The sequence below is a fragment of the Parambassis ranga genome, chromosome 7, assembly GCF_900634625.1.
Source record: "Parambassis ranga chromosome 7, fParRan2.1, whole genome shotgun sequence".
NCBI classification, from domain to species: domain Eukaryota; kingdom Metazoa; phylum Chordata; class Actinopteri; family Ambassidae; genus Parambassis; species Parambassis ranga.
The window spans coordinates 20,579,662-20,713,949 of NC_041028.1; the positions used below are offsets into that span (position 1 = coordinate 20,579,662).

At 45.1% G+C, this 134,288-nt stretch overlaps 1 protein-coding gene across 1 annotated transcript; it reads right to left on the minus strand.

Moving 5' to 3' along the window:
• Positions 1-10,147: 10,147 nt before the first annotated feature.
• On the minus strand, positions 10,148-112,445 carry LOC114438877 (voltage-gated potassium channel subunit beta-2-like). The gene is made up of 15 exons (XM_028410500.1): positions 112,332-112,445; positions 110,963-111,303; positions 110,510-110,553; positions 103,727-103,764; positions 103,296-103,375; positions 98,032-98,076; positions 93,385-93,429; positions 55,089-55,132; positions 54,892-54,978; positions 54,274-54,359; positions 54,040-54,160; positions 29,787-29,881; positions 29,366-29,486; positions 24,409-24,497; positions 10,148-10,237 (listed from the first exon to the last, which is right to left on the minus strand). The coding sequence occupies exons 1-15, from the start codon at positions 112,380-112,382 to the stop codon at positions 10,148-10,150; spliced, it is 1,377 nt and encodes a 458-aa protein (XP_028266301.1). The 5' UTR covers positions 112,383-112,445.
• Between the last annotated feature and the right edge of the window lie 21,843 nt (positions 112,446-134,288).

The window sequence follows — 134,288 nt, forward strand, 5'->3', positions numbered from 1 at the left end:
CAATTGTGGTTATTATGTGAATCTCATCAATGATATGCTACAATCTATACACACCGGTACTGTCAAAAGCCAAGTTCATTTTCCCTTCTTCTCCCTCAAACATTTGAGACTTGGACAAAGCATCCATTAGAAGTCATAGAAATTCTCTCCTTGGTCCACCTGAGTCCACAGCCTCTTCTCCTACTCCCATGTCATCAGAAAATCTGACAGAAATGGTGTGACATGGATTGTATGTCCCTCGTTTAAAACCTCTAATAGCTCCATCCAGCACTGATGACCGGTTAATGTTAAACTTGCATTTCTTCTGATGGTTAATTTGAGTCAGGGCCGGTCCTTGACAAGCATGTATGAGGGGGCAGTCAGAAATGTGAAGGGGGCATCATGTGTACACTTCATGTTAAAGCACGTTTTTCCTCTGGTCTTATAGTGACAGTATGGTCCTTGCTGAATTGGGTTGTTAGCCAGGCTGGAGAAGTGGATTGCATTTTGTCAGGCCTTTATCTTCAGACCTGTCCAACTTGTGAGTCCCACCTGAAGACTAAGCTTCTGCTGGTATAGCACTGAGGCACGCAATCTCCCTGACCACTATAAGGTGGTGATCCCTCAGGGGAACACTGAAACATAAACATTGAATAAATAAAATCTCCTCAATCCAGATTTTATTCATCAACAACATAACATTTATCTGGATGGTATCATTCTCAAAAACATTTAATCTAAAGTAAGTTTAAGTTTACAAAACTAAAAGGTCTAGTCTTATGAATAAAAGAAACACTAAAATAAATAAAGCACAGCAGATAGGCTAAAGATCATGTAATGTTTTCTCTTTTTTATTATTTGTTTGTTTAATTTGTATTTTTTTAAAGCACTCTACTCCTGTCCACTTTACAACCACAGCCTCCTATTTCCCTTTGCAAAAACTTTCACATAAAATGGATGCATTGCAGTGTCTGTGTCCTGCTAGAGCTGAAGTGGAAATCAAGTAAGCTGGCTTTGTAGAAACTGCAGTGGTGATCTGAAACAGAACAGTGTAGAACTACAGTCTGAGGTGGGGCTTCACGCAGGGCTCTGTCAGACAGCGGTCATTTGTCTTCAGTCTGTCACATTCAGCGGACATGGACACGTCTCTGTGCTTGTTGTAGAGCTTGGAGCATGCTCCACGAGAACAAAGAACTTCTCCTCGCTCCCGAGGTGGCAAGAACAAGAACAAAGTTCATTTCGGCGCGGAGTATTCACACCCCCCGAGATGCGTGTGTGCAGCTTCTTCAGTGTCTTTCCTCTCCGTAACCACACTGAAACCTGTCACTACACCGTTAAGGCTGTTCCATACTCCGTGAGACAAAGAGCGGAGAACGCACTCCACGGGTGGTAAAAGATACAAAAAAAGGTCTTTTCCACACTGAGGTACCATACTGCGCGAGACGCGTGTGTGCAGAACTCCTCATACGGCCCGCCCACTAAACTATAAGGAAAGACTTTACTGAGTTTTTTAACACACCACAAGGACTTGTGCCATGGCAAGAGGGCGTTATACAGAGAGGGAGCCTGCAACAGCGTGAGATGCATGGCGATGAGTTGTGAAAATGCGACATTAAAAGTAACAATAGCAAAGATTCAGTGTTTGTGCCTTTATGACCACATTTGCACATCTACTGTGTTCCAATATGCCTGCGATACTTCAAACTGTCCGGTGATGAGCTGTGAAGATGCGACTGTTACGACCCTGGCTCAGGGGGTAGCAACATGACAGCACAGCAAGTGGTTTAAAATAAGATTTACATTTATTTACAAATTAATTTACAACGGAACTAACAAAATAAACAAGGTGGTGTGGTGTGGCTCTGCTCCTGCTGGCTGAGAGAGAGAGAGAGAGAGTGGAGGAAGGGCCTTCTTATACCCTCAGCAGATGACCAGGTGCAGCTGATTAGAAGGTCCCTGTTGATTGGGCATCTGAAACAAAGCACAGAACCAACCAAAAAAACGAACACCCCAGTGGACGTAACACCTCCCCCCATAGAAGAGATGCCACACAAGGCATCTCATATTTTCCATTAAACATCATTCAAATTTCAGCCCCAGCAGACACCACATCTACTTAATTTACAAAGACATGCCAAAATACTTTGAAAGAAAGACCTTAACAAAACAGACAGTTTTTAATCATAAAAATGGGTTTATAAACACCAAGTGTCTGCACAGAGTAGTATTACTACACACAAAGGGGCAACATCATGTGCGCTCTTCACTAAATTTGCCTTAAACCAACTGAACTTTACCAATAGGTTTCCCTAAACAAATGGCATAATTGCCCACGAATCATCATCAGATGCATGCAAAACAAAACCCATAACACTAAAAGAGCTACACGAATGGGTTTTCAGAAACAAATGGCATTACTGCCCACGAATCATCTGAAGATGCACACACAAGGAAACCCAGCTACACAAAGTTCATTAGTAAAAGCCACACAAAACTTAAGCACCATAATGAAGCCGCAGAACTCCCTGCCAAGTTGCAGACACTCAACTCAACAGTTCAAGCCAGCCACAGTCCTCCCAAGAAACAAAATTGAAAACGGAGTACTAACAAAACTCAAAAAGGTAAACCCCAGTCCCTGACATCTTTCAGGACTTCCTTATGCCTAACTGTCTTCTGTGAGGCGTGCCGGGCTCGAGGCAAAGGGCTACACAGTGTGTCCGGCTAGTCTTAAGCAGCCACACTGTGCAACATACCCCACCCAGGGGTGTTGTGATGTTCCCACCCAGGATTACCTCAAAACAAAAAAGGCAAAACAACAAAGTAGTAAACCGACGGAAGAACTGACAGATCAGTCCAGCTGGTTCACTCGGCGCCTACCTTACCAGGGTTTACCACAAAAAGGGAAGGACAACCTACACACCACACCACATTAAAATAAACTCAATAACACTTGCCATGCCTCAAAAAGTAACAAAATGGTTTCAGAAGATCCCGGATGAGCCCCCATATGTTACGACCCTGGCTCAGGGGGTAGCAACATGACAGCACAGCAAGTGGTTTAAAATAAGATTTACATTTATTTACAAATTAATTTACAACGGAACTAACAAAATAAACAAGGTGGTGTGGTGTGGCTCTGCTCCTGCTGGCTGAGAGAGAGAGAGAGAGAGTGGAGGAAGGGCCTTCTTATACCCTCAGCAGATGACCAGGTGCAGCTGATTAGAAGGTCCCTGTTGATTGGGCATCTGAAACAAAGCACAGAACCAACCAAAAAAACGAACACCCCAGTGGACGTAACAGCGACATTAAAAGTAACAATAGCAAAGATATACAGACATTGTTAACGAGCCTACTATGCCCGGGTATGTAGGAGTATATAGAATGGTAATAACAGTCACCATCTGGTATGTGTGAATGGCAGTCTGGAGTTATTGGTGACAAATCACCCTGACTTGCCTTTCTTTCTTTCTTTCTTTTATTGCTCATCATACAAAACCGGTATGGTCTTATCTAAATCTGTTGAATCAGCACTGTTTATACACCTACCTATATACCTGGAGAGGCTCTTGCGCTTCTCCACTTTCATCACGCCCACAATAAATTCCGACCACTCACAGCATGGTTGCCGCACAGCCTTGAAAGACAAAGTTCGGCCCGGACCCTGTGCACAAGAGTGCGGATCAGCGGGCGGTCAGAGACAAAAAATGACGTCATTGTGTGGGCGTAACGTCTGCAGGGGGGAAAAATGTCTTTGTCTCGCGGAGTATGGATCCAGCTTTAGACTACGCGTTGACTCATTCGCATACAGACGCTGATTGGATGTTTACTCAGGGTGTGTGTGTGCGCTGCAGCCTGTGAATACACACAGTGGACGGACAGACACGAGGGAACGCTAATAAAAAGTGCCCCTTCTTGTCAGATTTTTCCGCTACCGATGATACGATTTTGTCAATGCGTAATATATTAATTTTGTGAGTATATTGCATGTGCTTTCTCAACTTCTAAACATTTGATTTGAGGGGCCAAGACATTTATTTGAGGGGGCACTGCCCCCTCTTGCCCCTGCCTAGAACCGGATGGTTTACAAACATGTCTATTTTCACATGGTCTACAGTGCTTTATATAATAACCCATACAGTCTGCTTCCAGCAAGATTATTCTATGGTAATCATGATTCTTTTGAGTCACTAATGAATTCAAATCACCAAAACAACAAGCAATAATAACTTACAGCATGTTTTATCAACAGCAGATGCTAAATTTGCAAAACGTAGCTCATAGTAGCTTGTAGCTAACATTTGGAATATAATCAGTCAATTTACCATTCTAAGTTGTTCTTACCTTTTTCGTGACCGGGTACACCAATTGCCAAAATGTTTCTGGGTTTGATATCGCAAAGACCGCTGCAATCCTCCAGTTTGTCCTTGTGTAGCTGCCGCCTCTCTTGCTAATCCAACCTGGGAGCTACCAGGCCTGAAAAGTTCTCTCATTTCACTTTCTATGCATGAGCTGTGCGTGACTGCATTTGCACGGGTCGTGTCCTGTACTAGGATCGATGAAAGGGAAGTGACAGTTTCATGGGATGAGAGGACATTTCTTAATACTCCAATTGCTTGTTGAAGTACTACTGCTTCATTCACTCCTTCCATACTCGGTCGGGATCTGAACGTGACCTGCCCCTTCTTCTCAGCCAATCACAGCGCAGCAAAAGACCTGCCTTCCGTTTCCACTATACCTACATCCGTTTCCACTATTCTTTCTCTCTCACACACCTACATTCTCCTCTCACACACATATATTCTTTTGTTACATTCATATATGTGTGTGAGAGTAAGAATATATGTGTGTGAGAGGGAGAATATATGTGTGAGAGGAAGAATATATGTGTGTGAGCAGTGGCGGTTTTGGGCACGGGCAGACCGGGTGGTCGCCCGGGGCGGCATTACACAGGCACGAGCAGTTGGAAAGTGTATTATAGCGCCCCCTGCAGCTGCAGGCGCCCCTGATGCTGAGAAGCTGCCGTACAAAAGCTGTGTGAGAAGGGGAGGGGGCGCGGAGGACAGCTCACCTCTGGGTCTCCAAACGGAACGACAGGGAGTGAAGGAGGGAGGTCTCACTCTGTCCTGATAGTGTGCGTCACTGCGAGTTTGTGTATAGCAGCGTGAATGATCGAAGGAGTGAGAGGTCTTACCGTTAAGATCATTAAACAACGCGGACATTTTGGGGCCATGAGAACAAACCCGACAGACAGCAGAGCTGCAGGCAGAGAGACAGAGGACTGTAGCCTGATGCTGGACTGAGAGTTTGATGCTGCGCGCTGTGTTTTATAACGTCCATCCATGATGCGCTGCTCTGGCTCGTCGGTTAGCGAACCATTTAGCTAATGTCTGCTAACATAAGTCTGTCCATCAATGACAGGCTGATTAACGGTAAACTAAAGTAAGAATACTGCTCACTGTCAGCTGGTTTTATGAGTTAAATACAGGGTAAAAAGTGGGAATTATTATTTTTCATCCATATTTATCATCCATTCAGCCTCTCTTCACTTGATGCCCACAGCCTGGACCATCACACATGTTTCAAAATCACTAGTGTGTACACAATTACAGCCTTTTATGTTGCTTACTAAAATCTGAAAGCACTATCATTGCTAACAAAGAGTTATATTTATGTATAAAATGCAGTCCTCTTGTAGTACAGTGAAATATTTTTGTTTTGTCTGAATAAGCAAGGACATGTTTGATCCAGTCCACTTGTAGTGCTCTAGTTTACATGCCTTACAGACAATGGAGGAATTTATTTTTTATACCATTTATCATCATATTATCCAGTTTGCAACCTGTCATTTGTTTTCTGCCCGGGGAGTAATTCAATGTAGAACCGCCACTGGGCACAAACATGATCCACTGAGCAGTTTCCCCCTCACCCTCTGACCTCTCCTCTACTCTCATTAGTCTGGCTCATACTGGTAATATCATCTCATAATCTGTGTTTACTGTCTTCCTCATAGTTTTGTGCCTCGCTCTCACTCCCTCTCTCTCTCTTTGCAGGTCTCATATCTGCATGCTGACCTGCAGTCCGGCCCCTGAACTCTCCTGTGCTCATCGACTTCACTAGCCCCTGCTTCTCATCTTTGTTTTGATTACTATCAAATTACTATTACTACTTATGGACTGACGATATATATAGATATCCATTATAATATAATCACTGTTTCATCTTGCTTGTCATGTTTGCTCTGTACTGTATCATGTTTGCTCCTCTCTCTCTCTCTCTCTTTCTCCTTCATCCTCTCCGTCCTGTCTCCCTCTTCTTCTCCTCCTCTACCCGGCCGACTGGCAGCAGGAATGGTTCCTCCTTAAGTAGACGGGTCCTGCTCAAGGTTTCTTCCTCTTAAGGGGAGTTTTTCCTTGCCACAGTGCTCTTAAGGGGGATCAGGCTCTGGGTTTCTGTGAAGCGCTTTGAGACCACTTCTGATTGTATAATGCACTATATAAATAGAAATGAATTGAATTGAAATTGAATTAATAGTTTTACAAATTGTGCTATAAGAATCATTGTTAGTGTTTAAGCATTCAGAAATAACTAAGAGTTCCGAAAATGTGTCCCCCAAACCCCACTTCTCCTGCAAAATGAAACATCCATCCATCCATCCATCCATCATCAACCGCTTATCCAGGGCCGGGTCGCGGGGGCAGCAGTCTAAGCAGGGACACCCAGACTTCCCTCTCACCAGCTCCTCTGGGGGAATCCCGAGGCATTCCCAGGCCAGCCGAGAGACATAGTCTCTCCACCGCGTCCTGAGTTTTCCCCAGGGCCTCCTCCCAGTGGGACATGCCTGGAACACCTCCCCAGGGAGGCGTCCAGGAGGCAGCCGGACCAGCTGCCCGAGCCACCTCAGCTGGCTCCTCTTGATGTGGAGGAGCAGCGGCTCTACTCCGAGCTCCTCTCGGGTGACTGAGCTTCTCACCCTATCTCTAAGGGAGCGCCCAGCCACCCTACGAAGGAAACTCATATCGGCCGCCTGTATTCGCGATCTCATTCTTTTGGTCACTACCCAGAGCTCATGACCATAGGTGAGAGTAGGAATGTAGATTGACCGGACCACAACAGACCGGTACAGCGACCTCATTACTGCGGAAGCTGCACCGATCCGTCTGTCAATCTCCCGCTCCATTTTTCCCTCATTCGTGAACGAGACCCCAAGATACACAAACTCCTCCACTTGGGGCAGGAGCTCTCCTCCCACCCAGAGAGGACAAACCACCTTTTTCTGGTCGAGAACCATGGCCTCAGACTTGGAGGTGCTGATTCACATCCCAGCCGCTTCACACTCAGCAGCAAACCGCCCCCCTCCGGTGTCCACCACCGGGTCCGGAGATTGCCGCCGCGACAGGCACCGGAGGCTTTGCGGCCACAGCTTCGGACAGCCGCATCGACAATGGAGGTGGAGAACATGGTCCACTCTGACTCAATGTCCCCAACCTCCCTTGGAATCTGGGTGAAGCTCTCCCGGAGGTGGGAGTTTTTCATCATGTTTTTACTCGTCAGCTCACAATAAGCAGAGATTTTGTTTTAATTTTCATTGTCAGAGCTTCTTAAATTTACGTTCTCGTCACAAATTACTCACCAGTCGAGGAAGACAGCGTTGCAAGACAGCTGTGCAAAGACTGGATAGTCCGGATGATTATCCAGCGGTTTGACAGCCGTTTGAGGACACAAACTTTGCTGAGTCCATGGACTCGGGCAACCTTGCTTCCGGCAACAGGATACCACAGGCTGTATAAATAATGACTGATGATCCACTATAATATAAACACAATGTTTTCAGCTTGACAACATTAATAACCTGCCATGTTTGTCCTGTAACCAGTGGCGGTTCTACACCAAATTACTCCCCGGCAAGACCCAGGAACCACATTAAGAGCAACAGTGGCAATGAAAAACTCCCTTTTAACAGGAAGAAACCTTGGGCAGGACCCAGCTCATAAGGGAGAACCTTCCTGCTAACAGTCGGCAGGGTAGAGGAGGAGAAGAAGAGGTATACAGGACAGAAAGGGATGAAGGAGAGAGAGAGAGCGAGAGAGGGGAACAAACATGCAGCAGACATCAAACATTACAGAAAACAAACATGACAGGTTCCACATTTTCTATAGTTTTTTAATATAAGGCATGTAAACTAGAGCACTACAATTGTACTGTCATGACCTGGTGTTTATTTATGGTTTTGTTTCCTTGTTTTGGGTTTTTAGTTTGATCTGTGTTTAGTTATTGTTATTTTCCTGTAGTCCTGGTGTTTTGTTTCCCTGGGTTTGTGTTTAGTTGTCTAGTCTTATCTTGTGTTTCCTGTTTTACTTTGGTAACCCAGTCCTCCCTGTGTATTGTCTTGAGTTTTGCTTCCTGTGTTTTCCCTCCTTGTGTGATCACCTGCCCTGCCCTAATGTGTGTCACCTGTGTCTCGTTGTCTTCCCTGGTCCCTGTGTATTTAGTCTTTGTCTTCCCTGCACTCTCTGCCAGTTTGTCTCTTCGTCACTTATCTTGCACAGCTTATCTTGCCATGCCATGCCTTTTGAACCTGCCTTCCATGATTCATTGTAAGTGACTTTGTTTTCGTCTGGGAGAGTTTTGCCACATTATGTGTGACTTTTAGTTTGTTACCTTTGACCACGCCAAGTGTGATTTTTAGTTTGTTTTGTTTGCCCTCCTGGCTTAAATAAAAGACTCTTGAACTTTAAACCGCTCTGCATTTTGCACCTGTGTCCTCTCATCCACAAACCCTGACATGTACTGAATCAAACATATGTCCTTGCTTATTCAGACAAAGCAGAAATATTTCAATGCACTAAAACAGGACTTCATTTTATACTTAAATACAATTCTTTGTTAGCAATGATAGTGCTTTCAGATTTTAATAAGCATAAAAGGTTGTAAAATGTGTACACATAACCAATTATGGGCAACTAGTCATTTTGATTCGTAACAACCGTAAGCAGTATTCCTACTTTAGTTTAACGTTAATTAGCCTGACAGTAGCTAACTTGTTAGTTAACTGACGAGCCAGAGCACCGCATCATTTTAAAAACACATCGTGCAGCATCAAACTCTCAGTCCAGCATCAGACTACAGTCCTCTGTCTCTTTGCCTGCAGCAATGCTGTCTGTCCAGTTTGTTGACATGGCCCCAAAACTTCTGTTAAAGATCTTGTATTAACGATAAGAGCTCTCACTCCTTCGATCATTCACTCTACTATACACAAACACGCAGTGACGCACACTATCAGGACAGAGTGAGATATCCCTCCTTCACTCCCTGTTTCATTTGGAGACCCAGAGGTAAACTGTCCCCACACCCCCTCCACTGCCCGGTTCGCCCATGCCCAAAACTGCCACTGCCTGTAATGTATGATGTTTGCTGCATGTTTGTTCCTCTCTTTCGCTACTTTATCCTTTCTGTCCTGTCTACCTCTTCTTCTCCTCCTCTACCTTTGAGACAATTTCTGATTGTAAAATGCGCTATATAAATAAACCTCACTTTTATTAATTTTTTTAATTCACCAGCATTTTCATCACTCCCAATTTTTTAAATGTTTCATCTTGTTACTTCCACCCTCAAGGCCTGTGATTGCCATCAACTTGTCACCTGCATTTACCACGAGTGCAGCTTTTTCTCATCACTTTTGTGTAATTTCGAAGATGGTATAATGTTAAACAAGTATTTTTGTAATCTAACAGGAATAATAAAAAAACAAACAAAATGTCCTTAATGTCTGACAAAAAGAAAGGCTTTATTAAACAGTATATGAAAATGAGAAACATGCATTTTAAAAGACACATACAGTATAACTTACTAAACCAAGAAATCAATAAAATACTTACATTGACAGCAAAATAGAAGCACAATTGTTATTACACTAAAGAGTAACGACACTGTCACTTTTGTGCTCTGCAAGGTTTTTGTGCTACAACTGTGTGATAGCATACAAATATAACAAATTTAGTTTACATCTGGGGTATTCTGTGATGGTGGCAATATTTATTTTACTAGGTGATAATAGGTGCAACATAAAGAAGAAAGCAGACTGACTTTAACAGTTGTTTTCAGATTATACATATTATTTGCTTCAAATTCTACATGTGATGCTGTCTCATTCTCATTCACACTAGGTCTTCTAGGATCTGTAGTCCTTTTTATTATAGCGCTTGTTCCCCAAAATGCTTTCCACCTCAGATAAAATGGACAGTGATAATTTTGGAAGAACCTGTGGGATGAGAAGAAAGGAGGCATTACAGTGAAGTCCTGAGGTATTGTCTGATTACAACAAAGCAATGAATATTTAGTTCTTGTGTGTCTGAATTAGTCTGATTCCTGCAAAGCAGGTGTTAAACAGACACCCTGGACATCTGAGCATGTCACAGTCTGAAAATAAAGGAACCTAGTTTCTTTTAACTTCAAACACTTCTACATACTTTCAGCCACAGAAATATATATATATTTTATATTATATCGGACAGCTCGGGTCAAACAAGGTCCGTGTCAGGTGTTAGGGTGTTAGTTACACCTGAAACCTCTGCAGCTGGTTACCAAGACTAAGTGAAGTACTCTCTGAAAGTCCACTAGAGGATGTGAACGTAGCACTACAAACAATCCCTACTGTGACCATCACTGAAACCAACAAGCTAATGTACACCACAGCAACAGTGATCTTTGAGATGCTTGGACACAAAATACACACCACTAAGGAGCAGTGTCCTGCATGGAGGAGGAGGTTAGAGGCATAAATAAGGGCAACTCGGAGAGAAGTTAGCCAACTATCAGAACTAGGGATGTCCCGATCAGGTTTTTTTGCCCTCGAGTCCGAGTCTGAGTCATTTGATTTTGAGTATCTGCCGATACCGAGTCCCGATCCGATACTTTCTATAAAGGCACTCATTGCGGCAAAACCTGTGTGTGTGTGTGTGTGTAGGCCTGTCATGATAACAGATTTTGCTGGGCGATTAATTGCCAAGAGAAATTATTGCGATAAGTGATAATATTGTCAAATCAATGTTCAACTAACATAATGATAATGACATATAATGCAAGTACACCCTTTAAAGATCAATAAACTTTAATTTCTAAAGAACATTTAACATTGGAAAGGCCCCCAATCATCAACATTATTATTATTATTGTTGTTATTAATGATAATAATATTATTATTATGAGTAGTGGTAGGCCTATCTGAGCATAGTCAATGGAGTTAAGTCAAACCAACTAGCACGTCATGAGCAACAGAGCCAAACAACACGCACTCTACCTGCTGCTGGGAGTGGGCTCACCTGTGTGCACATGTGTTTGTGTGCGCACGCGTTTGCGTGTGTGTATGCGCATCAGCAAATTTTAAAAACGCCACCATGTAGACAGAAACACATAAAATAGCAGAGATGGCACAAGAGGACTGGGCAAGAGAACTAGACTGGGTGGCGCTGCCGCGAGTGCTGCCAGTAAGAAGGCAGAGAACTTCACTCGTACAACGCGGACTCTCTCTGATGGCACGTTGTATTCATAAGCATGTTTAGTCTTGTGGTGAATTGTGTGGAAGTGTTGAACCGGTGTTGTGCAGCTTCACAGCTCTCTGTGTTGCTGTAACGTCCAAGCCCTGCAGCGCTGTGACGCACCGTGGCGACGCAGACAGCGAGCTGACAGAGGTCTGCTCAGATCATCCCGTTGACATCACACAATGAGTTAAAAAAATAAGAACTACCTGTTGGTTTGACACATTTTAAGACAGAAGCCGCGGGCCATATTAAATCTGACGGCCGGACTTTGCACACTTTATACGCTACGACGCACCGAGTGACGCCTTTTGTCATCCAGCCTCTTTGACAGCGAGAGAGAGAGAGAGGAAAACAAACAAGCATGCAAATGTAATTTATCGCGGCCGAAAAACTTCGAGCCCATTTAAAGTTATCGTGCAATTAATTGATTTATTGTTTATCGCGACAGGCCTGTGTGTGCGTGTGCCGCCACACTGGGAGATTTCACACACGCAGCACATCGAGGTCTCGAACCAGGACCTGTCGCACCAAAAGCAGCTGTCATACCCCTGCACTACAAGACACAGAGCCACCCTGCACAGAAGGCGTTAACTTTGACAGCCCTAAAAAAATATCCGAGTCTTGATCGGGAGGTAATGTCCATATTCCGATCGAGTCTGAAATCACGTAATCGGGCCCGATTTCCGATCATGTGATCGGATCGGGACATCCCTAATCAGAACTACAGAAAAGGGGATGAAATCGGGTAAGAAATACAGCAGACTCATACAGCAGAATCCTACAGGCAAATAGGAACCACGAAGCACAGCGGTATGTATTGCCAGCGACAAGAAATCCTTAAAGAGGAAACAGTGGATGCAAAGCGGGGAAAAGACAGCAACTGGGGAAAAGAAGATACAAACCGTATCGTCCTTCTATTGGCATGGGTAATGTTAGATCACTGGTTAATAAGTTGGATGAGTTAACATCTCTCACAAAGAGTGAGTGTGGGTTTTGTGAGGCGTCTGTAATGTGCTTTACAGAGACATGGCTGCATGATTTCCTGTAGCATTCTGTGTGACAACGAAGCTGTCTGAGTCTTTTGGAAAAGGCGCTCTATTGTCTGTCCAGTACAGGGAGGAGAGGGTGGTCGGGGTTATCCATGATGGATAACAGTTTGTTCAGTGTCCTCCTCTCCACCACTGCTTCAAATGTCTCTTGTCTGCAGCCAATGACAGAGCCAGCCTTCCTGATCAGTTTGTTCTGGTTCCTGGTCTGTTGGTGTCACTGGCTGCAATGCTGCCCCCCCCCCCCCCCCAGCAGACCACAGAAGAGAACATAGTGCTGGCAACAACAGACTGGTAAAATATCTCCAGCATCTTGCTGCACACGTCTAAGGACCTCAGCTTCCTCAGGAAATAGAGTCTGCTGCAGGCCTTCTTGTATACAGCTGTGCTGTTGGTCCTCCAGCTCAGTCTGCTGTCGATGGTCACTCCCAGGTACTTGTACTCCTCTACCATCTCCACATCCTTACCCAGGATGTAAGGGGCTGCAATGCTGTTCCCTTCTTCCTGAAGTCAATCACCATCTCTCTGGTCTTGTCTACATTAAGCAGCAGGTGATTCCCTCCAGCCCACTCCACAAATCCGTCCACCATCCTCCTGTACTCCTCCTCCTGTCCACCACTTATACACCCCACAACTGCAGAGTCATCAGAAAACTTCTGTAAGTGACATGACTCTGAGTTGTACTGAAAGTCTGAGGTGTATAAGGTGAACAGGAAAGGAGAAAGCACAGTGCCCTGTGGGGCTCCTACACCCATCATCACCGTATCAGACAAGACACCACCCAGCCGGAAGAACTGTGGCCTCTCTGTGAGGTAATCAGTGATCCAGGAGACAGTGGACCTGCCAGCACCCATCAGCAGCAGCTTCTCACCCAGTAATGGAGGCTGGATGGTGTTGAAGGCACTAGAGAAGTCAAAGAATGCGATTCTCACCGTGCCTCCACCACCATCCAGGTGTGAGTGAGTGAGCTGCAGCAGATAGATGATGGCATCATCCACCGGATGGATTTGGCTGGTAGGTAAACTGCAGAGGGTCCAGAGAAGATCTCACCTGCGGCCTAAGGTTAGCCAACACCAGCCTCTCCAGCACCTTCATCACATGAGATGTCAGGCAACTGAGCGGTAATCACTGAGGCCAGATGGAGATGACTTCTTAGGTACAGGAACCAGGCAGGAGGTCTTCCAGAGGAGTGGCACCCTCTCCATTCTGAGGTTCAGGTTGTAGAGATGCTGGAGAACAGCAGACAGCTGGCTGGCACAGGTCCTCAGGATCCTGGAGCTGATGCCATCCGGGCCTGCAGCCTTGTGTTGTTAATGTATTCTGTGATGCAGTCCGTCATTCCATTGATGTCCTCCTCATGAGGCTGGCAGAGTGCAACCCAGTCTGTGCACTCAAAGCAGTCCTGCAGGGCCACCTCAGCCTCCTGTGTCCATCTCCTCACACTCCTTGTGGACACAGGCTGCCTCCGGACAACAGGCACATACCTTGGTTGGAGCAAAACTAGGTTATGATCTGAGCTGCCGAGGGGGGGGGGGGGCAGTGGCACTGTATGCATCCTGTGCATTAGCATACAGCAACTCCAGAGTTTTATTGTCCCTAGTGGCGCAGTCCACATACTGAGAGAAGTCAGCAAGCATTCTGTCCAAGTTAACATGATTAAAATCCCCAGTGATAACCATGAAGGCGTTAGGCTGCTGCGTCTGCAGGCAGGAGATGGTGGAGCTGATGACGTCAGCGGCAGCCTCGGCATCAGCTGATGGAGGAACGTAAGCGTTGACCACAATCACAGAAGTAAACTCCCTCGGCAAATAATTAGGCCGTAGCCCGATTCGACGCAGTTCGACGTTGGGGCTACAGAGACGCTCCTTGACAAGGACATGTCTGGGATTGCACCACCGTTCATTCGCATACACCACAATCCCTCCTCCCTTCTTCTTACCACTGCCAGTCACATCTCTGTCCGCCCGTACAGTCGCAAAGCCAGGTGCTGCGACGCTGTTGTCCGGGATGTGTGAGTGCAGCCACGTCTCTGTAAAACACAATAAGCTGCACTCACGGAACTCCCTCTGCGCTTTGATCAGCGATGTTAGCTCATCCGTCTTGTTCGCCAGAGAGCATACATTCCCCATGATGACTGAAGGAACAGCAGGCTTGTATCTCCCCTTCTTTGCCTTCACCTTTACTCCAGCCCTGCATCCCCGGCGTCTTCTCCACAGTTCCTTCAGGATATCATGCCGGGCACCCGGCAGCAGGACAGGCTTACTCAGCGCTAACAGCTGTTCACAAGATTAAACAATGGGCCTGCCACTGTGTGCATTACTCCCGGTTACGGAAAGTAATGAAAGTAAGAGTAAAAGTAAAAGAAAGAACTCTGTGTTCAAAAAAACCATAGCTGCTCTGTTTGTGCTGTTGATAGTTGAAAAATGTTTTAAGAAATAAGAGCTAGAAAAGCAATACACAAACCCACTCTCACGACGGGAGCTGCTGCAACACGTCCGCCTTGGGGGACGGCGCCCATAAACACGGCATTGACCGCAAACTGGACTGGTCCACAAACACAGAGGCAATATATAGGCAATATATAAGAAGGGAGTTGCCTGTATCTTCTAAGGAGACTCAGGTCCTTCAACGTTTGCCAGTCCATGCTGCAGATGTTTTACCACTCAGTGGTCCCCAGACCATGCTGCAGATGTTTTACCACTCGGTGGTCCCCAGCATCATCTTCTATGCTGTAGTGTGCTGGGGCAGCAGGATGAAAACGGCTGACACCAATAGACTCAACAAGCTCATTTATACCCCGTTCACACTGGGGAAAAAAATGTGGCTTAAGCAGGATTTGGCCGCATCCAGATCATTTCAGATGTGTTTTTTTCTGAGTGTGAACACCTCCAATCTGGCTGAATCCAGTTTGATTTCAAGCCGGCTCAAATGTGGCTCAGGTGTGAACGCAACTGTGGCTAGCGAATCCAGCTAGCCACATTATTAGCCATATTACGAGGCACCACCTAGTGGTTTGGAGAACAGCAAACACGCTGGATGAAGCCGGATTGTGTGCTAGCCAGATTTGAAAATAGGTCTGAACACATCCAGCTTAAAGGCTGTCTGGGCTCAATCCTACTCTAGCTGGAATGACTTTCTCCAGTGTGAACTGGAGAAACCTGCCTGTGTAAGGCAGGTCGGCAGGTCGGATCACAATCTGATTCATCTCGCCTCGTGTTAAGAGTCTGCCCGCAACTTCAAAGACTGTAAGGAGATGGACAGACGAGGCAAATGACACTTCAGGGCTGCTTTGAAGTGACTGATTGGCAAGCACTCTGTGAACCCCACGGCCAGGACATTGATGGGATCAATGAGTGCATCACTGGATACATATGTGGACAATGTTGTACTAGTCAGGACAGTAAATTGTTATCCCAACAACAAGCCATGGGTGACTACAGACATTAAAGCCATTTTAAATAGATTAAAGAAGGCGTTCAGAGCGGGCAACAGGGAGGAGGTGCGAGCTACACAGAAGGACCTGAGAATAAAAATCAGGGAGGCCAAGGAGAAGTACAGGAGTAAGCTGGAGTGAAAACTACAGCAAAACAACACGAGAGAGGTGGGGAGTGGCATAAGGACCATCACTGGTTACAGGTCGGGCAGCAGTAGTGTAGTTAATGGCAGTGTGGAAAGGGCCTGTGCCCCCACAGCACATCCAGATGGCCCTGCTCGCACCTCGTCCTCAGACCCCTCGGCTGACAGTCATCACCTGGAAATTACTGGTTCCCCACCTCCACAGATCACCTTCACCACAGAGCAGGTGAGAAGACATCTGCAGAGACTCCACACAAGCTAAGGTGCAGGCCAGGGTCCTGAAAGCCTGTGCCCCCCAGGTTAGTGGAGTACTACATCATGTCTTCAACCTCAGCCTGAGTCTTCAGAGAGTCCTCCGTCATGTGGAAGACATGCCTCGTTCCTGTGCCAAAGACACCGCGTCGCAGCGACTTGGCCCGTGGCTCTGACGCCACACATTATGAAGACTCTGGAAAGACTCATCCTGAAACAGCTCTGGCCCATGGTCCAACCACTTCTTGATCCTCTCCAGTTACCCTACCAACCCCGCCTAAAGGCTGTTCCATACCCCACGAGAACAGAGAACTCACTCCACAGGTGGTAAGAGTAAAAAAAAAGTCGTACCATATTCCGTGAGACATTTGAGTGCAGAACTCCTCATAGGGCCCTCCTACGCAGTGCACGTCACACACAAAAGGTTGACAATGCAACTGTATTGCAAATTGTGTGCACAGTCGTGGTTACCTGGCCTAACGAGCTGATAATGCTCAGGGAAGAGGGCATACAGCATGACAATAGATAGAAGATCAGTGTAGCTGACTGTAGCAGACCTCTGGTCTGTGTGAGTTTAAATCTGTGAACGTGTGGATGACTGTCTGCAATAATACATCCTGTTTCCCGGTGTTTAATGTGCACCAGCCACTGTAATGCCGTGATCAATACTGGGATTAATTTTTATCGCCACCTTTTGGAAAGACACTCTCCTCTGTGCTGCTCCTCTAAACTGTCCATTGTTGTTGTACTTCCTCCTTCCTGCTGGGGCAGCAGGATGAAGACGGCCGACACCAGCAGACTCAACAAGCTCATTAGGAAGGCTGGCTCGGTGCTGGGAGTGGAGCTGGAGTCTGTGGTGGAGGTGACGGAGAGGAGGATACTGAGGAAACTCCTCAGTATTCGTAACAACACGTCTCACCCCCTGCACGACACACTGCTGTCCTACAGGAGCACATTCAGCGGTAGACTGAGACTACCGAGGAGCAGCACAGAACGCCACAGGAGGTCCTTCCTGCCAGTGGCCATCAGACTGTATAACTCCTCCCCTTTCTGTAGGGAGAAGCGCTAGATAATCATGTCAGGCATCACTGTCATTCCCTCCACTTGTCTATATTATGTTTACTTAGCACCTTACATCTCCATATTTGTATCCATGTATCATATATTGTGCTCATACTGCGTACTGTACTCTTTTTGGATTATAGTGACACTTATACTTATACTCTGTACTTAACTGCATTTATTGTGACTTGATACCTCTGGCACAAGAATTTCCTTGGGGATTAATAAAGTTTTATCTTATCTTATCTTATCTTATCTTCCTTCCTCCATGTGTGATCTGCACCTGAAGAAGCTCTTGCGTTCTCTTCCACATTCATCACGCCCACAATAAATTCCGACCAATCACAGCATGGTTGACGCACAGCCTTGAGCCTTGAAAAAGTTCGGCCATGTGTCCGAGAGTGCTGCACAACGGGCGGTCCGAGAGTATAATCATCATTTTGTGGGCGCAACGACGGCAGGGGGAAGGGAGTTCTCTGTTCTCGTGGAGTATGGATCCAGCTTAAGAGTGGAGGATGCTGTCATCTTCTGGACAAGCCAGCAAGCACTGTGAGAATCATGTTTTTGGCTGAGAAGCTGACAGCGATCCAGGTGGATGCCCCACTGGTGTCCTGGATTGTGGACTGTCTGACTAGCAGACCGCAGTATGTACGCCTACAGAGCTGTATGTCATACAGACTGATCAGCAACACCGAGGCTCCACAGGGGACCGTCCTCTCTCCCTTCCTCTTCACTCTTTACACCACAGACTTCAACTACTGCACAGAGACCTGTGTAAAGGTTTTTATACAGTAGTAAATATGTTCTTCTTTTGATAAAACTCAGGGATTTAAATACTATCTAGGTATTTAGATATTTATTATATATTTCAATTTCATACTTCAATTTATCTTTATTTTCCATTGTCTGTAACAAAAAATAATTTCCCCTCGGGTATAAATAAAGTAATTCTGATTCTGATAATGACCTTAAATGATTTTAGCAAATGGCTGCAATATAACAAAGAGTGAAAAAGCTAATGGGGTCTGAATCTGTTCCATACCCACTGTATGTGGTCATAGGTACAATTTTGGCTAATGTATATGCAATGGAGAGGATGCACAATTTCTGAGGTCATTTTTATCCACATTACCCAAGCACACACAGGCCTATTACTAGGGGGTGACTTTAATTGTGTATTACATCCAGTATTAGGCTGCTCCTCCCTAATGTGTCTCACCTGCATCTCATTGTCTCCCCCCTTTGGTGTACTTAGTCCCTGCCAGATTTTCTTGTGTGCCTTGTCTTTTTCCCCGTGTGTATAGCAAGCCTTTTAGCCGCTCTCAGCCTGCAAGACCTGTAACCTAGTTTTCGACAAAGACCTAGTTTTTTCCTTGTGCTTAGCTTTGAGAAATTTCCTTGGTTTTTTCCCTTTTGTGCTTCAGCATAATGAACTATCAATTTGTGTAGTGAACTCTGTATAATAAAGACTGACTGGACTGCCATCCTGTTTTTGTGTCTGAGACCTGACACTAATACCCCCTACAATTTAACAAGATCAGCAAAGATAATTACTACCTTCCTTTAAGTATATAATACTGATACTGATCCCTGGCGTTTCCTGTACCCTGATTTAATATATTTATTAATTTTCTCCCTTGTGAATTATTTCTTCTTGCACATTGATTATGTTTTAATTGATAGTCAATTGCTGACCTTAGTCAGGGATTGCAGGTATGAAGGTATTGTCATTTCTGATAATGGACCTGTAGCGAATATAACAATGCTTCACTCGCTGATGAAGCGAGTGAAACCCACAATATTTTTTTTCTTGTGTACAAATAAACACCAGAAAGATTAGGAAATATATTCTTTGGGAATCTTTTCTAGTAGGAGCAATTATTTCATACACTACCTGGAAAAGAGCAGAAAACAGCACTTAAAGATCTCACAGACCAAATTCATCAGCTGGACTGTAAATATTAGACTGCTCCCACCCCAGAAATTTTGACGGAAGAACAGCTCTGCAAGCAGAGTTCGACTTAGTAACCACCCACTATACAGAGCAACTACTGCTTCAGCCTCACTTTAATCTGTACACTCAGACAAGGCAGGCACGTTTCTTGCCCAACAGATCAGGCAGTTCACAACCTCTACCCTGATCACCTGCAGCTGATCCAGCAGCAGCTAAAGTTCTGACAGGAATCAGCAAAAGCAATCATATCTCTCCTGTTCTAGCGTCTCTTCACTGGCTCCCAGTGGGCTCAAGAATACACTTTAAGATCTTTCTCCTAACCTACAAGGCTCTACATGGACTATCTCCATTATATCTGCAGGACCTGATATGTATATATATATGTATGTTCCTAATAGAACACTCAGATCTCAGAGTGCAGGTTTACTTGTAGATCCTAGGATTCATAAAAGTAGAATGGGAGGATGAGCTTTTAGCCATCAGGCGCCACTACTATGGAACCAGTTACCAATCTCGGTCCAAGAGGCATCTCCATCTTTAAGACTAGACTTAAAACATTTCTGTTTAGTAAAGCATACAGTTTTACAGCTTTAGTGTGTAGGGCTGATAGGTATAGGTACAGGCACTTATCGACATGGCCTCAGCCACAGGTATAACCTCATCTATCATTGGGCCAATGAAATCTAACTTTTAGCACAGCTATGCTGCTATAGGCCTACGCTGTCAGGGGGCACAAACAAGATCCACTGAGCAGTTTCCCTTAAATCCCCCTCTCACCCACTTACCTCTCCTCTCTCATTAGTCTGGTTCATACTGGTAATTTATGTCATAAACTGTTTGCTGTCTTCCTCGTAGTTTTGTGCCTCTCTCTCTCTCTCTCTCTCTCTCTCTCTCTCTCTCTCTTTGCAGGTCTCCAGACCTGCATGCTGACCTGCAGTCCGGCCCCTGAATACTCCAGTGCTCACTGACTACACAGTACACTATTACTATTAAATTACTATTTATGCCTTGACGATATATATAGATATCCATAATAATAAAATCACTGTTTCATCTTTTTTGTCAACATCAACATCTGTCATGTTTGTTCTCTGTAATGTATGATGTTTGTGCATGTTTGTTCCTCTGTCTTTCTCCTTAATCCTGTATTCCTCTTCTTCTCCTCCTCTACCCGGCCGACTGTCAGCAGGAAGGTTCTCCCTTATGAGCCGGGTCCTGCTCAAGGTTTATTCCTGTTAAAAGGGAGTTTTTCCTTGCCACTGTTGCTCTTAATGGGGTTAAGGCTCTGGGTCGGTGAAGCGCTTTGAGACAATTTCTGATTGTATATATATATATATATATATATATATATATATATATATATATATATATATATATATATGTATATATATATATATATGTGTATATATATATATACATATATGTATATATATATATATATATATATATATGTATATATATATATATGTGTATATACATATATATACACGTGTATATATATATATATATATATATATATATATATATATATATATATATATATATATATAGAGAGAGAGAGAGAGAGAGATATATATATATATATATATATATATATATAGAGAGAGAGAGAGAGAGAGAGAGAGAGAGAGAGAGAGAGAGACAAATTACTGACATATAAGAAGGCCCTTCGTAAAGCTAGGACAGCTTACTACTCATCAATAATAGAAGAAACCAAGAACAACCCATGCTTTCTCTTAAATACTGTAGCCAGGCTGACAAAAAACACAGCTCTGCTGAGCCTCGTATTCCTGCAGCTCTTAGTAGTGAAGACTTCATGAGCTTTTTCACCAATGAGACCATTCTGATTGTAAAATGTGCTATATAAATAAATTGAATTTAATTCAATAAGATTATCTCTGACGTCATTTGGAAGAAAAAACCACCTCGTATTCGTAAAGAATTTTTACAAAGACCTAAATCTATGGGTGGAATGGCTCTGCCTATACTATTGGGCGAGTAACTTGAGAGCCGTGGCTTATTGGCTTCAAACCTATGCTAACAATGAGACCCCATCTGGGTCTTAATGGAGGCTGATGCAAAGCCTTCCATTGTCCCTTAAGCTGGATCCATACTCCACGAGACAAAGAGCCGAGAATGCGCTCCACGGGTGGTAAGAGATAAAAAAAAGGTCTTTTCCACACGGAGGTACCATACTCCGCGAGACGTGTGTGTGCAGAACTCCTCATATGACCCGCCCACTGCAGCGCATGTCAGGCACCAAACAGGAACAACATCACACACAGCCCACCTCCAGTGTTTGCGAACAGAGAAAGCAGCTGACATTATGGATTTTGCAGCTTTGTTAAAGGAGATGGACGAGGAGACGAACATGCACACGGCGTTTTGCCTTTGCAAATCTGTCGCGCTGGTAGCGCCACTTTTTGCGACACACACTGTGCAAAGTATCGTTGCTATCTCCTTCCAGGAGTTGTTGCCGCACAGCCTTGAGAGACAAAGTTCGGCCCGGACCCTGTGCACAAGAGTGCGGAACAGTGGGCGGTCAGGGACAAAAAATGACGTCATTTTGTGGGCGTAACGTCTGCAGGGGGGAAAAAGTTCTTTGTCTCGCAGAGTATGGATCCAGCTTTAATCTCTGCGTACATAGGCTCAGTTGCAGAAACAGTTCGGCTGGCAGGCTGGCTCGCTCTGTGCCCCAATCATGGCAAAAAATTAGTTCCCCCCTCACTTGAGCATGAGTTCCTTAGTCTGGTGAGAGAAATGTATTCATTCATTCATTTAACGTTCTGTATATAGCAGAGACTTTTGCCTCATTTGTCTAGCTCAGAGCTAAATTTGACTTGCCAAAATCAAATTTTTTTGAGATTTCAGATTGGATTCATAACTGAACAACATCAACCAACAGCCTATAGATACTAAGTGTTATGTTATGGGGGAGTTTGGACCCAAATGCAGACACTGAGGCTGAGGTGAAAGTGAGCTTTTAATGAAGCCAAAAAGGGTCAAAAAACATAAAATCCCAGAACACAAAGTACAAATCAAAGGAGTAAAAAACAACTAAATCACCAAGAACAAACCAAAACCGAAAAGACAAACCAAACCAAAAGGAGATCCAAAAGGGAGGATGGGCACACATAGGAACATGGCATGGATAAATGGATGGACTAACAAGAACAAAGGGGAGCACAGGACTTAAATACAGAGTGGGGTGGGGCAAGCAATCCTAAAGGCAGGAAACACAAGGAAGTAAAACACACAGGAACACAAGGGGAAACATGGACTTTCAAAATAAAACAAGAAACACAAGACACAACTGCAAACACACAGATCACAGACAGGGCAGGAATGAAAACTAAACAAAAAACAATTCAAGAGACACAGAATCCTAACACTAAGGCTTAATAAGCCTGAATCCTCTCACTGTCATATTTGGTATTCAGTGTGAGAACAATCATTTTCTTAGGGCACAATCTGATTGCATCGCTTTTGATCATTGGGGTGGAAAACAGGTACAAAAAATTATAACCCTAAGGGTGCCACAGCTTTTTGCGCCATGTGCACCACCTGCTTCGCATCATGGCCACCACAACACTTGCCTAATAACAGCAATAATTTCTAATATCTGAGATCTAAAACAGGATCTGTTTCTTTATGGTAAAAGGGATTTTTCCTGCCATTGTTGCCTTTACTGCTTGCTCTGGGGTCTGGCTCTCTGTAAAGCACCATGATTCTTCAGGAATTAGATGCTTGACAAATTACAAAAATAATAATAACAAGTAGCATCAGTCTGTCACCATGGTAACAGAAGAGGAGACCTCAAAAGTCCCCGGCCATTTGAATTGCAATTATTATTGACATGTCCTGAATGAGCTGAATCTTTTGACTTTTGAATGGTTTGAATCGGCCCATGCATTCTGAAGATATGCTGAGCCAACTGAAGACATGGAAAATGTTTAATTTAATATTATAATGTTTGCAGTTATTATTGATGGTTTCCACACATGTCCTGAATGAGCTGAATCTTTTGATGTTTGAATGGTTTGAATCGGCCCATGCATTCTGAAGATATGCTGAGCCAAAGAACGTACAGAATAATAATAATAATAAATAATAATAATAATAATAAAGAAAAGAAGAACAAGAGTTTGGTTGCTGGGCAAATACATGAGCAACTATGCATCCCCTGCAACCTGAACCTGTGAAGACGGAGCTGAAAGTAGCATCAGTCTGTCACCATGGTAACAGAAGAGGAGACCTCAAAAGTCCCCGGCCATGGTCTGGTGAATGGCTGCTCCTAACAAACATTCAAGTTGCCATGCATCCATGGCAACCTGAAAGTTTATCAGCTGCTCCTAACAAACATTCAAGTTGCCATGCATCCATGGCGACCTGCTGAGCAGTCTACTCAGAGGAGATTTTGGATGCATGGCAACATCATGTAACATCAAGTAGCATCAGTCTGTCACCATGGTAACAGAAGAAGAGACCTCAAAAGTCCCCGGTCATTTGAATATTTTTTTGCAATTATTATTGACATGTCCTGAATGAGCTGAATCTTTTGATGTTTGAATGGTTTGAATCGGCCCATGCATTCTGAAGATATGCTGAGCCAAAGAACGTACAGAAAAATAATAATAATAAAGAAAAGAAGAACAAGAGTTTGGTTGCTGGGCAACCAAACTAATAACTGAATAGAATCAAACAAACATATGTGCTTTCTAGTTATTACTATCTCTCTAAGTGAAATCCCCAGGGTGTTGTGGTTTTCTGTTATAATCCTTTTTGAGTGTAACTTTTTGATTTTTCTGTTTCTGTGCCTTGAGACAATTCTCATTTTGAAAAAGGCAAACAAAAAACAAAAAACAAACCTGACTTGACTAAATGGCCACACACATTAAAGATGAAAATGGACAAATTAGAGGTAGGTCAATATTGTTATTTATGTTATCATTTGTTGTTAGCTGCAGAGATAACAAAGTGACTCTCCTTTATGCTTTCTGACCTGTATCGCTCTTATGTTCTCCATCAGTTGCTCAGTTCTGGATGCTCCCAGCAGGACAGAGTTCACCCCATCATTCCTCAGGCACCAGGCTGTAAAGATTTGGATCATAGAAAATAAGTGTGAAAACAGTCATTGCACGTTGTGGAGGTAACAGGCTGTATGTGCACTAGATAGGTTTGTGCATATTAAGAAAACTGACAAAGGTCATCCAGCACAAGTTTTCTTGAAGACATTTTGCTGCACCTCCAAGCAGCAGTTCTGTTTGGTGGAAGGCTTTTTATGTAGTAGAGGACCTCAGTGGGTGGGTCTGTGTGAGGCTCACAAACTAACAACTGGCTAAGGGCCATGAGATTGCAGGGAGAGCTGTGCCTCGATGTAAACTCTTGGAAATGACTATGACCTGGATGAATGAGAGCATTCACAAACAACCCCTGGTAAAAATTATGGAATCGCCTGCCTTGGAGAATGCTCATTCAGTTATTTAATTTCTTAGAAAAAAGACAGATCACAGACATGACACAAAACTAAATTAACTAAATAAAGTATGTGGGAGATACAGTCACAAAAACATGTATTTTCTGTGTGTTGACGAAGGCTCAACTTCGTGGCGGCGCCACAGGCAGAGCGTGTAATAAAGCTCTGCACTTTTGATAAGTTTTGGTCCTTATGGGCTTAAGAGTGAGCTCACAAATCTTCAGGGAAAATTCCTCGAAGAGGAGTTCGTAAAAGTATGGCAGGTGCGTAACACAAAATGGCGGACTTCCTGTACATTTTAGAGGTTAACACCAAGAGACATTTTTTTCTCGTCTAGAGGAAATACATCGGTGTACCGATTTTTGTGTCTGTAAGTCAAAGTGGGACCCATATCTAATCCTAGAGGGCACTGCCGGACCATGTCCATATGCATTTGGTTATATCATCGTTATATATCTGTTCAGAATGACAGGCTCAGCGTGCCTGATTTTTTCATCCATAGGATGAAGTATTTGGGAGATACAGCCATCCATTTCCTGCGCATTGGCAAAGGATCACAGCCACACCATATGGTGTGGAAGTGCTGCATTTTTCATGACTTTTGGTCTCTAAACCCTTAATGGCAGGCGCATCAATTTTCAGTGCAATCGGGCATTTCCCGTAGGAGGAGTTTGCAAAAGTGAGGAGCGTTCACAAGGGAAGATGGTGCGGTTTTTTTTTCAAAATCCTGTACATCCTGTACATCGTAGAATTTTCATCAAAGAGGCTTTTTTTCTTGTCACAAGGCGATACATCTGTGTACCGAGTGTCAAGTCTGTAGCAGTTGGGGTGAATATTTACACACTTTAGGGGGCGCTGCAGAGCCATGCAGCCATGCCCGCCAATGGAATAATAATAATAACCCCTTGCATTTCAATAGGGCTCTCGCACGTTTCGTGCTGGGGCCCTAATAATAATTAAAGTTGCAAGCAGCGATGAAGGTCCCTCGCACTCCTTGAGGTCCGCGCATTGGACAACATTTTCTCACAAAGGAAGACATCACCGGGAGAACCCCTCTGCCCTGGAGGGACATTCGCTGGTGGATATGTCCGTGATTCCTGGTATGTCTCCAGCCACTGACCCTGGAAGATGTGGAGGATCTAATCATCTATTGGACATTGGTAGTAGGCATACTTTTGAATTGCGTGGGAGCTGTCCTGCTGTACTGAAAAGTTGGAAAAGCCGCTGCTGGCAAAATTGGCACTACCGCTAAGCACGGACACAAAACAAGACCCTGGGCTTATGGGACCTCGGAACTCGGAATTACATCAGAAGATGGACCGGATGGAAGGGCTGATCTGCAACATTTCAGCCAGCTCCGGAGAGGGCTGGAAGCGGGTGGACAACATCGGAAGACAGTCCGACCATTTGAGGATCTCAATGAAAGGAATATGTGTCAAGCTGGAAGAGATGTCGAAGGTTCTCCATGCACTTGCAAGGGATGAATGAGCACTGAGGCCGGACTGACCCATTTATCACTGATCAATGGGTCAAATGGCTGGCAAATGGCTGGCAAATGACTGGCAAATTAATCACATATCTAAAATTGTTGTTATGATTTTGGTTGATTTGTCAACCCCACCCTCCCTGGCCCTGAAGTATAGCCCAGCAGCTGTGCTCCTATCTGACTCCTGTGCAACTCCTATCTCCCGTCAAGGACAACTGGTGAACTGCCTGTAAACATCTCGGCGGTCTCAGTCATACTATCGCACACACTTCTCATGGAACTGACGCACATACATTCCCCTACCTACCCCTCCCTTTCTTCTCGTCTGCCTCCGTATCTGTTGTTTTCCTCCCCCATCCTCTATGTCCATGAAAAAATTCCATCACGTTACCATGTGTACTGTAATCAAAGGGTCAATGTCATTATGTGATTGTATTGTTTATATGTACCGCAATCTGCAAATTTATTTTCGAGAGCCAAAAGGGCGCCTTGAACGGTCGCCCTGGTGCTTTTAGTGCACTCTTGCACTAGACACTAAGGCAGATTCCTAGTAATGTGTTTTGCACTTACATGGCAATAAACATGATTCTGATTCTGATTCTCTAAACATGTGTACCGATTTTCATGGACCTACTCCAAACTAAGCCAGATGCGAGGTGTGTTTTGAAAATTTCAAAGGGGCGCTGTAGAGCGATTTTGCCCTGCCCACCACTTGGTGCTCGGGCCCTAATAATACAATTACAATAGGGCCTTCCCACCACTAGGTGCTCGGGCCCTAATAATAATAAACACTACAATTACAATAGGGCCTTCGCACCACTCGGTGCTCGGGCCCTAATAAACGCTGCATTTCAATAGGGCTCTCGCACGTTTCGTGCTCGGGCCCTAATAAACACTACAATTACAATAGGGCCTTCGCACTACTTGGTGCTCGGGCCCTAATAATAAACACTACAATTACAATAGGGCCTTTGCAGAAATAATGAAATTGAGGCCTGATATAAAGTATTTGGAAGGGAAACCAAACCTAACTATCCCACCCCCACTGACCTCTGAACCCGCCGTAAAGGTAAAAGTAAAAAAAAAAACTTCCCTGTCTTTCGTATATGTCTACACTAATCTATAAACTTAAAAACTTCGTTTGACATATTGCACTCCTACTTGATTTTGATATTATTGTATATAACTGTAGAACCAAAATAAAAGCCATTTAAAATACCATCTCAGTCTAAAACTGCAAAACGGAGGGATGTAACAGGTAAAGGTACTCAATTTATACTCTAGAACTCTCATACTGTAACAAACATATTAACTAAGCATCCTAGTAAACAAAAATGATCTGCCTGCATCCATGTTGCTTTTTTGTAATTATCTCTTACTCCGTGTTTTAACTCACCACAAATCTTCTAACCTGAGATTCTAAAACAGACGGCTTTCACTGTTAGGTCTCTTTGGTTTGGTTTGGTTTGCTTGTAAAAGGCCTCAGCAGCCTGTAGAAAGTGCTTGTAAAAGGCCTCAGCACCCTGCCTGTTTCACCCTGCAGGCACAGCCTGGCAGGGTGAAACTGATGCCGGCCTCTCATAGTCTCTTCTTCAGCGGGCTGTATGCAGCTCTCGGACAGCATACCTCTGGGCTCAGGTCCAGGAAGATGTGCACTGGAACTCATTGAAATATGAGTTTGCCCCTCGTTTTGCCAGTGTCCAATATTTTCAGTTTGTCTTTGTAGTAATTCAGACAAACTATTATGGTTCTTGGTCGTTGGCTGTCACTGTTCGGCTTCGGACCTTGCGAGCGGTTGGCTTGATCTACCATCATAGGGGAGCGGAAATGCTCAGACCCTAACAGCAGGAAAAACGTTTTCAAGAAACTTTAACAGATTATCTCCCTCTGCTCCTTCTTTTACTCCTACTATATGTATGATCTGTGATCGGCTCCTATTCTTAAGGTCCATATATTTAGCCATTAGTCTCCTGTGTCATTAGTCTCCACCGAGTTTGCTGCAGTCCAGTCTCTCCAACGCTCCATCTAGGCTCTCTCCCATCTCAGTGGTTTTAGCTTCCACTTCAGAGTGTGCTGAGGGTAGCCGTGTTAGCTTGGTAGCTACCTCACTTCACTTCACTTCCTGTGTGAAGTAATATTAGTCATCATATCTTTGTACGTTGCCCCAATCTCTGTTTTTATCTGGGCCAGCAACGTTTCCTTAAACAACTGCAGTTCTTCTCTTAAAATTGGCAAGGAAACAGTGACACCCTCTGTTGTAGCTATCTCGCTAGCACCTGGGCTCTCAGCCATTGTTTGGTTGTTCTTGCGAAAGCAATCATCGTCTTGAGTTTCAGTCAAATCTTTCTTTCTTAAAGTTTTCTTCATATTACCTTCTTTCGGTCTGGGTTTATTCTATTAAACAGTTTACGTAGCAATGTTAGTATCGGAGCAACTTTAGCACACGTCGACTCCATGGGGTGTCAAACCGTAAGTCAAGACTTTTTCTTTCTTTTTGTAATAATAAACTGTAAACCAAGCTCTGCATCTGCTGTCTGCATCTGGGTCCAGTCTAGTTAGTTTATAGACTCATAACAAAACTTGTAATATTAATGAAGAACAACAGTTTGTTTGCCTAGCAACGGCAATCAAACTAATTGTATTCAGCTATTTAAAGGGTTCTTGTTTGATTTATTTATTGCGAACAGCTGCTATAGTTTGTACATTTTGCCAATATTGATTGCAGCTCTTTTTGCAAGAACAATGGGCTGCCTACCAGCCCACCCCCCTGTAGTCTCATAGTTGTTAGACACACCAGACACAGTCAGCCAGACCAACACAGGTAAGGACCAGGATGTCATGGTTGTTAAAACCATGACATCTCAGTCCATTTACAATGACAATGTCATTTCCAAACAGAATCTGGTCTAAGTGTTGGACTTAATTTACTTCTGTACAAATGTAAAATCTTAGACTATGTAATCATATGTAGTAGGAATGAAAACAGATGTACGTTACCTATAGCCAGTTGGGGCAAAGTGCAGCCTAGTCGCTCAGCAACTGCCTGCAAGTCCTTTAGCTTCAGCTGCTGACGGTGGCCCTCCTCACTCACGATCTTGTCCTTCAACCACTGATAACCCTATTACAACACAACATAGAGTTGTTTTCTATGCCATGACACCATTTACATTTCCAAACCCAGAAAAACATGTTGTAAGTGACTTCCTTCGTGGATTTTTGACCTTTGACAGAAACTATGGACTATACTTCATGTCAAGAGTTGTGCTTTTGAGCCTGTGCACAGTTAACTTCACAATGACTATTACTAAAATGCTGTTTCCAGGTTTTCAAACTCATTCCTGTGTTAAGGGCAAAGGAAAAAGATGACACAAACATAAGAAATGAAATAAGAAAACAAATACTAGACAAGTAATGTTACCTTTAGTGAGGCACGTGAGGAAGGGGGGATCCCGCTGTTATATTTGCCTGAAATAAGCCCACAGGCCAATGGAGACCACGTCATCACTCCAACGCCTGCATGGACCAAATCAATATTCTATTTTTATTATTATTATCACTTCAGCGGTTTATAATTATTCTTCTTTGGACCGCACTGTGTTTCGTTGCATTGTACTTGTGCATGTGCAATGACAATAAAGTTGAATCTAATCTAGAAAAAAAGTTATTTTGACATGTGTCTAAATTACAGGAATAGTGGCCTATCACTTTTGGTAGCAAATTATTGTACAGTTTTTACACATTTTGTAAATGATTTAAAAAAAAATCATGAAAGAGGACAGAAAAGGAAAAAAGTTGCAAAACTAGATGAAAAAGCAGAATTTGACTGATTTGCATATATACAAATTATGGTTAAATTCAACAACACAATTGAGTCAAAACTCATACTCTTCTCACCACTTTAACCCACAACAGCCAACAAACCTCGGAGTGCAAGACTACTTGACTGATTTGCATATATACAAATTATGGTTAAATTCAACAACACAATTGAGTCAAAACTCATACTCTTCTCACCACTTTAACCCACAACAGCCAACAAACCTCGGAGTGCAAGACTACTTTATAAACTTTATGAAGCTCTGTGGACAAGCATTTAGAGGCAAGTACCTCTCAATGTATAACACAGTGCATTGCCTGGACTGACAATGAAATCGCTTTCACCTGAGCTACAACTTTGTTGTGCCTGCTGGTCATTGACAACTGCTTCATCTGTACAGACACCGACACAACGCTCCCATATCAACCCGTGCCCAGAGAGGAATTGCATCAAGTATTTGGAATATTTCTCCAGTGGTTTTGGTCCATGGTAGCTTTACAGAACAAGATATCCTCATGAAAACAACCCTCATGTGAATATCTGACATAAACCAGAAGCATGGCTATATGGGAATTATCTGTTGTTTTGTCCAATTGCATGGCAAACCAGTCATAAAATGTAACCCTCTCTATGGCCTGAATTTTGATGTCTGCTGCCATATCTTCAATTTGACACCTCATTGCAAGCACTCACAATGAAAAGCATAACTAGCCAATTGTAAAGAATGCCTGACATTTTCTTATCGGTCCTTCAAGGAGTGCAGATGTGTTTCTGACTGCTCCTGCTCTGCTCTGTTCTCTGCTCTACTCGCTCGTCTCCTGTCCTGTGATTTTTGTTTCCCTGAACACTATCCTTGGGATACTTTTTTGACATGGAGCTAATAAATTGGTCGCTCAGTGCATTGGACAACATTTTCTCACAAAGGAAGACATCACCGGGAGAACCCCTCTGCCCTGAACGGACTTTTGCTGGGGGATATGTCCTTGATTCCTGGGAAACATGGCATCTGGTATGTCTCCAGCCACTGTCCCTGGAAGATGTGGAGGATCTATTCATCTATTGGACATTGGTAGTAGGCATACTTCTGAATTGCGTGGGAGCTGTCCTGCTATACCGAAGAATTGGAAAAGCCACTGCTGGCAAATTGGCTCTACCGCTAAGCATGGACACAAAACAAGACCCTGGGCTCGTGGGAACTCGAATCTTGGAATTACATCAGAAGATGGACCAGCTTGAGGGGCTGATTTGCAACAATTCAGCCCGCTCTGGAGAGGGCTGGAAGCAGGTGGACAACATCGGAAGACAGTCCGACCATTTGAGGATCTCAATGGAATCGGATCTGTCAAGCTGGAGGAGATGTCGAAGATTCTCAATGCACCTGTAAGGGACAAATGAGCCAGGCCGACTGATTGATTACTGATCTGGGTAAATTATTCACGGATCGAAATTATTATATGATTTTGGCTGGTTTTCGTCTGTCCCTCTCCCCCCCTCCCTCTCCCGGCCTGAAGTATGGCCCAGCAGCTGTTCTCCTATCTGACTCCTGTGCAACTTCCTATTTCCCTTCAAGGACAACTGATGAACTGCCCTGTAAACATCTCGGCGTTCCAGGTCATATTATCGCATACACTTCTCATGGAACTGACGCACATACATTCCCCTCCCTATCCCTGCCCTCTCTTCACGTCTGCCTCCGTATCTGTTATTTTTCTCCCTCATCATCGATGAAAAAATTCCATCACGTTACCATGTGTACTGTAATCAAATGTCAATGTCATGTGATTGTGCTGAATGTATGTATTGCAATCTGCAACTTAATCCTTCAGAAGAAGTGTCGGGTCACTGCTCATGTGGTTGACCATCAAAATTGCCCCTTGGGGACAAATAAAGTATTCTGAATCTGAATCTGAATTTGGAGATGGGGTGGGAAAGTAAATACAACACCTTTGTAAATTTTTCTTTGTCCGTTAAATTGCTTTTCAGTACTTTAGCCTGGGTGGCCATGAGATTATGCTTTCTTTTGAAAAAATTTTACTTTTTTTATGGCTTCATAGCCTTGTTGACTAGCATAGTTTGGCAGATTGGTTTTAGGGGGAAACTATTGCTTGAAATGAAGCCAAATTTAATGTATGATGGATCGTTTTGTATCTGGTTTGTTGTGAGATGGCCACTGTTCAAAGAAAGAGTCTCAATAATAGCTTACTTTGAACATGCCATGGTTTAATGACTGCTGAGATGACACACTGCCAAGATCGATTGTGGTCAAGTTTGCCAGGTACCGAATCAAAAGTGCTTAAAAAGCCTGGCAGAAAAGAAGTATTTGAATGTAAGGAAAAGAATATTCACCTGGATCATGACAATGCACTGGAAATACTGAAAAAGAGGAGAGAATATGCTGAACTAAAAGAGTGCTTAAAGAGTGAAACATAAGAAGGCGAAACGGAAGCTGGAAGTCAGAATTTGTTTTACTCATCGTAGTGTATCGTCCACCTGCTGCTGCTTATTCAGAGTTCCTGCTGGAGTTTTCAGACTTTGTATCAAGTTTAGTGCTTAGCACAGATAAAGTCATTATAGTTGGAGACTTTAACATTGATATGGACGTTGACTCCGGCTGTCTGAAGACTGCCTTCAACTCACTCTTGGATTCAGTTGGGTTCTCTCAGTAACTGAACCCGACACACTGTCACAATCGCACCCTTAATCTGGTTCTCACCTAGAACCTGCCGAGAACCGAGAACCTGCTAGTGTGGTCTCAAAATCCTGTTCTTTCAGACCACACATTAATAACCTTCGATGTCACTCTTTCAGACTTATCAGCATCTGAGGAAAAGGTCTACTACAGCAGATGTCTGTCTGAAGATGCTGTATCACAGTTTAGGACAGCAATCCTACCAGTACTCCCCACAGTCCCATGTATAAGTACTGACCAACTCACGCTCACTAAAGGAGGCATAGGAATAGCTAAACATGTCACACACCGTGCAGTGGGCAGGAGAGGGAGATGCAGAGCGAGAGCGAGTGGAAGAAGCCATGCTAATCGCTAATGCTAACCGCTAAGTTACGGTAGTGTAGTGGTAAATGAGAAGGGAAGCCAGAGACTGGTGCACTTAACTCTAACACTAAGGTGCTTGTGATTACCACAATAAAAGCAAACACAATATGTCTAATGCAGAAAGTCCGTAGCACCAACAGCACACACAAAGTGTAGCTTATTCACAGTCTTGGAGGCGAGGCTAAGGGAGTTAGAGGGTCGGCTCTGCACATTAGATAATAGACCTGTAGCCGCAGCAGCTAGCCAGCAGCAGTTAGCCTGTGTGGACCGGCCTGCCTTAGCTGATGCTAGCCGCCCCCCAGCAGCCCCTGAGCAGCCAGAAAGTCAGAGAGGTTGGGTGGCGGTTCGAAGGAAGCGTAGCCTGAAACAAAGGCCCGTGGTTCACCACCAGCCGCTTGATATATCGAACCGTTTTTCCCCACTCGGCGACACACCCGCTGAGAAGCCGACCCTGGTTATTGGCGACTCTGTTTTGTGGCATGTAAAGCTGACACCAGCGGCTATAGTTAAGTGCATCCCGGGGACCAGAGCGGGCGACATAGAGGGTAGCCTGAAGCTGCTGGCGAGAGATAAGCATAAATACAGTAGGATTATAATTCACGTCGGTGTTAATGACACCCGGCTTCGCCAGTCAGAGGTCACTAAAGTTAATATTGAGTCGTGTTGATCATCATACGTAGAGAAGATTGAAGCAAGGCGTCTGGACTTGTAGAGTTTTCTAGAAGACGTTTCGCTGCTCGTCCAAGCAGCTTCATCAGTTCTAACTGTTTGGTGGGGAAACATGGTTTATATGTGGTTACAGACCTATGTGGGTGGGTCTGGGTAAAACTTAAAAAAAACTTAAAAACAATAGCACTGAATGTTTCCATACTTACCTGTGATGTTCTGGCTGACTGGGACAGGTGTGTCTAACGACTGGCTAACGACTATGAAACTGCCGGAGGGGGACTGGTTGACAGCCCTTTGTTCTTACTGTGAGTATGTGCAAACTTCCAGGGAATGGATGGAATCACTGCATTGTATGTGGTAGAAAGATGATGTCTGAGGCCACCACCTCTGTTAAGGGAAGGTTTTTCCAGCTTAACGTAGATGGCTTCCTTGACTCCTCTTTCATACCACCTTTCCTCCCTGTCTAAAATGTGAACATTGTTGTCCTCAAAGGAGTGTCCTTTGTCTTTGGGGTGGAGGTGAACAGCTGAGTCTTGTCCTGAGGAGGTGGCTCTCCTGTGCTGAGCCATTCTTCTGTGGAGTGGTTGTTTAGTTTCTCCAATGTACAGATCAGAGCATTCCTCACTGCACTGGACTGCATATATCACATTGCTGTGTTTCTCCCTGGGAATCTTATCCTTCGGGTGAACCAGTCTCTGTCTCAGTGTTTCCATAGGTTTGAAATGGACCGGGATGTCATGGTTGTTGAAGATCCTGCGGAGTTTCTCTGATACTCCTGACACATATGGAATGGAGATGTTCTTTCTCTGCCTGGTGTTGTCCTTCTTCTTGTTGTTGGGGGGTCTTGTTTTTGTGGCTTTGATGAGTGCCCACTTCGGGTAGCCACATGTTTGCAGGGCCTTCCTGATGTGGTGTTGCTCCTTCTTCTTCCCCTCTGAGCTGGTGGGTACAGTATGGATGCTTGGATGAGCAGCGAAACGTCTCCTAGAAAACTCTACAAGTCCAGACGCCTTGCTTCACTCTTCTCTACTTAATATTGAGTCGGTGTGTAATTTAGCTAAAACCATGTCGGACTCCGTAGCGTTCTCTGGTCCCCTCCCGAATATGACCAGTGATGGCATGTTTAGCCGCATGTCCTCACTCCGTCACTGGCTGTCATGGTGGTGTCCAGAAAACAACGTGGCCTTTATAGATAACTGGGAAACTTTATGGGGGAAACCTGGTCTTATTAGGAGAGACGGAATCCATCCCACCCAGGGTGGTGCAGCTCTGATTTCTAGCAACATAGCCAAGTTTATTAGACCAACCTGACAACCCAGGGTCGAGGCCAGGAGGCAGAGTCGCTGTCCTACACACCTCTCTGCTGCTTCTGGAGAACTGCCGCCCTCAGTTAAAAACATATTAAATACAACTACACATAGAAACACTAAGCTTAATAATGTTATTGAAGTGGTGTCGGTCGCATGTCCTCCCACAGTTCCTCAAGCACACAAGTTAAGATATATTAATCATAATAACCTCATAAAAATACACACTAACACATAGAACAAGGTAACAGAACACTCAGGTGTGGATTGTTTAACATACGATCCCTACACTCTAAGTCACTCTTAGTTAATGATTTAATTATTGATCCTCACACTGATATACTTTGTCTCACTGAGACTTGGTTACAGGATGAAGAATATGTTGCTTTAAATGAATCAACTCCGTCTTGTTACTGTCATGTTCCTAGAGTTACAGGTCGCGGAGGAGTGGCAGAAATCTACCTCTCCAGTCTTCAGATGAATCCTAAACCTAAGTCTACTCATACTTCTTTTGAGAGTCTCACTCTCAGCCTGTCTCACGGAAGCTGGAAGAAGTCAGAATTTGTTTTACTCGTCGTAGTGTATCGTCCACCTGCTGCTGCATATTCAGAGTTCCTGCTGGAGTTTTCAGACTTCTTATCAAGTTTAGTGCTTAGCACAGATAAAGTCATTATAGTGGGTGACTTTAACATTCATATGGACGTCGACTCCGTCTGAAGATTGCCTTCAACTCACTCTTGGATTCAGTTGGGTTCTCTCAGTTAGTAAATGAACCCACACGCTGCCACAGTCACACCCTCGACCTGGTTCTCACCTACGGCCTGGAAGCTCAGAACCTGCTAGTGTGGTTTCAAAATCCTGTTCTTTCAGATCACTCATTAATAACCTTTGACTTCTCTCTTTCAGACCTACCAGCACCTGAGGAAAAGGTCTACTACAGCAGATGTCTGTCTGAAGACACCGTAAAGCAGTTTATAGCAGCAATCCTACCAGTACTCCCCACAGTCCCAAGTACTGATGGGGGTACCAACTTAAATATTACTCCTGCAGAACTTGACCGCTTTGTCAACAACACTGCAGACACATTACACTCAGTCTTAAACAGGATTGCTCCACTGAAGAAGAAAACTACAAATCAGAAGAGGCTAGCTCCATGGTACAACTCAAATATCCGATCACTGAAACGGATTACACGAAGGATGGAGAGGATGTGGCAGTCCTCTAAATCAGGTGACTACCAGAAGGCCTGGAGAGACAGTTTGCTGAGGTATAAGAAGGCCCTTCGCAAAGCTAGGACAGCCTACTATTCATCACTAATAGAAGAAAACAAGAACAACCCTCTTTAACTTTCTCTTTAACGCTGTAGCCAGGCTGACAAAAAGCCACAGCTCTGTGGAGCCTCACATTCCTGCAGCTCTTAGTAGTGAAGACTTCATGAGCTTCTTCACCGATAAAATCACTACTATTAGAGGACAAATCAACCACAATTTCTCTGTGACCGCTGAGGATACACGCCACTTCTGGAAACGGATCCTGATCTAACTCTGGACTGCTTCGTGCCCATCGGCCTCCCTGAGCTGACCACCAGCATCAGCAAGTCTAAACCTACTACCTGTCTTCTGGATCCGATCATATCACGGCAAATCAACTTGTCTCTGGAAACAGGATATGTACCACAGGCTTTTAAAACTGCTGTGATCATTCCAATACTTAAAAAACCTTCACTGGACCCGGACGTCTTAGGAAACTACAGACCGATCTCCAACCTCACCTTTATCTCCAAAATACTCGAAAGAGCTGTTGTAAGTCAGCTAAATGACCACCTGCATAGGAGCAGTCTGCTCGATGCTTTCCAGTCTGGATTCAGAGCCCATCACAGCACAGAAACAGCACTGCTTAAAGTCACCAATGACCTCCTCATGGCATCGGACCGTGGACTCGTCTCTGTACTCGTTATACTGGATCTCAGTGCTGCCTCGACACAGTAGATCATCGCATCCTGCTACACAGATTAGAACATAAGATCAGGATTACAGGAACAGCACTGCGCTGGTTTAAATCATATTTATCTGACAGATTTCACTTTGTTGATGCTAACGATTACCAATCTGGATCCGAGAGGCAGACACTGCTTCCACCTTTAAGACTAGACTTAAAACTTTTCTGTATAGTAAGGCGTACAGTTAGCCTTAGACCTAGTGTGTAGCACAGCTATGCTGCTCTAGGCCTACGTTGTCGGGGGCACAAACATGATCCAGTTTCCCTCTCACCCTCTGACCTCTCCTTTACTCTCCTTAGTCTGGCTCACACTGGTCTCAAGACCTGCATGCTGACCTGCAGTCCGGGCCGTGAAGTCTCTCTTGCCCTACGTTGTCAGGGGGCACAAACATGATCCTCTGAGCAGTTTCCCCCTTACCCTCTGACCTCTCCTCTCTCTCCTCTGGCTCATTCTGGGTAATATCGTCTCATAATCTGTGTTTACTGTCTTCCTCGTAGTTCTGTGCCTCACTCTCGCTCTCTCTCTGTCTCTTTACAGGTCTCAACACCCATGCTGACCATGCTGATCTGCAGTCTGGCCCCTGACCTCTCTCTAGGCCTACGTTGTCGGGGGGGTACAAACATGACCCATTGAGCAGTTTCCCCCTCACCCTCTGACCTCTCCTCTACTCTCCTTAGTCTGGCTCATACTGGTAATATCGTCTCATAATCTGTGTTTACTGTCTTCCTCGTAGTTTTGTGCCTCGCTCTCACTCTCTCTCTTTGCAGGTCTCAAGACCTGCATACTGACCTGCAGTCCAGCCCCTGATCTCTCCTGTGCTCATCGACTTCACTAGCCCCTGCTGCTCATCTTTGCTATCAGATTACTATTACTACTTATGGACTGACGATATATATAGATATCTATTACAATATAATCAGTGTTTCATCTTGCTGTCATGTTTGCTCTGTACTGTATCATGTTTGCTCCTCTCTCTCCCTCTCTCCCTCCCTCTCCTTCATCCTCGCTCTCTCTCTCTCTCCTCTCTCTCTCTCTCTCTCTCTCCTTCATCAACTCTGACTAGCAGCAGGACTGGTTCCCCCTTAAGCTGACGGGTCCTGCTCAAGGTTTCTTCCTCTTAAAGGGAGATTTTCCTTGCCACAGTGCTCTTAGGGGGGTTCCTGTGAAGCGCTTTGAGACAATTTCTGATTGTAATATGTGCTATATAAATAAAACTGAATTGAATTCAATTGAATTGAAAAAAACCTTCACTGGACCCGGACATCTTAGGAAACTACAGACTGATTTCCAACCTCACCTTTATTTCTAAAATACTCGAAAGAGTGGTTGTAAGTCAGCTAAATGACCACCTGCATAGGAACAGTCTGCTTGATGCTTTCCCGTCTGGATTCAGAGCCCATCACAGCACAGAAACAGCACTGCTTAAAGTCCCTAATGACCTCCTCATGCAATCCGCATCGGACCGTGGACTTGTCTCTGTACTCGTCTCTGTACTCGTTCTACTAGATCTCAGTGCTGCTCTTGACACAGTAAATTATCGTATCCGCACACAGATTAGAACACGAGATTAGGATTACAGGAACAGCACTGCACTGGTTTAAATCATATTTATCTGATAGATTTCATTTTGTTCATGTCGAGGATGTTTCATCCTCGCGTACCAGGGTTCCGTGCTCGGACCGATCTTGTTCACCCTCTACATGCTCCCTCTAGGGAACATCATCCAGAAGCATGGCATAAACTTTAATTGTTATGCTGATGATACCCAGCTGTATTTATCCACGAAGCCTGAAGAAACAGAGCCGCTAGTCAGACAACAGGCATGTCTAAAGGACATAAAGGACTGGATGACCTCTAACCTTTTACTATTAAATTCGGACAAAACTAAGGTCATTGTTTTTGGATCTAAACATCTCAGAACTAGATTATCAGATAATACTTTCTCTCTGGACAGAATTACTTTGGCCTCCAGTATGACTGTGAGGAACCTCAACAAAACATGTAGTTTGTCTCTTATATTAAACAGGTCTCCATTACCGCATTCTTTCACCTGTGTAATATTGCTAAGATCAGGAGCATCCTCTCTCAGAGTGATGCTGAAAAGCTCATCCATGCTTTTGTCACTTCAAGACTGGACTACTGCAACTCATTATTGTCTGGATGTCCACATTACTCCATTAACAGTCTGCAGCTAATCTGGAACACAGCAGCTAGAGTTCTGACAGGAATCAGCCAAAGGGATCTCTCCTGTTCTAGCGTCTCTTCACTGGCTCCCAGTGGGCTCAAGAATACACTTCAAGATCCTTCTTCTTACCTACAAGGCTCTTCATGGACTTGCTCCATTATATCTGCAGGACCTGATGGTACCATATGTTCCTAAAAGGACACTCAGATCTCTGAGTGCAGGTTTTCTTGTAGTTCCTAATGTTCATAAAAGTAGAATCGGAGAACGAGCTTTTAGCTATCAGGCACTGCTACTATGGAACCAGTTACCAAGCTCCGTCCGAGAGGCCGAGAGGCAGACACTGCCTCCACCTTTAAGACTAGGCTTAAAAATTGTTTAGTAAGGCGTATAGTTAGCCTTAAACATAGTGTGTAGGGCTGGTAGGTATAGTTACAGTCACCTCAGCCACAGGTATAACAGGTATCATAGGGCCGATAAAATCTTAACTTTTAGCACAGCTATGCTGCTACAGGCCTACGCTACAGGCACAAACATGATCCACAGAGCAGTTTCCCTCCAAAGGCGGAGTGGGTAATCAGGAGAGTTGGGAGGATTCCCGGTGGGCCGCTTGATTCATGGGCCGGTCGGCGACGACGAATAGTAGTGATCACGGTAGAATGTGATGTTACTTTGCGGTGCTGTTCACACTGAATCGAACTGTCTCTGAGACGGAGGGGAGTTTGGGATCTACCATTTCACAAACAGCCCTTTGCATAGCTCACCGTTGGTTTAGTCCAGGACAGGACAGGAGCGGATAGACCCAACAGGAGACAGCGGTGAGTCACAGCACGCCCTAGCAAAGGATGCCAATGAGCAAATGTTTAGTGAATCAGAGAGCACAATCTTATGTGGTATAACTACGTAGCGCCGGACATCACATGTAGTACAAGGTTGCTTTTGATTGGGCTGAGGTGCTCAGGAAAGATAAAATATGGATGAGGCATGGTGTAGAAAGTAAATAAAATAATAAAAACATCAAATAAAATCAGGGTGATTAAATGAGAAGAGTGCAGTCAAGTAATTAGGAGAACACTGCAGTAAACTAATGTGTTTTCAGGCCTGACTTAAATAGAGTGACTGTCTGAACAGACCTCAGGTGTTCAGGAAGGCTGTTCCACAGGTGAGGGGCAGAATAACTGAATCCTGCTTCACTCTGTTTGGTTCTGACCCTGGGTACACACAGTCCCAGTCACAGGCCTGTCCCTGATGATCTCAGGCGTCTGGATGGTTCATAGGGAACCAATAAGTCCAGGATGTATTTTGGTCCAAGACCATTCAGTGCTTTGTAGACCAGGAGTAAAGTTTTGAAATGTATCCTTTGCCTCACAGGAAGCCAGTGCAGTGATTTGAGGACCGGTGTGATGTGGTCCATTTTCCTGGTATTACTCAGAAGCATTTTGGGCCAGCTGCAGCTGCCTGACTGATTTTTTGCTAAGACCTGTGAGGACGCCGTTACAATAATCTAGCCTACTGAAAATAAATGCATGAATAAGTTTTTCTGTGTCTTGTTTGGACAGAAAGCCCTTGATCCTAGCAATGTTTTCAGGTGGTAATAGGCAGACTTAGTAATGGCTTTTACATGGGTGTTAAAGTTCAGGTCTGAGTCGAGATTTACACTGAGATTTCTGGCTTGGTTTGTGACCTTCAGTGACATGGAGGCACTGATCTTAGCTCTTTCATTTTTGGGGCCAAAAACAAACATCTCTGTTTTGTCAGCATTGTGCTGGAGAAAGTTCTGGCTCATCCAGTCATTGATTTGTTGAGTACACTTACTTAGTGAGTGTAAGGGACTGTAGTCATGTGATGACACTGATATATAAAGCTGTGTGTCATCTGCATAGGTGTGGTAGGAGATGTTGTGCTGTTCTATGATCTGAGCTAGGGGCAGCATGTAGATGTTGAACAGAAGTGGTCCAAGAATGGACCCTTGAGGAACCCTGCATGTGATCATAGTTAGGTCAGACTCATAGTTACCAATTGACACAAAGTAGTCCCTATCATGTAAGTAAGATTTGAACCAGTTTAACACAGTGCCAGTACATCCCACCCACTGCTCCAGCCTGTTGAGCAGTATGTTGTGATCAACTGTATCGAATGCAGCACTAAGGTCCAGCAGCACTAAGACGGAGACTTTGGATGCATCATTATTCTGGTGTATGTCATTTAAGGCCTTAATAAGTGCAGTCAGCTTTTTCAATTACCTTTCCCAGAAAAGGAAGGTTAGATATTGGCCTGTAGTTATTTATTGCTGAAGCATCCAGATTTGATTTTTTGAGCAGAGGTTTGATTACTGCAGTTTTCATTTTTAAGAAAATGTGTAGGCAGATTGTCAAGTGAGCATGTTGTGGGTTTTAAATGTTTAACAGTTTCTGTCAGTGCTGTATTATCTAGAAGGTTAAAATGTGCCAGCTTAACTGGTGGATGAGAAGGCACAAGTGTCATTATGGTTTTGCCAGAGCTAGAGCTACAGACTGTTTGTCTTATTTTTAACACTTTATCTGTGAAAAAAGACTTTTTAGACAGCACTTCAGGTGGGACTGACACTCCTGGGTTTGTTAGTCTGTCTATAACAGAGAACAATGTGCGAGCATTGTTGCTGTTCCTATCGATGATTTCTGAAAAATAGGATTGTCTTGCATTTTTTTAGTTCCTGGTTGTAGTTGTGTAGGCTCTCTTTGTAAATGTTATAATGAACCTTTAGTTTTTCTCCATCTGTGTTCTGCCTGTCTGCAGACTCTTTTTTGAGCTTTAACCAGTGTGGCATTTCTCCAAGGTGACTTTTTCTTTCCTGACAGAACTTTGGTTCTGATTGGGGCGATTGAATCAATAACAGTCATAACTTTGGAACTGAAACTGTTTACAAGGTAATCAACAGGAGCTGTGGGCAGGGTTGGTGATGGTACAAATGCCTGTGTGAACAGTGCACAGGTGTTATCATTAATATGATGCTTTCTGATCACCTTTCCTTCTACCTTGTTGGGATTAGGGGTGGTCGTTTTAAACGCAACAGTAACAGTAATGATCAGAGAGAGCAACATCGGTCACCACAACCTCAGAGATGTTCAGACCTTTGGAAATAACTAGATCCAGTATATGTCCCTTGTTATGCGTTGAGTTGTTACATGCTGTGACAGCCCAAAGCTATCTAGGATGTTAAAGAGTTCTTTGGCACTTCCATCATTAGGATTATCAACATGAATGTTAAAGTCACCCACTAAGCAACACAATCAAAGTCAATGCACATAATAGACAATAGTTTGGCAAACTCATCAAAGAACTTTGCATTGTATTTCAGGGTTTTGTAAGTAACTGCAAAGGTTGCTTGAGGATTTTAGCTGAAGAGCAACATATTCAAAAGAGTCAAACTTTCCATAGGATACTTTTTTGCACTGGAGGCAATCATTAAACAAGATGGCGACGACTCCTCCTTTCTTGTGCAATCTTGCTTCACTCATGAAACCAAAGTTAGGAGGAGTAGACTCAATAAGAACTGCTGCACTATTGTCTTGCCCCAACCAAGTTTCAGTTAAAAACATAAAATCCAGATGGTGCTTTTGAATAAAATCATTAATTAAGAATGATTTGCCTGCCAAAGACCTAACATTTATGAGAGCTAAATTTAATGTATTAAAACCCGTGTCCTGTTTATGTTCGGGGACAGACTGTGGCTGATTTGATAGTACATTTCTTGGATGATGGGGCTTTCTTTTCCTTTTACTTATCAAAACATGAATTGATGAAGCTACGCTGTGGGAGAGTGCTCTCTCCCTGGGCCTCAGGTTGGTAGTGGGATTATTATGGGTACAAGTCCTCAAACAGCAGAAGCCCTGGGTGTCCTAGTCCCTGATTGCAGTCTTGGTGCTGTTAAAGGCCAGTGCTCTGGGTGGTGGCCGGGGAGGCTTAGATGGTGTGCTTAGGGGAGTGGAAGAGGGAGGGGTGGGTTGGGTTGACCTGAGCTGCATAATCTGGGGGGAGGACGGAGGGGAGATACTGCATCTTGGGGGCCTTGAGGGAGGTGTCTGGGGGGATGCTGGTGGATGTTGCAGTGTTGTGGATAGGACCCTTGATCTGGCTGAATTGGGGGTGAGGGGGACCATTTTGATCCCAGACTTCACCAAACTCTCCATGTGACTTGGAAACCCAAGAGGTGAAGCAGGGGGGGAGATGGATATCGAGGAGTTGGAAGAGGATGCAGCTGACAGGGTGCAGGGCTGTAGTGGAGGAGGTGAGGTGGGGAGATCCGGTGAAGTGGTCCTGTTGTTGTCCCCCTGCAGCTGGTGTTCACTTTGCAGTGGAGCCTTAGGCTGGGCCCAGGGGGGGTCGGAGGTGTTTCGGTGTCTCACAGAGTGGAGAAAATTATCGGTTAGCCTCAGTCCACGTCCATTCAGATGAGGGCCTCTTCCTTTGAACAGGTCATCACGTTCCCAGAACAGGTTGAAGTTGTCGATGAAGGTCACTGCATGTGTCTCACAGGTCTTAGACAGCCAAGTATTCAGTGCAAGCAGGCGACTGAATTTATTTATCCTTCTATCAATGTTTGGGAGCGGCCCACTGATAAATGATTGGACTTCCAGTTTGTTGAGTATCTCTAAAAGTTTGGAGAAGTCTTTTTGCAGCAGTTCTGATTCGCCCCTGTTGGTGTCAACTGCACCCACATGCAGAATGATCTGTTTGACTCCTGGGTGGTTTGACATAACCTGAGGGAGAAGTCCTGTTATATCAGTGACTGTGGCACTTGGATAGCTGCATGTGAGTATTCTTTCATTCTTGACGTCAGTGATAGTGCTGTCTCCAAGCAGCAGGATATCTTTGTCCTTCACTTCTGACACAGATTCTCTGTCTCTGTGTGCCCGATGTTTTGTCTTCGTCTCCCTCTCTGTTTTATTCTTTATGTCCCATTTCTTATTGACTGCATTGTATACTGGCTCGTTTACAGCCAACTCAGACAATGGTTGATATTTGTTTCTGAGCTGTATGCCTGGTGATGCAGCGTATGTCCCACTGTTATTATCATTCATTTTCTCATTCGGTGCCTTTTTGGTTTGGCGTGTGTGTATGCCAGGTGGCATCAGTCTGTTTAGGACCAGCTTTCATAAGTTTTGGAAAGGACACAGTGTTGTCCAGGTTTAGCATATCAGCAGCAGAATCATAATTAACGCTGCATTTTGTTGATGCAAATTTAGTCTTCTTACCACCGGGTGTGATCGGGAGAGTCTCATGGAGTCCCTTTTCCATTTCCAGGGCAAAAATCTTTGCTTTAAGCTCGGTGATTTCCTGAAGATAATTCCAGCAGTTTTGGCAGCGTAAGCTTGTTGTGGTGTCTGCTCCAGACATTTCTTCACTAGGCTGATGAGTAGACAAAGTGAGCTGCAGCAGGTCCGTTGTGTTGTTTAAAAAGTTAAAATCCAAACTTCCAGTGATACAAAACGTATCATGGGTATAAGATTGAACTGTAAAATCTTTGGGGGGGGAAAAGAGTGAAAGATAAAAAGGTAAAAAGTAAAGTGAAGGCAGGCAAGAGCAGGAGCAAGCAGAAAAGCGTCTGCACTCTTGAGAAGCAAGGACACAAAAAAGCTCAGTATCACTCAGTACATTGAAAAAAAATCCTACAAAGAAAAATATACCCTGAGGGGACTTAAGAGCTAATGATAGATGGTTATAGAGGTTTTATTATTTCTACAATATTCTTCATTTCTTATTTTAAGGACATGACAAACAGATAATTTGGCTGTGCATTTTGTATGCATGTGCACCACATTTCTTGCACTTGTTCCCCACTCGTCTGTGCTTTGTGCACATAGTATGCTGATCTCTTTTCTTGGAGGGACCTTGCTGTGGATCCTCCTGCTCTGTTTTCTCTTCCTGGCTCTGGCTCTGGGCCTGCGCTTGGCAGACCAGGCTGGCAGCAGATGGGGCATGGGGTAAGGATGTTCTCCTTTGCATCACAGGGACAACCAACGCTCCCCACCTCCTTCAGAAAGAGCTCCTGGCAATGTTCCATTGAGGGTCGACTGATGTCAGCAAAACAAATGCATTATAGAAGGAAATGTCTATCAAATTGTAGAATAGGTACATGGGCCACCTGTGTGCCTGCCGACACCAGGAATATGTGGTGCAAGCCTGAAAAAGAAAAAACAATAAATAGAAAAAATAATAATTAAAAAAAGAATAAAAACCTAACAATAAAATATTTTTAGACAGACAATCATAATAATACATAATATAGATTAGTAAATAATTGATTTATAATTGAGCTCACCTGATCGAGGTGGTCCACATCCCCCTTGCAGTGGTTGTAGTCCAGGTTGATTTGAGGCAAGTATCCTGGATTGCCGTGCCTTGTGCTGAGAAGCACTACATTTTTGACATTCTTGGGCACATAGCTAACGATGGTGTTGTTTTGTTGAAAAGCAAAAAGGGAGGAAAGCACCTCTCTTTTGTCTGTTTCAGCAGCTGGCGGGGGAGCTCAGGCTTGTTGAGTCGTACTGTCCTGACCAGAGCCATCCTTCTCTTTTCCAATTCTTCCGCCAGAGGAAAGGAAGTGAAAAAATTGTCTGTGGTCACTGTGTGACCCTGAAGCTCATCAGTCCATCATCAGGACCACCCAAATCCCCTGATTTATCTCTCTGGGTGCTGTGGTGGCAGACCTCCCAGTGTACACCTCCATCCTCCATACATAGGAGTTGCACATCGCACAGCACCCACATTTTCAATCCATACTTTGCAGGTTTTGAGGGCATATACTGTTTGAATAAACAGCAGCCCCTAAAAGGGACCAGCTGTTCATCCACACATCCCTACCTGGGTTGAACAGCATGGGGATGCAGCTGGTCTATTTGCTCCACAGGTCTGTAATTGGAGCCAGTCTGTCCCTCCTCTGGCAGTCTGGTCTGGACAGTCGATTGTCAAATCTCAGGGCCAGATTTAATTGCAGATTTATTTGGCATAGTTACAGAAAAAAATGGCACGCCCGGCCTTGCTATGCCACTTTATGGAGTCATGTTTGGATCGGAACACTCCAGCCAGGATCAGCAGCCCGATAGGCACAGAGCTTCTCTTCATCTACTTCTTACCATTTCCGGACAGTTCTTCTTCCCTGCAGGTTTGTAAAATTTAGAATCATCTGGAGGATGTCCAGAGGGAAAAAGAGGCTGAATGAGCTCTCAGGGCTGCTGATCCTGGTGGCTGCAAATTGAGTTGGCCCTGGGGTAGGAATAGGAGGGGGGAGGAAGGGCTGACACCCTTCATTGGTAGGAGGCCACTTTACTCCAGTCTTGGACATCCAAAGAGAGGTGCTTTCCTCCATTCGTCGGTTACTTTGACCCCTGGCTCTTAGAGGAGGACTCAGTGCTGCTAGCATCCTCATCTGTCTTCTCTTTCAAACTGCAGCAAGTGCCTTACTAAAAGATAGTCTTCTCCTCATGGTGGCTACTTGAGAAATAAGCAACCAGGCTTCAGACTACTCTTGCATCTTTAAAGATGCCCCTGCATAAACATGCTATATCACACTTCCAATAGGAGAGAGGATGCTCTCTTTTGATCAAGAAATAAACATAAACAGGACTTTGCACATATGCACACATAAATGCATGCACATACACACATCCATTAATTTATAAACAGCCCATTTGGCCTTTGGTGAATTTAACATGCGATCACACAAACACAAATATTCTAAAACCCTTTCACATCATTCTTTTATATCAGTCACAACACAGGAAGAGCCATTTTATGATGTTCAGCTGTTTTATTTCTTTGCATTCTGCATGGTAAGAGAGCTGGGCCTTCACTGAAACTTAAATGATTTTCTTTTGTCTCTTTCTGGTGGTTTAAAAGGGGCCATCGTACCAATTTTTTCCCCCTAATCCAATCTAATCCAACTTTATTTATAGAGCACTTAAAAAAAACAACAAGGTCAGCCAAAGTGCTGTACACAGCCTAACAAGAGTAGGTTAAATCACAAATAAAATAAAATAAAATAAAATAAATATAAATTTGATAAAACTCACACTGAGTTAAAAGCCGAAGATATGTTTTAAGTGTTGACTTTATAACCATAAAAGAATCAATCTGTCTAAGATGCAACGGCAGATCATTCCACAGTTTAGGACCCATGACAGAGAAGGAACGGTAACCCCCTAAATTTTCTCTGTGTTTTAGAGATGACCAAAAGAGACTGGTCAGCTGACCTGAGAGAGCGAGTAGGGCAGTAGAGCTGGAGCATGTCTGACATATACTGAGGGGTGAGACCATGAAAGGATTTACAAACAAAAAGGAGAATTTTAAAATCAATACAAAACAAATCAGGAGCTGGTGCAATGACTTTAAAATCAGATTAATGTGCTCTCGTTTTGTAGTACCAGTTAAAAGCCGTGCAGCAGCATTCTGTATAAGCTGCAGTCGTGCAAGTGACGCCTGGCTGAGCCCAAAATAATTGCAATAATCTAAACGATTCCTAATAAAAGGATGAATTAAAATCAAGTTACATGGAATGAAGTCAAAACATGGTATCAAGTTACATGCAATGTGCCTGGATGTTTACGGCAGCGACGGCACATGCACTCCTAACTTTTAAGGCGAGAAAGTATGTTCTGGCAAGGTCTGATAAAACAGAGTGGCTTTAAAGAACATCCAGTCCTCATGATGCTAGTACCTGTCATAACAAAGAGAGGAGAGACTGATTGGTGAAACAATCTCACGCATATGGTGTGGGTACGATGAAGGTGAAGGTTGAAACCAAAAGATATCTTGTAATAATAAAGGTATGGACCCCACAAGGAACCTTAAAACTTCCATGAGATGATCTGCTACGGGTTGGAAGACATCGCTAGTGGATCAGGAGTGACCTCTGAATGACTGGAGCAGGTTTTAGGGCTAAAGAAAGCTGATTAGCTCTGCAAAGATTGCAAAGAGCCTGTGACATTGTGCTGTGGGAGGGTCCTGTAGGTAAGGCCATAAGTGGTGTGCATCCAGACCCTCTGCCTGTGACCCCACCTGTGGAGGGTGTATTTGTGGAAATTGCCCACCAGTAGGAAAGGAGATGTCTCTGGCCGACGAGAAGGAGCTGGAGAGAGTGATGCCTACAGCAACCACTGGGATGGTAGTGCAGTCCAGTGCAGTGTTATTTGAGTGGCCCATGTCTCTTTAAGAGGACTAGGCGGGGTGTGCGCGTACCTGTGACGGTGTGTATGACCGAGTATGCACAAGAGAGAAAACGTGTGTATAGGGATGAGAGAAGGAGAAAGAGGTGTAACAGGGTGGTAAAACAGCCCATTAAGGATTGATGTGAATATGGTTTCAATTATACACTCAACAAAAATATAAACGCAACACTTTTGTTTTTGCTCCCATGTTTCATGGGATGGACTTGAAGATCTAAACTTCATTCCAGATACACAATATTACCATTCCTCTCAAACATTGTTCACAAATCTGTCTAAATGTGTGATAGTGAGCACTTCTGCTTTGCTGAGATAATCCATCCCACCTCACAGGTGTGCCACATCAAGATGCTGATCTGACATCATGATTAGTGCACAGGTGTACCTCAAACTGCCCACAATAAAAGGCCACCCTGAAATGTGCATTTTGTTTCTGCTTTATTAGCGGTCTGGGGACTCAGAACCAGTCAGTATCTGGTGTGACCACCATTTGCCTCATGCAGTGCAACACATCTTCTTCGCATAGAGTTTATCAGATTGTCTATTGTGGCCTGTGGAATGTTGGTCCACTCCTCTTCAATGGCTGTGCGAAGTTGCTGGATATTAGTGGGAACTGGTGCACGCTGTCGTATATGCCGGTCAAGCACATCCCAAACATGTTCAATGGGTGACATATCCGGTGAGTATGCTGGCCATGCAAGAACTGGGACATTTTCAGCTTCCAAGAATTGTGTACAGATCCTTGCAACATGGGGCCGTGCATTATCTTGCTGAAACATGAGGTGATGTTCATGGATGTATGGCACAACAATGGGCCTCAGGATCTCATCACGGTATCTCTGTGCATTCAAAATGCCATCAATAAAATGCACCTGTGTTCTTCGTCCATAACAGATGCCTGCCCATACCATGACCCCACCACCACCATGGGCCACTCGATCCACAACATTGACATCAGCAAAGCGCTCACCCACACGACGCCACACACGCTGTCTGCCATCTGCCCTGAACAATGTAAACCGAGATTCATCCGTGAAGAGAACACCTCTCCAACGTGCTAGACGCCATCGAATGTGAGCATTTGCCCACTCAAGTCTGTTACGGCGACGATCTGGAGTCAGGTTAAGACCCCGATGAGGACGACAAGCATGCAGTTGAGCTTCCCTGAGACGGTTTCTGACAGTTTGTGCAGAAATTGTTTGGTTATGCAAACCAATTGTTTCAGCAGCTGTCTGAGTGGCTGGTCTCAGACGATCTCGGAGGTGAACCTGCTGGATGTGGAGGTCCTGGGCTGGTGTGGTTACTCGTGGTCTGCGGTTGTGAGGCCGGTTGGATGTACTGCCATATTCTCTGAAACGCCTTTGGAGACGGCTTATGGTGGAGAAATGAACATTCAATGCACGAGCAACAGATCTGGTTGACATTCCTGCTGTCAGCATGCCAATTGCACGCTCCCTCAATGCTTGTGGCATCTGTGGCATTTTGCTGTGAGACAAAACTGCACATTTCAGGGTGGCCTTTTATTGTGGGCAGTTTGAGGTACACCTGTGCACTAATCATGATGTCAGATCAGCATCTTGATGTGGCACACCTGTGAGGTGGGATGGATTATCTCAGCAAAGCAGAAGTGCTCACTATCACACATTTAGACAGATTTGTGAACAATGTTTGAGAGGAATGGTAATATTGTGTATCTGGAATGAAGTTTAGATCTTCAAGTCCATCTCATGAAACATGGGAGCAAAAACAAAAGTGTTGCGTTTATATTTTTGTTGAGTGTAGTTCTAGGAAACAGTGTGTATTTTCAGCGTGTGTTGTAGTTGTATACTGTGGTCAGTAGGTGGCAAGCTGAGGTGCTCCTGCTTCGGCTGCATCCGCCACCGTTCGAGTTTGTTTTCCTTTTTTTCCTCCTTTTTCTTCTGAGCGAACGGGTTGAGGTTGGTGTCCTCCGAGCAGGGCTAGCTCGTAAAGTTTTAACCAAAACGGTGAGAGCCTTAGTGGCCGATACGTTACGGAGCCTATCTGAGTTGAAGAGGTGTCGCTGCAGTGTGTGTTACGGACGTCTGCGAGGGTGCGACAGCGTGAAAGGTAATGCTAATAGCAGTAGCTAGTCGCTACACGTTTCGAGCCATTAAAGAGTGACACATGTCGACACCGAGTTTCTTATTGTGTTTAAGCAGCGTGAAGAAGAGAGAGACGACAGCCTCGCCCAGCTAGGTCTACTTTTAATGTTGCTCTTGTAAGTTTATGTTCATTTAGCATACAGTATTTATGATGTATAAGCTAAGTGGGTGATTGATAAATGTTTGTGTTTCTTTTTATTATCAGCCCCACTGCCGTATTTTCTTTTATGTTATTTGGTTTATGTGAGAAGCCTTATGTTGGCTTGGTTAACTGATCCCAACACTTCTAGTTGTGGAATAAAAAGATGAAGAAATCACACACCTGTCCCCTGCATTGTGTTAAGTGACCAGTTTCTGATCTGGCCACAGAGGGAAAAAGTTATTGACTGATGAGAAGAGTGCTTGCTAAACAAAGTTCATGTACAGTGTGGAAGGAAAGGAAAATAAAGCTGCCACCCTGCAAAAGGAGTGTTGCGGTCTTCTTTGATCTGTGTGACGGTGGGGAGTTAACTACGAGCGTAGCTCGTCCCTGGAGCTGTCCATCGCTCCTCTGCGCTTCTCGGCTACGGTCGGGAGCTCCAAGCAGGAAAAGGTTAACATTGGCGACCACGAAGGGACTCTTGCATGTCTACAAACACAGTACTGGTGAGATAAAGAAGCCCAGAAAATATCAGAGCGGTTAAGTTAGCCGAAAATATTGTTTACAACGCCAGGCGGACCAAGATGGCGGCACCCAGCAGATACTCGTCTGCAGACATGTGCGAGCAAGCTACAACCTATTCCAACCCATTTATGTCGCCAGCCACAGTAAACTTGAGTCAAATACAGAGACAAACAGACAATGACATATATGAACGGCATGGACATCATCATCTCTGTGACCATGAGCCCGCTCGGCTGGGGCAGATAATGAGTGAAACACATGAGGTGCTCCGACCCCACTTAGCATCCACTAACCCCTTCGCTAATGCTATGAGGCATTTCCAGCCAACAGTCGTTTCCATGGAAGTGTACTGAACAGCAACCCCCCTCTGGATGTGTATAATCATCAGAATCCTGCCCAATCATTAAAGTACCCATACACAACTGTTGCGACTCCTCATTCAAACCCCTTTTCTCCTGCCCACCAAAACAGTTATATTCAAAGCACACCAGCTTCTTGCCACCACCATCGTTGTGCCACATGTTCGAAAGTACACGTTTTGTGATGACTCATCCAGAGACATTAACTAGGGACATTCACCTGACCGTGTTGTCAGACAGCACGTGTGCTCAGATGTAAACAACCCAAACCATGTGTACGACAGGCTCCTGATGCGTATGATCAGCCATCAGGGCGAGGAGGACTGCAACCAACAAGAAAGAGTCCCCACCTTGCGTCCTGGGCAGTATGATGGCACTGGTGTTGAAGTTTTCACTAATGCTGTAGGTCATGCAGAAATTGAACAGAAACTGTTGGAGCAACGGCCTGCCACTTCAACCCCAGTCACAAGCCAGAAATTTCAATTACATGAGCCCACCCATACAGCACAGAGATGGAGGGGTCCTAAAAATATCAACTGGGAAGAGGTACGCTGTCACAACGGTTCCGGTGTGGGGCACATGAAAAGGGACTGCCCTTCTACATGCAGAAACACCACGGTTTCTGGTGAGGAGTATGTTGTGCGAGGAAACGTCCATATGAGAGGACCATTTAAAGGGGAGGTTAAGTCCCACCAGCCACCAAACACCACACCCCACACCACTGTGGAGACTCAAGGAAGCCCCCTGTCTCTCCCCAGACACCTGACTGAGCTTTACATTCAGAGCTCTGCTAAGCTTGGAGGAGCGGCGCCAGTTAGCCCAGCTGCTGCACACCTATGGCAGTGTGTTCTCCACCAGGCCCCATGACCTTGGCCGCACTCGTTTGGTGCAGCATGACATCATCACCAGGCCAGGTGTCTCAGTGAAGCAACCACCACGCCGGATGGCGAGAGAGAAGCAGCACAGCGCTGACCAACAGGTGCAGCAGAGTTTGGAAGCTGGACTGGCGTGCAGAAGCCACAGCAGCTGGGCATCACCAATAGTCATGGTACGCAAAAAGGACGGGGCATTCCACCTTTGTATTGATTATACAGCACTGAACAACTGCACTGTTAAAGATGCGTACACACTGCCCCGGATTCAAGACACACTTCACCCTCTCTACTGCCAAGTGGTTCAGCACGCTGGACCTTGCCATTTCCAATGGACTGTGGAATGCCAGGCAGCTTTCGATGAACTGAAACACTGGCTAACTACCGCTCCGGTCCTTGGTTACCCCCATGACGGGGGCGACATGATACTGGACACAGACGCCAGTGATGTGGGGATCGGTGCCGTGCTCTCGCAGGTGCAATGCCTATGGCAGACAAAAGCTATCCAGGACTGAACAAAACCACTTTGGGCTCATTAAGCAGTAGGCTATTGGCTGAATTTTATCATTAGGTCAACATAGTATCATACTTTCTGTTAAATTGCACATACATTTTAATCTGTTTTTGTAGAAGAAAAAGTATAATAGTTCTAATGATCTAATCATCATTTCAATCCACTTTTTTAGAGGGAACACCCAAGGGTCTTGTTGAGCACATCCAGTCTGCCTGATGAGAGGGAAGATGGATCAGCCAGCACTTCCTAAGTGAACCTGAACCAGCTCTGAAACAAACAAGGATAGCAGCACGACTCAGTGTATCACAGGATGCTGTCTTGTATGCTGTCGGGCCAACACTAATGTTCTTTTTCACAACTGCCTTCAAAAGTATAAGCACTGATTTGGTTGCATTTGCCAAGTATGTTGACTGCTGTGAAGGTTTACATTCAGATATGTTAAAATTATGTTTCTTTGTCTCAAGACTACACCTGGTGTTTTAATATTACCGTAAGCTTGTTTATTAACAATCTGAGACAATTCACAACACCCACTAAGACCCCTTTTGTTTGTGGGTGTGTGTATGTGCTAGCCTGTCTGGTTCAACCGCTGACCCCTCACTTCAGTAAAAAGAGATACTGAAATTCAATCTAGTAATTGATTTTATTATTGTGTTAAGTTAGGGCTACTGCTGTAAGGTTTTAAAATGTAAATATGGAACAGTTGGGAGCATTCATTCAAAATTAAGAAAAGTAATTATAATGTAATCAAATGTAATTAGTTACATTACTTTCATAAAGTAATTGAAATAGTTACACTACTATTACATTTTTGACAGGGTAACTTGTAATGGTAACCAATTACATTTCTAAAGTAATCTTCCCAACACTGCTCATAATCGTGTTCTTTCGGAATGCAGCAGCTACTTACCTATTTTGTGAAAGAGGTCAGGAAGTTGCACTTCAACCTTCTCCCTCTGGAACATATGGTACTCTGCCTGTTCACATATAGGTGGGATCAGGTTGAACTGTCGTGCCACAGAATATGCCTCCTACACAAAAGACAAGAACTATTGTAAATAGACCAAAAAGTAATTCAAAATATTGAATATGACAAAGAACAGGAAAACCCATAATTCACTTTATAAATGACTTTACAACTCACCATAATTTCCATGGAGGTCCATCGTGATGTACCCCAATACATGGCCATCCCATGGTTGATCACATGGGTCATTGCCCTCACTGTTTCTACCATACCAGTACAAATGAGAGAAGTTTAAATGATTTAATAATTATACAGAAAAGAAAGTAAAACAATGAACTACTCAGTCTTTGGGAAAATGTCCACTGCAGAGATCTGCTTTAACTGCTCCTGCAGCAGGAATCCAACAGTAGTCCGGTGATGGTTGGCAAAACGCTTGTTCTCCAGGAAAGAACAGAGTAACGCTTTGTGGGTTTGGGACCATACCCGTCAGCAATAACTGAGGTTTTTAAAAAGGAGCTCCTTTACCTAAAGCTGGTTCGGATTTAAGGGGGCTCATGGATGACTATCTATTTCCTAGGTGAGCTGGCTTTTTGCAGTTTGTATATATGAAAAGTTCTTATGATCAGTCCAAACCAGAATCAGAACCAGGATGTTGAGCTCCCTCCAACCAATGCAACACAGAATTGTTGACATTTTTGCAGATTTATTAGAAAGGAAAAACAGAAATATCACATAATTTCTAAGTATTCAGAAAATATAGAAAAAGTACTTTGATCTGATCTGTTGAACACCTACCTTCTATAGGTGTGTTAGGATCTGGTCGATTTGCAAAAACCACATCAATGTACTCCAGCTGAAGTCTGTCTAACGATGCTTTTAAACCTGTTTCATAAAAATAATATGTTGTGTTTTGTGGGTGTAGTAACAGACACAATTTACTACTACTTTGTTGTGTTCTTCTTAAAGATAAATGTATTCACAATAAATCTTACCTTCAATTATATGTTTTCTGGATAATCCTCTCTCCATTTCTGCTCTGAAAAATAGAAGCATCTGTCATTGTAGAATCCACTCCATTTCAGCTGTGTATTGGTTATTGCTCTTGAATACATTCAAGCATAATGCTGTTAGAATTTGTCACATGGCAGAACCCCCCGCTCTTCCTTTTCATTCTCTCCTGCTGTTGTCTGGTGTATCACTTGTGGTGGTGTGAGCTAAGGCACTAGACACGGCTACTTAACTTGGATAGCTAAGTAGCATGGATGCAGTCCTTGCACTCATGAGGCGGTCAGGGCTCAGGATCCTGAACTACCTGGACGACTGGCTAATCTGTGCAGCTTCAGAGGAGCGCTCCTTCTGCACCATATTCAGGGGTTGGGGCTATGGTCAAACCTCGCAAAGAGCAACCTGCTGCCCTCTCAGTCGACCACCTTCCTGGCCACGGTCCTCGACTTCAGAACAGCGTCTATCATTCTGTCTCCAGGCAGACAGCAGGCGTTCTTGGCCTGCCTAGACCAATTCCGCCAATACTCTCGGGTCAGCTGGGGACTCTGCCTTCTCCTCATGGGCCTCCTGGTTCAGGTAGTCCCCCCCTTGCTCTCTTGCACATGCACCCCGTCCAGAGATGCCTGCTGATGCTGGGCCTGGTGCACCCGTTGGCACTCTTAATTTCGCTGTGTACTTGTATATCTGTACTTGTATCACATTCTATTCTATTCTCTGTGGTCCTCAATGCACGGCCCACAGGGACCGTTGGGGACCGACGCACTGAGCCTTCCATGGCCTCAGCTGCTGCTGTATGCCTTTCCTCCACTTGCTGATGATTTGAGTCATCCAGGTCATAATACGTAGGGAAGATTGAAGCAAGGCGTCTGGACTTGTAGAGTTTTGCTTGAAGGCGTTTTGCTGCTCATCCAAGCAGCTTCATCAGTTCTACTTCCTCTGCTTCCAGCCTTCATCCACAGGGTAAGGCTGTTGAGGGCCCGTGTGCTCTTGGTGGCCCTGAAATGGCCCCAGAGACCTTGGATGGCGCATGTTGCGCCCTTCCTGGGATCTTTGGATGGTCCTCAGAGTGCTCTGCTTGCCTCCATTTGAACCCTTGTCTGGTCTGGACCTTCGCCTTCTCAGTCTGAAGACTATTTTTGTGGTTGCCATCACTTCAGCTAAGCGGGTGAGTGAGCTGGCTGCCCGCTCAGTTGGTACGGTCTGCCTGCAGTTTGGTGAAAACGACAGGGTGGTTCATTTAGTGCCTTTCCAGCCCGAAGTGTTGTATCCCAACTTTTTCACTGGACCCCTGGTGTTGGAGTTGTTTTATCCTCCGCCACACCATACGGGGGAGGACAACAGACTTCACTATTTGTGTCCTGTGAGGGTATGTGTAGACCGCACTCAGTAAGTTTGTGACTTATGGTGAGACCACAGCCTGTAATGAAACATCGTCTTGCCCATTGGATGGTTGACCTCTTTGCACTGGCCTATATGCACAGGGCAGGGCAACCTCCCCCATCACGAGTGGTCGCCCACTCTACACAGGGGATGGCTGCATCATGGGCACTGTTTAGAGGTGCGTCACTAGAAGAGGTGTGTGACGCTGCCAGTTGGGCATCCTCCTCAACCTTTATCAGGTTTTATAGGCTGAACCTGCCGGCATTCACCATACCCTCAGCTGTTCTTGGAGCTGTGATGGATGGGTGACTTTTGTCAAAGTCAGCTTTATTGTCAAAACTGCTATATGTGCTGGAAATACAGATAATTTGTTTTCTTGTTCTCCATGTTTTTATGGAGCTTATTATGTTCTGGGTAGTATTGCTTGCCCATCACTCCAATGGTTGTCCCAGAATAACTTTTTGTTCAACAACTTTGTAATAGATTATATTGCATTTGCCTGCAATTGTTGGTGTGCTCTCTTCTGTTATTAACAGCTGCCTTCCTGTTGGGTGTCACTCGCCTTTTTTGTGACTGATTTAGCATATTGTTGTCACAGGTTAACTGAAATAAAATGATTGTTTACAGATGTAAACAGGGTTCTATGAATAAAGTAAACCTGTAACCGTCTAGGTCACTCTCTTTCGGTGACTGGCTGGGACATTGCCCGGCGGATAGAAAGAGGGTGAGTGTGCGTACGCGCGTCATTCATATACTGTGGAGTGCACACCCAGAGGTGTGGTTAATTTGGCATAATGCTCCTGACCCGAGGGTTGTAGTCACAGGGTTACAGGTTCACTTTATTCATAGAACAATCGACCTAAGGCTACGAAAATGTTGGCTAGGAAAATTCGGAAAACACAGATAACACAATCTATCTGCTCAATACAGAATGCCAAAACTGGAAAACTACATACAAATTTAGAGGGAATTGGGAAAGCTTTCCAAACGTATTATGAAATTCTTTACACTCAACCCAATCAAAATAATATAGAAAATACAAAAATATTTCTAAACTTAGAAAACTTAGACCTACCCTCAATGGGGGAATATCAAAATAAATCTTTGACTGCCCAAATTACAGTAAAAGAGCTAGAAAAGGCAATTAAGAAATTAAAAAATAACAAAACTCCAGGGACAGATGGCCTGCCTGCGGAATGGTGTAAAGCTTTTGAAACTGACCTAACCCCAGTACTGTTAAGGTCCCTTAATTGGACACTTGAGAACACATCAATTCCCCCTTCATGGAACAAAGCTATAATTTCTGTCATTTCTAAGAAAGGGAAGACCAAAAGTTGTGCAGTTCATATAGGCCCATTTCAATATTGAACCAAGATTATAAATTATATGCAGCTATTATTTCAAACAGAATGGAATCTTTTGTGACAGAACTCATTGATAATGATGACTAGCTTCATTAGAGGCCGTCAAACGCAGGACAATATTAGACGGTTCCTTCACATAATACAAAACATTGCAGGAATCTAAACTTGAACCTGTGATGGTCAGTCTTGAAGTGGAAAAAGCATTTGATTGTGTCAGCTGGCAATATTTAGGGCCCGGGCACCGAGTGGTGCGAGAGCCCTATTAAAATGCAAGCGTATATTATACGTGATTGTTGTTCCAGCCACGGTATCACGTTCTTGACCCCTTGACCATGCTCAAAAACTCACCAAATTTGGTACAAAATTGTCTCCCGACGGAAATCTCGACTTAACACCATCGCCGTTGGCGGGCGTGGCTGCATGGCTCTGCAGCGCCCCTAAAGTGTGAAAATATTCACCGCAACTGCTAAAGACTTTAAAATCGGTACACTGATGTATCACCTCGTGACAAGAAAAAAAGCCTCTTGGGTGAAAATTCCTGGACCTACAGGAAGTCTGCCATTTTGAAAAAACCACGCCATGTTCCAATTTTCACTCCCTGCACTTTTGCGAACTTCTCCTAGGAGGATTGTTTGATATGGCTGAAAATTGGTGCGCTCACCCTTAAGGGGTCAGGGACCAAAAGTTATCAAAAAATGCAACACTTCGTCATATGGTCTGGCTGTGGCGCCACCATGAAGTTGATGTCGCCAACACACAGAAAATGGATGTATTTGTGGCTGTATCTCCCACATACTTCAGCCAATGTGGATGAAAAAAATCAGGCATGCTGAGCCTGTCATTCTGAACAGATTGATATGCTAATCACATAATACACTCATAGCGCCACCTACTGGCTGTATGAATTGTGTTCTGGCTGATTTTCCATATTCCACACCTCGTATTTGAACGAACTACTCCTAGGGAAACCCTCTGATAGACCTGAGATTTTGTCATGTGCTTCTAAAGACATGGCTGAGCAAAAGTTTTAAAAAACGCAGCTCAATGTTACACCGTGTTGGCGGGGCAACGCCATGAAGTTGACCCAAGTTGGCACATTAGTGTTTTAGAGTTAGTTAAAATGTCAATCTTACCCAGGCTGTTGTACTTATTCATGTCTTTACCAGTGAAGATACCAATTAGTTTCACAAATTGAATAAACAAATATCACGCTTTATATGGAACAAGAAGCCGAAGATAAAGTACAGTACCTTAACTGTCCGGAAGGAAGATGGAGGGTTTTCACTTCCTAATTTAAGAGACTACTTCCTTTCGGCCCAATTAAAAACCATAGTACAGCGGTGCGACACTGGATATTTAGCTAGATGGAGGGAAATGGACTATGTGTGTGGAGGCATTCCAATACAAGCACTTCTAGGAGATCAGAAATTAGCAGTCTCTTCAGAGGGAACTGAGCCCCCTGGCTTCTTTCACACTGACTGACAGAACTGTTTCATAATGTGTGACGTCAGAGCCATGGGCCAAGTCGCTGCGACGCGGCGTCTTTCGAACAGGAACGAGGCATGATGTCTTCCATATGACGGGGATTCTCTGAAGACTCAGGCTGAGGTTAAAGACATGATGAAGTACTTCACTTAGCTGGGGGGCACAGGCTTTCAGGACCCTGGGGCTCACACCATCAGGGCCTGCAGCTTTGCCTGTGTGGAGTCTCTGCAGCTGTCTTCTCACCTGCTCTGTGGTGAAGGTGGGGAACCAGTAATTCCCAGGTGATTGACTGTCAGCCGAAGGGTCTGAGGACGAGGTGCGAGCAGGGCCATCTAGATGAGCTGTGGGGGGAGAGAGGGCGGGTGAAGTGGCTGAAGAGTCAGTTAGCAGGGTGAATTGGGGTCACTGTATCAAATCTGTTAAAAAACAGTTTCAGCTCATTGGCCCTTTCCACACTGCCATTAACTCCACCACTGCTGCTCGACCTGTAACCAGTGATGGTCCTCATGCCACTTCACACCTCTTTCATGTTGTTTTGCTGAAGTTTCCACTCCAGCTTTCTCCTTTACTTCTCCTTGGCCTCCCTGATTTTTATTCTCAGCTCCTTCTGTGTAGCTTGCACCTCCTCCCTGTCGCCCGCCCTGAATGCCTTCTTTTTTCTGTTTAAAATGGCTTTAATGTCCTTAGTCACCCATGGCTTGTTATTGGGGTAACAATTTACTGCTCTAACTGGAACAACAGTGTCCACACAGAAGTTTATGTATCCAGTGATGCACTCATTGATCCCATCAATGTCCTGGCCATGGGGTTCACAGAGTGACTGCCAGTCAGTCACTTCAAAGCAGCCCTGAAGTGTCTCATTTGCCTCGTCTGTCCATCTTACAGTCTTACAGTCTTTGAAGTTGCGGGCAGACGCCTAACACGAGGTGAGGTGAGATGAATCAGACTGTAATCTGACCTGCCCAGTGGGGGGAGGGGGAAGAGCTGTAAGCATCCCTTACATTAGCATACAGCAGGTATATTGTTCTTCCCTCCTTGGTGGGACAGTTCACAAACTGTGTGAAAGTCTGAAGAGTTTTGTCCAGGTTGATGTGGTTGAAGTCACCTGAGATAGCAATAAATGCACTCGGGTGCTGAGTCTGTATCCGTGCTATTGCAGAGTGGATAATGTCACATGCCGTGCTGGGGTTAGCAGAGGGTGGAGCATACAGAATCACCAGGACGACATGAGAAAACTCTCTGGGTAAGTAATATGGACGTAGTCCGACAGCACATAGTTCCACATCCGGGTTGCAGATGCGCTCCTTTACCGTGATGCGAGCTGGATTACACTACCGGTTATTAACGAGCATGGCAAGCCCCCCACCTTTGCCTTTGCTGCTCCCGGCAGCTCCCAGTTGTCTCTGTCCGCACGGACCGTGTGGAATCCCGTTGTACTGTTGTACCGTTGAACTGTTGTATTGTCATCAGGTATATCCTGGTGCAGCCATGTCTCTGTAAAGCACATAACACTACACTCATGGTATTCCCTCTGACTCTGGGACAGTGCTGTCAGTTCATCCATCTTGTTTGCCAGGGACCTCACGTTGCCCATGACGATGGAGGGGAGACATGGCTTAAAGTTCTTCATCATAAGCTTGCCTCCCTTTTCCTCCATAGCTTTTTATTTCCTCTGCATCCACTGTGTGTCTTGCGCCAGCATTCAGGAGGGATTTCTCCGGTGTATTATTTGAAACGGTGGCTGGCCTCAGGTTGAACAGCTGATACCTGGTGTAAACACTGCAAGCCACTGGAAGGTGCATCGTTATGCTGGCCAAAGTGCGTAACGATGGACAAAAATACCAAAAATCCTATAACATTCCTGTTGCCGTGTAGCAGGGAAGAGAAAACATCCTACAGTAAAAACTCAAAATAAGTAATTAAAAGATAGATAATCCGTAAAGGGAGTCGGGAGCGTCTGTAACAGGCTACACACGTTTCCCATACATGCGCACTACAAAGAGCACTGGACTCACCGGTAGTCATCCATGTTTCTGTTATGCACAGAAAATCCAACTGGTGCAACATAAACAAATCCTTAAGGATAAAAGTTTTGTTGGTTAGTGATCTAGCATTTACCAGGCTCCAGCGCATTAGCCGTGATCCAAAGAAGTGGCCGCAAGTTGTGCAGGCTTCCCCCGCACAATTTAGTTGAATAAGTATTGAGAGATGAGAAGAACTGCAATATCAGTAAACTAGCTGATTTCCGCCAGCTCAAAAGTGACATTACATCGTTTACAGAATATGTGTCTGGCTGTGTCATTTAATTTTTTTTACAGCTTGTTATAAAAGTAGCGTTCCTGGATCCTCCTCCCTGGTTACGATGGTTGGCACAGATGAGGGACCGCGGACTTGTCACTTCTCCTTTCGCCACCTTCATGGGCACAGGGGGAACCTGCACAACTTGCGGCCACTTCTTCGGATCATACAGACGGCTAATGCATCGGCTCCAGCTCCGGTCAGGATGGCCCTGGTGAATGCTAGATCACTAGCCAACAAAACTTTTATCCTGGCTGCACCAGGATATACCTCTCTCTCAGTTTAGCTCAGTCTCCGCTACTCCTCTGTCCCAGTGTCACAGACACAACACACAGATACAGTTGTCTGTAGGGCGACAGTATGTCCCCAAACCATTGTCAAAGTTAATTTTACTTTGACTTGAAAAGCTAGCGATTCCTAGGAATGCTATTAGGTTCCAGTAAATTATTGTCCTGGAGGCTTTTGAACAAAGAAACTTTAGTAAGGGGGACAGGCACTCTTTGTGCAAGCATGATAGCAACATGATAGTTATTCATGGTTTTACTTCCATTGACTTGAACATGAACTTATTTAAAATTAATTGCCTGGCAAAAAGAAATGGTATTTCAGTATCTGTCAAAACAGTAATAATTTGCATAATATAATAATTTGCATAGTATAGTGTTATTTTCAAGTTGCAATTCCGGTGTCAAAATTTTGTAAGTTTAGTTAAAATGAACAACTTTAAAGTTCACATATTCTTCTACTGCTATTTTTTGCGAGGAAATGCTGTATTATAATAATAGAATCATATTGAACACACGTTTTTACAGTTGTAGTGTAATATCTTAAATGTCTCTCCGATGTACAAATGACACGTCCCAGTTTTACCCATAACCTTTTAAAAGAAGATTTTTTTGGCATTTTCAGTCAAAATCAAGGTCAATAGGTCAATATTGTCATGATCCTGTGTTTATTGATGATTTTACCTTGTTTCTTAATTGTTTTGGTGAGTGGTAATTTAATTCCTTGTTTTTTAGTTATTCTTTTCTTAGTATGATTTGGTGTTTCATAATGTTTTGGTAGTCCCTGTGTTGTCCTGTATTCTGGCTGTTGTCGGGGTGAAATTCCCTTGTTTCTTCTGATCACCTCCCGAGTCTTTTTGATGAGGAAGAAGCAGATGATTTCTGGTCTCAAATTACAATTTAATAAACAATGAGGCAAGTTCTGAGTCACACTAACAGAGCTCTGGGTTTTTGCACACAAAAAACAAACAAGAACAATACAACAACAAACAACCACGCAGCAACAACCACTGGACATGGAATTCAAACACTGATATACCCCATGGGCATTCCCACCTGCCAGCCCACAGGGGCATCTATATCCCCCCTCCCCACTGGGCTGCAAGTATAAAGAAAAACACATCTTAATGTTTTACACAATACTGGACCCACTTTGATTCTGTGCAACCTCATAAAACCTAAACACTTATAAAGATCAATACTATTAAGTAATAACTGCTTATAGAGAAAAACGCAGTAATTATACACACACACACACACAAACACACGCACTCCTGTGGAGCACTCAGGAGAAAAACACATTCCTATAGAATCTGGCTTTTATCATGTCAGAGGCCCTGCTGTCCTTGGTCTGAATTTATGACCATCTTGTACCATCCTGCGCTATCCCAAGAGAGCAGAAAAACAAGAGGGAGTCAGCTACAAAACTAAGTTATATGAGAAGAATAAAATTCCACACTTCTTAATACATTCAGTATACTCGATTTTTAATTTAAAACAGTGTAAAATATGTATGAGTATAATTCCAAACACATAGTGAAGTCAGACATGGGAAGTTTTCCACTCCCAGTAAGTTTCAGGACAGGAAATAGTGATGGATTATACAGACATGGTAGAGAAACACCAGGAATGTCAGTACTTCCTGGTGTAGATAGTAGAGGATTTGTTTATATGGTGGCCAGAAGCGTGGCCTGAAGAAAAAAAGGTGTGTGTTGAAGTGATTTGTTTGATTATTATATTCCACAGCATGGATTCCTAGAGTGAATCAGGTCAGGAGAAAGGGTCTTATTCAAGAGTTTAAACCCGGAATAGGTGGCATAGGCTTTAGGCCTAAATGTAGGTATTGTATGGTATATTATCCACAGTCATAGGGAAAGGTGGAAAGGATGAACCAAAATTTGAAACAAAGATTGGCTAAAATCTGTGCACAGACCAAATTTATAAGGTGAAAGGAGAAACTGAGAGACCAGATGAGGACACACCACACACTGAGTGAAGGTGATAAAGAGGAAATGGTCGGAGTCAAGGTGTACTGGCCCCTACCAGATGATGGAACGCACCTCCCATGCGGTGCGGCTGAAAGGGAGAGGAGACGTCTGGTATCACTGGAGCCAGTGAATCCCGGCCTCAGAGCCAGGACAGATGCTGGCTGACATTCAGGAAGAGGAGAAAACACAAGGGGCAGAATAATCCCCTGAAAGCAGAGTGTGACCAGTAGGTAGTCTACCCTACCTGGTTGAAGAGGATGTGACAGTGAATTTCAGCTGGCGTGAGTGAATGGTTGTCAAGAGGAAGGATTTCAGTTTCAGGAGCGAAAGATCGGGTTCCTGTTATCAAGAAGACTCTGACTGAGGAGATGAATTTGTGAGGACACTGGAGAGTGTGGGGTGGTTGTCTGTAATCGCTGTTGTTTGTTGTTGTTGATTTTATATGTATGGCATGGTCATTAATCACTTCTTTTGCAGCATTCTTTGGTATTTTAACTACATGTGGTGGTGGTGGTTGTTGTATTCCCTGTATGCACTGTTTAGTTAATAGGTTAATTGCATCAGCTATTGAAAAGAAGGATATAGGTGTATGTCATGCCTTTGTTGGCAGCAGAGGTGCCTGAGTAAGAAAGAGGAAGCTTTGTTGTGAGCTCTTTTAAGAGCTCAAAAGGGGGAATTGTCGGGTGAAAGATTTTATTTTGCATAGTGTTATTATGTAGTGTAGGTCCACATATTTAGAGGTGTCTCCCTAACATGAAGTTTTCATTTTTGTTTACTCTATACATACTACTGTAATGTGTTTTTATGAGTGCTTATGTGTTAGTGAGTTTTATAGAAGTTCAAAGGAAGACAGGTATACTGAATGTATTGAGAAGTGTGTAATTTCATTCTTCTCATAGATTTTGTACTTCACTCCCTCTGTTAGTTGTTTTCTGCTCTTTGGAGACAGCTCTGGTTGATATCAAGCTAAGGTTGTAAATCGAGATCTTGACAGAAAGAATGTGTTCATCTCCTAGACCCCATTTTATGATGCTAAAATGGGGCACCCCTCCCGTGAGTGTGTTTTCCTGGTCACCCCAGATCTGACCCACAGCCTATGAGATTTCAGGACTTCAAGTGAACTTACATGGGGGAAGAGGTGTAAGCTTTTATGGCGCGTCATAAAGTCACTCTCTTATGGGAAAGTGATCATTCCTGTAGGGGAAATTATGTTCAACTTAGGCTTATTATCAACAGAGTGGGACCCCCTGCTATTTCCTTCCTGTTTCTCCTGACTCTCAGGTTTAACCATTACCAAATAAGGTAAAATAAATGGCAGCTGAGCTGACCACATTGGTGCAGGATTAGGGGAGGACATGATTTTATGATACCTCTGGGGATCTCAAGATAGGATAAAAGGTGTTTGTAAAAGAGGAGTATGTTTTTCTCCTGCCTTGATGCTGGGCAACCACAGAGATCTCTGTTTGTGTGACTCAGAATTTGCTTCTTCATTGTTAGAATAAATAGTAATTTTGAGACCAGATATTGTCCACTTCTTCTTAATCAAAGAACCTGGGAAGATGAACAAAAGGATACAGAAGGTCATCCCTAAAACTATTCATTAGTAGGATTTCTCTGTGTCACCCCTTTTTATCTGTCGGTGGTACATCCCATGTAGAAGTTTCTCCTCCCAAGAGGGTTCCTCCTGGACCCAATTGTCTGGTGTCCACTGCCTGTGACTCTCACTGAGCACTCCATCCAGCAGAGCCATCTTCTTCATCCTGGATAGTGGCGTTGATGCTCGCTAGGCCTCTGCCCACTTCCTTTTGCTTTGCATATAGTCTCTGAGTGTTAGATTTGGGGTGAAACCCTCCATGCATGGTGAGAAGCTTTCATGTCTTGATATCTGTGGTCTGCATGTTATCCTTTGATTATCTCAGCTGACTTCTCAGGACTTGCCTTACTTGTTGCAGGTATCTGGCTGTGGCTGCTTTCTTTCCTTCGTCATATTCCTAGGTATCAATATATCAGTGTCTCGTTCACTGTTGGCATACAGCTTGATGTCATCCATGTAGAGGGAGTGATTTGTCCCGTTCCTGAGTAGGGGCATGGTATTGGCTGATAGTTGGACGGGACCGTTTCTTTCTTGTGATCCTTCAGGATCAGGACTGTCTGGCCATTCAGGGTGAGCTCCTGATTGGCTGTAATTTGCAGCTAGCATCATGGAGATAGCAGAGAGGAAGAGGAGCACTGTTTGGAGTTATTTCACAGCGACAGACGTAGAAGAAGAAACTGCTACTTGTGAGGTGTGCAGGAAAGCGACCTGCCACTGTGGCAACACAACTCATTTACACAAACATAAAGCAGCAGAGCCCAAAGACCTCAAGCTGCAGAGTAAACGGAGGGAGGAGGAAGAGGCAGATACCCAAACCAGAGACAGTGGTCACTGACAAAGGCTTTACTGCACAAACACTCATGAATATCCAGGTAGATGATTTAAAAAAGTGAAAGTTTAGATTGAGTAATCTGCAGCATGAATTAATATTGTCTTTCTGAGTGCAATAATAAGACATGCAATTTTAGCAGAATGACTGAACAGTCATCATATCACCAGCTGAAATAAATCTTTTTTTCCAAAATATATCTAATAATGTAATTATACAAGTTTATATAATGATATGTATACAGTAATTATGCTTTGGTGATAACTGTTGAAGGATCTTTATTCTTCATATTTAGGCTACATGCAGATAGGTCTATTTAAAGGCAAAAAGGAAGGCAAAAAAAATAATTATTTATGATCATGAAATTTCAAAGTAAAAGTATCGGTATTGGTATTGGTATTGGTATCGGCAATATACTTATACTCTTATACTCTGTACTTAGCGGCATGTAATGTAACTTGATACCTCTGGCACAAGAATTTCCTTCGGGATTAATAAAGTTTTATCTTATTTTATCTTATCTTAATACTAGCCCTGTATTTACTTGGTATTGGATCGATACTGAAATTTTCAGTATCGCCCACCCCATGTAAGTATTCAAGGAAGGTTAGATATTGGCCTGTAGTTATTTATTGCTGAAGCGTCCAGATTTGATTTTTTGAGTAGAGGTTTGATTACTGCAGTTTTCAGTTAACTATCTGCAACACATCTGACGATATGCAGTTGAAAACGTTTTTAAGAAAATGTGTAGGCAGATTGTCAAGTGAGCATGTTGTGGGTTTTAACTGTTTAACAGTTTCTGTCAGTGCTGTATTATCTAGAAGGTTAAAATGTGCCAGCTTAACTGGTGGATGAGAGGACACAAGTGACATTATGGTTTTGCCAGAGCTAGAGCTACAGACTGTTTGTCTTATTTTTAACACTTTATCTGTGAAAAAAGATGCAAAGTCATTGCATTGGGGACAACAGTGGCGCTGTGGTATAGCAGGGTTGTCTAGTAACTGGAAGGTTGGTGGTTCGATCCCAACTCCTCCCTAGTCACTGTTGTGTGTTCTTGGGCAAGACACTTCACCCTAGCCTGTGGCGCGCCTTGCTAGTCATTGTATAGCTGTGAAGAATTTCCCTCTGGGATTAATACAGTATCTAAAATAAAAAAAATAAAATGACTTTTTAGACAGCACTTCAGGTGGGACTGACACTCCTGGGTTTGTTAGTCTGTCTATAACAGAGAACAATGTGCGAGCATTGTTGCTGTTCCTATCGATGATCTCTGAAAAATAGGATTGTCTTGCATTTTTCAGTTCCTGGTTGTAGTTATGTAGGCTCTCTTTGTAAATGTTATAATGAACCTGGAGTTTAGTTTTTCTCCATCTGCGTTCTGCCTGTCTGCAGACTCTTTTTTGAGCTTTAACCAGTGTGGCATTTCTCCAAGGTGACTTTTTCCTTCCTGACAGAACTTTGGTTCTGATTGGGGCAATTGAATCAATAACAGTCATAACTTTGGAACTGAAACTGTTTACAAGGTTGTCAACAGGAGCTGTGGGCAGGGTTGGTGATGGTACAAATGCCTGTGTGAACAGTGCACAGGTGTTATCGTTAATGTGACGCTTTCTGATCACCTTTCCTTCTACCTTTGGGATTAGCAGGGGTGGTCGTTTTGAACGCAACAGAGTAATGATCAGAAAGAGCAACATCGGTCACCACAACCTCAGAGATGTTCAGACCTTTGGAAATAACTAGATCCAGTATATGTCCCTTGTTATGTGTCAGGGTAAAAACACAAGCGCGGCGCTAGCCGGCAGGAGGGAAAAAAAACACACAGCAGGTTGAGTCACCACTCAGTTAAATCTCAATGGTTCTCAAAAACACACTAGGCAAACAAAGGACAAAAATACTAAGACTCGGTAAGACGTTACTTAGGCTACTGAAGGTAGTCAGGTAGTAGACAAGACGAACTGGCACCAACACTGTAAAAAGCCCAATGGTATGTCTGTAGGACTTTATTTTATAAAGTATATTTCTTCCAGTAAATGAATTCCCTTTTCTTTCTGAATTTATTTAAGTTGCACATAAGTAAAAAGTGTGAATGTTTTGGTAATATTATCTATCATAAAATTGATTTGACTGAACTTCAATAATAAATTGCTTCTACAGAACTCAATTTAATTGTTTATATTCAAAGTAAAACGTCACGACCCACCCACCCGCAGCAGCCGAACAATGGCACCGTTCCTCATTGTCATTCATCCAGTAACATTAAGGTCTAAAAACAACAACAGACATTGTCCTCTTGTTCGTCTGAAGAGTCCGATGCTAATTAATCAGCTGTTGTTGCTGTGTCGGTAATAGCTGCACTTTGAAGGTAGAGTAATGTCAAAGTAGAGCTAACAGAACATTTGCTCTGACAGTGGAAGCAGAGATGTTCGGGCTGCTTTGAAACTTTGGAAACTATTACCTCTCTTTCCTCATTTGTTAAAGTTTATAGCCATGCTAGCTAATGTTTCGAAGTGGATTGCATAAATAATTTGTCTAAATTAATGAGAGTACCTGAATTAGCCTAATTCAAATAAAAAAATGTACATTTTTTATTTAAATGTAACTTATTTTAAATAAGTGCGAAAATGCTGCTCTTTTAGTTAAAATCAAATATTTTGCTTTTCTTGCAGACTCTACTTAAGTTTTTTAGCATATGCTAAAATAGATAATACTGATTTTTACCAACTTAAAATTCCAAGAAGTTCACTAAACTTATAAAAAAAGAAAAAAAAAAGAGTTTTTACAGTGAAGTGAGGGGAAGACGTAGACTATGGGCACAGGTGAGACACATTAGGGAGAAGCAGGTGATCACCAGGAGAAGGAGGGAGAACACGAGGAGGGGGCAGTCAAGACACCTGAAACGAGAGGGGAGTCAGTGATTTCAAAATAAGGCCGGAACTGCCTAGTCACTGTTGGCAGTTTCCATGACCATGGTTAACTGGCATTATTTCTTGGGCACCTTCCTCATAGCATCTTTCTGCAGCTGACAGCTGGCTTACTTCTCTCCGTATTGCCTTTATCTTAGCCTCCAGCCTTTTGCTCTATGGAGAATATTGATCCTTCAAGCTTTGTATGTCAGCTCATTGGTTTCAGTAATGGTCATGGTAGAGATCATTCTTAATGCTGCATTCACATCTGCTAGCAAATGTTCAGTTGTTATTACAGTCTGTAAATACCTTGCATCTTCGTTCCCACTTATGTGTGTAGTACCTTGTTGATTTCTAGTTGTGACAGTAGTTGGCATGTAATGTTTTGCATGTAAATTTGTATCTCCGTTTTTATATGTAAACCATTGCATCATGTAGAATTATTTTTTTTTTTTATTTTATTTTAGATACTGTATTAATCCCCAGAGGGAAATTCATTACGGCTGCTGCACAAGCAGTGTCATACAATGACTAGCAAGGCGCGCCACAGGCTAGGGTGAAGTGTCTTGCCCAAGAACACACAACAGTGACTAGGGTCACTCCTCTGCTCCCCCTCCCCCACTCTTCCGCTCTATTGGTCAGGTGCTTAATAGAAAGCACCTCCCTCACCAATCAGCTGTTGCTTTCCATTCCTCTCCTGACCAATCACAGCTTAGCACGAAATTTAAAAGTCTCCATCTCCTCTCCAGCTTTCTTCTCATCGAACCCGGCAACCCTCCTCCACCCCAAGCACCACCAGATCCACGCCAGTTAAGGCCTCCTATCTCCTGCCTTCCAGCTCTCCACCACCACCAGGTCTAGACCCCGGGGGGATCTTCTGATCCAGCAGCCTCTCCTCCTAAATCTTTCTCATTCAGTTCACTGAGTCTCTCATGATTGAAATGTATTTGCTATTTTTGTTGTCTATCCTTCTGGATATTGTGAGAATATAAATTACTTTAACACACAACATTCTTTTAATTTGTTTGCAAACAAAAACCGACTCTTTTCAGCTTTTGCACACAGGTAACTGTGTTATTAGGGCCCGAGCACCGAATGGTGCAAGAGCCCTATTGAAATGCAAGCGTTTATTAGGGCCCGAGCACCGAATGGTGCAAGAGCCCTTTTGAAATGCAAGCGTTTTTTATTATTATTATTATACGTCATTCTTGTTCCGCCCACGGTATCGCGGATTTGACCCCCTGAATGTGCTCAAAAACTCACCACATTTGGCAATTGTCCCCCGACGAAAATCGTGACTTGACACTGTCACCGTTGGCCAGGGTGGCTGCATGGCTCTGCAGCGCCCCCTAATGTGTGAAAATATTCACCGCAAGTGCTACAGACTTCAGACTCGGTACACTGATGTATCGCCTCGTGACAAGAAAAAAAGCCTCTTGGACAAAAATTCCACGATGTACATGAAGTCCGCCATTTTGAAAAAACCACGCCTTGTTCCAATTTGCACACCCCGCAGTTTCGCGAACTCCTCCTAGTGGAATTGCTTGATACGGCTGAAAATTGGTGCACTCACCCTTCAGGGGTCAGGGACCAAAAGTTATCAAAAACGCAGCACTCCGTCATATGGTCTGGCTGTGGCGCCACCACAAAGTTGACCCTTCGCCAATGCACAGGAAATACATGTATTTGTGGCTGTATCTCCCACATGCTTCATCCTATGTGGATGAAAAAAATCAGGCATGCTGAGCCTGCCGTTCTGAACAGATTGATATGCTAATGACCACAAACTCTCATAGCGCCACCTACTGGCGGTATGAATTGTGTTCAGGCTGATTATCCATGTTCCACACTTCGTATTTGAACGAACTCCTCCTAGGGAAATACTCTGGCGGACCTGAGATTTTGTCACCTGGTTTTGAAGACATGGCTGAGCAAAAGTTATCAAAAACGCAGCTCGATGTTACACCGTGTGGGCGGGGCATCGCCACAAAGGTGACCCTTCGCCACCATTCAGAAAGCTTCTGTGTTTCTAGATTTGTTCATCCTACCTGCCTCTTACTCTATCATGACATCAGCCCCTGTAAACCTTTTCATATCACCTCATCGTCATATGTGGGCGTGGCCACATGGCTCAGCAGCACCCCCTGGAATGAGATCTGCTTCCCCGTTTCACCTACAGACACGAAAATAGGTATGCATATGCATCACCTCTAGACAACAAAAAAGGTCTCTGGGAGGTATCCTCTAAAACGCACAGGAAGTCCGCCATTTTGAAATAACTGCACCATTTTGCTGTTTTCACTCCCCGCACTTTTACGAACTCCTCCTACAGGATTTCTCCAATCCACCTGAAACTTGGTCTGCTTACTCTTAAGGCATTAGGGACCAAAAGTTATGAAAAACGCAGCACTTCGTCACACGGTCTGGCTGTGGCACCGCGACAAAGTTCACCCTTCGCCAAAGCACAGGAAATACATGTATTTTTGGTCATGGGACGATAGGAGAGGCGGCGGGTGCTGGTCCCGCGGACCGCAAGGGCTGCAAGGGCCCGTCATTGCTGCTTGCAGCTTTAATTAGGGCCCGAGCACCGAAAGGTGCAGGAGCCCTATTGAAATGCAAGCGTTTATTATTATTATTAGGGCCCGAGCACCGAATGGTGCAAGAGCCCTATTGAAATGCAAGCGTTTATTATTAGGGCCCGAGCACCGAGTGGTGCAAAGGCCCTATTGTAATTGTAAATGTTATTATTAGAGCCCCTCCCTTGTGGTGGAGACAGGAAATGCCATGTTCTACACTGACATGCACTTATCTCAAAATGTTTAATCCTCACCCGTCATTACACAGCCAAATGAGGATCACAGATTTGAAGTCCCACAGAGACACCTGTTTGGTTCCCTGTATCAGGCTGCCCTTGGCAGTGGCGACTGTTGAACCTTCGCCATGAAACATCAACTGCTTATAACTTCGCCGTGCATCGTCCTAACGTCCTCAAATTTTTTTCATGTCATAATGGTCCATCCCCCAACACGTCTGCATGCTCATAAGTCACCTGGACAGCGCCACCTACAGGAAACCGGAAGTAACTGCTTCTTGACAATTTTCATGTATGAATCAAATGTTTTTTGAGGTTTGATGCACAGACAGGTCTCCACTATTCTCACGGTGTCAGGCTCCACCCAGTGGACATAAGGTACTGCAGATGGTATAACTCCACCACGGATGCTCCTAAAATCCTCAAGTCTTTTACATGTGATACAGACCCAACCCCAACCATGTGTGGACATCTGTGGACAGCGCCACCTACTGTAAACAGGAGGTTACTGCATACTAAAAATTTTTACATATATTGACAGATTTGTTGCTCTGACATGTCTCTGCCTCTGTCTGCCGCTTTTTTTCCCACCCCTGGCAAAATCGCTGCAGCTCGTGGGGGGAGAGGGGGAGAGAATGGACGGCGTGATGGGGAGGGGGCGGTTGCGTGGAGTGCGAGGGCCCGATCATCGCTGCTTCCAGCTTTAATTAGGGCCCGAGCACCGAGTGGTGCGAAGGCCCTATTGTAATTGTAAGTGTTATTATTATTAGGGCCCGAGCACCGAGTGGTGCGAAGGCCCTATTGTAATTGCTGTGTTTATTATTAGGGCCCGAGCACCGAGTGGTGCGAAGGCCATCTTGGATGGAAAATGGCGATTTTGGCGATTTACACCATTGGTATGTGAGCAAACTCCTCCTAGAGCTGTCGCCCAATTGACCTGAAATTTGCTGGAGGTCACCAAAATTACCTGCTGATCAAAAGTTATCAAAAGCTTTTCTCTAACTTAAAGGGCGTGGCCTCTGTGGATCGCCAAAGTCTGGCGACGATTCATGATTTCGCCATGTAACTTTGAACAGCTCTCACGCCTGCATACTTTATCCAAACGTCTTCAAACTTTATGAGCATGACGAGGGCTCCGCCCTGAACACCTCCATATGTTGAAACCCTTACTTACTCTTGGCGCCCCCTGCTGGTAACAGGAAATGGCCTCTTTTTACTCTGACGTGTACTGCTCCTACATAGTTGACAGCATCAACTTCATTTCACCTCTAGAACATTCCCAACTAGTTGGTGAAGCTACACTATGAAGGCCGTGAAGCTGCGTGCAATGGTGTCCGTGTGGCGGGGCGCCAACTGTCGATCCTTCGCCGTGAGATTACGTTTGAGTATTTAATGACCTTAATGACCTTCTATGATCATGAAAATTCATACACACATTCTCGGGGGCATGTACTAGCAACTGATGGGGTCTCATAAGTGGGCGGGGCAAAATGGCTCAATGGCGCCCCCTTGAATTTTAAAAATACCCCTCTCCATAGGGGTTTTTTTGGAGTAGGAAGACAAAAAATCGGCACACACACAGAACACGTCCACGCGCACATAAAAGTCTCTTGCACCATTGATCTAGACCACACAGGAAGTCAGCCATTTTGATTTAGGCGGTCAAATTTCAGCGATTTCCACCTTTGGTATGCGGATGAACTCCTCCTAGGGATTTCGACCGATTGACTTCATATTCGGTCGCTGTCACCTAGAGACCATGCTGATCAAAAGTTATCAAAAGCTTTTCTCTAAGTTAAAGGGCGTGGCCGCTGTGGCGTCACTTCGCCATTCATACACGAACAGCTCTCTCTCCTACATACTTGCTCCAAACGGCTTCAAACTTTCTGCACGTGGTCAGAGCCCCTCCCTGAACGTCTCTATGTCATCATGATCTATGGCGCTCCCTTGTGGTGGAGACAGGAAGTGCCATGTTCTTCACTGACATGCACTCTGCTTAATCATGCACACTGTTAAATCCTTCCCTGTCATTACACAGCCAAATGAGGATCACAGATTTGAAGTCCCACAGAGACAACTGTGTGGATTCCTGTATCATGCTGCCCGTGGCGGTGGCGACTGTTGAACCTTCGCCATGAAACATCAACTGCTTATAAATTCACCGTGCATCGTCCTAGCGTCCTCAAATGTTTTTCATGTCCTAACGGTCCGTCCCCCCACACGTCTGCATGCTCATGAGTCACCTGCACAGCGCCACCTACAGGAAACCGGAAGTAACTACTTCTGGACATTTTTCATGTATGAATCAAATGTTTTTTGAGGTTTGATGCACAGACGGGTCTCCACTATTCTCATGGTGTCTGGCTCCACCCAGTGGACACATACGGTACTGCAACTGATATAACTCCACCACGGATGCTCCTAAAATCCTCAAATTTTTTACATGTGATACAGACCCGACCCCGACCTTGTGTGGACATCTGTGGACAGCGCCACCTACTGTAAAGAGGAGGTTACTGCACACTAACAATTTTTACATATATTGAGAGATTTGTTGTACTGACACATCTGTTGTGTTCGGTGCGTGAATTGGACCCAAATGCAGACCAAAGTAGCTTTTAAACAAAGGTGAGCTTTAATGAAGCCAAAAACACAGTCCAGGGTACAAGAAAGACCAAACTAAACTGCGACTGAGCAACAAAAATACAAAGCTATACAACAAACCTGGGGAGAAGAAGTTCATGGCACGGGGAGTGACAAACACAATGATCTGACTAAGACAAAGGGAAGCACAAGGCTTAAATAAGGAGGGTGAAACACAGGTGAACACAATCAGGGGGGAGCTAATAATCAGGGCGGAGGAACAGAAGGAGAGAGGGAAGGACTGAGGAGGAGCAGAGAAGGAGGAGGGAGGAACAGAAGGAGAGAGGGAAGGACTGAGGAAGAGCAGAGAAAGAGGAACCAAATCTCAAAAATACTAATAAATGACAAGAGGGATAAACAATAAGATTACAAAACCAGGAACAAACACAGGATCATAACAGTACCCCCCCCTCAAGGGACGGCTCCCAGACGTCCCAGGAAAGAAAACCAAAAGGCGCAGCTGAGCCGGGAGGGAGGGGGGAGGCCCGGAGGAGGGACCAAAACAAAATTACAAGGAGCCAAAGTTCAACAAAGGGTGACCCAATGGGCAAAAGTTCAGGAGGACGACGAGGTACAGAAATGGCCAAAGGCCACAGAGTCAAAATGGCCAGGGGGCCAAAACAGAGTCAAAATGGCCAGGGGGCCAAAACAGAGTCAAAATGGCCAGGGGGCCAAAACAGAGTCAAAATGGCCAGGGGGCCAAAACACCAAAGCAAAAGGCCAGTGGAGGCAGAGTCATGGGCCCTCCAGGGTCCGGTCGGAAGACCAGCAGAGACAGTGAGCTGGACCCTCCGGGGTCCGGTCGGAAGGCCAGCAGGGACAGGGAGCTGGACCCTCCGGGGTCCGGGCTGAAGGCCAGCAGGGACAGGGAGCTGGACCCTCCGGGGTCCGGGCTGAAGGCCAGCAGGGACAGGGAGCTGGACCCTCCGGGGTCCGGGCTGAAGGCCAGCAGGGACAGGGAGCTGGACCCTCCGGGGTCCGGGCTGAAGGCCAGCAGAGATGGAGATGCGGACCCTCCAGGGTCCGGGCGGAAGACCACCAGAGACGGAGACGCGGACCCTCCAGGGTCCGGGCGGAAGGCCACCAGAGACGGAGACGCGGACCCTCCAGGGTCCGGGCGGAAGACCACCAGAGACGGAGACGCGGGCCCTCCAGGGTCAGGGCGGAAGAACACCAGCGAGGACGAGGCCGGGGACCCTCCAGGGTCCGGACAGGAGGCCAGAGCCGAAGACGAGGCCGGGAACCCTCCAGGGTCCGGACAGGAGGCCAGGGCCGGGGACCCTCCAGGGTCCGGACAGGAGGCCAGAGCCGAAGACGAGGCCGGGGACCCTCCGGGGTCCCGACAGGAAGACCGAGACGAAGCCAAGGCAGAGGACCCTCCGGGGTCCGGACAGGAAACCAGAGACGAGGACCCTCCGGGGTCCGGACAGGAAACCAGAGACGAGGACCCTCCGGGGGCCGGACAGGAAACCAGAGACGAGGAAACTTCGGTGACTAGACCGGTCACAACGGCTGAAGGTTCTACTGGGTCAGGACTGTGACCCAGGACCGAACAGGAGGCTGAGGCTGAAAGTCCAACATAATCCGAATAGACTATCCCCAGAGTCAACGTCAAAGCCACAGCTGTTCCACAAAATAAAAAATCCAATGTCTCGTTGGACAGTTCACAAGGGGCAGCACAGGGAAGACCACCCTCGGGTGGCTCGGGAGGAAGTGACGTCGCCAGGAGTCCGCCCTCTGAAGGAGCGGGGAGGAGCTCTGACGGAGCGGGGAGGAGCGACGTCGCCAGGAGTCCGCCCTCTGAAGGAGCGGGGAGGAGCTCTGACGGAGCGGGGAGGAGCGACGTCGTCTGGAGTCCGCCCTCTGAAGGAGCGGGGAGGAGCGACGTCGTCTGGAGTCCGCCCTCTGAAGGAGCGGGGAGGAGCGACGTCGTCTGGAGTCCGCCCTCTGAAGGAGCGGGGAGGAGCTCTGACGGAGCAGGGAGCGACGTCGTCTGGAGTCCGCCCTCTGAAGGAGCGGGGAGGAGCTCTGACGGAGCGGGGAGGAGCGACGTCGTCTGGAGTCCGCCCTCTGAAGGAGCGGGGAGGAGCTCTGACGGAGCGGGGAGACCTGCCCCCCTGGGTTGAACGGAGCCCTCGGCCTCTGCAGGAACACCCAGGGAGAGATGAGCTGGGGGCGACATCGTCGACCTGCCAGCTGAAGCAGGAACAGGCGAGGAAGGAGTAGCTGAAGGGGTAGCAGGGGCTGGGCGAATGGCCCAGGCAGGGAGTGCTGGAGCCACCGGAGGGGGGAACTCCTCCATCTTCCGGAACACAGGGTGGTAGGTTGAGTGCATCCACGGCTCAGTGACCAGGACCTCCTCCATCTTAACCCGCAGCTTCTGCATCTCCCCATGGAGGTCCCCTAAGCGCAGCAGCAGGGACATTCGGTGGGCACACCACTGCTGAATCTCCCTTTCATCTGAGGGGGGAGATGGCATGTGGTCCACCCAGTTCACGGCATCATGGAGCCTTACCATGTGCTCGTTTAAGACCCTCCAACTGAAAAAGAGCTCCACCGGGTCAACTAATTGGTCTGCTGGGTCCATTTGTAGGTCAGATCATTCTGTTGTGTTCGGTGCGTGAATTGGACCCAAATGCAGACCAAAGTAGCTTTTAAACAAAGGTGAGCTTTAATGAAGCCAAAAACACAGTCCAGGGTACAAGAAAGACCAAACTAAACTGCGACTGAGCAACAAAAATACAAAGCTATACAACAAACCTGGGGAGAAGAAGTTCATGGCACGGGGAGTGACAAACACAATGATCTGACTAAGACAAAGGGAAGCACAAGGCTTAAATAAGGAGGGTGAAACACAGGTGAACACAATCAGGGGGGAGCTAATAATCAGGGCGGAGGAACAGAAGGAGAGAGGGAAGGACTGAGGAGGAGCAGAGAAGGAGGAGGGAGGAACAGAAGGAGAGAGGGAAGGACTGAGGAAGAGCAGAGAAAGAGGAACCAAATCTCAAAAATACTAATAAATGACAAGAGGGATAAACAATAAGATTACAAAACCAGGAACAAACACAGGATCATAACAACATCTCTGCTTCTGTCTGCCGGCTTTTTCCCACCACTGGCAAAATCGCCGCAGCTCGTGGGGGGAGCAGAGGAGGGAAGGGACGGCGTGACAGGGAGGGGGCGGTCGCGTGGAGTGCGAGGGCCCGATCGTCGCTGCTTGCAGCTTTAATTATTATTATTATTCTTATTATTTGCCTGCCTGTTTAACTGCATTTTTCACCCCTTTGCCATGCACGAAAACTCACGAAACTTTGCACACTCGTCAGGGGTGGCGAAAAATTTGATATTTTGTGGTCGCTGCAAAGGGGCGGGGCAAAATGGCTCTACAGCGCCCCCTTGAAATTTTCAAAACACCCCTCGCATTTGGCTTAGTTTGGAGTAGGTGCACGAAAATCGGTACACATGTTTATCGTAGCAAGACGCACCAAAAAGTCTCTTGACACCATGACCTTAACCCAACAGGAAGTCCGCCATCTTGGATGGAAAATGGCGATTTTGGCGATTTACACCATTGGTATGTGAGCGAACTCCTCCTAGAGCTGTTGCCCGATTGACCTGAAATTTGCTGGAGGTCACCTAAAGGACCTGCTGATCAAAAGTTATCAAAAGCTTTTCTCTAACTTACAGGGCGTGGCCTCTGTGGCTCGCCAAAGTCTGGCGACGATTCATGATTTCGCCATGTAACTTTGAACGGCTCTCACGCCTGCATACTTTATCCAAACGTCTTCAAACTTTATGAGCATGACGAGGGCTCCGCCCTGAACACCTCCATATGTTGAAACCCTTACTTACTCGTGGCGCCCCCTGCTGGTAACAGGAAATGGCCTCTTTTTACTCTGACGTGTACTGCTCCTACATAGTTGACAGCATCAACTTCATTTCACCTCTAGAACCTTCCCAACTAGTTGGTGAAGCTACACTATAAGGCCGTGAAGCTGCGTGCAATGGTGTCCGTGTGGCGGGGCGCCAACTGTCGATCCTTCGCCGTGAGATTACGTTTGAGTATTTAATGACCTTAACGACCTTCTATGATCATGAAAATTCATACACACATTCTTGGGGGCATGTACTAGCAACTGATGGGGGTCTCGTAAGTGGGCGGGGCAAAATGGTTCAATGGCGCCCCCTTGAATTTTTAAAATACCCCTCTCCATAGGGGTTTTTTTGGAGTAGGAAGACAAAAATCGGCACACACACAGAACACGTCCAGGCGCACATAAAAGTCTCTTGCACCATTGATCTAGACCACACAGGAAGTCAGCCATTTTGATTTAGGCGGTCAAATTTCAGCGATTTCAACCTTTGGTATGCGGACGAACTCCTCCTAGGGATTTCGACCGATTGACTTCATATTCGGTCGCTGTCACCTAGAGACCATGCTGATCAAAAGTTATCAAAAGCTTTTCTCTAAGTTAAAGGGCGTGGCCGCTGTGGCGTCACTTCACCATTCATACACGAACAGCTCTCTCTCCTACATACTTGCTCCAAACGGCTTCAAACTTTCTGCACGTGGTCAGAGCCCCTCCCTGAACGTCTCTATGTCATCATGATCTATGGCGCTCCCTTGTGGTGGAGACAGGAAGTGCCATGTTCTTCACTGACATGCACTCTGTTAAATCCTTCCCTGTCATTACACAGCCAAATGAGGATCACAGATTTGAAGTCCCACAGAGACAACTGTGTGGATTCCTGTATCATGCTGCCCGTGGCGGTGGCGACTGTTGAACCTTCGCCATGAAACATCAACTGCTTATAAATTCGCCGTGCATCGTCCTAGCGTCCTCAAATTTTTTTCATGTCCTAACGGTCCGTCCCCCCACACGTCTGCATGCTCATGAGTCACCTGCACAGCGCCACCTACAGGAAACCGGAAGTAACTGCTTCTGGACATTTTTCATGTATGAATCAAATGTTTTTTGAGGTTTGATGCACAGACGGGTCTCCACTATTCTCATGGTGTCTGGCTCCACCCAGTGGACACATACGGTACTGCAACTGATATAACTCCACCACGGATGCTCCTAAAATCCTCAAATTTTTTACATGTGATACAGACCCGACCCCGACCCTGTGTGGACATCTGTGGACAGCGCCACCTACTGTAAAGAGGAGGTTACTGCACACTAACAATTTTTACATATATTGAGAGATTTGTTGTACTGACACATCTCTGCTTCTGTCTGCCGGCTTTTTCCCACCGCTGGCAAAATCGCCGCAGCTCATGGGGGGAGCAGAGGAGGGAAGGGACGGCGTGACGGGGAGGGGGCGGTCGCACGGACTGCGAGGGCCCGATCATCGCTGCTTGCAGCTTTAATTCTCTTTTTTTCTTCCGCGTCATTCGACGCAAATTTGACCCCCTGAACGTGCTCAAAAACTCACCAAATTTGGCACACAGGTCTGGTTCGCGAAAAATGGCGATCTGAAACTGTCGCCACAACAGTGACTTGCAAGATGGCTCTACAGCACCCCCTGGAATTTGAAAATATTCAGCGTAACAGCTACGACCATGAAAATTCGTACGCTTATGTATCGTCTCATGCCAGGAAACATGCCTTTGGAAAAAAAATTCCACCCCCTACAGGGCGTCGGCCATCTTGGAAAAACCACGCCATTTTCCAATTTGCACACCCCGCAGTTTCGCGAACTCCTCCTACGGGAATTGCTTGATATGGCTGAAAATTGGTGTGCTTGCCGTTAAGAGGTCAGGGACCAAAAGTTATCAAAAACGCAGCACTTCCTCACACGGTCTGACCGTGGCGCCACCACGAAGTTGACCCTTCGCCAACGCACAGGAAATGGATGTGTTTGTGGCTGTATCTCCCACATACTTCATCCAATGTGGATGAGAAAAATCAGGCATGCTGAGCCTGTCATTCTGAACAGATTGATATGCTAATGACCAGAAACTCTCATAGCACCACCTACTGGCGGTATGAATTGTGTTCAGTCTGATTTCCATTTTCCACACCTTGTATTTGAACGAACTCCTCCTAGGGAAATACTCTGACAGACCTGAGATTTTGTCACCTGGTTTTAAAGACATGGCTGAGCAAAAGTTATCAAAAACGCAGCTCGATGTTACACCGTGTGGGCGGGGCATCGCCACAAAGGTGACCCTTCGCCACCATTGAGAAAGCTTCTGTGTTTCTAGATTTGTTCATCCTACCTGCCTCTTACTCTATCATGACATCAGCCCCTGTGCACCTTTTCATATCACCTCATCGTCATATGTGGGCGTGGCCACATGGCTCAGCAGCGCCCCCTGAAATGAGATCTGCTTCCCCGTTTGACCTACAGACACGAAAATTGGTACACATATGTATCGCCTCCAGACAAGACACAAAGCCTCTTGGAGGTATCCTCTAAAATGGACAGGAGGTCCGCCATTTTGAAAAAACCTGCGCCATTTTGCAGTTTTCACTCCCCGCACTTTTACGAACTCCTCCTACAGCATTTCTCCAATCCACCCGAAACTTGGTCTGCTTACTCTTAAGCCATTAGGGACCAAAAGTTATGAAAAACGCAGCACTTCGTCACACGGTCTGGCTGTGGTGCCGCCACAAAGTTGACCCTTCGCAAACCCACAGGAAATACATGTGTTTTTGCCTGTGTCTCCCACATACTTCATCCTGTGTGGATGAAACCTTACAGTCATGCTGGACATCAACACTGTACAGATTTACCTCCTGATAGGCTACAGTCACTGTGCCACCTACTAGCCGGAGGACCTGTCTTTTGTACATGTGTGTTTTGCTGTACTCTTCCGGCCTGCGGACCACAGCTCCTACCGGTACAGCTGGGAGAGAGGTCGTGGGACGCTAAGGGAGGCGGCGGCTGCTGGTCCCACGGACCGCAAGGGCTGCGAGGGCCCGTCATTGCTGCTTGCAGCTTTAATTGTTAATTGTATTTTGAACAGGAACAAGTACAAAGCAGACGAGATACCATGATCCGATGTCTAATGGAGTTTCTCAGAGTCTGCAGAGGAACTCGTAAAAGACTACCAGGTGAATTCTGACATATTCTGATTGCTTCAAAAATATTTGAAAATATTAGTGTACCTAATTTCTTAATTAATACTTGTAAGTTTAATTTCTCTGTGACAGGATGTCAGCAAAGAAGCAGTCAGGGCTGTGGCTGAGATATTTCTACTGTTTTATTGTCATTTTAAAGGTTTCTCTGTTAGGCAAAATAAAGGAGCTGTTGTTCAAAGAGTCTGTTTTTCACATTTTTTATTATTAAAAGTAGATAAAATATAAAGTAAACCTGCTTATGTATTTTAAAATAGGAAATTGAAAACATGAACATGAAAATCTATGATTCTTAAGGAGAGATTTGTAATTAGGTGTACAGCAGGGGTCACCAACCTTTTTGAAACCGTGAGCTACTTCATGGGTATCGAGTCATATAAAGGGCAACCACTCCTATGAAATAACAAATCTGCTCTCTTTGCCTTTAGTTTTATAGAATTTTTAACGATACCTATGTGAAGACACTGATCACATTAATTATTTCTTATAATAATGATCAACAATGACAACAAGGGGGGAAAACACCAGATATCAGAATCAGAATCAGAATCATGTTTATTGCCATGTAAGTGAAAGGGGTTCACATTACTAGGAATTTGCCTTAGTGATTGGTGCATACAATGAACATATAACAATTAACATGCAATAAGATAAAAAGTAAGATAAAATTAAGTTAATAAACTAAAGTAAGGCTAAATTTACATGACAGACATGGCGTAACAGACATACAATGAACAGAACATAAAATACTGTGCAGATGAAATGGTAAACATAGACCCTTATATGATTGAATGGAACAGTGTAATAATGTAATAATGTAACAGGTACCACATGGGTCGGTGAGGTGGTACTCGTGTGCAAGTAGTGCAAGATGGAGTAAACAGTGCAAATAGTGCATTAATTACAGTTTAACAGTCCAACAGCAGAGGGGAAGAAGCTGTTCTTGTGGCGTGAGGTTCTGGTCCGAATGGACCGTAACCTCCTGCCTGAGGGGAGTGGCTCAAAGAGTCCGTGTCCAGGGTGAGAAGGGTCAGCTGTGATCCGACCTGCACGCCTCAGAGTCCTGGAGACGTACAGGTCCTCGATAGATGGCAGGCTGCAGCCGATCACCTTCTCAGCAGAGCGCACAACACGCTGCAGTCTGTGCCTGTCCCTGGCAGTGGCCCCAGCGTACCACACTGTGATGGAGGAGGTGAGGATGGACTCAATGATGGCCGTGTAGAACTGAACCATCATCCTGGCTGGCACCTTGAGTTTCCTCAGCTGCCGCAGGAAGTACATCCTCTGCTGGGCCTTTTTGATGAGGGAGCTGATGGTGAGCTCCCACTTGAGGTCCTGGGTGATGGTGGTACCAAGGAAGCGGAAAGAGTCCACTGTGGAGATGGAGGTGTCTGTCAGGGTGAGGGGGGGTGATGGAGCTGGCACTTTCCGAAAGTCTACTGTCATCTCCACTGTCTTCTGGGCATTTAGCTCCAGTTTGTTGTCAGCACACCAGGACACCAGACGGTCCACCTCCATCCTGTAGGCAGACTCATCCCCATCTGAGATGAGTCCAATGAGGGTGGTGTCGTCAGCAAACTTAATCAGCTCGACAGTCTGGTGGCTGGAGGTGCAGCAGTTGGTGTACAGGGAGAAGAGCAGAGGGGAAAGTACACAGCCTTGGGGGGTACCGGTGCTGATGGTCCTTGTTTCCGAGACATTCGTCCCCAGCCTCACATGCTGTCTCCTGTCTGTCAGGAAGTCAGTGATCCACCGGCAGATGGAGTCTGGAACATGCAGCAGGGACAGCTTGTCTTGGAGGAGAGCTGGGCGGATTGTGTTGAAAGCAGAGCTGAAGTCCACAAACAGGATTCTAGCATAGGTTCCCGGGGAGTCCAGATGCTGCAGGATGTAGTGAAGAGTCAGGTTGACAGCATCGTCCACAGAGCAGTTAGCTCTGTAGGCGAACTGCAGGGGGTCCAGGAGGGGGGCTGTGATGGTCTTGAGGTGGGACAGTACCAGGCGCTCAAAGGACTTCATGACTACAGACGTCAGTGCCACAGGTCTGTAGTCATTAAGACCAGTGATCCTTGGTTTCTTGGGAACTGGAACAATGGTGGAGGATTTGAAGCAGGCTGGCACATGGCATGACTCCAGAGAGGTGTTAAAGATGTCTGTGAGCACTGGAGTCAGCTCATCTGCACAGTGTCTTAGGGAGGAGGGGGACACACCATCAGGTCCAGGAGCCTTGCGGGGATTCAGTCTCCTGAACAGCCTGTTAACATCCTCCTCCAGGATTGAGAGGGCAGCTGAGGGGGAGGAGGAGGGGGCAAGGAGGACTCTGATGGGGTATCTTTGATGTGGATGTCCGTGTTGATGGGGTGTGGAGAGGTGTGTGGAGAGGTGTCAGGGCTGGCTGATAGTCCATCAAAGCGGCAGTAGAACTCCTTCAGACTGTTGGCTAATTGCAGGTCGTCAGCTGAGTGGGGGGCTTTGGGCTTGTAGTTGGTGATCTGCCTCAGTCCTTTCCACACAGAGGCAGAGTCGTTAGCAGAGAACTGCTGCTGGATTTTCTCAGAGTACAGTGATTTAGCACTTCTCACCTCCTTGCTAAACCTGTACTTGGCCTGTTTGTAGCAGTCTCTGTCCCCACTTCTGAAAGCAGCCTCCTTCTCTAGCCTCAGCTGTCTGAGTTTAGCTGTGAACCAGGGTTTGTCATTGTTATAACTCACCCTGGTGCGTGTTGGCACAATACTGTCCTCACAGTACTGTATATATGACGTCACAGTGTCTGTATACTCATCAAGACTATCAGTGGCAGCCCTGAACACCTCCCAGTCCGTTGTCTCAAAACAGGAGCGAAGCTCCTCCACAGCCTGGCTGGTCCACTTTTTAGATGTCCTCACCACAGGTTTGGAGAGCTTCAGCCTCTGTCTGTACACAGGAATCAGATGGACCATCACGTGGTCAGATAGTCCAAGAGCAGCACGGGGCACTGCGCGATATGCCTCGCTTATTGTGGTGTAACAGTGATCCAGTGTGTTCTCCTCTCTGGTCGGGCATTTGATCAGCTGTTTGTACTTCGGGAGTTCTTTGCTCAGGTTTCCTTTATTAAAGTCACCAAGGACAATAATTAAGGAGTCCGGGTATGTTTGCTCCAAACACAGGATCTGATCCGCGAGTGCACGCTGAGCCTCGTGCACGTCCGCACCGGGCGAGATGTAAACAGCGGCCAGAATGAATGAAGCAAACTCGCGTGGAGAGTAAAATGCCAGGAAAAATCCCAGGAAAAATCCCAGGTAACGGTGTGCGCGTCCCACGTCTCCGGAGGCGCACCAGCGCACCAGCTCTCTTCCCTCTGCGCCGGCGTCTCACCTTTTTAACTAAAACGTGTAGTAAATCGGCAGCAGATGCTAAAAAAACTGGTGATAAGTCCACAGGTATGGTAAATCTGATGTTCATGAGCTCTTCTCTGGTGTAAGAGCATGCAGACACACAGTTTGTGCACAAAAACAAACAAAACAGAGCGCACCAAAACACCAGGGCGTCCGTACCCAGCGCCATCTTGATTATCATTCAATCATATATTCAATACTTTAATTCAGGGGTGTCCAAACTACGGTCAGATTTTCTATGGCCCACGGCTTCTATTATAAAATGTGTTATTTTTGGCCCGCCAGCCAAACAGAGTAAATCATACAAAATCAACAGGCAATTCTTGTTTTTAACTCATTGTGTAACATTTGCATCATGATTCTCTGAGCAGAACATCACTCCCTCTCTGTCTGCATCGTGGTGCGTCACGCGGTGCTGCAGGGCTTGGTTGTTGGTTACAGCTACGCAGAGGGCTCGGAAGGTGCAAAACACCGGTTCAGCACTTTGACACAATTCACCATGAGACTAAACATGCTTCTGCATACAACCTGCTATCAGAGACAGTCTGTACTGCACAAGTGAAGTTCTCCAAAACTACGGAGCCCCTCTGTAAAGAAGAAATACACTCAACAAAAATATAAACGCAACACTTTTGTTTTTGCTCCCATGTTTCATGAGATGGACTTGAAGATCTAAACTTCATTCCAGATACACAATATTACCATTCCTCTCAAACATTGTTCACAAATCTGTCTAAATGTGTGATAGTGAGCACTTCTGCTTTGCTGAGATAATCCATCCCACCTCACAGGTGTGCCACATCAAGATGCTGATCTGACATCATGATTAGTGCACAGGTGTACCTTAAACTGCCCACAATAAAAGGCCACCCTGAAATGTGCATTTTGTTTCTGCTTTATTGGCGGTCTGGGGACTCAGAACCAGTCAGTATCTGGTGTGACCACCATTTGCCTCATGCAGTGCAACACATCTTCTTCGCATAGAGTTTATCAGATTGTCTATTGTGGCCTGTGGAATGTTGGTCCACACTTGCTGGATATTAGTGGGAACTGGTGCACGCTGTCGTAGGTCAAGCACATCCCAAACATGTTCAATGGGTGACATGTCCGGTGAGTATGCTGGCCATGCAAGAACTGGGACATTTTCAGCTTCCAAGAATTGTGTACAGATCCTTGCAACATGGGGCCGTGCATTATCTTGCTGAAACATGAGGTGATGTTCATGGATGTATGGCACAACAATGGGCCTCAGGATCTCATCACGGTATCTCTGTGCATTCAAAATGCCATCAATAAAATGCACCTGTGTTCTTCGTCCATAACAGATGCCTGCCCATACCATGACCCCACCACCACCATGGGCCACTCGATCCACAACATTGACATCAGCAAAGCGCTCACCCACACGACGCCACACACGCTGTCTGCCATCTGCCCTGAACAATGTAAACCGAGATTCATCCGTGAAGAACACCTCTCCAACGTGCTAGACGCCATCGAATGTGAGCATTTGCCCACTCAAGTCTGTTACGGCGACGATCTGGAGTCAGGTTAAGACCCCGATGAGGACAACGAGCATGCAGTTGAGCTTCCCTGAGACGGTTTCTGACAGTTTGTGCAGAAATTGTTTGGTTATGCAAACCAATTGTTTCAGCAGCTGTCTGAGTGGCTGGTCTCAGACGATCTCGGAGGTGAACCTGCTGGATGTGGAGGTCCTGGGCTGGTGTGGTTACTCGTGGTCTGCGGTTGTGAGGCCGGTTGGATGTACTGCCATATTCTCTGAAACGCCTTTGGAGACGGCTTATGGTGGAGAAATGAACATTCAATGCACGAGCAACAGATCTGGTTGACATTCCTGCTGTCAGCATGCCAATTGCACGCTCCCTCAATGCTTGTGGCATCTGTGGCATTTTGCTGTGAGACAAAACTGCACATTTCAGGGTGGCCTTTTATTGTGGGCAGTTTGAGGTACACCTGTGCACTAATCATGATGTCAGATCAGCATCTTGATGTGGCACACCTGTGAGGTGGGATGGATGATCTCAGCAAAGCAGAAGTGCTCACTATCACACATTTAGACAGATTTGTGAACAATGTTTGAGAGGAATGGTAATATTGTGTATCTGGAATGAAGTTTAGATCTTCAAGTCCATCTCATGAAACATGGGAGCAAAAACAAAAGTGTTGCGTTTATATTTTTGTTGAGTGTACATCAAAATATAGTTAACATCATTATACTCAACCACCATCATTAGCCAATGTCCGTTATTGTCACTTTTGTGATTAATTACGTTACCAGAAAACCTGTTGAACAGGATCATCACTCCAGCTGAATAAGAAGTCCCATGGCTGAAGAAAACACAGTCTCCCCATTGTTGTTTCCAGAAATTAATGTCCGTCTCTGCTGAATGAGTCTCTTGCAGAAAAATAATATTGCTCTTCTGCTCCTTACAAAAAAGAAAGGTTGCCTTACGTTTTACATTGTTCTTTAATCCCCTAGTATTTAATGAAAAAAAAGATAACATTCACTAAAAACAAGCATGCGCAATAAAAGTGATGCGCAGGAATGATTAGCAGAACGTCCCTATCAAATTTCTATATTAGCATATATTGCAACAACCCTTGAGGTATCTGAACATTTAAAGAACTGCCATCAGACCCGGTACCTGATCTGGATCAGAGTAACAGAGTAAAGCTGGTTAACTTGGATCCACACGGCGATTATCTATCAGAGCGTATCCTTCCTTCAGGAACGCTCTCTCTCCTTTCTTCCTGGCCTCCTGAACCAGTGGCCACAGCTTGGAGCGGGCAGAAGTCCTCTCTGAAGCGAATGTGTAGCTCGCTGCACACTCACACTTCCTTTGATCGTCTCCATACTTCATCCCTCACGGTTCTCATCCCAAACTGGATGATGATTGCCCTCGGCGTGTTGTTACTGGAGGCCCCAGTGTTGAGTTTCCCCAGGCGGTGTACTGTATCCACAGTGTCTCTCAGCCGGTCGACAGATAGCGGCACCACTCTTGTCAGAATTCCAATGACGGTTTCTCTGGTGTTTTCTCCATCTTTTTTTGGTAAACCGGTCAGCCTTTTCTTAAGTAGAATAATTTCTTGTTTGTTTTCTTTGGTGGCCGTAGTATTTGCTTTGATGCGTTTTTCAAGTCTTTTTAACAGTTCGGTCTGTTCGTCCACTTTCCCAGTCAGAGCCTGAACTGCATGGAGAATGGTGGCACCAATATTTTCCTCATCTTTGCTGTTGTCTTTCCCCTTCATCTTCTTAGGGTTATGGCTTTTGATCGGTGTGTGCTGCAGGTTGGTCTTACTTTCTTTTGCAGAACTCTCGTCCACTTCTACATCTTCTATGTCACTGTCTTCCTGGCGTAGGACACTTAAGTTGTAATTGTGGTCTGACATGCTAGCATCCACGTGGTTCACAATTATTGAGAAAAAACCTTTATATATAGATGTCTTCAGAAAAAAAAGTTGGTAATAGTAGCTTGTAAGGTTAGACCTAAGGTGAGGTTATGGGTTGCTGCAAAATGTTCACTAATTTAGGACAAACAAAACTTATTTAACAGAGCCTGCAAAGTGTTGCTTCTCACTCCGCCATCTTGAATGTCTGGGCCAGCTCTGGTTTCCTGTCTGGACCCTGGAGGGTCCCCTGCTCTGGTTTCCTGTCTGGACCCTGGAGGGCCCCCTGCTCTGGTTTCCTGTCTGGACCCTGGAGGTTCCCCTGCCTCGTCTTCGGCTCTGGCTTCCTGTCCGGACCCTGGAGGGTCCTCTGCCTCATCTTCGGCTCTGGCTTCCTGTCCGGACCCTGGAGGGTCCCTGCCTCTCTTCGGTTCTGGTTTCCTGTCTGGACCCTGGAGGGTCCCCTGCCTCTTCTTCGGCTCTGGCTTCCTGTCTGGACCCTGGAGGGTCCTCTGCCTCGTCTTTGGCTCTGGTTTCCTGTTCAGACCCTGGAGGGTCCTCTGCGTCGTCTTTAGCTCCGGCTTCCTGTCCGGACCCTGGAGGGTCCTCTGCCTCGTCTTCGGCTCTGGCTTCCTGTCTGGACCCTGGAGGGTCCCCTGCCTCGCCTTCGGTTATGGTTTCCTGTCCGGACCCTGGAGGGTCCCCTGCCTCGTCGTCGGCGCTGGTGTTCTGCCCGGACCCTGGAGGGTCTGCAGCCTCGTCCTCGCTGACAGCCTTCTGCCCGGACCCCAGGGGGTCCGCAACTCCTTCGCTGGGGTCCTCAGCCCTGTCCACGCTGTGCTTCACCCCAGACCCTGGAGGGTTCCTGTCCCCTCTGTTTCTGACTCTGCCCCCCAAGGACCCCAGCCTTTTGTTTTACAGGACCTCTGTCTCTGTTGCCCCTGTTGGCCCATGGCTTCTGGACTCTTGAGACTTTGAATTTTGGCTCCCTGTATTTCTGTTTCTACCCTTGTTTTGTGTTTTCACACAGAAACTTGTCTTGAAGGGGAGGTTCTGTCACAACCTGGTGTTTGTTTATGGTTTGGTTTTCCTTGTTTTGGGTTTTTAGTTTAATCTGTATTTAGTCTTTGTCCTCCCTGCACTCGGTGCTAGTTCGTCTCGTCGCTTTGGGAATGTGTTTGTGTCCTGCCAGCCTTGACAAAGGGAATCTCCTGGTGACTATGCTTCGCTATGCTCTGAATTTTAGAACTCAAGCTCTAGAGTCTATGTTAAGAATCTTGTTTACCTTATTGAGTTTTTTGCCACGCTACGTGTGACCCTTTGTCATATTTTTGGTTATTGCCCCCCTGGAACAGAATAAAGACTTTAAAGATTTAAAACTGCTCTGCTCCCTGTAATTGTGTCCACTCTCCACCATAAACCATGACAATGGAAGCCTTTAAAACACAAACTTGCAAAATGCATGGATTATGCTTTTGTGGTTACAGGTTTTAAAAATGGGGAAAAAGCAATAGAAAAATGTGCCAATCACCAACAGAGTCAAACACACGAAGTAGCTGTCACAACATACACATACCAACACAGACATAATCAAACTCAGCTATCCGCAGCATGAGAGCAGCAGCATAGTGAGGCAAGAGCATGCTTGCACAAAGTAATTTAATCTACTTTCTTGCTCGCCAGGGTCTAGCTTTACATGGCCATTAAAGTATTCAGGGTATCCTTTTTCAGCTAATTCATGAGAAAACTGGGGATGATGATGTGCTGAACCGATGGTCCATTAAGCCTACAAACCAGTACACGAGTCCAGAAATTCAGAAAGAAGTTTTGAAAATTATGGCCAATACAACTGTTAGGACCATTTGAAGCACTGTACATGAGCTGCCCACATCATTATGGATGGAGTCCAAGACATGTCAGGGTGTAAGCAATAGGCCATATGCCTCCATTGTCACAAAGACAAAAGAGCTGGTGGTGGACTTCAGGAAGCACCAGACACTCCCAAACCTGGTCAGCATCATGGGTACCAACGTGGACATTGTGGACAGCTACAAATACCTGGGTGTCCACATTGGCCACAAACTGGACTGGTCCACAAACGCAGAGGCAATATACAGGAAGGGACAGAGTCGCCTGTATCTACTGAGGAGACTCAAATCCTTTAACGTCTGCCAGACCATGCTGCAAATGTTTTACCACTCGGTGGTCTCCAGTGTCATCTTCTACACTGTAGTGTGCTGGGGCAGCAGGATGAAGACGGCCGACACCAACAGACTCAACAAGCTCATTAGGAAGGCTGGCTCTGTGCTGGGAGTGGAGCTGGAGTCTGTGGTGGAGGTGACAGAGAGGAGGATACTGAGGAAACTCCTCAGTATTCGTAACAACACGTCTCACCCCCTGCATGACACACTGCTGTCTTACAGGAGCACATTCAGCGGTAGAGTGAGACTACCGAGGAGCAGCACAGAACGCCAAAGGAGGTCCTTCCTGCCAGTGGCCATCAGACTGTATAACTCCTCCCCTTTCTGTAGGGAGAAGCACTAGATAATCATGTCAGGCATCACTGTCATTCCCTCCACTTGTCTATATTTATGTTTACTTAGCACCTTATATCTCCATATTTGTATCCATATATCAAATATTGTGCTCATACTGTGTACTGTCTTATTTTGGATTATAGTGACACTTACACTCTTATACTCTGTACTTAACTACATTTAATGTAACTTGATACCTCTCACACAAGAATTTCCTTTGGGATTAATAAAGTTTTATCTTATCTTATCTTGCGTAGAGATGATTGAAGCAAGGCGTCTGGACTTGTAGAGTTTTCTAGAAGACGTTTCACTGCTCATCCAAGCAGCTTCATCAGTTCTAACTGTTGGTGGGGAAACATGGTTTATATGTGGTTACAGACCTATGTGGGTGGGTCTGGGTAAAACTTAAAAAAACTTAAAAACAATAGCACTAAATGTTTCCATACTTACCTGTGATGTTCTGGCTGACTGGGCCAGGTGTGTCTAACGACTGGCTAACGATTATGAAACTGCCAGAGGGGACTGGTTGACAGCCCTTTGTTCTTACTGTGAGTATGTGCAAACTTCCTGGGAATGGATGGAATCACTGCATTGTATGTGGTAGAAAGATGATGTCTGAGGCCACCACCTCTGTTAAGGGAAGGTTTTTCCAGCTTAACGTAGATGGCTTCCTTGACTCCTCTTTCATACCACCTTTCCTCCCTGTCTAAAATGTGAACATTGTTGTCCTCAAAGGAGTGTCCTTTGTCTTTGAGGTGGAGGTGAACAGCTGAGTCTTGTCCTGAGGAGGTGGCTCTCCTGTGCTGAGCCATTCTTCTGTGGAGTGGTTGTTTAGTTTCTCCAATATACAGATCAGAGCATTCCTCACTGCACTGGACTGCATATATCACATTGCTGTGTTTCTCCCTGGGAATCTTATCCTTCGGGTGAACCAGTCTCTGTCTCAGTGTTGTCATAGGTTTGAAATGGACCGGGATGTCATGGTTGTTGAAGATCCTGCGGAGTTTCTCTGATACTCCTGACACATATGGAATGGAGATGTTTTTTCTCCGCCTGGTGTTGTCCTTCTTCTTGTTGTTGGGGGGTCTTGTTTTTTGTGGCTTTGATGAGTGCCCACTTCGGGTAGCCACATGTTTGCAGGGCCTTCCTGATGTGGTGTTGCTCCTTCTTCTTCCCCTCTGAGCTGGTTGGTACAGTTTGTGCTCTGTGCTGCAGGGTCCTGATGACTCCCAGTTTGTGTTCCAGTGGGTGGTGTGAATCAAACAACAGGTACTGGTCCGTGTGTGTGGGTTTCCTGTGCACTTCAACATTGAGGCTCCTGTCCTCCTCAATATGTACTGTGCAGTCCAAGAAGGCCAGATTGTTGTCCTTGGTGTCCTCGCGAGTGAACTTGATGTTGTTATCCACTGCGTTGATGTGTTCTGTGAACCGTTCCACTTCGTTTTGACCCAGGTGTCATCCACATATCTAAACCAGTGGGTGGGGGTGGTTCCCGGAAAGGAACTCAGGGCTCTTCTCTCCACTTCTTCCATGTAGAGGTTGGCCACAATAGGAGACACAGGTGATCCCATCGCACAGCCGTGCTTCTGTCTGTAAAAGTTCCCATTGTACTGGAAATAAGTGGTGGTCAGGCAGAGGTCCAGCAGGTCACAGATGTGGTCAGGCGTTAGGTTGGTTCTCTCCTTGAGTGTGCTGTCTTGTGTGAGGCACGTCCTTACCATATCTGTGGCTTCTGATGTAGGGATGCAGGTGAACAAGGAGGTGACATCATATCTTCATCATCTTATCTTATCTTATCTTATCTTATCTTATCTTATCTTATCTTATCTTATCTTATCTTATCTTATCTTATCTTATGTAGATAGTGACCTTCTACCACATAAAGACCTTGTAGGTATGTAGTGTCAACAATGACAGGAAACGACTTGGCTCGGGTGGCCACTTATAGAGGCCTTTTTTATGGTTGATGACACTTACATTCAACCTTACACGGTTGAACCTGCCCATGTGTTGTCCTTTGATGGCAAAGTTATGCTGGGGCTGGAAATATGGCAGGTGGAGTTAAAGGAGTGCAAGCAGCATGCACACACACACACACATTAGCTCCCTTATCCCTTTTATTGATTATTTATTTTATTGTCATTGTTTGTGTCCTGATGACACTCCTTGTGAGACCATTTTAAAAAACAACTTTTTTTTTAGCTTTATCCATCTTCAAAGTGTGAAGGAAGATTTTTTATTATTCTCTATGAAAGTAAGGCAGCGAAAAATGAGAGGAATGACAAAATATACATACTTTCCGCCCCAGAAGATTTTTGTGGTGATGACTAAACTGGAACGTCTGCATGTGAGAAGATACATAAAAACTAAATAAAACACTGGGAGTGTCTTTCTTACCATCATGGTGGTGGGATATACAAGAGAGTCTCCACCCAGATTTAAGTGAAGGGCTACCTGAGTACCCAAATACAGTGAAGGTTTTTCCATTGATTTAATTCTTGAAAAATTAAAATGCCAATGGCTCCAATTGTAAATGGCTGGTTCAGGGAGGCATAAGAAATCTTTTATACACATGGTTTGGCTACCATACAGTCAGACCTTAATTGAGCTAATTGAGAATCTTCAGGGTGTGCTGGAGAAGACTATCTCTCCCACCAACATTAGGGTAAATAAATGTTACATTGCAATAGCTTATTAAAATGTGCTGAAATTAATGTTTAAAGGCATCCAACTAATATTGTTGTGTGTTACTTTGGTCAGGCAGCTAATATGTATTCACTGACAAAACATATTTGTCACCAACGGATTAAGTCAAAGCCCTCTCATTGAGTAATATAGCGACGCAGACATTTTTGGAGGACCAAAAATAACTTAAGCATAAATAAGTTAATAAATAAATACAGACATATATAATGTCTGTATGTATTATATATACATGTATTTAATAAAATTCTATAATATTAGTATTATATATATATATATATATACACATTTTGGTAAATAAAAATATTTGGGCTATTTATTTATTTATATGTATTCATTTCTTTATTTATTTACGTATTCTCTCCGGGTACTCCGGCTAGGTTAATTGGTCACTCTAAACTGCCTGTAGGTGTGAGTGTGAGTGTGAGTGTGAATGGTTGCTGTCTCTGTGTTGCCCTGCGATGGACTGGTGACGCATCCAGTGTGTACCCCACCTCTCACCCAAAGCTAGCTGGGATAGGTGGAAGATGGATGGATGTGTCACTATAGCTAATTTGATCTCTAGTTTCGATTATTGCAGCAGTAGTCCATTGTCCTTTGCTAGCTAAAGGGCCCTTAATCAAGTTGTTGGTGTTTACACTTTTGTTTTAGTTTCTGATGGCAGTTTTTTACGAGCCATTTCTCAATAGTTAAGATCATTAGTGAACCCACAAAAGTGCATTAAGTACTCTGTACCAGGGCCAAACTGTATCAAGAATAATCCAGTACATTTGTGATTCACAGGAGGTTTGTAGAAAATAAAGGCTTAATAAAGCACATGCACATAATTTTGTGTTACTTTTGGGTTGTAGTTAAAGGTCAGTGTTGGGAAGAATACTACACTGAATAATATTCAGTTACAGAATATAGATGACATGCCCTAAATTGTAATTTATAATGTATTCTGTTATATTACTCAATCTGAGTAATGTATTCTGAATACTTGGATTACTTACTGAATAGCATTTTAAGCGATAGAGTGCAACAATCAGCCCCTGCTTACTACAAAGGACGCTATAAAACATTCAATAGAAAATGTCTAGATTGTTCCAGCTGACTGCATTCAGTGTTATTATTCTATTTAGAGAAACAGAAAAAGAACGTAATGATGTCAGAATAATATATTTTTTAAACAACGTAACCTAAAGTCATTTTACACACAAAGAAATAGTTGAATACGTACATAAAACAGACTCATTTTACTATAAAACTACCTGACTGCAAGAGACACGTTCCTACTTAAATGTTAATCGAATTGGTTTTGGACGGAGGTAGCTAGCAGCTAACAGCTGACTAGTTCACTTGTTCAAGTGATGCTAACAGTGTACCAGCATCATGACTGAGGAGCATTAAGCACACAGCGCTTCATCCTCAGACTCTGACCCCCATCAGTCCGGCTGCACTGTCCTCTCTGTCACCTGCAGCGTGCAGCCTTCTGTCTAGTTTGCCGACATGAACCAAAAAACTTTAGCTTTGATCAAAGATGTTGTTTCGATGGTAAGAGCTCTCACACCATCATACACATGTATATGCCATAAACAAGATCTTTGTTGCAAGAAGACAGTGATTTTTAGGTGACTTGTTTCATCCAGCAGAGTGAAAAAACATGTGAAAGTACAGTCGTGTAATCCACTGATTTTAACAATGTAACTGTATTCTGATTACCATCTCTTTAGACTGTAACTATAACAGAATATAGTTACAATTTGTTGAATTCTAATTATGTAACGTCAGTGTAATTCGTTACTCCCCAACACTGTTAAAGGTAGTACCTTACCTACCCTATACCTTCTAAAAATGATTGGCAGTTCACTACACCTTTATGACCTTACTTACCTATTTTAAGTTATAAGTGGTTTTAAGTTGATATTTACCATTCAATGTGCATATCAAAGGGGAAGCCCACTCAACATGAGTTATAGAAAGGAGGACTGCCCTCTCCCTGTCGTTTGCACTCAAGATCTATGGTAAAGACAGTGATTTTCCACCTGCACTAAAATGTCTTTGAATATCTTAACAGCTTCAGTGGGATCTCCAATGTAGGAGAGCTTACATATAGATAAACATTAAATATGTATATGTATACAAAGAGGAACAATGCCCTGTAAAAGTAAATCATGTGATGTAGCAGACTGTAGAAGTCTGTTACATAGTTTTTTACTTATTTAGCCTGGATATACAGTAAATACTCCCTTCAAACAACAATTTGTCCAGGTTCTAATCTTAATGTTAGTTTAGCTGTATCACTATCATCCTCATTTCAAGATATTGACATAATCACCAACATGATGTAACTATGACAGAAATGTTCCACAGGTGGGGAACATTTTATGACAGTTGATATTTTCAACATATTTTCTTCAGCATCCAAAACTGTTTCCACTGTAGCCTGATGCTAACCGAGGCAGCCACTAAAACAGATACATAGGTCATGCTAATAACATGAAAATATTAAGTCGTTGGCCACATGCCTTGAAATGTCAGATGTTTCTTGCCTAATCCAGCTCACCTTTGAAACAAAAAAGAGGACTAGATCCATATTTCTATCCTCAAGGCAACAGAAGGCATGGGTATAAAAACAGAGATACCCGGGCACACCCCCTGTATCTGCGACCTTCTCCCTAGAATTAAGTGATGGGTACCGGATACAATTAACGTAAGGAAACACAGGATAACAACAAAAAAACTGTGATAAAAACACGCAAATAAACAAAATGTCCAAAACTTACCATTCACTGGGTGTTATCGTATATACAGGCTGTATACCTTTGAATATATTCCATTTAAAATCAGCCTTTTCTAACTAGAATAGTAATTTACCACATTAACAATGTCTGGATTGTATGTCTGATTTGTTACGGCCCCCGAGGTCCGTAGGAGAGAGAGTGACGTTCTCCCTGAGTCTGTGTGTGTGTGTGGGAGGCTATTCTGTGAATGGGACGGACTCGATATATAGATTGCCACACCCCCCGGAGCTTCTTCAGGAGTGGCTCTTGAAAGTGCCCGCACCAATGGGAATTCGTCTCGTCAAGACAGAGACGACGTAAAAGGCCCGCGCCGACTGAGTGGTGCATGGTGCACACCTGTGTGGCTTCAGTTCTTCCCCGCGCTACAAATTATATTGTAGCGTCCTTGTGTTTTGAGAGAGATTTTTCTCTGTGACTACAACTTACAACGACTGTGTGTAGTGTATGAAAATTTGGTTTTCCTGTCGTTGTCGGTGCTGTTCCTCCTGTGTGTGTGAGAGAGTTTTGCTCTGACTGAGTAGACTTAATTTCATTATTTGATCTGTTTGTTTTTCACTCCTCGAGTAGGTTTTAGTTATTTGTTGTCTAGTGTTTTTTTTTCACTCTTAGAGTAGTTTTCAGTTGTTTGTTTGATTCTACTGTAGTAGTAGTAATAGTGACTTTTGATTTCTATTTATTCCTCGTTGTTTCGCTATTCCCCAGCAGGGTTCCTGCTTGTATTTTATTTTTCGAATTATTGTTCTCGTTTTATTTAATGGTTGTCAGGTTTGTTGAAAACCTGTGTGCTTTGTTTGTAGTTTAAACCAACAGTAAAGAAATAGACATTTGAGTTTGGCCTTCCATTGCTTTATTTTATCTTTATTCTTATGTTTACGTCCTTCCTCAACCCCTAGAGAGCTGGGGACGTAACAGATTACTTTAATGTTATCTTCATTGAAAAAAAAACAGTTTTTTTTCTAAATAAAGACATTTCCAACTGACCCCAAACTTTGTATAAAAATGTAGATAAATATGAATAGCCCAAATACATTTTTTTGACCAAAATGCATGTATATGTTTTTATCTATGTAAGTCATTTTTGGTACATACATCTCATTTATTGAATGAGATGTATGTATTCTGCAATGATTATTTGGCTGCGTCTATGTCTTTTTATGTTTGCTCTTTGAGTCACATTTTTGTATATGGCTAATCTTGTAACTAAAATTAAAAAGCCTAGCCACTAGCTATTAGCCTACTTACCTGTTAACCACTCTATTTCTAAATTTACTAACCACAAGGTTGCCTAATCTGAAACCTTACTTGGTTTCAGTGACTCATAATCTGAATTTCCCTACTCATTTTATGTGTCTGCCTGTCTGCCATCCTTTCTGATAAACTATGACTACATAGCAGTTTAACCTAAATATACCAGAAACACTTAAAAACCACAATAAAATGAAAAATAACTCTACCTCCATCCTTTCTTCTTCATGATACTTCCCAAGACAACTTCAGCTCTGAGAAGGGAGACAAGCAGGGGGGACAGGTTTAATTTATAATAAACAAAAATAACCCCAGAATTATTGTTAATACATTAAAAAAAGACATTGTTTTTACCATACCAAGTTATCATTTCTGCTATGAAACCTAAAGAGAAGCTAATTGTCAAGCAACATTTTATCATTATAAAATGGATAGTATGTTTAATGATTTGGGCCAGAGTGGGAGACACAGAAGGTAATTTAAGGCTGCTGGTGAGAGATTAGCGTTAATATAGTATAGTAGTATAGTATAGTTGGCGTTAATGACACCCAACCGGAGTTGATGTGTAACTTTGCAAAAACCATGTGGAAGTCCGTAGCATTCTCTGGTCCCCTTCCAAATCTGACCAGTGATGACATGTTTAGCCGCATGTCCTTGCTTCTTTGTTGGCTGTCACAGTGGTGTCCAGAAAACTCTGGGGAAAATCTAGTCTGATTAGGAGAGAGGGCATCCATCCCACCCAGGGTGGTGCAGCTCTTATTTCTAGTAATGTGGCCAAGTTTATTATACCAACCTGACAACCCAGGGTCGAGGCCAAGAGGCAGAGTTGCTGTCATAGGAGTTCTCCAGAAGCAGCAGTGATGTGTCTATACACGTTTAATAATCCCTCAGAAACAGTTTCAGTCCCCCATCCCCCCACAGTCCAACTAGAACAGAAGTCATGAGGTGTTAATCAAAATATCCACCCATCCATCTTCAAACTACTTATATGGGGGCCAGGCTGCAGTCACCTAGACTTCCCTCTCACTGGACACTTCTTAGAGCTCTTCTGGGGGAATCCTGAGGTATTCCCAGGCCAGATGAGAGACACCGCGAACCATCGCCTCAGACTTGAAGGTGCTGATTCTCATCCCAGCCGTGTCACACTCCATCCCAGTGCTAGAGGCCCTAGTTTGATGAAGCCAACAGGACAACATCATCTGTAAAAAGCAGAGATAAAATCTTGTGGTCTCCAAACCGGATACCCTCTTGTCCCTCACTGCACCGAGTAGTAGACTACTAATGTAGCTCTCAGCGTAAGTTCAATCAGGAAGACTCTATTTCCCATCATTCACCATTTATCCCTATCCGCTTCCTAATCTTTCTCCCTCTATCCCTCACTCCTCTGCTCCCCCTCTCTTCCGCTCTCTTAGTCAGGTGCTTAATAGAAAGCACCTCCCTCACCAATCAGCTGTTGCTTTCCATCCCTCTCCTGACCAATCACAGCTTAGCACGAAATTTAAAAGTCTTCGTCTCTTCTCCAGCTGTCTTCTGATCGAACCCGGCAACGATTCTGCGCTGCTCTACGCTGCAATCAACTGGCATTATTCCTCCTCCTGAATTTACTTAATCCAACATCAGATCCAAATTCCGTCTCCCCTGCACCCGCGCCGGCAGCGGCTCCCGAGGCCGGTAAAAGGAGCGAGAAGTCAGCCTCCTCTGCTCCCAGGGCTAAACGAAGGAACGCTTACTCTCCCGCTGCCGCTACTCCACTTATTCCCTCGACACGCTCAATCAAACACTGCCAGTGCCAGTCTTTGTTTCTTCAATCAGTCGACCTCCACCTGAAGGCAGTCGTAGAGTCCACATCTCCTGCTCCTGCGGTCCCTGCCGATCCAGCCACTTGATCTCAGCCGCTGATCTTCCGTTCTCCTCCACCATCTTCCTGCTACACTCTGGCGTCTGCTGGGCCTGCCCCTCCTATAGGTAGGCCCTTCATTTCGCAATCCGCTAACATATGACATTAATTCTGCAGGCAGGGACAATATTTTAGTAAACCTCATCCCGCAATCTCCTCAGCGTCATAAATCTGTGGCATCTAGCTAAATTCTCAGCCGTCCTCATCTGCAGATCCCCGGCTGTCAGCGATCTGATCCATCGGGCAGTTTCTAGTCTTTCAGCGTCTTTCAGGATGTATGTGCTCAGTTTTCCCGGAGAGACGCCAAGAATGCACTATCTAGCTCTTTACCGGAGACCCCCATCTCAAATAGCCGGAAAACATATTCTATCAATATCACTTCCAGTAAGCAGCGCTTATTCTCACTATTCGGCTACTAGCCTGGTCTGTGGACTGGACTCCGAATTTGGCCATGTTCGCCGGGGTCCCAAATGATCTCGGCAATGCATGTAGCACTCGCGGGCTCACTGCTCCGTGTCCCTCTGTGCTTCAGCCTACCGCCATGGGATTCAGCATTTAACCTTTTCTCAATCTGCCACGGATATACAAGGCCGTTATATTTTGAATGGCTGTCACCTCTCCTCATCTGTAGCGCCTACAAGGATACGCACCCAAGGTCAGTGCGCAGTATGGTTTTCAAATCCTCATTTCACGTTTGTCAACTCTCTGGTTCATGTCTGTTTTATTTCCTCTCAGTTTCACAGGTATAAATTAAAAAAAAAAATCTAATCAGCACGATATGAAAACTCAATAGTCTCTGAACAGAAAGAACTAGAAGGGCTACCGTATATAACCTCCGCTCTCGTCTTCTCGTACAAGCCCCATCGGCATAGCCACACGCAATACTCCTGCAGAATGGCATTATTCGATCTGTCCGCTCCTCGCTCCGGCCCATTTCAGCAATTAGTCTGATTACGCCGAACATTTGTCCCCTCTTTATGCAAGCGGATAGCGCTTTAAACTTATCTATTCATGGGCCTGGGAGCCGACTTCTCTGACCCATTTGGATTCCTCCATTCGCCTGTTGCAATGGAATCTTTTCGGCATTAAGTGGGATTTAATATATATATATTTCACCGTTCGTCTCATTTGCTTTAGTACCTGCATCTTCAATCTCGCGTCAAAGCCTTATGCCAGATCCTGCTAAAGAAGCTAGAGTTCCCTCTATGCTCACATGCTGGATGATTTCCTCCTCAGAAATCCCTGTTTAGTCATCTTCGGATCAGCTGCATGGAGCTTACTACCTGACGTATCAATAACGTGAGTCGATCCACTATCCATCATGACGATGACGTAGTCTGCATATTAAGTAGCCATGTGCTCGTGTTTACATGTATTAGACAAGCGAGTTCGCTATGCCGTTGTTAATGGGTATTTTGCTACGTATAAATTCATATGGTTTGACAGGTCACATATAATATAATAATATATAATAAACATATAATAATGTATTCAGTTACTGAATACAGATTACATGCCCAAAACGTAATTTGTAATGTATTCCGTTACATTTCTCAGTCTGAGTAACGTATTCTGAATACTTGGATTACTCACACATTGAATCACATTTTAAGTGATTGAACGCAGCCATCAGCCCCTGCTGACTACAAAGGACGCGATAAAACATTCAATAGAAAATGTCCAGATTGTTCCATCAATGTTCTATTTAGAGAAACAGAAACGGAACGTAATGACAGAATATTTTTTAAACAATGCAACCAAAAGTCATTTTACGTTTGAATACGTACATCAAACTACTACTACTAGTAGTAGTAGTAGTAGACTGAATAGAAATTCAGTCCATAAATCACCAACATGCAACGGTAAAAGGTCTGACTTACTGCCAGCAATCTGAGGGCCTTTGCCCTCATACTCCCAGAGCACCCCTCACAGGATGCCAAAAGGGACACAGTTGAACACCTTCTTCAAATCCACAGAACACATGTGGACTGAACTACCATAAACACTCTAGGCCAGGACGATGGATCTGAGATTCAACTATAGGCCAAATTCTCCTCTCCAGTACCCTGGCATAGACTTTCTTGTGGAGGCTGAGTGTGATCCTCTTCTTAAAAAAAGAGACCAGCACCCCAGTCTGTCAGTCCAGAGGCACTGCCCCACAACATTTACAACCCATCCACGATCACGCACAGTACAGCAAAATGTGCATGTGGCCACACCATTTCCCATATACACAAAACACATACAATAGACAGGCTGGCAAACCAGACAGCATAACAAATGTAATGTAAAACAATGTAACTGGGCGACTGTCACAGGAGATTGCTTATTGTGGTGATGGCTGAGGAGACAAAAATGTTTCCCAGTCCAGGGCTCTCTATGGCCAGATGGAAGTGAAGAACCACTTCAGTAGGTGATCAGGACTGTTTGTTATGGCTCGTGCAAGGCATTTGATGCCTGTGTCATTTGTCATTTTGTCAGTCAGGCTGGGGGGTGAAAGATGTATTATCTTGAATCTGAAATGCTTGTTTTAGTTTCATGTTGCTAAACTCCTGTTTCAGTTTGTTTTTGTATTTCATTTTGGCTTTGATTATGTATTGTTTTATTTTTAATGTAGCCTAGTCCTTTTTCCTGAATGGTTTCTGTTTTCTTTGGGGGTGATCCAGGGTTTGGTGTTTGTCCCTCCTGTTTGTCCCTCCTGTAGGCAGACTCGTCCCCGTCTGAGATGAGTCCAATGAGGGTGGTGTCGTCAGAATACTTAATCAGTTTGACAGACTGGTGACCGGAAGTGCAGCTGTTGGTGTACAGGGAGAAGAGCAGAGGGGAAAGTACACAGCCTTGGGGGGTACCGGTGCTGATGGTCCTTGTGTCCTAGGCATTCTTCCCCAGCCTCACATGCTGTCTCCTGTCTGTCGGGAAGTCAGTGATCCACCGGCAGATGAAGTCAGGCACATGCAGCAGGGACAGCTTGTCTTGGAGGAGAGCTGGATGGATTGTGTTGAAGGCAGAGCTGAAGTCCACAAACAGGATCCTAGCATAGATTCTTGGGGAGTCCAGATGCTGCAGGATGTAGTGAAGGTTGCCAGCATGATCCACAGATCTGTTGGCTCTGTAGGCAACTGCAGAGGGTCCAGAAGGGGGGCTGTGATGGTCTTGAGGTGAGATAGTGCTAGTGCTAGGCGCTCAAAAGACTTCATGACTACAGATGTCAGTGCCACAGGTCTGTAGTCATTAAGTCCAGTGATCCTTGCCTTCTTGGGGTGTGGAGAGGTGTCAGGGCTGGCTGATAGTCCATCAAAGCGGCAGTAGAACTCATTCAGACTGTTGGCTAACTCATTTCAGCCACTTGTATTTGAGATTTTATTCTTTTACCACCCAGAGCTCAGTACATCACATAGGTGACATGACATCTGTTTTTGATGCCCCCCTAGAACAGGGGAATCATCTTAGTGTTATATTGATTTGTGTAGTTGTAACTTCTAATATGTTTCTCTTTACATACAGATACATAGTGTATAAAGTCTTGCTTTTATGTAAATATCAACGACATGCAACTTTAAATAGAACAATACTTACTTTCCAGCATTATACACTTCAGCTGTGTCAAACAGATTGATCCCATTCTCATATGCAAGAGTCACCAACTCCTCTGCCACCTTCAACAAGAACATGTGTGATGGTAAAGGTGAACATGCAGATGGGTGCGCATGTTTTTGAGGTAAGTAATAGTAGTTATCTGTATCTTGCAAACCAAATATCCAACCCCAGGTAGGAATACACTAATCAATTTAAATGTTTTAAATAAACGTTACACTTGTTGCAGCATTATCATAATTCAGAACATTTATGATGTAAACTGTCATTTTGCAAGGTATTTGATGATAAAATATAAAAGATATAAAAGACCATGATATTATAGCAGGTCTGGTCTTTTAATCCAGGTAACTTGATCAAGGTAGAACTCAGTTTGGTGTATTCTCTTATTGCTAAACAGCATTCCGTCTTACCTCATCTGTGATCTGGCCTCCAAATGTAACCCACGTGCCTGCACAAAAATAAAATGATTTCATTAGAATCAGAATCAGAATCGTGTTTATTGCCATGTAAGTGAAGAGGATTCGCATTACTAGGAATTTGCCTTAGTGATTGGTGCATACATAAAACATATAATAATTAACATGAAATAGGATAAAACTAAGATAAAAATAAGGTAAATAATATAAAATGAGGTCAAGTAAACAAGGTAAATAATGTAACTAAGACTAAAGCTATAAATTGACTTGACATTACAGACATACAACGAACAGAACAGAGCATGAGTGGTGGTTGTAATTGCAAACATAGACCCTGATATAAAAGAGTGTAACAGTGTAATAGGTACCACATGGATCGGTGAGGTGGTACTAGAGTGCAAGTAGTGCAGATAGTCATCGTGTGCAGTGACTATACTAAAGTGTCCTTGTGAAGTGACAGTGCAGAGCAGTGTATTAATTACAGTTCACCAGTCCAACAGCAGAGGGGAAGAAGCTGTTCTTGTGGCATGAGGTTCTGGTCTGAATGGACCGTAACCTCTTGCCTGAAATGAGTGGCTCAAAGAGTCCATGTCCAGGGTGAGAAGGGTCAGCTGTGATCCGACCTGCACGTCCTGGAGACGTACAGGTCTTGGAGAGATGGCAGGCTGCAGCCGATCACCTTTTCGGCAGAGCGCACAACACGCTGCAGTCTGTACTTGTCCCTGGCCGTGGCCCCAGTGTACCACACTGTGATGCTTCCATCCTCACCTCCTCAGGTGAGGATTTTGGCTCTGTAGGCAAACTTCAGTGGGTCCGGGGGGGGGGGGGGGGGGGGGGGCCGTGATGGTCTTTAGGTGAGACAATGCCAGGCGCTCAAAAGACTTCATGACTACAGACGTCAGTGCCACAGGTCTGTATTCATTAAGACCAGTGATCTTGGCTTCTTGGAAACTGGAACTATGGTGGAGGATTTGAAGCAGGCTGGCACGTGGCATGACTCCAGAGAGGTGTTAAAAATGTCTGTGAACACTGGAGTCAGCTCGGCTGTACAGTGTTTTAGGTAGTAGGGGGAAACACCATCTGGTCCAGGAGCCTTGCGGGGGTTCAGTCTTCTGAACAGCCTGTTAACATCCTCCGCCAGGATTGAGAGGGCCGTAGCTCAGGGGGAAAAGGAGGGGTGCAAGGAGGACTTTGATGTGGATGTCCATGTTGATGGGGTGTGTAGAGGTGTCAGGGCTGGCTGATAGTCCATCAAAGTGGCAGTAGAACTCATTCAGACTGTTGGATAATTGCAGGTCGTCAGCTGAGAACTGCTGCTGGATTTTCTCAGAGAACAGTGATTTAGTCAAAGTCAAGTCAAAGTCAGCTTTATTGTCAAATCTGCTATATGTGCTGGACATACAGAGAAACGAAATTGCAATTGCAATTGAACTCTTCACTCCGCAACATATAACTAAAAATTTGAGATAATATAAAGTGTAAAAAAATGTACCTACAATTAGGCACACACAAAATACAAGGCACAAAATGAAGGCACAATGTAGTGAGAGTGCAAAAGATGTATAGTGCAAGACAGTGCAGTTGGCATAACCAGGAATGGTTTAACTTATAGCAGCTTATATGAGACTGACTAAGGTGCAAGAGAATGCACAGGGTAAAGTGGCTGGTGCACAGAGTTCCTTTTTTTGGTAAAGTGGCTTGTACGCAGAGTTCCTATCTTGGGGAAGCGGGGGGGGGGTGTCAAGGTCAAGGTCAGGGTTCTTTTGTAGAGGGAAGGGGGAGAAAGTGGGGCACAGCAAGTAGAGAGTTCAGCTTCCTGACAGCCTGGTGGATGAATCTGTCCCTCAGTCTGCTGGTCCTGGCCCGGAGGCTGCGCAGTCTCTTTCCTGATGGCAGCAGACTGAAGAAGCGGTGTGAAGGGTGGGTGGGGTCTCCTGTGATGCGGAGGGCCTTTCGGGTGAGAAAGCTGTCATAGAGGTCTTGGAGGGAGGGGAGAGGGATGCCGATGATCCTCTCAGCTGCTCTCACTATGCGATGAAGCGTCTTCCTGCAGGTAGTGGTGCAGGCTCCGTACCACACAGTGATGCAGCTGGACAGGATGCTCTCAACAGCCCCTCTGTAGAAGGTGCACAGGATGGAGAGAGGGGCTCTGGCTTTTTTGAGCTTGCGGAGGAAGTAGAGGAGCTGCTGTGCCTTCTTGGTCAGTGATGCAGTGTTGTTAGTCCAGGAGAGGTCTTCAGTGATGTGCACACCCAGGAACTTGGTGCTGCTCACCTGCTCCACAGCAGCACCGTTGATGGTCAGAGGGGTGTGCTGACTGTGTGCTCTCCTGTAGTCCACAACCCTCTCCTTTGTCTTCTCCACATTCAGGGAGAGGTTGTGGTCTCTACACCACTCGGCCAGAAGGTGCACCTCATTTCTGTAGTTAGTAGAGACCCACCACAGTTGTGTCGTCCGCAAACTTCACAAAGATGTTGGTGTTGTGTGTTGGCGTGCAGTCATGGGTCAGCAGAGTGAAGAGGAGGGGGCTCAGCACACATCCTTGGGGAGCCCCGGTGTTCATTGTGATGGTGCTTCTTACCTCATGTACTTGGCCTGTTTGTAGCTGTCTCTTCTGAAAGCAGCCTCCTTCTCTAGCCTCAGCTGTCTGAGTTTAGCTGTGAACCAGGGTTTGTCATTGTTATAACTCACCCTGGTGCGTGTTGGCACAATACTGTCCTCACAGTTTTAACTTCCGGCGCTGTAGGAGACGGCTGCCTTACCAGTGTCTCCTACGCACCCAAGTGTTTCTTACTTTCTTTAAACGTTTTTCTTTACTTATTTTACATATCCTGTGGATATATTTTATTTCTAATATGGCACCACCATGCGACAGTCGTCTTGTTTATTCAAGAGAAGAACTTTTTGCACTGAGGACTAACGTAGGAATGAAGTACAACGTCCCGGCAGAGCTGAGGAGGAAGTACAGCGGCTGCGCATAGACGTTTTAAGCCAGCGATCCCCTCGGTAATAATGGGGAACGTCAACTCGCTACCGAATAAGATGGATGAGCTGTCTGCGCTGAACAATCAACGGAGTTACCGTGAGTGCAGCTTATACATCTTTACCGAGACGTGGGTCACTGATGTGATACCGAATGCTAACGTGGATCTACCGGGCTTTACTGCTGTGAGAGCCGACAGAGACACGAACGCTTGTGGGAAGAGCAGAGGTGGGGGCTCATCATATATGTGAACGAGCATTGGTGTTGCCCAGGACACGTCTCGGTGAAAAAGGTACTGTGTGGCCAGGACTTGGAACTGTTAGGCCATATTACTTGCCGAGGGTGCTAAGTCACGTGATCGTGCTCTGTGTTTACGTCCCACCAAGCGCGGACGCATCAGCTGCCTGTGAGAAGATGCACAGAGTAACAGCAAAGCTGCAGACAAAGCACCCCGAGGTGTTTATGGTCATATCTGGGGACTTTAACCATGCGTCCCTGGACTCCACCTTGACCTCCTTCTACCAGGCTGTAGACTGTCCCACAAGGCAGAACAGAACAATAGACCTGCTGTACACCAACGTGAAGGACGCCTACAGAGCCACCCTCTCCCCACACTTGGAAAGTCTGACCATAACCTGGTCCACCTGCAGCCACAGTACACCCCCTGGTCAAAAGGATGTCCAAAACCACTTGTTTAATAAGGAAGTGGTTACCTGAAGCAGAGGATGCTCTGAGGGACTGGTTTGACACCACCGACTGGGATGTACTGCTGAAAACACATGGCGAGGACATAGAGGAGCACACTCACTGTCTCACAGACTACCTTAACTTCTGCCTGGATGTAGTTTCCCCAAACAAGTCTGTCCGCTGTTACCCAAATAACAAACCTTGGGTAACACAAGATGTTAAAGCTGCCCTCAACAGGAAGAAGGTGGCCTTCATGAACAGAGACAGAGAGGCTATTCAATCAGCACAGCGGGAGGTGAAACAATGCCTGAAAGAAGCAAAGGACAACTACAGGAGGAAGGTGGAGAAGAAACTGAGTGAGAAACGCATGAAGGAGGTCTGGGATGGTGTCAACACCATCACAGGCTACAGATCAAAGGCCACAACAGCAGGGGGGACAGTGGAGGAAGCAAACAGGCTGAACAACTTCTTTAGCCGCTTTGACCAGCCTACTGTCCCCCCCTCCTCACTGCAGTGTATGACCCCCCTGACTCCACCCCCTGTACAGCAGACCAGGTGAGGAGAGAACTGAGGAGGCTCCACCCAAGGAAAGCAGCAGGCCCCGACAGGGTGCCTTCTCATCTGCTGAGGACCTGCGCTGCTGAACTGGGGGAACCACTCCAGCATGTCTTCAACCTCAGTCTCAGTCTGGGGAGAGTGCCTACCCTGTGGAAAACATCCTGTGTTGAAACTGCCCTACAACTACAGACCGGTGGCACCTCCTCAAGCCCCAAGTGCATCAGGCTCAGGACCCCCTACAGTTTGCCTACCGGGCAGGTGTGGGTGTGTAGGACACCATTCTCTACCTCCTACACCATGTTCAAGCACATCTGGACAAAGGGAGGGGCATAGTGAGGATTCTTTTCTTGGACTTCTCAAATGCCTCCATCCAGCCCCTGCTGCTACTGGACAAACTGAGGGAGATGTCAGTGGACCACTACTTGGTGTCCTGGATTGCTGACTACCTCACGGAGAGACCGCAGTACGTCAGACTAAAGGACACCACATCAGACACTGTCATCAGCAGCACCGGAGCTCCGCAGGGGACGGTGCTGCCCCCTCTCCTCTTCACCCTTTACACCTCAGACTTCTGCTACAACTCAGAACTGTGTCACATCCTGAAGTTTGCAGATGACACAGCCATTGTGGGGTGTATCAGGGATGATGGAGAGGATGAGTACAGAAGTGTAGTCAGCGACTTTGTCACCTGGAGTCAGGGGAACCATCTCCAGCTTAACACCGCAAAGACTAAGGAGCTGGTTATCGACTTCAGGAAGTCCAGCCCACAGCCACGTCCAGTGACCATCAGGGACGACGAAGTGGAGATTGTAGGCAACTACAAGTACCTCGGGTTGTGGCTGGACAACAAGCTGGACTGGACGTGCTGTACAGATCACCTGTACAAGAAGGGCCAGAGCCGTCTGTACTTCCTGCGAAGACTGGGAGCCTTCAACATCTGCAGGAAACTCCTGTGGCTGTTCTACCAGTCTGTGGTGGCCAGTACACTTTTTTATGCTGTTGTCTGCTGGGGGGTAACATAAACAAAAGGTGTGCTAACAGGCTGGACAGACTTATCAGGCGGGCCAGCTCTGTGGTCGGCATGAAGCTGGACTCCCTGGTGACAGTGGCAGAGAGGAGAACACTAAGAAAACCCCTGGCTATTGTCGACGATGCCAGTCATCCTCTGCACACTGTCATCAGCGCTCAGAGGAGCCTGAACAGTCACAGGCTGCTCCTTCCCAAGAGCAGGACCAACAGACTCAGAGACTCCTTTGTCCCCTGATCCATCAAACTTTACATCTCTGCTTTTGGCAGGAGGGGGAGAAGGAAGGGAGGAGCACAGCCCGCCTGATACAACACACGTGCAATAATTTATATGTGCAATAATTTATATGTGCAATAATCCATCTGTACCATTTATGCTGCTGTGTAATGTTTGTTTACATTTACTGCACTATACTACATTACCATTTATGCTGCTGTGCAAATTTTGTACATAATTCCTTTACATTTAATGCACTATATCACATGACCATCTATGCTGGTGTGCAATGTTTGTAAATAATTCCTCTTATCTTTTATTTTTTTACTGCACTATATTCCATTTTATTCTATTTTATTCTATTTAACTCTCGCTCTGACTGTTGGTGTTGTATTGCTGCTGGTACCCAAATTTCCCAGAGGGACCTTCCCAAAGGGATTAATAAAGTATATTCTATTCTATTCTATTCAGTACTGAATATATGACGTCACAGTGTCTGTATACTCATCAAGACTATCAGTTATCATTAGATGTTGTTACAGAGAACTGAGAATATGACTTAAACAGACAGAAATAATTCTTACAGTGTATAATTATTATCATTGAAATAACAAACTAATTTCAGTATTCTTTTAGCACACAAGCCAATACTGACATGCTTTCTTCCATTTTTTATTTGTGTGTTAAAATTGCAGTTCATACTGCAGCCAGGGTGGGTCCAAAAGCGAGTCAATCAAACCAATAGACTCCCATGTTAAAATGTCCAACTGTACAGCAGAAACAAACAAGTCAAGTTTTGGCAGAATGTCAACACAGCTCAGAGCCTCCCTCCCTCAGAGACTCAAAACAGAAACCTACGGATGACATTACAAAAGCTTCATCCGTAGTGATTTTATTTTCAATAAATGGTACATGGTTATGTTATCAAAGTCAAAGTCAAAGTCAGCTTTATTGTCAAATCTGCTATATGTGCTGGACATACAGAGAATCGAAATTACGTTACTCTCAACTAAGAACTTCAGATAAATATAAAGTGTCAAAAATGTACCTACAATGATGCAAACACAAAATGAAGGCACAATGCAGTGAGAGTGCAAAAGATGTAATAGTGCAAGACAGTTCAGTTGACATAATGTAAACAGTTATGCAAGCTTCCAAGCCATACATTATTCTGTTTATGACAGCTGCAGAAAATAAAGAAATCTGATACAAAATTATATGCATACTTAATAACAATTGAAATTTTTTGCTGTTATTAATTGCCTAATGTATAATAAACGAGTTTGACTGTTTATTCCACTCCTACCTAATCCAAGGCAGGATACCCTCAGACCTGACTTCCCCAGATTTCTGTTGAAAAACAAAACAAACAAGGTAGTGAGAGCAGTTAAATTTAAAACATCTTTATACAGTTAGAGACAAAATTTTATTAGCTGCCCTATGGTGAAGCCTTTTTGTTCAATGTTGTTTTGTTTGCATGCATATGTATAATAATATTATAGGATTTTTTTTGTTTTTGTTTTAAGCTAGTTAAAGTAAAAGTTGGATAAATAACTAACTAATAATTAACTAAATTACCTGTCAGGTAAGCATGTACCTATTTATTTGATTAGGGCTAAGGATATGTACAGTATGTAGGTATGTGATTTAGATGTGATTCACCACCTATGGCTTACAACTGAAATTATGTCGCCTTTAACCTCATTGCAGTAGTAACACCTTTAGCTCATTATTTACAATAAATTATCTGTGATCTTACCTGTAAATCATGCCAGTGACATAGGACATGGTGTCCCTTAAAGAAACATGGTTCATCCTTAGAAAATCTTCCAGGTTTTTAAGCTGAGCAGCAGCACGAACTTCTTTCAGGCGCTGAAACTCTGCTAACTGCTGGTTGCGCTGCTGCCTCTCTTCCTGTTCTAGTGCTTGCTCTGACACAAAGCAGCTCAGACCACTGTGCACACTCTCACTCATGGATGACAGGGACAGTATCTTGCCCCCAGACCCGCAGCTTCCACTGCTGATGCTACCGCTTCGATACATCCCGCTGTTGTCTCGGTTCACTGGTGGCACCCCACCACCACCCCCCGGTTTTGGCATCTACAAGTTGATGACAAAACTGAAATTGATGTCAAAGCCCAACAGGAGTGTGAGCAGGTACATCAATACTTACACACACCACACATGACTAAAGACAGCTGTGTTTAATGGCTCCAGCACTGTCTATGCTATCTGCATTGAAGCAGAAACACTGAATCATCTATAGGTGACTGACATATTGTATGTGAATAATTTGTCAAAATTTAAACATTACCACATGCGCATAAAATGCTGTTTCCAACAGTGCAAAATCTGGACATACATACGTGGTGGACATAGTGGAATTGTGGCGTGTATGATGATAATTATTTGTTGGCAAAAGTAACGTACATATAAGATAATTACAGTTAATTAACATTCTTTACTAAGTTTTTACTTATTAATAATGTATTGTTAAAGGTGTTGACAATATTTAGTTGAAATATTCCTTCATTGTTTTCATCCTCCTTCCATATATACATTTTCAAGCATTGTTTTAAGATAAATATTAGTTACTCATTTAATGCTATCTATAGTTTCATACAACAAACAGACATTATTTCACACAGTGCTGGGGTTACACATGCATCCAATTGTACCCACATATGTGGTGTATGTGTGCAATACAAAACAAACATACTCCAAATCCTGCTCATGTGAATACAAACAAATAATGGTGTGTAATCAGTTTAAATTTTAAGTAACTTTCCTCACACACAAACTCACAGAGCTCTTTCCATTTCCCTAACCTGAAAGCTGCATTGCCTATGCCAGAGAATTCCCATTCCATCAATAATTTATGACTCTCCTTTTCCATCTTGATGATGATGGAACATTTCATCTAGCCACTTTCACTAATGCTAAATATAACAACAGCTGTGTCCTGAGAAAGAGAAGAACAAGGACAAGCTATCTCGGTCCACCGAGGTCTTCTTCTTCTACCTACACCTCTTAGAGTAGTCAAGACATCAGCAATATATTTATGCAACATCATTCCTTTCACCTTATTATCAATCCATCCTCCATCCCACATTTACTAGGCTACTTACCCGAGAGGTTGGTGTTCGGCCGATGTAAGGGTTCTGGACTACACTACTCATGATGGAGTATGCTGATGGCAGATAAAGCAGTATTTGTTTAACCCAGTGTAAAGCCAGGCAGAGACCTTTCTGAATTGCTTTGAAAGTAGATGGTGTGGGAGTTACCATGGCTTTCTACTCCCTCCTACTTGGTCACATGGCACACAGAGAGCCCTATCAGCAACCCTGACTGCACTGCAGAGGCAAAAATAATCTTGCAAATAAATTATTTATTAGAACTAAAACAAGCATCTGCACTAAAACTTAAGTGTCTGCTACAACACAACGCAATCTAAAGCCCTGTCATGTGGTTGTTGAAGAGTTGTGTCTTTTTCTAGACACAATGTCTATGTTTTTCTACAAAGAAGAATATCTTTAACATAACATTATGGAGTTGGGTTTGCATTTTGATGATCTGTCTCCGCATTGGATTACTTATAATCTAATGTGGGTTACATAAACTGCACCACTAACTAGCACATGTGGCTGTAACACAGGGGTGTCAGATTTTATAATGCGAAAGTGTCAGAGGTCCAGCAGTCCCCAATGACATTATATTAAACTTCATTTCACACAGCAAACAAAGAGAACAACATTTTAGTATTCAGATGAACATACAAGTTATGTGTATTTACAGAAAAATTTAAACATTCAGAAACTTTGTGATCATTGAGTAATAGGCAAGTTATTGACACTGCTGTGAAGGTGAGATCTGATCATATATGGCAGGTCTGGTTTAGGAGCAACAGTACATTTCAGTCATTTAGTGCTGATCTTGTTTAATTTTATGTAGTGTTTACACAAGTTTGCAGTGCATGCAAACAAGCCGTAAAGATATTGTTGTGCCCTTGTGCCATTGTTCTGTTGTTTTGACCTTTAATAACCCTCAGAAGGTATTTTTATGTTTTATTATATAATTTCATGGCTAATTACTGCTCTCGGAACTATGTAGGAGAGACCTAATTCCTGTCCGGTTGAGAAAAAGTTCTGTGTTGATGACAGCCTGTTAATGGATGCTCGCCTCCTTCAGTGCGGAATTAAGTCTATCCGCCCTGGAGCTGGAGCGCTCGGCTGTGCATGTAACTCACCTGTGTTTGCTGCTAACGTTCAGTAAATTGAGTGAAACCAAGATAATCCTCTTGAGAGTGGTTCTTCCTCCTGCACGTAGACAAGTAACCGTGCGACCAGAGCTGGCAAGCGGCCAAGGAGTGTGTACTGTAAAAAATGAGTTAAGTCAAGTTAAGGCTTTGACGCTGTAAAAAACTGTGATTAAAGGACATTATTGTAAAGAACAGATTCAGGGCCACCACCCTGGCTGAAAACACTGTTGGACCACCAGACTCAGCAACTTCAACAGCTTATGACACCAATCCTGCAGCACATGACAGCAGAGCAAACATCAACGACTAGAGCTATGCCAAGCAACGTGGGCCAGCATGCTGGTGCAGTCCCCCCACAGTTATCATCCCAAACCACTAAAGACCATCCTAGTGCTCGAACAGACGCACCTTTTGCAGCAGAGTTGGAGGTAATTCGACAGAGATCACACAACTCAGGCCCCTTTCAGATTCCAAGCCTGCATGGTCCAGCAGTGAGACGCAGAGAAGAGCGGGTGCCTCAACGCCCTGCCCCAGCACACATGGCTTTACACAACATATATGGCATCACTGGCAACAGTGGAAACAGACAGAACATGATGCGACAATTACCCAATGAAGCTTGCAAAGTCAAACTAGCCACATATGATGACCATGAGGACTGGGACTCATTTTTGTTGCCCTTTGAGCGCCAAGCACGCAAGTATGGATGGACTGGTGCAGAGCGAATTGATAGACTTCATGAGTGCCTTTGTGGGGTTGCCATCCACTATGTCTGCTCCCTACCTGAACATATTTGTGAAGATCATACAATTCTCAAGGAACAGCTTACACAGCGGTTTGGAGTAAAAGATCCACCTACAACTGTTCGCAGGAAGCTGGGAGAGCTGCGTCAGGGAAAAGAGTCTGCAGCAGAGTTTGCCGAGGAGGTACGGCGTCTGGTGAGTCTGGCTTATCCTGGAACAGACCTATTATTGCAGGACCAGCTTGCTACTGACGCCTTCTTAAAAGGACTGAGAAACCAAAAAGTAGCCTACGAAGTAATAAACCATGATCCACATTCGCTGGCCGAGGCACAGAAGCAAGCTGAGGCCCATGAACATAATTACAGGGCAACTCTGGGCCATGAAACAGAGATAAGGGCAGGAAGAGCCAGACGGCTCTCCTGAGCAGATGGAGGAGATACTAGCCCTGATGAGCTCTTCCTCACGCTCTTGTCTCACGACGCTTGCAGAGCCCAAGATATGTCACAGAGGACCAATTTAAAATCCTGATGGGCAGGGTGGAGGAACTGCATTTTAAGTTGGAGCAATTGCAGCCTGTGGTTAGAGACTGTGGGAGTGTGGGTTCCATGGAGTGTTCCACAACATATGGCGAGAGGACACAACAGGACCATGGAAGGAGACCACCACAGCCACTGCCTTCACAAAGTTTGAGGATGCGGTCACCCAGCCCAAGTCAAGCAAGCAGAATGGCTTGTTTCCACTGTGGAGAAATGGGACACCTAAGGAGAGACTGTTCAAGGTCACCGAGTCCAGACCGCCATAAGGACCTCACAACGTATGGCGAGAGGACACAACAGGACCATGGAAGGAGACCACCACAGCCACTGCCTTCACAAAGTTTGAGGATGCGGTCACCCAGCCCAAGTCAAGCAAGGAGAATGGCTTGTTTCCACTGTGGAGAAATGGGACACCTAAGGAGAGACTGTTCAAGGTCACCAAGTCCAGACCGCCATAAGGACCTCACCCTACGAAGCAACCCAGATGCTTTCAGAGACCCCCAACCACTGAGAATCAATCTCTTCCCCCACAGCTGGGACGCACAACGTCCCAGTTTGCAGATTGAAATGACTGTGAATGGTTTGTCCGTTATAGCTGTTGTCGACACTGGTGCCGAAGCCGCTGTGATATCTGAAGATGTGTATAACATGCTCCCAATTGAAACACAGAAGCCTCTCACTGAGATCTCACTTCGAAATGCTGGAGTTGGAAGCAAAATGTCTGACATAGGAGAATTGGAGGTGATCTTGGGAATTGGCAGCCAAAAGCTTAGCTGGTCTTTGTTAGCCGCATTCATGATTCTCTCCTCCTGGGCCTTCATGCCATGCAAGCTGCTGACGTGACTGTTCTTGCTGGTCGCAAAGTGTTTGTCGGCAACGACCCAGTGCCCTCCTGGGTCATCGAAGGTAATGGGGAAGACTACTCTGTGGCACATGTGCTCCTGGAAGACAATGTCACCCTACCACCTGAAAGTGAGTGCCTTGTATGGGGAAAAGTGGAAACCCCAAAACCTGGTCTTCCAGCAGTTTTGGACCCTCTCGACATAACTGAGACTATTTCATCTGGAAGTGTTGCCATCTACATGGACCACAGAATCCCTATCAGGCTCTGCAATTTCTCAAACACCAAAGCATCCCTGCCCCGTGGTGTTTGTGTTGGTATCCTGATTGAAACCTTCCCTGATAGTCCTCTTACTATGTGTGACTCAGAAAGTGATCAGCTGGGAAGTAGTAGAGGAAGAGAGCAGGGAAAATGGCAGCCCAAAGATCAGAAGAGTGACAGGAAACACAATAGACTTACCAGAACACCTGCAAACCCTGTACGCATCATCGAGTGAGGCTCTTAGTGAAGAACAGCAGACGGCACTAATTGAGCTCCCCCTAAAGTACAAGACTCTCTTCGCGGGCAGTGATACAGACCTGGGCCACCTCTCTGCTGTTACCCATAAGATTGACACTGTGACTGCCGGACTAGTGCGCCAGCCAGTCCGCCGGACACCACTGGGGTAGGAGCAACACCTTAAGGAAATGTGGCAGGAGTAGTTGTACCATCTTCCTCAGAGTGGGCATCACCAATCGTCCTTGTAAGAAAGAAGGATGGAGGTGTTGGTGTGTGGCGCCTAAACAATCTTACACAGAGAGACACATACCCACTACCGAAAATCGATGAGTGTCTTGATGTCCTTGGAGGAGCCACTGTCTTCTCTACCCTGGATCTCCAGTGTGGATACTGGCAGATTGCGGTCCACCCCAAAGACCACGACAAAACAGCGTTCATCACCTGCTATAGCCTCTATGAGTATACTAGGATGCCATTTGGCCTCTGCAATGCACCCGGGACGTTTCAGAGAGCCATGGAACTTGTCCTCAGAGGATTTCAATGGAAGATGCTTCTTGTTTATTTGGATGACATCATCATACTAGGCAGAGTGGTTGAAGAGAACTTGCGGCACTTAGCCAACGTCTTTGAGCCCCTTCACAGCTATGGGTTAAAGCTTAAACCCAGAAAGTGCCAGTTGTTAAGAGACAAGGTCCTCTTTCTAAGGCATGTGGTCAGCGGAGAGGGGATAAGTCCCAACCCAGCACTGGTCATGGATGTGCAGGTGTGGTAACCTCCCAAAAACACCTTACAACTGCAAGCTTTTCTAGGCCTATGCAACTACTTCCGCCGTTTTGTTCCTGCATTTGCTGAGCTTGCTAGCCCCCTGAACAATCTCCTTAAAAAGACAACAGAGTTCCAGTGGGGCGAACCTCAGCAAAACGCCTTTCTGCAGCTTAAAAAGGCACTAACTACCGCTCATGTTCTGGCCTATCCCACACCCGCAGGCTATTACATCCTTGACACTGATGCTTCTAACCACAGCATCGGAGCAGTGCTATCACAGTTCCAATGGGGGCAGGAGAGAGTTATCTCCTATGCTAGCAGTCACCTCACCCCTGCACAGCAGAGATACTGTGTGACCAGACGAGAACTGTTGGCCATTGTGAGATTCACAAGGCAGTTCCGCCATCTCCTTGGCAGGAAGTTCCTCCTTTGCACAGACCATAGCAGTCTGTCTTGGCTCTTCTGCTTTAAGCACCCTAAAGGCCAGTTAGCTCGCTGGCTTGAGGAGCTCAGCCAGTATGACTTTGAGATCGAACATCGGGCTGGGCGTCAACATGCTAATGCAGCACAGAGACACAGAGAGTCCAACAGACTGTGACTGCTATCAAGCAGGCAAGGAGGTAACAGAGCTTCCTTGTAAAGGATGTTCCCACTGCCAAAGACTGCATGACCAGTGGGCAAGGTTTGAGGAGGATGTGGATGATGTTGTGCCTCTGGTCATTAGGCAGATCACCATACAGGACATGGGGAACAGCAGGGAAATGCAGCAGCAAGTTGAAACCCACCACCATACCTCCACAGTAAATTGGCTTCAACCTCCGACCTGTCAGCAGTTGGTGTCTGCACAAAAGGAGGATCCAGTGCTTTCTATCTTACACTGCTGGAGAGAATCAGGAATCCTTCCAACCAGAGAACAAGTAACAATGGAAAGCCCAGCAGTGAGGAAGTACTGGCTCTGTTGGCCTCAAATTGAACTTCACCGGGGAGTTCTGCATTACCGATGGGAGAATGCTGGCAGAGGTAGTCCATCCTTACTGTTACTGGTCACCACGTCATTGCAAACCGATGTCATGCAGGCTTGTCATAACCCCCCACAGTCTGGACATCGGGGAGAGGCAAAGACTCTACAATGTCTCCGACAAAGTTACCATTGGTATGGCATGGCTGGAGACCTAAGCAAGTACATTCAAAGGTGCCCTCAGTGCAAAGCTCAAAAAAATCAAGCAGTCCCACACACAGAGCCAGGCTGCAGACTTACCAGGCTGGGGCACCTATGGACCAGTTACATCGTGATGTATTGGGCCCATTTCCCATCTCATCCTCCGGAAACAAATACATTCTGGTCATTATGGATCAGTTTACTAGATGGGTGGAGGCGTTCCCTATCCAGACCAGAGCTGAAACAACAGCTAAGACCCTAGTGAACCACTTCATTGCATGCTTTGGAGCTCCATTAGAGCTACACACAGACCAAGGGCGTAACTTTGATAGTGAACTATTTAAGAACATCTGTCCACTCTTCCAGATCTCCAAGACCAGAACTACACCATATCATCCTGCGTCAAATGGACAGGTGGAATGATTTAATTGTACGCTTCTCTAGATGATCCGGTGCTACGTAGATCAAAGCCAGAAAAACTGGGATGAACACATATCCCTACTAACAGCAGCATACCGCAGTGCACAGAATTCAAGTACTGGATTTACACCTAATATGCTAATGCTGGGAAGGGAAGTCCATCAGCCTCAGGACCTTTGGCTTGGAGTGGCACAGCATCAACAAAATGCAGTGTTAATTATGATTCTGCCGCTGATACGCTAAACCTGGATGTCCTTTCCAAAACTTATGAAAGCTGGTCCTAAACAGACTGATGCCACCTGGCATACACTTGGTGCCAAACCAAAAAGGCACAGAATGAGAAAAATGAATGATAATATCAGTGGGGTATACACTGCATCACCAGGCATAAACAAATATCAACCATTGTCTGAGTTGGCTGTAAACGAGCCAGTATACAATGCAGTCAATAACAAATGGGACATAAAGAATAAAACAGAGAGGGAGATGAAGACAAAACATCGGGTACACAGAGACAGAGAATATGTGTCAGAAGTGAAAGACAAACAAATCTTGCTGCTTGAAGACGGCGCTATCACTGACGTCAAGAATGAAAGAATGCTCACATGCAGCTATCTGAGTGCCACAGTCACTGATATAACTGGACTTCTCCCTCAGGTTATGTCAAATCACCCAGGAGTCAAACAGATAATTCTGCATGTGGGTGCACTTGACACCAACAGGGGCGAATCAGAACTGTTGAAAAAAGACTTCTCTAAACTTTTAGAGATACTCAACAAACTGGAAGTCCAATCATTTATCAGTGGGCCACTCCCAAACATTGAAAGAAGGATAAATAAATTCAGTTGCCTGCTGGCACTGAATACTTGGCTGTCTAAGACCTGTGAGACACATGCAGTGACCTTCATTGATAACTTCAACCTGTTCTGGGAATGTGATGACCTGTTCAAAGGAAGAGGCCCTCATCTGAATGGACGTGGACTGAGGCAGCTAACTGATAATCTTCGCCACTCAACAACAGCAGGACCGCTTCACTGGATCACCCCACCTCACCTCCTCCACTACAGCCCTGCACCCCCTCAGCTGCATCCTCTTCCAACTCCTCAATATCCATCTCCCCCCTGCTTCACCTCTTGGGTTTCCAAGTCACATGGAGAGTTTGGTGAAGTCTGGGATCAAAATGGTCCCCCTCACCCCCAATCTAGCCAGATCAAGGGTCCTATCCTCAACACTGCAACATCCACCAGCATCCCCCCAGACACCTCCCTCAAGGCCCCCAAGATGCAGTATCTCCCCTCCGTCCTCCCCCCAGATTATGCAGCTCAGGTCAACCCAACCCACCCCTCCCTCTTCCACTCCCCTAAGCACACCATCTAAGCCTCCCCGGCCACCACCCAGAGCACTGGCCTCTAAGGTTTTTAACAGCACCAAGACTGCAATCAGGGACCAACACATTTCTGCTGTTTGAGGAGAACCAACACACCCAACACACTTCTGCTGTTTGAGGACTTGTACCCTTAATAATCCCACTACCAACCTGAGGCCCAGGGAGAGAACACTCTCCCACAGCGCAGATTCATCAATTCATGTTTTTATAAGTAAAAGGAAAAGAAAGCCCCATCATCCAAGAAATGTATTATCAAATTTAAAATCTATTCCATGTCAGCCACAGTCTGTCCCCAAACATAGACAGGACACGGGTTTTAATACATTAAATTTAGCTCTCTTAAATGTTAGACAGCAAATCATTCTTAATTAATGATTTTATTCAAAAGCACCATCTGGATTTTATGTTTTTAACTGAAACTTGGTTGGGGCAAGACAATAGTGCAGCAGTTCTTATTGAGTCTACTCCTCCTAACTTTGGTTTCATGAGTGAAGCAAGAAAGGAGGAGGAGTCGCCATCTTGTTTAATGACAGGCTCCAGTGCAAAAAGGTCACCTATGGAAAGTTTGACTCTTTTGAATATGTTGCTCTTCAGCTAAGATCCTCCTGTCAAGCAAGCTTTGCAGTTATTTACAAAACTCCAAAATACAATGCAAAGTTCTTTGATGAGTTTGCCAAACTATTGTCAATAATGTGCATTGACTTTGATTGTGTTGTCTTAGTGGGTGACTTTAACATTCATGTTGATAATCCTAATGATGGAACTCTTTAACATCCTAAATAGCTTTGGGCTTTCACAGCATGTAACAAACTCAACACATACCAAGGGACATATATTGGATCTAGTTATTTCCAAAGGTCTGAACATCTCTGAGGTTGTGGTGACCGATGTTGCTCTTTCTGATCATTACTGTGTTGCGTTTAAAACGACCACCCCTGCTAGTCCCAACAAGGTAGAAGGAAAGAAAGCGTCACATTAATGACAACACCTGTACACTGTTCACCCAGGCTTTTGTACCATCACCAACCCCTGCCCACAGCTCCTGTTAATGACCTTGTAAACAGTTTTAGTTCCAAAGTTACGTATGACTGTTATTGATTCAGTTGCCCCAATCAGAGCCAAAGTTCTGTCAGGAAGGAAAAAGTCACCTTGGAGAAATGCCACACTGGTTAAAGCTCAAAAAAAGAGTCTGCAGACAGGCACAACGCAGATGGAGAAACACTTAACTCCAGGTTCATTATAACATTTACAAAGAGAGCCTACATAACTACGACCAGGAACTAAAAAATGCAAGACAATCCTACTTTTCAGAGATCATCGATAGGAACAGCAACAATGCTCGCACATTGTTCTGTTATAGACAGACTGACAAACCCAGGAGTATCAGTCCCACCTGAACTGCTGACTAAAAATTCATGCAATGACTTTGCATCTTTTTACACAGATAAAGTGTTAAAAATAAGACAGTCTGTAGCTCTAGCTCCAGCAAAACCAAAATGTCACTTGTGCCTTCTCATTCACCAGTTAAGTTGGCACATTTTAACCTTCTAGATAATACAGCACTGACAGAAACTGTTAAACAGTTAAAACCCACAACATGCTCACTTGACAATCTGCCTACACATTTTCTTAAAAACGTTTTTAACTGCATATCGTTAGATGTGTTGCAGATAGTTAACAATTCTCTTCAGTCAGGGCAGTTTCCCCAGGCCCTGAAAACTGCAGTAATCAAACCTTGACTCAAAAAATCAAATCTGGATGCTTCAGCAAAAAATAACTACCATGATGATGCATCCAAAGTCTCCGTCTTAGTACTGCTGGACCTTAGTGCTGCATTCGATGCAGTTGATCACAACATACTGCTTGACAGGCTGGAGCAGTGGGTGGGATTTACTGGCACTGTGTTAAACTGGTTCAAATCTTACTTACATGATAGGGACTACTTTGTGTCAATTGGTAACTATGAGTCTGACCGAACTAAGATCACATGCGGGGTTCCTCAAGGGTCCGTTCTTGGACAACTTCTGTTCAAAAATGAAAGTGCTTACCTTGACTCCATGTCACTGAAGCTCACAAACCAAGCCAGAAATCTCGGTGTAATACTCGACTCAGACCTGAATTTTAACACCCATGTAAAAGCCATTACTAAGTCTGCTTATTACCACCTGAAAAACATTGCTAGGATCAAGGGCTTTCTGTCGAAACAAGACACAGAAAAACTTATTCATGCATTTATTTTCAGTAGGCTAGATTATTGTAACGGCGTCCTCACAGGTCTTAGCAAAAAATCAGTCAGGCAGCTGCAGCTGGTCCAAACTTCTGCTGCTAGAGTTCTGAGTACCACCAGGAAAATGGACCACATCACACCGGTCTTAAAATCACTGCACTGGCTTCCTGTGAGTCAAAGGATACATTTCAAAACTTTACTCCTGGTCTACAAAGCACTGAATGGTCTTGGACCAAAATGCATCCTGGACTGAGATCTAGGGGTGGGCGATACTGATACTGGGCGATAAGATTTCAGTATCGATCCGATACCAAGTAAATACAGGGCCAGTATCGTCGATACCAATACCGATACCGATACTTTTACTTCATTTCATGATCATAAATAATAATTTTTTTGCCTTCTTTTTTGCCTTTAAATAGATTATCGTGATTAGCAGAATAATAATACACAAGAAACATTTGTTAAGTAAATCAAGCTGCAAACAAAAGTGCAGAACTGTTTGAAATTTTAACTTGCTCCTTCTGACAGCCATGGCTCTTTGTGAATCATGTAGGTGAAACAGCATGACTAAGATACTTTTATAAAAGTTTAACACCTATCTGCATGGAGCCTAAATATGAAGAATAAAGATCCTTCAACAGGTATCACCAAAGCATAATTATATTAATCATACTGAAATACATATCATTATATAAACTTATATAATTACATTACTTGATATATTTTGGAATTTGAGAAAAACAAGATTTATTTCAGCTGGTGATGTGATGACAGTCATTCTGCTAAAATTGCATGTCTTATCACTGCACTCAGGAAGACACCATTAATTCATGCTGCAGATTACTCAATCTAAACCTTCACTTTTTAAAATCATCTACCTTGGTATTTATGAGTGTTTTGCAGTAAAGCCTTTTCAGTGACCACTGTTTCTGGTTCATGTTCGGGGATCTGCCGCTTCCTCCTCCCTGTTTATTTACTCTGCAGCTCGAGGTCTTTGGGCTCTGCTGCTTTATGTTTGTGTAAATTAGTTTTGTTTCCACAGTGGCAGGTCGCTTTCCTGCACACCTCACCTTTGGGACAGGCTTCCTCTCTCCACCCTGTTACACCTTTGTGTTACACTTTAGGCCACACCCCCTTGTGCCCGATTGGCTACGGCCACCCCGTGACTGTTCCAATTCGAAGTGTAACGCTGGTCCCTCCCTCCTGGCCCACGGTTGGCCAACTCCAGTAGGTTGCACGCGCTATTGGTCGTGTTTCACTTTCCATGCAAATTTCGCGGAGTCGCGTTCAAGTGCCGGCCGCCGCGATGGCCGCACAATTCTGCGTCTACGATCCCGGAGAGCGAAGTTGGAAGAGGGACTTGAACGTGTCGTCCTCTGCTATCCACGAGAGAAAGAGAGAAAGAGCATCTCCACTTACTTTTTCCAACAACAAACACTTTTATTCGTTGAAATGGTACGTTAATTTTTCTTTGTTAATGTAGTACATACTTATCCGAAAGTTAGCCTAATGCCGTATTTCCCTTTGCTCGCTAGCGATTAAACGATTCACGTTTGTGAAGAAAAAATTTTAAAAAATCCCATTTCGGGAAAGAAACCTTTTTTTCCCAGTACTTATCACTAACTACTTATTAAATGTAGTCATTTTCCGAAAGTTAGCAAGCTTAGTGAACGATACTGCACTGTACTGTACTGTACTGTACTGTGTGTGTGTAATGTAAAACTCGAGTGTCGCGTGGCGCGACGGCCCTACTGTGATAGTACTAAGTAATAAATATGTAGTAGTAAAGTGTAATAATGAGTTTGTGAAAAAAAAATGTAATTACCGTGTCCCTGCTTTTATTTTAGATTGTTTAACATGTGTAGATATTGTTGTGATTAAGGTGTTCTTGTATTTGTTTCATATTGAAAAATGTGTGGCTACTAGATGTATTCAGAGTGTATATATATATATATCTATAAATAATAATCTTTTTTTTTTTTTTTTTTCCCACTTAAATCTTTATTAAAGTTTTTTTTTCACTTGCACAGATATGAAACATAAATTAATACAATTTAACTCAAACAGAAATGTAAACATATGGGGGTTCCCTTCTTGACAGTCCATCATATTCCATTTTCTTATACTCAATCAAGGTTTGAGTATTGTCGCTGCTCAGTTGTATACATTGTCCACTTCATCCATTTCTCTGTGAATTGTGCTTCCTGCAGTCTTAGCCGATGTGTCATTTTTTCCATTGTGTAAATTTCCTCTACAATGTGTGTCCATTGATCCTGCGTGGGGACGTCTTCCTTTGCCCATTTTCTTGTAATCGCTTTTTTAGCTGCTGCTAGCAATACTTTAACCAAATATAGGTCCTCCGTTTGTATACCCGCTCCACATAGATCACCTAGATATAACACCGTACAACACAGAGGGATGTTATATCCAAGGATTTTCAGTAACATATCACAAATCATGTCCCAAAACCGTCTTATAACATCACAATTCCAAAAAATATGTGAATGATCAGCATTCAGTACTCCACAACCTCTCCAACAGGGCATATTTCTATTCAACTGTTTGCTTTTGACCTTGGGTGTCAGGAAAAAACGCACCAGGTTCTTCCAAGAAAATTCCCTCCAGATCCGTGAATTGGTGGATGTGTGATGTATTTTCCACATGTTCAGCCATTGTTCATCTGTGATTTTTATCCTAAATTCTGACTCCCATTTTTCTTTTATGTATTTCGTTGAGTGTTTATTGGAAATCAACTGTTTATATAATCCAGATACAGTTCTAACTTTGGTTCCTTTATATGCATTGTAAATGGTTTGGATCACACCATTCACTTCTCCAGAGGGAGCAACCCTGGTCTCTTTCATATAGTAATCCCTCAGTTGTAGGTATCTATAGAAGTCATGCTTATCCAAATCATATCTGTCTTTAATGCTTTGAAAACTCTCCAGCTGTCCATCTTTCACCAGTACACACCACGCTGTAATTCCCTTGGTTATCCATTGCTTAAATCCTTTGTCATATCTAGCTGGTTTAAAATTGCTATCATATGCTACCCACTTCAATGACTTAATGTCTTTTTGAATCTTGTATTTTTTTATTACGTTAAACCATAGTTTTAGCGTGAACATCGTGATTGGATTTGTTTGGTTTTTGATCACCTTGTATATTTCCTCGTCTCCTATAATGCTCTGTATTGGGTATTCTCCAAACTGTTTTTCCACATCTTTCCATTTTGCAGCGTAATCTGGCTTACACCAGTCAACAATATACCTCAATTGAGCTGCATGGTAGTATGCATTTAAATTTGGTAGTCCCATCCCCCCTTCTTCTTTTGGCAACTGGAGAGTCTCCAATCTTATTCTGGGTTTCTTCCCTCCCCAGACAAACCTTGAAATTATTCTATTCCAACTCATAAATTGTGACTGTGGGACCTCTACTGGTAGAGATTGGAACAAATACAAAAGCCTTGGTAGGACGTTCATCCTGATTATTTGAATTCGTGAACTGAGATCTAGTGTTAAGGTGGACCACCTTTCGATATCCCTTTGTATTTCTCGCGTTATCTTGTTATAGTTTGCTTTATATAGTTTACTTAGTCCTTTTGTAATTATAATCCCTAAATATTCAATTCTTTTAAGTTTCCAATTAAAATTAAATAATTCTTGGATCCCTTTTGGTGGACTGTAATTTAATGCTAATATTTGTGTCTTTGCGATATTTATTTTATATCCTGATAAGTGTCCGAATGTTTCCAAGAGTTTCATTAATGCAGGTAGTGATTCATTTGGGTGACTAAGGTAGGTTATAATATCATCCGCAAAAAGTCCTATTTTTTGCTGTATGCCATTCACAGTCACTCCCCTGATCTCTTGGTCTTCTCTAATAGCCTGTGCTAATGGTTCTATAAAGAGAGCAAACAGAGTAGGCGATAGACAGCATCCTTGCCTTGTTGACCTCTGTAATCTGATTTTCCCAGTCAAGCTTCCATTAATTTTTATTCTTGCAGTTGGTTGTTGATAAAGTGTCTTTATGCACTGTATTGATGTATTGCTGAATCCAAACCGCTCTAATATTTTGTATAGAAATGTCCAATTAACACAGTCAAATGCTTTTTCTGCATCTACACTTACTAATACTGTGCTCTTTTTGTCTTGCCTTGCTTGTTCCACTACATGAAGTGTTCTTCTAATATTATCCTGCGTCTGTCGTCCCCTTATAAATCCTGTTTGATCTTCCTCTATTATTTCTGGTATGAAGGAGTTCAGTCTTTTAGAGATTATTGCTGTATATATTTTATAATCCACATTCAGTATAGAGATTGGTCTGTAACTGGCACAGTGGTCCTTGTCTTTTCCTTGTTTCGGGATAACTGTGATTATTGCCTCAGCCCACGATGGGGGCATTTTGTTATTTTTGAGAGTCCAATTAAAAGAGGCAAGCAGCAGTGGGGACAGCTCTTCTCCAAACATCTTATACCACTCTGCTGGATATCCATCGCTCCCCGGTGATTTATTATTCTTCAATTTTTTTATTGCGTCTTTTACTTCCTCCATTGTAATTTCCGCTGTTAATTCATCATTTTGTGCTTGTCCAATTGAGGGCAGGTCTAGCATGTCAAGAAACGCAACCATGTCATTTTCTTCTGCAGATGTGGGTTGTGTGTATAATTCCTGGTAATATCTTTGAAAAATCTGTTGAATACCATCAGGAGTAGATACTGTCTCACCTGTATGAGGGTCTTTGATCTTGGATATATTACTAATTGCTTGCTGTTGTCTTATACGCTTTGCCAATATTTTGGTGGCCTTCGAACCCACTTCATGATAGCCCAACTTAAAATATTTATTCTTCTTTTCAATTTCGTCTAATAATATGTCATTTATTTTCCCTTTTATTTCTTTAATTCGTTGACTTATCTCGGGTTCATTAGAATTTTGGTATTCCTGTTCCAATTCCCTTAACTTCTCAGTATGTATTCTATAACCCTCTTCCTTGGTTCTTTTAACATATGCAGATTCAGCTATGAGTTTTCCTCTAATGACAGCCTTCATGGCATCCCAAAATATAGTTGGATCTACTGCACCATTGTTATTTTCCTCTATATATCTTGTTAGTTCAGTTTTTACCTTCTTCCTTATTTGTTCGTTATTCAAAATTCCCAGATTGAGTCTCCATACTGTATGTCGTCTTCTTTGGCTGAAATTTATTGTTAAATAGAGTGGGTTGTGATCTGACACATCTGCACCCCCTATTGTGCATTCTTTTACCTTATGTTTATCCTCTATATTCATAAAAAAATAATCTATTCTTGAATGGACTTTATGTACTGCCGAATAATGTGTAAAGCCTTTTTCCAGGGGATGTAGACTCCTCCAGACATCGATCATTCCCATCTCTTCTAATGATATGTTAATGAATCTTGTCAAATGCATTTTATTCCTTTTTAAGCTAGTTGTATCTATTTCATGATCTCTAATAACATTTATGTCTCCCCCACAGATTAAAACACCCTGTGATTCCACTACGATAGCATCAAACAGGGATTTAAAAAACAATTTGTCGCTTTCCGGAGGTGCATATATGTTCACCAATGTTACTGGCTCGTTCTCTAGTCTCCCTTTAACTATGACATATCTTCCTTCCTTATCTCTACATTCCTTCTCAAGATCAAATTGAATTACATTTGATATCAGTATCACTACACCTCTTTTACAACCCTCTTTACACGTACTATGATATAGGTTCCTATAGCCATATTTTGAAAGTTTATTATGTTCTGTTTGTGACAGGTGGGTCTCCTGGAGGAAAATTACCTGTGCCCTTTCTTTTTTAAGTTTTGTGAAAACCTTTTGTCTTTTCACTGGACTATTCAGACCATTTACATTCAGCGACATTATCTTGATACAGTTAGTCATCACTATACCTTGTTATTCTTTGAAGGTATACTCCCATATAACTCTGAACAACATACTTATGAACAAAAAAGGTAACGACATGAACGAGAACAGTTACTGACTTCAAAAAAAGGGGGAAACTGTCTTCTCTCCCCAGGTCCCCGTTGGTGGGCGAAGGGGAAATCCTCATCTCTAAAGAGGGCCCCTCACTAGACTCAGTTCGTTTTTAACAGAACTCTGTAAGGTCTAGATATGTCCAACTATATAAAAAAAAAAGAAAACTAAACATCTCCCAGTCGGGTTGAATATTCTCAACATTGAAGTAATCTATAGATCCATGGTGTTACCTTCCTCCTCCCGTGTATGATTATGTTTTCCTGTGAAATTCCTGCAGCTTCTCTCTGGCTCGGTGAGCTGCTCCGCGTCTCGGGTCCTTTCCCCTGATCCTCTGCCACTCCGACGTCAGTCGTGTCTTCCCCGTTGCCGCAGGTGTGCTGTCATCACCTGGTGTGCCCACTACGTATCCCCTCTCTCTCATATCCCGGGCGGCTTCCATGGCGCTATCATATGTTTTCACTCCATTGTTCCAATGTATCCGTATTCTGGTCAGCGGTGTCTGGAAACGTATCTTTTCTTCCTTGAGCACCTTTTTAATGCCAATGTATGACTTCCGTTTATGGACAACTTCAGCGGGGTAGTCGTGATCAAAAAAGATTTGCTTGCCACCTATTTGTATTTTTTTCTTCCACGCTGTCTTCAGGATCATTTCTTTCGTCTCAAACTTAAGAAAGTTAACTATTATGGACCTGGGTGTAGCATTTGGGTTTGGCTTTTGCGCAAGAGCGCGGTGTGCTCGCTGAATGTGGAGCTCCGTTTCTTCAGGTAGCTGTAGTTCTGTTTTTAGCAGCTGTTCTACGTACTTGCTGGGGTTCTCCTCCATGTCCTCGGGGATGCCAAAGATACGGATATTGTTTCTCCTTGATCTCCCCTCGAGGTCGGTAATCTGTTCTTGCATCTGTCGCGTCTGCTCCATCATTTCCATCATAGCTTCTCCCGCGTCTGCTTTCCACTCTTCTAGCTCTGCTATGCGTGTCTGGGCTTCGGTCAGCGCCGCCTTCTGTGACTGTAGCTCGTTTACATTAGCCGTTAGCTTGTGCTCGATTTCTTGCTGCAGTTCTTGCTTTGATATCTCATTAATAAAATGCTCTTTTTTTTTTTTTTAAGCTTCTGCCCCGCGGGTGGAGGTCCACGCTGCCGGAGGAGCAGCAGGACTGGGTCGGCCAGGCCCTGTTCCACCACACGGCCAGGGTCAAGGTGGAGCTGAAGAACATTGACAAGATGTGGTGGTTCCCGCCTGGCCCCCGGCGGCTGTATGCTCAGCCGCCTGCCGGTCACCACGTCTTCTTCCAGCGCCCGTTCTTCCTGTGGCTGCCATACAGGATGTGGGCGTACCCTTTGCGGTGTGAGTGCAAAGGGAAGCTGACGGGTGCCGGGCTGTACAAGACCGTCCGGAGGGTCTTGTGGTTTGACGGGTGGTACTTCATGGCCACAGAGTACCTGGAGTGCGGCGCCTGCAAGAAGAAGGTGCCGGGCTGGGCGCAGGCCATCCTGGATCAGCTGGACGTCGTCCACCGGGCAGAGTTTCCAGCTGTGCTGTCCTACAAGTATGACAAAGTTTCAAAAGTCAGACAATTTGTGTGTGCAACATTAGGTGTTGGATGGTGCTGCCTTAAAGTGTCGTTCAATGCTGACACGTGACTCTTTCCCCCCAGGATGGCGTGTGACAGGTGCTCGATTTCTTGCTGCAGAGTGTTGATGTCCTCTTTCATTTCTTTCTTCAACTCGTCTTTGAGAGTGATAATTTCGTGTCGTAACTCTTGTTTGAGGTCTTTGATGTCCTTGCTAATAGTGGCTAATCCCAGTCGCAGCGTCTCGTTTTGATCTTGACCGTCCATTTTCTTTGCTATTTCGTCTTCGTGTTCGCTAGCTTCGTTTTCAGAGTTTGTCCCAGGTAATTTCTCAACTTTCTTTTGTTCCTGATTAGTTTTCCCTGTTCTTCGGTTGCCTCTCCCACCCATTATATCACTCACAGTCTTCGAGTTAAGTCTTATGGAGGGTTTTGAATGCCCGACATGGGAGGTTAGTTAACTACACGTCTACTCTCTCAGCCATCTTCCCTCAATAATAATCTTTTTAATTTCTCCCCAGGATCATTTTCCAGTGTTCCGGCTTGAGGCCACCTCCAGAGAACTGACCCTCAGGCCCTCACAGGAAGCACAGGAGGTGGTGAAACGGTATAAACAGCAGCCACCTTCCGTCGCCATCTTGATTTCTCCCACTGCTGCCCGTGCAGAGGCGGTCAGCAGGGTTGTGGAGAAGCGGGGAGACCCAACCTGTGAGCTTCAAGTACAGGCCGAAATGCAGCTGCAGTTTGGCCAGTACAGAGGGCAGACCTTCCGCTGGCTGCTCAGCAATGATGTTGGCTATGCAGCCAACCTTGTGGCCCAGCACCAGGACGAGAGGGAGCGTGACCCAAACCTGCAATCGGTCCATATGGTCCACAAGGACTCCCTTGCCGCCTATGCCATGGCTTTCCCGGCGATGGCGGATGCCATTAACAGGCGTAGGGTGAGCGAGGGAAGCCAGAGCGCCAGGACCATTGATGACACAGTTGTGGGTTTTGGAGAGCATGCCCACCTCACCTACAAGGCCTTGTATGGTTCCAGGAGCAGGGAATTGCAAGGGTGAGTGTTGCCGTGCGTGCTTGTCTGTGCATGCACATGTGGAAGACGGATCCCAAGTGACACATTTTTGTTATTGTGCAGCTATGTGGGTTGGGTGAGGAAAATGAAGCCGGTGCCCGGGACCAGGCTGCACTCCCTGCACCAATACATAATGGCGAGAGATGCTGAGAGGAAGGAAAGGCCCCCTGAGTCTCAGCCAATGCATGTGCTCCCACGTCCAGGTAAGCCACCCCTCCCCCCTCCCCCCTGTGGCTGCTGCTCAGACAGATCTATGTCAGTTAAGCAACAAGCTAGAATAAACATGTGTGTCTACGCAGGTGCTGCAGCTTCGGAGCCGGGCCTGTCTGACGACGAGATGGTTGCTGCTGCCATGGAGGTGGAGTGCAGCGGTGAGTAGACGTTGTGAAAATTACGAAAGCTATTCAGCAGAAAGTAATGAAAGCCTCCTACGTATATATGCTTGATGTACACTCTATTAACTCCACTTTCAACCTCTTTTTCACCTACAGTTCCCTCAGACTCCCAGCCAGCAGCTTCCTCCAGCCAGCCTCCTTGCCCTGTTCCTGCCTCTGTTCCGGCCCCTGTTCCAGGCCCAGCTGTGCATCCAGCTCCAGCTGCCCAGCAGCAGTCGACTGGAAGACAGGTAAGCTTAGTGACTGTTCAGCGAGTGCCATAGTTTTTGGTGTGAGTTTTTGCTTTGATATCTCATTAATAAAATGCTCTTTTTTTTTTTTTTAAGCTTCTGCCCCGCGGGTGGAGGTCCACGCTGCCGGAGGAGCAGCAGGACTGGGTCGGCCAGGCCCTGTTCCACCACACGGCCAGGGGCAAGGTGGAGCTGAAGAACATTGACAAGATGTGGTGGTTCCCGCCTGGCCCCCGGCGGCTGTATGCTCAGCCGCCTGCCGGTCACCACGTCTTCTTCCAGCGCCCGTTCTTCCTGTGGCTGCCATACAGGATGTGGGCGTACCCTTTGCGGTGTGAGTGCAAAGGGAAGCTGACGGGTGCCGGGCTGTACAAGACCGTCCGGAGGGTCTTGTGGTTTGACGGGTGGTACTTCATGGCCACAGAGTACCTGGAGTGCGGCGCCTGCAAGAAGAAGGTGCCGGGCTGGGCGCAGGCCATCCTGGATCAGCTGGACGTCGTCCACCGGGCAGAGTTTCCAGCTGTGCTGTCCTACAAGTATGACAAAGTTTCAAAAGTCAGACAATTTGTGTGTGCAACATTAGGTGTTGGATGGTGCTGCCTTAAAGTGTCGTTCAATGCTGACACGTGACTCTTTCCCCCCAGGATGGCGTGTGACAGGATGGTGCTGGGTCTGCTGAGGGACCGCAGCCTCGGCAACAGCCCCTCTCGGCTCCGCAGCTACCTGATGGAGGAGCACACTCTGCGCTGGATGGACCGCTCCAGCCTGTACTTCTCTGTGCTGGAGAAGCTGCAGGTGGACGCCCCGGCATCGGTCCCCCCGATGGACCCAGTGCCCACCATCTACTGGATGCTGGGAGTGTACGTCAGGGAGGCCTTGCATAGGGCACCAGAGACCAAGGCCAGGATCACGTCTGTCTTTGGGAGCGTTCTGAAGCTGGACTCCACCAAGAAGGTGAGCAGCGTCGTCCACCCGCCTGTCTTCAAAGTGTTGTGTGATTAGCCTAGTGTGGGACCCTCGTGACGCGTCTCTGTGTTGTGCAGTTCACCAAGAAGCTGGCTGGTGGTGCCGCTGGGACAGCTGCCTGGGTGACAAACGTGGGCAACGAGCACGGGCAGGTGCTCATGTCTGTGCTCACTTGCATGGAGGGCGCTGGCCTGGTCAACATGGCAGCTGGGCTCATGCAGCGGTACCGCGCAGCCAAGGAGGAGCCCCCCAAGCTCCTCTACGTGGACAGGGACTGCTGCAGCAGGACGGGGCAGTGCAAGACGGCGCAGATGTTCCACGAGTGGAAGGACCTCGTCATCCGCCTGGACGTCTGGCACCTGATGCGTCGCTTTGCCAGGGGCGTCACCACAGATGCCCACGTGCTCTACGGCCTGTTCATGGGCAGGCTGTCCTTCGCCATCTTCGAGTGGGACGCCGGCGACGTGGCGGCCCTCACCAAGGCCAAGCAGGCCGAGGCGTCGAGGACGTATGGCAGCGCCACGCCCACAGCCAAGGAGCTTGCCCGCCACTGCCGCCGGCGGACGAGGGGTACGGCTGAGGTGGAGAGGCTGATCCAGGAGCTGCTGGACAGCATGTGGGACGCCGTGGACTCGCTGGGCGTCCCCCTGCTGGACCGTGAGCGGATGGAGGACATCTGGGCCACGCAGCGCCGCCACATCGGCTGCATCCAGGACCCGCCAGGTGTGCAGCTGTACACCAAGACGGGGGAGATCACCAAAGGCGGGGTGCGTCTCCCCGTCTATCGCTGCAGCAGGGGCTCTACATCACTGGAGTCATTCCACCTGCACCTCGCCCGCTTCATCCCAGGTAAGCCTCTTTCCAGTCTCCATCAGTGGCATGAAACTGGCCTCGAGTTCTGACTAACGGTGTTTCTCTCCCCTGTTTGCCAGGGACCTCTGCGAGTGACATACACTTACAGGTGTACCTGCTGGAGGGGCTGATGCGGTGGAATGAGAACCGCGCCAGGGCAGCCACCGTCGGAGGGCGGGAGACGGCGCTGCGCTGCTACTACGCCGACAGGCATCAGAGCTTTCAGCGGCTGGCCCGGAAGTACATGGGGACGGTGCCAATCAAAGACTACAGCCAGCCCAGACCCTACACGGGTATGTAATCTGAGGCCTCATTGTGAGGTTGTGCTTTGCCCCTGAGCTCGGTGTCATCAGTCGCGTCTCTCTCTGCTTTTCCAAATGCGTGCAGGCGAGCTGATCGGGATGGAATACCTGTACTCCCAGACAGGGGCTGTCCTGCAGCAGGAGCTGGACCCCGACGTGCCCGATGTGCCTGTGGCAGAGGGAGAGGGCGACGAGGGCTTCGGGGAGGTGGAGCATGAGGATGACCTCAGGCCCGAGGAGGAGTTGGCCCTCTCCCACCACCCCGCGCTTATGCGGGCCCCAGGTCGTACGCTTCCTCCCAGACGGAGGAGGAGGAGGAGGGTGGAGGCCTGCAGCAGGCAGGGGAGGACGAGTCTGTAAGTACTACAACTGTCTGCTCTTCCACATTGTGTCTGTATGGAGGGTTGTGTGTGTGTGTGTGTGTGACAGGGGGAGAAAGAGAGAGAACTGTAGAGACAACTGGAGACACTCATGACTCATTTCTGTGCTTTGCATCTTTTTCCCAGGGCGCTGAGGGTCCAGATGGGCGGCCTGGCTACCGACAGGTGGTTGAGCTGGCCATGGCTCTGGTGGAGCTGCGCAACCACGCCTTTGTGACCAACGCACAGGCCAGGGACATCATTGCCCTGTGGAACAGGCTGTCTGACCAGGACAGAGAGCCAGTGCAGTTTGCGCCGAGCCACCAGGACAGGCTTGTCAAAGGCCGGTTTAAAGTCAGCCAACGCCTGAGCCACACTCCAGGCAGGGACAGCGTCAGGCGGTAAGCACTTGCAACCCACCCATCCTTAGCGTTTATCACATGCAATCCAGTCAACAAATACTATTGCGTTGTGCGCATTGTTCACAT

Coding starts and splice junctions, on each gene's coding strand:
- LOC114438877 (XM_028410500.1), bottom strand. CDS start 112,382: ATGAGTAGTGTAGTCCAGAACCCTTACATCGGCCGAACACCAACCTCT. Junction 103,765..110,509: donor GGTATCCTGCCTTGGATTAG/GTAGGAGTGGAA, acceptor ATTTTTGTGCAG/GCACGTGGGTTACATTTGGA. Junction 103,376..103,726: donor GAGGCCAGATCACAGATGAG/GTAAGACGGAAT, acceptor TTCTTGTTGAAG/GTGGCAGAGGAGTTGGTGAC.